This window comes from Calonectris borealis, chromosome 17, assembly GCF_964195595.1.
Source record: "Calonectris borealis chromosome 17, bCalBor7.hap1.2, whole genome shotgun sequence".
NCBI classification, from domain to species: domain Eukaryota; kingdom Metazoa; phylum Chordata; class Aves; order Procellariiformes; family Procellariidae; genus Calonectris; species Calonectris borealis.
Genome location: NC_134328.1, coordinates 2,985,383 through 3,107,278, shown reverse-complemented (window position 1 = coordinate 3,107,278; position 121,896 = coordinate 2,985,383). Strand labels below are relative to the sequence as shown.

At 49.9% G+C, this 121,896-nt stretch overlaps 5 protein-coding genes across 14 annotated transcripts in view; 3 read left to right on the top strand and 2 right to left on the bottom strand.

Moving 5' to 3' along the window:
• Positions 1-352: 352 nt before the first annotated feature.
• On the bottom strand, positions 353-4,841 carry E2F1 (E2F transcription factor 1). The gene is made up of 7 exons (XM_075166294.1): positions 4,646-4,841; positions 3,867-3,957; positions 3,037-3,256; positions 2,474-2,626; positions 2,203-2,317; positions 1,892-2,096; positions 353-1,645 (listed from the first exon to the last, which is right to left on the bottom strand). Exons 1-7 carry the CDS (start codon positions 4,838-4,840, stop codon positions 1,395-1,397), a joined length of 1,230 nt encoding a protein of 409 aa, XP_075022395.1. The 5' UTR covers position 4,841; the 3' UTR covers positions 353-1,394.
• Positions 4,842-6,387: 1,546 nt separating this feature from the next.
• PXMP4 (peroxisomal membrane protein 4) lies at positions 6,388-16,926 on the bottom strand. The gene is made up of 5 exons (XM_075166295.1): positions 16,730-16,926; positions 16,240-16,302; positions 15,434-15,632; positions 8,962-14,486; positions 6,388-7,802 (listed from the first exon to the last, which is right to left on the bottom strand). The coding sequence occupies exons 1-4, from the start codon at positions 16,924-16,926 to the stop codon at positions 14,223-14,225; spliced, it is 723 nt and encodes a 240-aa protein (XP_075022396.1). The 3' UTR covers positions 6,388-7,802; positions 8,962-14,222.
• Positions 16,927-17,197: 271 nt separating this feature from the next.
• Positions 17,198-38,835, top strand: ZNF341 (zinc finger protein 341). 9 transcript variants are annotated; one of them, XM_075166282.1, is made up of 18 exons: positions 17,471-17,521; positions 19,543-19,659; positions 19,759-19,894; positions 20,111-20,223; positions 22,131-22,241; positions 23,307-23,494; positions 24,620-24,772; positions 25,453-25,692; positions 26,869-27,064; positions 28,310-28,394; positions 29,425-29,615; positions 30,582-30,775; positions 31,604-31,812; positions 33,274-33,370; positions 34,921-35,053; positions 35,490-35,601; positions 36,382-36,452; positions 37,668-38,835. In XM_075166282.1, the coding sequence occupies exons 3-18, from the start codon at positions 19,794-19,796 to the stop codon at positions 38,180-38,182; spliced, it is 2,709 nt and encodes a 902-aa protein (XP_075022383.1). In that variant the 5' UTR covers positions 17,471-17,521; positions 19,543-19,659; positions 19,759-19,793; the 3' UTR covers positions 38,183-38,835. The 9 variants fall into 9 exon arrangements, with proteins under 9 accessions (XP_075022385.1, XP_075022383.1, XP_075022388.1 ...); XM_075166283.1 differs by lacking the exon at positions 17,471-17,521 and having other exon boundaries at positions 17,863-19,659; positions 30,582-30,649; XM_075166287.1 differs by lacking the exons at positions 19,543-19,659; positions 19,759-19,894 and having other exon boundaries at positions 17,489-17,521.
• Positions 38,836-43,442: 4,607 nt separating this feature from the next.
• CHMP4B (charged multivesicular body protein 4B) lies at positions 43,443-70,201 on the top strand. Of its 2 annotated transcripts, none has more exons than XM_075166292.1 (5): positions 43,443-43,875; positions 64,727-64,904; positions 65,663-65,777; positions 66,342-66,468; positions 69,416-70,201. In XM_075166292.1, exons 1-5 carry the CDS (start codon positions 43,680-43,682, stop codon positions 69,481-69,483), a joined length of 684 nt encoding a protein of 227 aa, XP_075022393.1. In that variant the 5' UTR covers positions 43,443-43,679; the 3' UTR covers positions 69,484-70,201. The 2 variants fall into 2 exon arrangements, with proteins under 2 accessions (XP_075022393.1, XP_075022394.1); XM_075166293.1 differs by lacking the exon at positions 69,416-70,201 and adding an exon at positions 66,701-69,409 and having other exon boundaries at positions 43,488-43,875.
• A 50,172-nt stretch (positions 70,202-120,373) lies between these two features.
• LOC142089913 (perilipin-3-like) overlaps positions 120,374-121,896 on the top strand; it is an 18,097-nt gene continuing 16,574 nt past the window's right edge. The window contains exon 1 of the mRNA XM_075167057.1: positions 120,374-120,607. Within this exon, the coding sequence (XP_075023158.1) occupies positions 120,374-120,607 (234 nt within the window). The remainder of the gene's footprint in view (positions 120,608-121,896) is intronic.

Sequence of the window (121,896 nt, the reverse complement as noted above, 5' to 3'; positions counted from 1 at the left end):
GGGACAGGGGCTGCCGGAGGACGGGGCTGCCGAAGGGAGAAGCGATCCCCATCCAGACCCATCGCCCCGTCCCCCTGGGGCACGGCCTCTTTGGAGGGGCGGAGGGTGGCAGGATCAGCCCTGGCTCCCATCCCAGACATGGGAGCGCGTGGGGCTGCAGGGGGGGAAAAAAAGCCCCCAAGGACCAAAGCACTTCCTGCAACCCCAGCGACACACCTGCTCGTGCATTTCCAGTTCAAAATGGGAAAAAACCCCACAAAATAACCCAAACCCCCTTGGTTTCTCAGGTTGATGTCCCCACCACCCCTAATGCCCCCAGGCGCCTGAGCGCAGCCCTGCTCCGAAGGCCAGTCAGTAGAAACCTTTATTAAACACGAAGCTCAGAAGAACACAAGCTTGTTAAAAGGCAGTAAAAGTGAAAGTGCGTCTCCAGCCCAGCCCCGGGGGGCCCTGGGACCCCCCCTCTCCTCCCCTCCACCTCTCCCAGCCCCAGTGGGCCAGAGAAGGGGAGACGGAGCCGAAAGGCTGAACGGCTGCGTGGGGAGGGGAAGAAAAGCCTGGAGACAGCATTGGGTCCTCGCCTGCAGAGATGCACCCCCCCGGAACACCCCTGGGTCCCCCCGAGGGGACACACACATGGTCCCGGGGCCGCCAGCCCCATCCAGCCCCGTCCCCCCTCCCGCAGCCACCTGCCACCGCGGTGGCCTTGCCAGCAGCCCCGTTTTGGCCACAAGCAAAGCCAGGACGTGCCAGCGAGTCCCCGGTGGGACCTTCCGCGTCCCCCCACCCCCGCCAGCACTGTCCCCCCGCTCCCTCCTGCCCCCCCATGCCATAAATAATAAATAAATACCCCACTCTCAGCTGGGCTGCGGGCAGCCCCCACGCAGGGGGGGACAGCCCCGACCCAGCGCCCCCCCGCGTCTCTGCCACCCCCTTCCCAGCGTGACAAAACCTCTCGGCGCCCCTGCTCTGCTGCACGGCCCCCCAGCCCCACCCGGGAAATTAAACGCTGTCCCCAGGGGACAATAATAAATTAATCAAATCTATACACAGGACTGCTTAAAGCTCTGTAAGGGGCACCTGGGGGGGGGCAGCGGCTCTGCCCTGGGCAGCCCCCGCCATGATCAGGGCCCTATGGGGGGTTCCCCGAGATGGGACCCCCACCCTGGCATCCCCCTTCGCAGGGCTGGAGCCGGGGACACCACCGGCCCCCACTGGGCTGGGGGGGCTGGAGGGGGGTAAGAAGAAAATATTGCAAAAACAGACGGGGAGAGGAGCTGTGGATGCTGCAGCCGGAGGGGCTGCCCGCCCTGCCCGTCCTGCCTGCGAGGGCAGGAGCCCAGGCGTGGGCCCCCCCAACCTGACAGCTCCCCCGCGAGCATCCGGGCAGAGCCTCAGAAGTCCAAGGGCGTGAAGTCCCCGAAGTCGCAGTCAAAGAGCTCGCTGATGCCCTCGCCCTCCTCCAGGCCGAAGTGGTAGTCCTGCGCCTGCGGCGGCGACAGGTTGATGAACTCGTCCGCCAAGAAACCCGAAAAATCCTCCCTGCTCTGCTCCAGGAGGGCGTCCATGGAGGCCAGCGGCGAGAGGCTCACCTCCTCTGCCGGGCTCTTGCTGGGCAGCGCGCTCGTCCCCGGCAGCAGTGTTTCTGTGGGGATGGGAAGCAGCCGTAAATTCCACAATACTTGCCAAAAAACCCAAAAAAGCAGATTTTGGCTATGCAGGAGAATCTGCCTTCCCCCCTTGCTGCCTGGCTGAGGTGCCCGAGCATCACCCCGGTTCCTGGCTTGTGCCGACAGCAGAGGGGCTCACAGCTGCAAACACCACAAAAGCCCCCAGCCAGAGCCACTGTGCCATCACGCCAGCCCCCCTGTCCCCAGCCCTGGCCACCCACCTTGCTCTCCGGGCAGCAGCGGCATGTTCACGTCCTGGGCGGGATGCAGGAGCGGGGAGGCTCTGGGCTGAGAATGGCCGGCGGATGACTCCTCTGCAGGGGCTTTGAAGGGGCTCTTGACGGGGCTACAGACCCCCGAGCTGTCCTCGGGGCAGAGGAAGACATCGATGGGGCCCTGAGTGCTTCGTACAGAGACCTGGAAAGCCTGGGGAAAGGGGAGAGGAGTGAGACAAGGAGGTGCAAGGATGCCCGGGCTGGGCTTTGTTGAGGGCTGTGCAGACATGGGGGGGCAGAGGGTGGCCCCAGCTCACCTCCGCTGGGTCCGAGACCTGCAGCTGGGTCTCTGGGGGGGCTTTGATAACCATCACCATTTGCTCCGAAGGGTCCACAATGCTGCGGAGATCCTGGCAGGTCACGTAGGCTGCGGTGTGACGGGTCAAGGAGCAGACACAGGGATGCTTTCATGCGGCAGCGGGGCGGGCAGCGGAATGCTCTGCCTGCAACGTGGCTGGGCTCACCGTGGGGCTCACCCGCTTCCCCCCCACCCAGCCAGCCCCATCCCAGCCCCGCACCAAAGGATATTGCTGGTTGGCGGGGTCCTCGGTGAGCAGGCGCAGCTGCACCGTGCACGTCTGGATGAGGTCGTCCAGCTGCCGCTCGGCCGCCTGCAGCTCCCGCAGCTCCTTCTCCAGCAGCCGGTGCCGGCTGGGGGCCCCCACGGTGGCCTGGCTGCCCCTGGGGAGCACCGCGGCCGTCAGGAGCCAAACCCCATGGCTCCCTCTGACCCAGGCCATGACTGCCCCCATGCACCCAGGCTAAATCTCACCCTTACCCAGGGAATCAGCCTTGCGGGGATTTCCCAGTAGGGCACAGCCCTGGGGTTCCCTCCCAGAGCCTGGACGCAGCCCCCCGCTCCCCGGGCTCTCTTGAGGAGCCCAAGGGGGACTTGCAGCCGACACAGGGATACCAATGCTCGGGAGCCACCCATGCTCAAGCACAGCCCTCGCCCAAGGCCCACATGAAGGGGGAGCCACCACTCGACCCCCAAGCAGATGCTCCGGTGACACTGCTGGCCTGGCCCAGGCAGCTCCCCCATCCCAGGGGACAGCCAGTCACAGCCCCATGAGCCCAGCCCAGGGACGTACAGCCACTGGATGTTGTTCTTGGACTTCTTGGTGATGAGCTGGATGCCCTCCAGGACATTGGTGATGTCGTAGATGCGCCTCTTCTGCACCTTCAGGACCTCAGCCGCCCAGTTGAGGTCCACCACGCCATCGGGCGACTGGCTCAGCAGCTCCAGGAAGCGCTTGGTGGTGAGGTTCAGCGAGGTTTCGTAGCGGGACTTCTCCCCAGGAGACTTTGCCCCTGCCAGCCACCGAGGACAACCGTGATTTAGCCACAAGGGAAACCCAGCGCTGGAGCTGAGAGGACCCAAAACAACCCCCCACCCTCGCAGGTGGCTCGTGGATCAGGGACCAGGACTGGCACCCCGAAACCCGCCTGCTTTCTCAGAGCAATGGGGTGAGCTCCCTATGTCCTCTACGGGACAGATGCTGCAGGACCTGGCGTGGGCTCCGACACCCTGCTCAGTCGTGACCGCAAGCTCGGTTGTGACACCAAGGTGCCAGGCAGGGCTCAGGGGGAAGATGATGGGGGGTCCAGGTGAGTCCGACACTGTGCCAGCAGCTACAGCTCCATCGCACAGGGAGGGACAGAGCTGGTGTGGTACCCAGCAGACGGGCAGGACAACTGTGCCACCAGCCCAGGGGACAGCAGCATGGGCTGGAGAGAGAGCGGCCAGAAACAGCCCAGCCCTAGGAACAGCCTCTCCAAACCAGCGCAAAGGGATGGGGAGAAGCTGCCAGGGATGAGCCCGGAGGCACAGCCCAGGCCATGGGCAGCAGAGGGGGGCTGCTGAACCCCCTGCTCCGGGCTGGGCTGGCTTGGGGGGGGTCAGGAGGAGCAGGGCTGGTACCTTTAGAGGGGTTCCTGGCCTTGCCCCGGCCCACCGGCAGGCTCTCCGCTATGTACTGGTGATCCGTCTCCAAGTTCAGCTTCCTCTTCACCTGCAAGGGATGGGGGTCCTCAGAGGGACGGCCACCGCGTGGCCCCACTGTCCCCACAGTGCTGGTGACGCAGGGTGGCTGCGAGGGACCCCCCCGCGGGATCTCCCCCCCCCCCAGGGGCACAGCGCTGCCGAGTATGGAAGCCCCTGCTGCCGGCAGGAACGGGTTGACAGGAGCGGCTCCCGGCTGCCACACACACCAGCGGGGACACGGCGGGGCTGGCCCAGCCGCGGGGGGGCCCTGCCACGCTGCGGGGAGCGCCCCAAAGCAGGCGTGGGCCGCAGGAAGGAGAGGCAAAGCACGGCCCAGCGCCCGGGCGTGTGGCTTCCGGAGCGGCAGCTGGGGAAGGGCCGCGCTCGGCAGGTGTGCTGCGTGGCAGGGCACGGTATGGCACGGCATGGCACGGCACAGGCCAGCGCGGCTGGTATAGCATGGCACAGCTGGGCATGGCATGGTATAGAGCGTGGCATGGTATAGAGCGTGGCATGGTGCAGAGCAGGGAACAGTATAGCGCGGCGGGCACAGCACTGCCTGGCACAGTGTGTAGCCCAGCACGGTATATAGCCCGGCTCGACGCGGCCAGTATTGCGCGGTACACAGCACGGCACCGCCGGAGCCCGCAGGGTCCCGGGCTCCGTAGCCCCCGCCCCCGCGCCGCCCCCCTCCCCGTCCCGGTCCCGGGGGTTACCGGCGGGCGGCCCAGCGCGGGCCGTCTCGGCGCGGCGCCGGGGCGGGCGGGCTGCGGCGTAGCGAAGAGCAGGAGGTCGGCGTCGGGGTGGCCGCCGCCCGCGGGCTCCTCGGCGGCGGAGACGATGAGGAGGTGCGGGGAGGCGCTGCCCAGCAGCGCCGCCAGCCCCGCCGCGCCGCCCGCCGCCGCCGCCATGGCTCACATGGCCGCCGGGGCCGGGGCGGCGGGCGGCGCGGCGGGCAGGGCGCGGGCAGGGGCGCGGCCCATGCCGGGCGCGGGGCCGCTCCGCTCCGCTCGGCTCCGCGCCCGCCGCCGTATTGTTCGGCGCGCCGGCCCCGCGCGCCTTTGCGCGCCAAATCCTTTTTGCCGCGAAAGCGGTGCGAGCCTCCCCGCCGCCCGCCCATTGGCTGCGCCCGCCGCCGGGCGCCGCGGCGGGGGGGCGAGACCGCCGTCCCATTGGTTACCGCCGTCGAAGCGACGGGCGGTGCCGCTCGCCTATTGGTGGAGGACGGCGGCGCCGGACGCGCTGACAGGCGGCCAATGGGGGGCGCCGCGGGCGGCGGCGGGGCGGCGGAGTGGGGGGGGGACGGCGGCGGACGCCGCCGTCCCCCCCCGCCTCCGCCGCCCCCGGGCTTCTGCACTGGAGGAGCCGGGAGGGAGATGATAGTGCACCCAACCAGAGCCGGCACGGGCGGCTCCCACCCGCAGCATCTCCCGTGTGCAGGACGCTGATAACCCTCCTGCTGCATGAGAAGGCAAAATTAAAAAGGAAAAAAAAAATTATACATCCTTCTGATGAAAATATACATCCTTCTAAAGAAAATATACACCCTTCTAATGAAAATATACATTCTTCTAATGAAAAAAAACCCTGCATTTAAAGGCTAGGCCTTTCCCAGCGCCCAGAGATGTTGGAGCTCGTGGGCAAAGAGCAGAGCGTGGGTCTCGGCCAGGCACCCAAAACCCCTCTGTGCCTCCCACAAGCTGCCCCACACGTCCCCGGTGGCCCCCAGCCCCTTGCCACTGCCGGGCAGGGCTGTGGGCCAGCGGTGGCTCCTGGCCCGGCCCTGCTGCCAACCTGGGACGCAGGAGATGGGGTGTTTTTTTCCGGCAGTGCGTGGGATGCAGGAGGCATTTGCAGCGATGAGTTAACTCCTCTGCTGCGGAGCAGATCCCAACACGCAGTGCCCCCGCGCTGGCCTAACAGGTTTCAGGCTTTAAAGGATTTTATGCTGGATACTTTGGCAGTGGCTGCAATTCCCCTGCAGGACAGCCAGCGCAGAGCAGTGCCGTGATTTCCCCGGATCCCTACATCCTTAAATATGCCAGTAACATACTGCATGTCTGTGACCAATCGTATCACCTCTCCGTGCCTCATTTCTTCATCAGCAAAGAGCAAATAGAAATGCTGTCTTCCTTAAAGGAAATTAATACAGTTAATTAACGCTTGGCCCTTCTAATATTCAAGGGCCTGCTCTCCGGAGCCCTTGCACTGCAATATCATCATTACCGTGAAGCATAAGCAACAGTTAGACCAGATGTTTGCACACAGTTAATGTTTTTTCCATCTGGGGAGGGGGGAAAAAGGCAACCCCAACAGTCGGGCGGGAGCGAATGGCTGGCAGTGCTCTCCCCGTCCCCGGGGAGCCTCGGCCAGGCGCTTCCTGGGGTGATGCAGGGTTTGGGACACAGCTGCTGCACCAGCTGCTCCCGCTCCGCTCACAAAGGCTGGGTTTCCCCCCCCCCCCCTCTAATTCATGCAGGAGCTTATTCAGGGGGAGCAGGCTGTGCTCTGCCCCCCTCGCTGCCACGCTGCCTGGCTGCGCTGCAACTTGTCCCAGGCTTTTAGTGCTGGCGGCACTGAAAAAGGACAGTTGCAAAGACAAATGAAAGGCAAACGCTGGTGGGAGAAGGAAGGGCAGGGGATTTTCTTGCATGCATATGAGGGAAAGCAGATGAATCCCGTCTCCTGCACAGCTGCAGCCTCCTCCCAGCCTCGCCAGCCCTGCTAAGGAGTGGAGACGTGCTCCCAAGATTAGCTGTCTGGTGGGTGCTGCACAAAGATAAAAGTCCTGTCTCCACGGCCCCACTCGGTCACGGAGAGGATCAGGAAAGCTATTCATACGCTTTGTACCCCAGCTGGATCCACCACGCAGCAGCCACTGAGTTCGGGTGGGTTTTGGCTGCCTTGCACATCGGGACAGACTCAGGCCAAGGGGTGTCTGCTGGTCCCTGCGCTGAAGGAAAAGAACAGACCCGGGCTGCAGACGGAGCCGGAGCTGGTATCTACACTGCAAAATCATCTCCTGGCAGTGGGAGCAGGCAGGAGGAGAGCTGGCAGGATGCAAACCTCTACCCTTGTGCTCAGTTAACCTTAGCATGTAGGTGTCCCAGAAGCACATTTACTGTCCTTGTCATCCATAGCGTGGTCCTGCTTTCAGCAGCTCACATACATGCGCTGAGCTGTCGCACTGGAACAACTGCGTCGTGTGAAGGGAAGCGCGACTTCCCCCGGGGTCTCCTGCCAATGCTCCTGTTCCCAGCGCTTCGGTTCAGATGACGGCGAGCCGACAGCGTGGCACGTTCTCACTGTGAGAGGACCTGTGGAGGGGAAAGCCCAGAGCCCCCATAGTCCTGCTATCCTGACCTTACTGCCCTCCACCTCTGTCACCTTAGCCATTGCCTTTTTTCTCCAGGAACTGAAGTGATTTTCTGATAGCACAAATAGAATATCTAAAGCTTGCTTGCAGCAGCAGGAGAGCATCACTGGTTTAGGCGTCTTCTCTCAGATCCCGGTCCCAAAGCTAGGAACTGCCTGTTGCCTTGCATCTTGTTACAGAAGACTACACCAGCAGTTTTTTTCCCAAGACATCAGGTCAGCTACTCTCTTGGATGCTGGGCAGAACAGATTCAGCAGTGTTATTTTCTTCTCTCCTATGATGGCATCTGTTATTAAAGCTCACATCAATCCATAGAGTCTTTCGGCAGCAGCAACAGGGGCATGGGGCCCACTCGCCCCACGCTCTGCTCTGTACACCCGAACAGGGCAATCTTGTTCCATCCTCTGTAAGACAGAGCAGTACAAACGCCTGCTTCCCACGCCAGTTGCTAAAAGCCACTCCGTTCGACAAGGCTCCTCGACTTCTTCACTCAAGGCCTGCAGAGGAATGGAGAGGCTGAAGTGTTTCTCTCCTTGCACAGCAGTATGTTGTGCAAATAGCCTGGGAGTCATCAAGGAGTATATTTGGGAATAAATCCCTCGATGTTGCCTTCTGTGCTTTAGCTTTTACCTAGACTTAGTAAACTAGCCAGTCCAGGTTCACTTCCCAGCAGGTTCAGAGCATCGTCATCGGCACCGTGAACCCAAAAGGCAGGTAAAGCGCCAGAGCAAAACCTGTAGCTCACTCAGAGCTTCACTTGCAACGGAAGAAGGGCTCAGGTACAGTATGATGCTTTGAGAGGGGAAAAAAATTAAGCTTCTCATGGGCCCAGGCTGGACACTCCAGTATTACAGCAGCTACAGAGCAGGAGGTTTTGTCTTACAGCTACTCAGCGCTCCCTGCACAGAGGGACGACTTCTGCTTGCGATCAGGACCTCCCTTACCTGCCCGAGCTGTCGGGAGCTCCTCACACAGGACTGCTTTACCACATCTGTTACCTCTACAGCATATTCTCTCTGTAACTCTTAGCTTGGAAGAGGCAGCAAAATCATTTATAGATATCCTTATTTTGCCTAACTATTTGTGTATGTCCTTATTTTGTTTAGCTAACGGGCGAAGCAGGTTCAGACTTGTGTCCAATGCCTCGTATCTGCGCCCTGCTCTGGCAGATGGTCCTGCCGCAAGCTGTCTGCCCTAAAGAGGAGTATTTGGGCAAGGACCAGGCACACAGACTGAAGCCAGGACTCCACACGCAAGCGGGGCGGTCACCGACAGAGCTTCCTCCAGCTGACTTCTCTTTGAACAGTTGCATGCTCTGCAACCATTCGCGTGCATTCCTGGCAGACTGCAAGGCACCAAGAAGCAGTCCGCCCTGTAACCACGTCATCCCAGGAATACCCAATGGGACAGATGGACTTTGCTAGCTGCAATGCAAGAGCTGGTCACACTCTTTCCCATTTACACTGCGTTTGAATGTGTCCAGTTTGTACGTGCTACGAACCGCCCAGCCTAGCCCCAATTTGACTCACTTGGTCTGAAGATATGGCCACACTAAGCGATCCAAACAGCTATGGCATAAGAAAGTTCATGCTTCAAAAAAAAAAAAAAAAAGGGATAACAGCCACCCCAGTTTGTCTTTGCAGCTAGGATCCTAACCCGAGCTAGCCAGGGTTGCAGGAGTTCAATGGTGTGGTCAAAGTAGCACTGGCTATTGCCTCCAAGCTGGTAACACGAGGGCACAACCGACACCAAAAATGCACTCTGTGCATGTCTCCTCTACATACAGAACTAGTAACACACAATAATTAAGCATTACTTCATATATTTTAGCTTAATGACAGTAAAAAAAGACAAAAGATTAGGTTTTTATTATTATTATAGAAAGCACAATATTATAGAATTCAAAAAGTGATTATACAGAAATAATTTGCAAAGGAGTTTGGCAGAAAGTCTTGGATTGATGTACTATACTGACTGCATGACAAGTCAATTCATAGTGGACAGTGCTACTTCAACAACCCACTGCCCCCTTTTACATGCTTTAAAACAAAAATCTGAGATATTCCTACAAGCATTCTGATTAGCGTAATTACAAGTTACCTGAGTTTATGTTCTTAACTTTACTCTACGCTGTCAGAAAATCAGGGCCTGGATTACACAGCAATTATGAACACAAAATGTATACCAAAAGCAGAGATAATAATACTTGTATTATAGAGCATTTAATTTGTTTTTCCCCTTCCTCATCACCAGTCTCATAAGAAAATGAGACAGATGAAAATTCTTTTAAGTAAAGAAAAAAAGTTACCTCCTCCAACAATCTGGTATGAACACACAGGTTGAAAATTCAAGATTAGCACCCCTAAAATATTAACAGTGGAAGACAGACATTACACTGGATAGCATTATGCCTTATTTTCTCTCCTCCCTTATCTGCTGGATTTCAAAACCAGCATCAGAAAACTGAACACATTCTGCTCATGTTGGCATGATACAGGAAGACAAACGCAACCTGACAAATAGGAAACAGCATGCAGCTCGGGGTATTATCCAAAGGTCGTATTTGTGCTGATGCAGCGAAAATGAGTTTGAGCCACAGCAGTTTCTCCCGTGTGAGGGTATCTGCACGGGGTTCTGGTTACTCCACTAGCACCAGCCATCCACGATGGCTCCCAGCTGGCTGCAGAGCTTAGCATGCACAGGGGACCCACTGCAGGCACAGGGGGTCCCCACGGACACCTGGTTTTGGTCTACTTCAAAAGTCAGAGATCATCCCTGCACTTCTACCCCCGACCCAGCTCGGTTTAAAGCAGAGCTTGAACTACTCTACCAGAGCAAGAAAGTCTCGCAGCACTATATCAAAGCTCTTTGCAGCCTCTCCCTCCTGACCCAGCTGTCCGGAGCAGGGGTGGTTATTGCCCAGACACAGGGACGGTGAGCGGGACAAAGCACGCCGACACGCTGCGAACACAGGTTCACACCTTACAGCAGCCGCAACCTCCGTAAGCACTTCTCTGTGGCACTAATTGGACAAGCACAAGTTTTTCATTCAGAAATATCCTCCCCTTAACTGAAAGGATCAAACACAGTACAGAAAACCTCACCGAAACCAAATGTCATGCACCCATTTAATTTTCACCTTTGTTAAATAATGTAATTGTCCCGGAAATGGTTCTTTAGCAATCCTGACAGCCAGCACTAGCACACAAGCTGTCCTCCAAAGAGAAGTGGAGCACAGTGGGTATGCTAGGGCAGCATGCAGCGGCAGTAAATAACCCTGAGCTTGCTTTGTTCCTTCATAAAATAAATGATTAATAGCTCAGTATAGTCAGTCTGCTGTTCAAGGCTTGCTGAAAACTTTTGATCAGTTTGATTCATTAACCTTTAAAACTGCCTCTAAAAGAGGCTTAAAATCTGAAGGAGAAGCATAATTTTAAAATGAACACTTCAATTTTATCCAGAAATCCTAATTTTTGACAAACTGAGCTAAGCATTGAGACGCTCTGCGGCTCTTTAGAGGCACTCAGCATCCCAGTCAGGTGCCGAGGAAGAAATAACAAGGTAAAATAAAGTTGATGTAGACAAACAAAACCATGTTCATCTTAAAATTCAAAACCGATCAGGGCTGGGGGGAGAAAATGGCGCTTCTTTGTGATTCTTAAGCATTTGGCCGATTCGCAGGTGGCTTCCCAACTGTCTCTTTATTTCTTTTGGTTTTAATGCTAATAAAAAAGGAACACAAACAGGGGACTCAATTCCCCACACAATGCACTGGGGGAGGGCAGGGAGTGTAACTTATGTATCCGAAAAGTCTGACTCAGACAAATTACTTCTAGTTCACTTCCTTACTACACGCCCGCATTGTTCCAACACCTCGGTAGCATAAGGGGTTCATCCCCAGCTATCTGGTCACAGAAACAGCAATGCGGACTAATGCCGTTAAAGAACTCTTCCAATTACTTCCCTGGGGAAAGAAGTGACTTGCAGCTTAACGTCCTGCCCCAGCGCAGCAGGAAAACCAACCGTCCGCAAACGCCCGCCTAATGGCTGCTGCTATATGGGACCCGCTCCTGGGACGAGCTGCAGTTTGTCTTCCAGGGACGGCAGCTGGTTCCTGGATCAGGAGTACAGATGGTTTGAGGCTCGGGCACAATTTGCTTTGAAAGTGAGGTTGGTGATAGACGCCCAAGAGAGAAAGGGCGTTTTGAACCAAGGACGACTGATGGCCACTGCTGCCAGGTTGATACTAGAAACTTGCTATTGGCTTGTTTTTGCCATCTAGAGGGGGCAGAGATACTACGGTAGCATAAAAAGGACAGGACAAGTCACTTGTCCTTCACACGGCCAGAGAAGTTCTTCACAAGCAGCCATATGGTTGCAGCGGCAGAACTACTAGCAGAAGAAAATGATTTTGCCTCTAAGGGAATCACAAGCCTTTCTCAGAGAAAGGAATGCCAGCTATAACTTAAAAAGGTTAAAAACTTCTTATAGACACACGGCTCACATAAGCAGCCTGCACCGTGTTTTGCTACAACAATTATACATGGTCAAGGATTTGCAAGTCTTGTAGTTCTAGGGAGAAATTCTCAAGCCATGGCTGTCAGATTTGGGAAGGGTTTTCTGAAATCCCATAAAAGCTTGTAGGAATTCAGCAATATTAGCAGAAAATGAACATTCTTACTTGGAACAATATTGAGGCTTCTGACACAAAAATAGAGTGCTGCACTCGCGCTGCTTCAGATATCCAGCAGTGGTGCAAATAAAGACACAATGTTTATAAAGAAATCAGACCTCACCTGTAGCTTCAGTATTTTTTCTGTAATCAAATCTTTAAGCTTATATACACTAAATAAAGTATTTAACTACAAAGAAAAAAAACCAACTCCTAACTTCTATAGCGTTCCTGGGGTCTATCTGATTAAATACTGATTGGTGTTCAAATTCAAGTATCCAGTACAGACCATAATAGCAGGTGACGTTAAAAGTTGAAGGTACCATGGACAGTCATTATGGCAAAGCAGTATCTTGTCTTTTGGGCACCAAAGATGAGCACGTCATGGATTTGCATGGGATGAGCACGAAGAAGCTTCTGCCTCTATGCTGTAAGATCTCAAGGTGAATGTAGTTAGATTCAGCGTTAGATTCAGTTCAAGAGCCAGAAGACTCTATTCCTACTCGACCTGATACACTTGGGACACGATTTAATGCCAAACATCACAGCACCAGACAGACTATGGGGAGGGGAACATCTAACTCTCCCTCTTGCTGACACAGAGAGTGGAAAAATAAAGAGCAAAGCAGCACTCAGAAGATGCATAATAGTAATAAAAGAGCTTAGGAGGACAAGGAAAAATGACTTAAGAAGAAATCAAGAATTTTTTTTTTACTCAGAAGCTACTGAGCTTAAATGTACTGTTAAATATGACAAATTGCTAGAGCCTGGAGTGTAAAGAGACTGCAAAAGACGATGAAGAACAGGATCAGTGGGATTATCAAATGACAAGGTCAGGTCAGGATGGAAAAGCAGATGGGTACAGGGAGAACTAACCTTTTTTAAACGAGAGGTATAAAAGGAGCAAATAAAATAGTCCTGATTGAGACAAAAGGGAACAGTTAGCACAGGGCACTTAATGACTCTCTTGCGATACCATCACATAAAACCAGTGTGTCAGGAATTATTTTAATGTACATCATTAAGTGAATGGCATAGTGTTATACGGCAGCGTAAGTGCTTTGTACTATTAACAGTTTGATTTTATTCATTTTAAAGCAGTTTTTTTTTCCTTTCTCAGCTATCTATTCAATCTTCTGTTAAAGCCCAGTGTGTGCTGCACTATTCCTGGGGCTCAGCAGTGTATTTTTAAGAGGAAGATTCACTCGAATACTCATCCGTGGCCTCAACCTGGCTCAGCAACAAGCCTGCACGAACTACAGGTACATTCAAGTTTGATTACAGCTAACACATGCCACTGCTGTGGAGGGTAGATTCTGGACCGAAGAGAAACCCATGTGCTTATCTTCCACCAAAATAAAAGTGTTGCTTGCTTCTACGTAAAAAGCACCCAGTGTGATATCTGAGGGCGTGCAAGGCGCCTCAGCCTGCCTTCAAAGGAGTCTAAGTTACGTAACTGTTTTTGGTATTTAGTTCAAGCAGCTTTTAAAAACTTTACAAATAAGTTTAAAATAATCACAGGGTGTTAATTAGTGCACTCTGCAGAGGGACAGATTCAGCCCATGTGCATGAAAGAAACTGAGCAAAAATAGTCCTTCTGAGCCTGATTTAGCAGGCTTATACCAGACAATCTTAACAATTTTATTCTCAAACATCTTATTGTCTCCCTGAGGGAAAACTGCAGAGAAACTCTCTTAAGGAGCACACAACTGTCCTTGTGATAGTTTAAACAAGATTTCCAGCCATCTACAGAAATCAAGAAATTGCAGCCCTGCTTTCAGACCTGAGCAGGGCCCCCACTCCCATCACACTATGGTGAGCACAGCAGCACAGAAAAACGCTTCTGTCTTGCGAGAGTTCAGACAATCCCTAGAACATTTTTTTCATGATTAGACATACTCCCCACTTACTGTCACTGTCATTTCATAAGTACATTTAGTTTCTTTAAAAAATAAAAATACACGTAGGGAAAATAAGGCCTCTTCTAAAAAAGACTTATTTTAACTCAAGATTCCGAAGGCATTTTACTCTCACCGAGGAATGCAACAAGTTTCTGTGGGGTATTTACTTGCTCTTAACAGAGCCAAGAGAAGACTAATCAGAACATTTTGGCCAGGACACAAGAAGCAACTGTGCTTGATAGATGTCAATTTAAAAAAATCACCAGTCAAGAGCAACATAATAACCTTTTCCCTTAGCGGCTGGAAGGTACCATCCCATTCAAAGGTGTTTTACAATGAACCACCTACTTGCTGTCTGTCCTTTTGTTATAAATGAGAAAGTCAGAAACGTCATGCCATACATTACTATCATCATACAGGTAGGTCATGGAGGACTGCAGAGAAGGCTGCAGAGTTTGCCGGTGGTATTCAAAGAGCCAGAGAACTGTCCCCCATATCAGAGCAGCGACAAGTGGAAAGGGATCCTGCTTTGGCTGTGGGACATAGCCCTTCTCCACTGCCAGCCGAGACAAGCCGAACAGGATACGAGACAGCAGGTACATAATGATCTGCATGAAGAGAAAACCCAAAGAACATTAGGTAAATAACCTGACCAGATACACTAGCCAGGTTAAGTGATTTAGAAGCTATAAGCCAGGCAAGAGGGGTGGAGACAATTTACCCAACTTAACAGCAAACAGGCTGTAGGTTCACATATTAAGCAGTCTTTATAACTGGAGATGTTTGCATCTTCCCTACTTCTCTGCTGGTGCTCTGAATTAGTAATCAACAAGTTACACTTGATGCAACATGTCTTTGCAGTTGCACAACTTTTACCTTTGCTCAGTTAATGCTACCTCAGATGCTGCTGCTGATAGAATAGTCACGGAGCAGCCCTGCTAACCTGCCAAGCAGATACAAACTTGGTAGACTGGACACATCCTAAAACCAGACTTGCAGGGGACTGCATAAGTAAAACACTTTTGATTAATCTGCATCTGTGTGTTTTACTGACTGATTAATCTGTGACTGCGTGTTAACAGCCAAACATCCCCTGAGCACCTTTTGTCAGTTTAACCAGTTTAGTTACGTGTAGCTCATAACTGATCGTGCCCTACACTCACAACGTTCAAGCTACAGGGTTTAGCCCTGCAAGCGGGCAGACCAGGAGCGCACGCAGTCAGTTACCACAGCTCAGATGACAGGCGGGGTAACCCAACGGTTTTCGATTGCGTGACTGCCTGCCTGCCTAGGTACGCAAGTGCAGCTCTGGAGGTAAACCCGGTCTTTTAGCTCTCAAACTGCACACACCGTTCACGGAGGCCCACAACCACCTCTAGGATTCGAGTGCAGCGCAGCCAAAACCAGAACTTGTGCAAAGAGAAATACGACAAAAGAGTAACGCTACACGGTAAGAACCACCAGAAACGTGCCAGGCTATACCAACCACTTCTTGGCACACGATCATCCATCTGTTGGTTTTTTTGTCAAGGAAACTTTCAACAAATGCACGTACCTGGCTGTTGATGGGATTGTTCTCACCGAACACTAGCCAACCTCCAATGCAGGCTGCAAAGAAAGAATGAAATGGAATTTTTTTCCCCTGTAGTCGGGACTGCAACGCCATCAGCCCCTTGTAGGTGAACACAAAATACGCCAAGTTCCGGGAATGAGTGTACGTAGCCTGAGCAATCGATTTCAATTTCTCTCTTAAACTGAAGAAAAGAAACAGACAATTAGAAGAGCAAAAAAGACAGTACCACTGCACTCACTCAGCCTGGACACTACGCTCCTCTGGCCTGCCCGACTAGACTGACGGCTCAGGCACCCCACAGAACATCTACTTTGTGAGGGAGGACAAATCCCCTCACCTCTGGCTCACTCATCAGAATACATTCAACAGCTCTACTTAAGACTGTGGACTGTGCTTTTGTCCAATTCTATGACTAGTCAAGGAGCCTTTTTTTTCTTCTTCATTATTTTTTATTCTTTGCCTAAGTGCAAACCTCTGGCATAAGCAGGGAAAGCCACAACGTGCACTGCTATAGCTTGCCTTCCCTTATTTGAACGGAGAGCAGACTGCTGCTGTTTGCATCTGCTGATTTCTTCTCTGCCCACTGGTTCTCATCAACCATTGCATGAGTGGTTGATCCCCATGAGTATGTATATTTGTGTATGTGTGTGCATACGAGTTGTCCTGTGTAGCTATCAGACCATGGCCTATGACCATGGCTCACGTATCTTTCTGCGCCCTCTGGAAACATATGCTTGAATGAAAGCATTCTAAGCAGTAACACAGAAATACAGAACTGGGGTTCGTACCTTCCACTCTTGAACAGGAAAGTCATCACCAGGGCATGTGGGGCACGAATTTTTGCTCCATAACTGCAAAAACGAATAGATATTTCAGACTTTTCATATTATGCTATCAAACGATTGTATTTCTATTCTATTGACAGCCAAAAGATGCTACTTAAACAACTACATCTCATTTTTAAGTCAGCCCAGCAGCAGCAGCACACCAAACCGGAAGGAGCCCAGGCCACAGGCTTAAGAGAACGTGCACCCCAATAAGCCAGGCCCAAAGGGGACCCCAAACCCGGTTAAAACCCCGCTTATCGGTGAGGAAGACGGAAATGCCTCTCCCGAACCTCTACTACAACAGCCCCAGCCTCCTTACAGGAAAGGAGGGCACACGGCGGCCTTCCCGCGGCCCTCGAGGCGACTGGGCCCCGAGGGAACCGAGACACCCCCCCCACACACACCGGGCCCGGCGCCCCTCCCTCCCCTCATCCGCCCCCGCCGCACTCACACGGCCCCGTTGCGGAAGCCCTTGAGGACGGCGAGCGCGGCGTGGTAGCGGCGCTGCTGCAGGAGGGCGTTGGCGGCGCGGAGCAGGGCGCGGAGCGCGTCCCCGCCGCCGGCCATAGCGCACCTCCCGCCGGCACCGGCGTCGGCCGCCGGCAGCGCGCACGCTTCCGGGGGCGGGGCCCTGCCTGCCGCGCCCATAGGCTCTCCCGGCTGTCCATCAGCGCTCTTGGCCAATAGGCACCACCACCTTAACCGCTCATTGGTGGGGTCCTGCAGCCAATGGGGGGCGCGCGGATCGTCCCGCCCATGCCCTCCCGCTGAGGGCGGCGGTGGGGCAGCGTTCGCCGCTGTCGGCCCCGCGGGGCGGCCCGGCCCGGCCCGGGTCATGGGGCCGGGGGCGCGGCCCTCCCGCGGCAGAGGCGCGGGGCGGGGGCTCCACAGGCCCTCGCAGGCGCCGCGCCGGGAACCCGAGCAGGGCAGGTGTGACCGCCGGGCGGTTCCCGCCCTTCTCGGCGGGGCCCGGCCTCCGCGGACCGCCGGAGCGCTGCCAGAGGCGCCGCTCCGCCGCGGCCCAAGTTAAACGCAAGACCCCCGCCAGGCCCTGCCGCGCACGGCGGGGTGTCGCTGCCCAGAGCAGCGGGCCGCCCCCCCCCGCCCCTCCCTGGGCCTCGTCGCGGGCGGAGGGCGCCCCCTGGCGGCGGGCGGCGGCGCTGCTCCCGGTGCCCGCTCCGGCTGGCGGGTCGCGGCCGCCCCGGCTCCAAGATGGCGCAGGCGATCTTCGAGGCGCTGGAAGGTAACGGGGCCGCCGCGCCGGGCCCAGCCGGGCCGCGCCGGGCCGACAGCGGGGATGCGCCTCTCCTCGCTCCCCCGTCCCCCGCCCAGCGTCGCCGCACCGCGCTGCCGCCGCGCGGGACGAGGAGCCGCGGCGGGGCCGCCCCGCGAGGCCTGGCCCGGCGCGGGAGGCTCCCGGCAGCGCGGGGCCGCGCCCCGCTCCCCCTTCATTCCCCCCACGGCGGCGGCGCGCACCGGCGCGGCCCCGGGGCAGGCGGGCGGCGCGAGCGGCCCCGCGCGGCGGCGGCGGGGGCGGGGCGGGACCGCAGCGGGCATCCCACGCCGGCAGCTCGGGGCTCGCCTCGCCGTCCCCCGTTCCCTGCGGCACCCCTGTCACCTCCCGTGCCCCGGCCTTGTGCCCCCCGGCACCCCTGCTACCCTCTCCCTGTCCGTCGAGGCACCCCCGCACCGCCCATCCCAGTGCCCTGTGCACCGGGCAGCTCCCGTTAGCCCGCGCTCCGCGGCACCCCATCGCCTCCCTGCCCCTGTGCCCGGCGCCCCGCAGCACCCCATCGCCTCGCTGCCCCTGTGCCCCCCACCCCGGGGCACCCCATCGCCTCGCTGCCCCTGTGCCCCCCACCCCGGGGCACCCCATCGTCTCGCTGCCCCTGTGCCCCCCACCCCAGGGCACCCCATCGCTTCCCTGCCCCTGTGCCCCCTACCCCGGGGCACCCCATCACCTCCCTGCCCCTGTGCCCCCCACCCCGGGCACCCCATCACCTCCCTGCCCCTGTGCCCTGCACATTGGGGTGCTCCCATCACCCCGTCTCTGTGCCCAGTAGATGGGATCGCCAATCCCCGGGGCACCCCCATCACTCAGGTGCCCCTCGCCCTCCCATCGCTCCCCGTCCCTGTGCCCAGCACACTGGGACACCAGCGTGCAGCAGGGCACCCTCATACCCTGCGTGCTGGGGTCCCCCTGTCCTCCCCACGCCCCAGGGCTCACGCTGCCAGCCCCACTGATGTGCCATGCTCCCCGCCTGCCCCGGGGATGGTCCCTGGGTGGGTGCTGGCTGCTGCATGCGTGTGTTAGTGCGGGGGGTCCGTGCTCTCCGGCACAGCCAGGGCAGTGCCCGGCTCCTGACTACTGTGTGAGCGAACGGGTTGCGCTCGTGTTCGTCTCAATTTAGCGTTGCGACAGTGTGTGTTACAGGCAGGTGCCATCCGAGGGGGACTCTTGGATGTGCTGAGCTGTGGCAGTCTGACACTGAGCTCAGGGTCAGCCCATTTGGAGAAAAACTATTTCACAAGGCTTATTTCCTAAATTGGATTACACGCATATTTTCCTTTACGTGGGGGGACACCACTAACTGAAAGGCCTTGCATCGGGATCGTCGCCCTGCGCTTTGCAAACAGCACCTGCAATCGCAGCGGCAGGAAGAAGAGCAAAGAAGAAATGTTTCTCTCTGTTTTGTCAGGTTACTTGGTGCATTTGACAGCACTCTGTGTATAATCAGGATCCCTGTTTCCTCTTCGCAACCAGCTCCTCATTGTGTGGGTTTCCTCGCAGAATTCAGGAGAGCAAAATGTTTTAGGAAATTAAGAAAAAAATCAGGTTTTTTTTTTTTAAGCCCACAATAATTGGCAGCTTTTAGTAGCTGAGCTTGTTTGTTTTCTCTTGTTGATTCAATTACAAGTCGATGGTGACTTGGCATTTGTGTGCGGTGCTGAGAGAAGCCGTGTTCTCGGCAGGTGCTGTGGGGCAGAGGTGCATCTTCACCCGTCACTAAAGCACCTGGTGCTTGTGTCGGCAGAAAAAAAGACTCAATGCTGAAATTGGGAAGGGAGGGAAAAATAGCACCTGGGTGAAATGGACAGTCTTGTTTCCCTCTCTGAACTGAGACAAATTTGAAAGGGGGAAAAAAAAGCACAAATCAGTAGCCTTGTACTTTTATCCTGGCCTCCCCAAATCACCTTGTTTTGTCAGGCTCTGGGGAAAGCCTGCTGCTGCCAAGAGAGAAGAGATGACTTTTTTTTTTTTAGGTTTCATGACTGTGAAGAACATCCTGCAGACTCGTGCTGGTTGTAATCAGTGCAGGATCGGTCCAAAGCTTTCTCCTGGAGTCCGTGGATGGCCGTGAACGGCATCCGTGTAACCAAGTAACTGCCTGCTTGACTTCATGGGTTACTAAACTTTGAACTTGGTGATTTCCCTCTGTGTTAAGTGTGGCGTTGTGCGTTTACCTTGTGAAACTGCAGGTACTCTGTGGGCATTTGCGTGAATTGCCAAAAGAATGAAGAGCAACATATTTCTGTTGTCCTGGGCCACTCTTCTCCAGCAGAAGGCTGAATGCAACACCCACAGTGCTGCTGCATCGTTGTCAGCTGTTTTCAGGTCTTAGCCTCTCCTCAAGCTTCTTCCTGCTAGTGGGATCGAGGCAATTATCTGCCTTTTTTACTTGGAAGATCTGGCTATATGCCAGGAGGAAACCCAGTTGTCCGGTGCTGGGCACATCAAGAGTGGCATTCTTGATGTAAGCTGTTCTTAATTATCCCCATAATACACTAAACCTGAATTTTTGATCACCCTTTTTCTTTTGTGTCCTGCTAGCTTACTTCTGCTGAAGAATGGCTGCTCCGTTTCACTCTCTGGTTTGGATGTGCCAACAAGAGCCTGCAGTGCTGCCTTTGCAGTTGACCAGGAGGTTATTTGTAGAAGAGAAGGTATATTTTAAAGCAGGGCTTCGGTCAGTATGAGAAGATCCACCCAGGAGTGCTCCAGCGGCGTTCTGCTGGTGGAGCTGTCCTTCGGGGCTGGTTGCAGCTCTCCACGTGAGCGAAGGCTTGCAGAACTGGACCTGCAGCTTTGCTGTGCCTGCGTGTGATTTATGTGAAAGGGTTCCCATGGGCATGGTGGTAATTTTATGGTAGCGTGTTAAGTAGTGTGATCTGCTGCTTTCCAGTAGCTGCTTGTGCCCTCCGCTCCCCAGCAGCTGGAGAACGGTGCTCTTCTCTCTTCCAAGGGCATGTGCAGCGTTTGCGACCTCTTTTTGGTGAAAGGTGATTGATGAAAAAGGTGTTCACGGAGTCTTAGTGATACTTGCTTCACACTGGAAATGCAGGAGGAATGAGTATTTAGCGAGTCTTTAAAATGCCATGGACTATATGGGTGCTCCCCATCGGGAAGGCAATGTCCCAGTTGTCCAGGAGAAATTTTAAAAAGACAAGGGAAACTTGCGATGGGAAGATGAGGTGGTTGCCTCTGCTGCAGTGTTCCGTTATGCTGTGATCTGTTACGGCATTTCACTGTCCTTCCTGGTGCTGTTTGCTGAGCGAGCTCTCGTCAGGAGCTGTCCTCACCTCACTGCTTGGAAATGATCAGACTGATAGATTTTACTGCAGTCCGTAACTCTGAGTTCAGAGCTTCACAGTTTTATTTTGCAAAGATCTTGAAGAAAAGTGAAAAGCAACCTAATGAACCCCCCACCTTTCTTTTCTGCCTTAATCCACAAGGTATAACATACAACCCTGGCATGCCATTTGTTTTATTTATGGGTTCCTTGTCATAAAGGAATGGTAGGGAGGAGTGGTGCATAAAAATCACCCCTTTTCGCTATTTTTTTTTCCATAATCAGATCGTTCTATGTATCTTTACATCTGATTTCTAAACAGAAAGAGTGTGTCAGGCTTAATCCACCAGTCGCTTGCTGCTGGCCAGGTTGTCTCTCTTGATGAGCTGTCCCCATCCCCTGTATTCATCTGGAATATTTTAGAACATTTTAGCTGTACTGAAAAATATTTGTGCCAAAGCAAGTGAGCTGATTCTGACAACAAATCTGCCTGGGGGTGTGTGCTCTCGTGGAGTCCCAAGAGAAATGGAAATGAGAGAGAGCAACCAGCAGCTCTTGTGTGAGAGGTGCCCACAGAAGACAATGGTGCTGGGAGTGGAAGGGGCCACAGTCCAGCTCTCCTGCATGTCCCAGGACCAGATGGCAGCTGGTGGCTGAGCAGGTCCCCCCCAAAGCATCTCTCCCAGGAGCCCATGTTTAATATTTCCCTCTTAAAGCTGTATCTAAATCCTCCTGCAGTTCATAGCCCTGTGTCTGATCAGATCTGGGAATGCTGATCTTGAAAACAGGGAGGCATTTCTAACACTGCTGCTGAGACAGAGTTGCTGCACACCAAAGATTTTGTCTGCAGCGAGCTCAGCAGCTTGTCTGTGCTGTATCACACCGGGTCCCCAGGGAGACGCACCCAGGCTGCTACCCCATCTGGCCTGTGACATCCCAAATATATACTTCTTAGCTCTTTTCATACCCACTGTTTGTAAGCATCCTTCCTCTCTGCAGCGAATGACTGAAACCAAGTCCTCATCGGCTTTCCTTGCCCTTCTTCCCTTTCTTCTACTTGTATTGAGGGAGCGTGTGGAGGCAGGTGGGAGTGCTGCTTTGGTACGATAGTTAATGCAGTGGAGTAGAGGGGGTTGAGAAGGTGAGAGTGGCTCTGCAGGAGAAGACAGCAGCAGCTGGCAAGCGGCTTCCCTCCACGACTCACGAGCGAGCTCCCAGCGCCCAAACACTCTATGTTCGGGCCGTGCTCGGTTTACCATCCGTGCTTGTGTCTCCTTTCAGGAATGGATAATCAGACGGTGCTGGCTGTGCAGTCCTTACTGGATGGTCAAGGAGGTGTGACGGATCCATCTGCGCAAAATGTCAACTCCTCCACCGCCATCCAGTCGATGGGTGAGTCCTGGTAGCATTGGGAGAGAGGGACAGGTCTCTTCCTGCAGCGTACTCTCGTGACTGTCAGAACAGCCGGCAGAACGGCTGTAGGTGTAGGGCGCTGCTACGAGTGTTGTGAGCCCTCGGCAGGACTAGGCAGAGCAGGAGGAAGGGGGCAAGTGCCCAAGTGAGTTGGCCATGGCGATAGACTGCACCACGCATTTACAATACAGGCACGAAAGGAGGGAGCAGCTGCTCTCCCTGCCACTAGTGCTTGTTTTTTAATGAGCCATTCCTTATCCGCTGGGGATGTACGACTACTCCAATCATTGAGTATCTCATCTGTGTGAATGAAGACGGAAACTGGTGCTCGACCAGGACTCGCTGGGTGGATACTGAGTTACCCCCTGGAGGAGTTATAGTCTGTGTCCCAAAAAACGTTCTGCTTCAGGCTGTGAATCACAGAGGAGGTACAGCCTTGTGAGTCTGACCGGATCAAGTGCAAAATGGTGTATGGTTTGCTAACGCTGCAGATTTCATTGAGGACGTGGTAACTGGGTTGTCTTCTTTCTGCTTTTAACGTCAAGCAGAGGTGCCAAAGACGAGCAGTCTTGCAGCAGGGTGGCTTTCAGACACAAGCTGCCGTTGACTCTGTGCCCTGATCCAAGTAACTTCTCTTCCTTTGTGCATCCTGAGTAATAAAATCTGCCTCAGCCGGCATAACGCAGGTTATGGAAGAAGCTGTTTTGACTAAAAGCAGAGGGTGCTACAGGAGCAGGGCTGGGTTGGTTGTTCATGTCTTTGGGATGAGAAGACAGACAACGGGATTCAGTTTGTCACAGGGAGACGGCGGGTTTCGTATATGGGAGCAGGGCTGAGATGGGCTCAATTGCATCATTGGCTTTAAGGGAGAGCTTGGCATTGGAGGGACAGTTTGGCCCTTGCAGCTGATGTCTCCTGATGGTGATGTCCTTGCGGTGCTAAGATCCAAAAGGTGTCTGTTTTCCTATGGCTGTGGTTGTTAGGTGTAGCACTGGGGAATGCAGAAGAAAGCCTGCAGCAGTGATCTGGTCCTCTTAATTGCAGATGACGAAGACGTGTTCCTCTGTGGGAAGTGTAAGAAGCAGTTCAACTCACTGCCTGCCTTCATGACCCACAAGAGAGAGCAGTGCCAGGGAAGTGCCCCTTCCCTCTCCACGGTCTCGCTGGCCACCAACAGTGTGTACACCCCCTCCATCACATCGGTGCAGCAGGCTCCGAGCGCCAGCCGGCAGGTACCGTGCTGCGGGCAGAGGCTCTGCTACTTTGTCATCGTGGTTTTGGGAGCGGGGGGGACCTCTGGGTCATGCTTTTAGATCCAGTGATGCCTCATGACTGACCTCTTCTGGGAAGCTCCGTTGTGGTCCTCTTGGCTTTTGACCTCGTGGTTAAAGCTGCCTGGTCCTCTGCAGTGAGGTGTCCTTCAGCACAAGTGTCTGATAGCCCTTTTTTCAGAACAGGAGGGGTTTCATATTGTGTCTGTGCTACAGCCAGACTTCGGTTCTCCTGGAGAGCCCCAGTGTCACAGCCTGGCAGGCTGGCCGCATGCCTGGGTGCACGCTGTGCGGTGCTCAGTGTGGAATGGCTCTCGCTGTCCCCTGGGCCATGGTCTGGCTCGTGGGCAGAAGAGGAGGGCAATGTCTGGCAACCTCATTCCTGCAGCCCTCTTCTCAGTCTCCTGCAGAGAAGCCCACATAATGTGGTGTGATGAGCCTGAAGGGAATATCCTCTCTGGAGTAACTCTCCTTCCCAACAGACTTCTCTGGAGTGAATCCCTTGTGCATGACATGTACTGTGCTTGCAGTCATGGTGGTTTCCGAAGTGCTTTCAAACCAACTGTTTTTTTCAAGTTAACTTAGTGCCAGTGGATGGTGCTGTCCAGGGCTGCAAACACAAGTTGTTTCCACCCAGAAAATGGGACAGCTTCCCTCCCCTCCTATAATCTGACTCCAGTCTGAAGAGATGAGCCTGACGTTCACCATCTGCAGCCAGAGCAGCTTCCCTCAGTTCTCCACCTTCCCTAGCTGGGGGAAGCAGCCAGGAAAGGCCTGAACTTATCTGTGAACAGTTTGTCCTGCAGATCCTGTTTAATAACCCCTGATTTGAATTGTAGCCAGTGACCACTTTCCCGAGCCACTGTGATATTTTTTACCTCCTTTTCTGAAGAACATTTCTGGAGCTGCCTTATTGTTACAGCTAGAAACTACCATGGACTCTGCAGGAAGCTGTAGATAATTACTGTGGCTCACCAGAGGCTGTGAAAGCAGAGACTCCAAGGTTCAGTAAAAAGCAGCGTCATCATTTTTTGTTTATTGGTTTGTCCTGTTGCTGATCACCAATGCATCTTTTTTTTCTTTCAGCAAATTTCTACATACATCACCGTTCCCCCATCACCTTTGATCCAGACCCTGGTGCAGGGGAACATCTTAGTCAGCGATGAGGTGCTGATGTCGGCCATGTCTGCTTTTACATCCTTGGACCAGCCCATGCCGACGGTGCAGCCCCCGGCGCAGGTAAGGGGCACGTGTGGGCCAGGGGAGTCCCGCTGCGTGGGGCTGTGCTTGCACAGCAGGAGAGTCCAGTCGGTCGATCAGACTCTAGAGAACTGCTTCGATGCTGAATCCTGGGCACCTGCCCAACGTGACAGCCAGGCTCGGGAAGGAGCGATGGATAAATGACAGGATAGCTCCAGGGCCTGCTCTTTCCTGGTGTCCTTTTTGCTGGATGCCCAAAACTTTGTAACGTGGTTTGCCCAGCTTTTTGTTGAGCCTCTGTATAATGGTTGGCTTCCAGAGGCCTTGTCAGCTTGCTCCATGGATCCCTCTCCTCCTGGGATAGTTGTTTTGGGCTCTCCCTGGGGCTGGCCAGGCTGTATACACTCTCTGTGCTCTGAAAATGTTCTTTGCAACCAGAAGGATTAAAAGCTTTAAAAACAAAGCAAAAAAAGCAGTGGGGCTTGAGCGCTTGGGTTTTGGAGGAGACAATGTCTACCGGCAGGTCATGCCAACCCTCTGCAAGCCAGCAGTCTGGTCCAACCTGGACAGTGCTGTGTTGTGTCAAGACATCGTCGCTGTTCCTGCGGGTGCTGTCTTGAATTGGGATTGGGAACGTGTGTGAGGGAGCAGCCCCTCCAACTCATCGCTGCTGCATTTTCAACATCTTGTCTGTCTGTCTCTCCCTGTTATGGTTTTAGAGCAGCTTGAGTATGCACGCTGGGGCTGGCTACCTCTCCCAGCCCCCCCCGCCCCCGCCTCCCCCGCCGCCACCCCCTCCTCAGCCTCCGCCGCCCCCCCCCCCGAGCATGGGGGCTCCGGGGCAGCCCAGCGCCGGCGGCAGCGGGGTGGTCGAAGTGTACAGTGCGTCTGCTCCTATGGCAGCGAACAGCACGGTGGAGATCCAGACGCTGGGGATGCAGCCCTATCCGCCCATGGAGGTAAGGCCAGGGACTGTCCGCAGGGGCTCTGTCCTCCTGGGCCTCTTCTAACAAGCCAGGCTGCTCGGAATTAAGAGTCTGGGAAGATGTGTTAGGTTCTTTGACAATGATTATTTCCTCTGGGAGAAGGTACTGAACACAAGGATGTCGGCAAGATGACAGGGATTATGAGAACAAGAAAAACAGTTAAGAGGGTCGGAGGGCTTGGCTGGCATGGGCTTAGGAGACCTGAATGTCTGCTGTGGTTGAGGGACACCTGCAGGTGTTGGGAGTGAGAGGGAGCTGAGGGGAGGGGGCTTACCTCCCAGAGGTGTGCAGAGCAGCACCCTGTGCGCTGCAGGCTTAAGTGGAGAGAAAAATTTAATCTGAATATCAATAAGCAGGCTTGACAAGGCAGCTTCTCCTAAAGAGAGGCACAGGTAGGGGTGGATTTACCAGTGGGTCAGCTGTTCGCAGCCTCCACATTAGCATTGCCCTTCACAATGGAAACTACTGGCTTTAACAGAGGTTTGTCGGCCTTATCTTTGTAGCTGGCATCTGATCTGGAAGTGGTCAGAATGGACGGGGACGTTGGATACTTAGTGCTCTGTGTTAATTTATCAGGGTGGACAACAGAAATGCCCTTAAACCTTGTCACCCCAGACTGATGCTTGTCTTTTTCTCTAAGCGTCCTTTTCTAATATTGGTGCTGACATAAACAACTGTGCTTTGCCACCTGGAGTTTTCTTGTGCTTGCCTTCCCTTCTGCAGTCCTGCCGGGGCAGGCAGCAGGGCCTGGAGATCCCTGCCTTCAGGGGTGTGTGAACCCACAGGGTCAGTGGTGATTGTTCTGGTAACCTGCTCCAGAGGGATGAGAAACTCTTCTAGGCATAAGACATAGATGAGGGATTAGATGTCTCCTTCATAGTGTTTCTTTGCTGTCCTGTTCCTGTTCTAGTAACTCCTGGATACTTTGTGATGTTCAGCGAGAGAATTTCACACTGCGCAGGGTGTTAGTTTTAGTTAGAGACACGTTGTTGGACTGATGAACCAGAAACTCGATCCAGTTTGGCAGGAGGCAGAAAACTCAGTCAAACTAATAACCTGGTATGGCAAGCGTTGCTGGAGACAGAGGTTAGGGCACAGTATGACTCTGTGTAGCAAACCTGTTTCCTCTGATAAATTGTGCTCTTGCAGGTACCGAGCCAGTGTGTGGAAAGTCCTGTGTACCCTTCTCCTCCTGTGTACAGCCCTGGGAAGCAGGGGTTCAAGTCCAAGAGCACCAGCACTCCCACACCTTTGACCGGTGCAGGAGGAGGCGGTGTGGTTGGTTTTGATTCCACCTCTGCTGCCAAAAGTCGGCGCTGCAAAAACGAGAGCGGGCTGCAGGAAGGTAAGTGTCCTTACAGCGTTTGTTCTGCACTAACCTGTAGGCCAGCGTGCTTATCCCGTAGTGGACTGTCAACCCCGGGCTCTCTGGGTGCAGTGGGGTGGCACTGGCTGTGCAGGCCACTCCGGAGGAGGAACACGATGCCCTGCACAAAGCTATCAAGAGCAGGTGAAAGTGTGGACATGCTTCTTGCTTTCATCTCTGAGCACACGTGAAAGGACTGTCACTGTGTTACTCCATGGGCAAGCTTGGGCTAAATCTCTGCAGCTATGTGCTTGTTGGATCACACCTGAAATGGGGAGATACTGCCAAGTGAGGTGTTAGAGCTTGGTCTGGTTTAACCCAAGGAAGACTGCCCAGCTGCAAGGCCGGTGGGCTAGACGTGACCTGGCCCTGAAGACTCTCTTCTCAAGGGCCCAGCTGACCCGTCCCTGCTGTGTGTTTCAATGCCTATGAAGAAAACACGCCTGTCCCCAGGGGAGGCGGGACAGGGGCGTGCCCCATGACAGGATGGAGGACCCTCAGATCCTCCACTGGCCGAGCTTGCCCGTTGCTGGTGTGATGCAAGCACACCTAGCTGAGTGACGAGGGAGGTCCCAGGTGTGAGGTGGAGGAAAGCCACGTGGCCTTCCTCCCCAGGAAGGCTGGGCCTCTGGAGTTACAACCATACAGATGCTAGGGTTTAACGTTATTTGCAGAGGTGTGAATGATCCTGCAGGCTGCAGCTCTCAGTCCAGAATTTCCTAGAGCAGCCCACAGTTCTGCTGTTTTCCATTGGTTTATACCCCATCATAGTAGATAGAAGATGTGACTGACTGATCTTCTGGATGGGAGAAATATGCATGTGCTCTGGCTGATGGCTGACCTTGGTGAGTTCATAGGAGAGAGGCAGAACTGGGGCCCTTCCTCTCACTAATCCTGTGTCTTTTCCCAATGCCCAACATGCCTTTAAAGTAGGTGCTTTGTAGCACAGCTGGAAGGGTCCCTGGAGTGGTTAATGCCTGAAGGGGATGCCCTGCCCCCTCCATTACTGCGCTCCTCGGTACTTCTAGAGTTAGCTCAGGCTATGTTAAATATAGGTTTGTGCCCATAACATCTCCCCAGTCTGGCCAGCCAGATCTTATCCTTTCATAAGCCCTTTATTCTTGGTCCTGAATAGACACGTCTTGGGGTGAGGGCCCTGTGACACCGGGGGGGACAGGGCTGTGCCACATGATCTCATTCCTGTGTGCGCTTTTGCTCTCTCAGGCAAACCCAAGTCCCCCAAGCTGAAATGCACTTACTGCGACAAGGCCTTTACCAAGAACTTCGACTTGCAGCAGCACATCAGAAGGTAATGGTGCCGCTAGGCCGGACACAACGGTGGCTGGGGTGGAGGTGGGCACAGCCCCACTGAGGGAGTCTGCGCAGTCCAGTAGACCTTGTGTTTGTCATGGCCCAGAATCTGTGCTGTGCTGGGAGGTGATCCTTCATCCCCCTTCCTCCGGGACACCTTCTCCCCAGTGGCTAGGATTGCATCATGGATGTAATCTTGCTGATTATGGGCTGGGACTGGAAACTTGTTTTCCTCGCTGATGAGACCTTGAAAGCCGAACCTGTTGTCACCTGAACACTGGATCATCTCCACTGCTTGCCTCTGCCCTTTCCTCTTCTCTCCATCCCTAGCAAGCTGCAGTGTTTGCCAGTGTTAGCAAACCATAAGCCAAGCTCAGTGTCTATATAGGCAGCTCTTATAAGAGAGCTCTTCTCTGGCAGGAGGCAGTTGAAACCTTCAGAGTTTCCCCCAGCGGAGTCTGCCAGACTCAGGACAGATGAGAAGGCACAAGTGGTGGTTTCGCTCCCCTTCCCAGCCTGGACTCTTCACATGACGTACCTCATGTGTTCGAGTCCACTCTTTCTCCTGCAGCAGAAGGGCAGGGTAGAAAGACCTTTCTGCTGTGGACAGGGGAGAGCAAATTCAGGGAGATCAGGCGGCTGCAAGCTAGAAGAGACGTGTGCAGGGGAGGGAGGGGTGACAGGGAAGAAAAGGGTTGTACACCTGAGAAAGTGATGGGGTCCCCGAGGTCTGTGCGGAAACCCTGACAGTAAATGCCCTGATGTTGCAGAGGTCTTTTCCTCTCCCACTTCTTCCTTTGATCTCTTGATTGTGAGTGTTTTGTCTGTGTGCCAGGCTTGTTTCCCCAGGCCTCTCACAATCCATTTTCTCTAGTTAATCAGATCTCAAAGCCCTTGTTTGGCGGCTCCAGATGCTGATCTGCCAAGCAGAGTGCTTAGTGCAGTCCTGCAGCAGCCACCCCACCGCAGTCCATGCCTGGGGGCTGCCTCCTCTCTCTGCTGGCTGCTGATACGCCTTCTGCCTTCAGTCACACAGGCGAGAAGCCCTTCCAGTGCATCGTGTGTGGCCGAGCCTTTGCCCAGAAGTCTAACGTGAAGAAGCACATGCAAACCCATAAAGTGTGGCCTCCAGGGCTGGGGTGCACTATCTCCCGCAACTCCATCACAGTGCAGGTCATGGCCTTGAACCCCAACCAGCCGGAGGACGAGGAGAATGCAGGTTTGCTGCCTGGGGATGGCACGTGCTGGGGCAGAGCAGTGATGTGAGGAGTCTGCATGTCCCTGCACCTCCACACAGGGAGGGAGCGGAGACGGGAGCTGCGTGTGCTGTTTGCATTCCTCCTGTGGGATTTAGCAACGCATACTAGAGAAGTGAGTCACATTTGTTAGATTCCTGCTGGCAGATGCATCCTTGGGTACCCCCAGCCGTGGTGGATTCAAGTGCTGGTGGAGACAGTGGCTCCAAACGCTGTGCCAGTATGTGCATGGGGACAGAGCGAGGTGTCTTCCCCCTTCTCCCTCCCTGGCAGGTGCGGCTTTGGCAGTGCATGAGCCACACTTGGCAGCTCTGGTCTAGTGGCCGGACAAGCTGGTTTAGCATAGCCCAGTGCTCTGTCTTGTTTGCAATGTGCAAAATGTGCCTGGGCTTGGTCTGGCCCCAATGGCCAAATGAAATACTTGAGGCGGAGAAGAGCTCCTTGCTGGCAGACTGTGTCTGGATAACTCTTTCAGCTGGTGGCCTCAGCCCTGGTGGGAGGGGAGGGAACACTGTGACAATGTCATGTCCAAGACAAGGCCCCACTGGAGCTGCTCCGTGCAGACATCGTGGACTGTGAGCTACTGGCTGGATCTTACCTCCCATCTTCTGCCACAGATGGGAGTAAATCTGGCTCTGGTTCCTGGCGGGGTCTGCGCTGCTGACTGCTCCACAGGGCATAATTAGGTCCCTGGAAAAAGAGAATGGGTCAAGGAGAGGAAGATGGAGTAATCAGAGCCCTTGATAATCTGTAGACAAACTACCCTGTTAGAGAGTGAGATTTGTCTGATCTAAAGAATCTGTCTTTGACAGGAAGGAGGAGCCTGGCCCCAGAGCCAGGCCTGGTATGTCTTGGCAGCGTGGCACTTGCATAGTAGCTTTCAGAGCAGTCTCGTGGCAGGCTGTGACTTTCTCTCTCCCTTTCTCCAGGTTTGACTCAGCCCTCAAGAAACCCTGCACAATTGCCCCAAGACATGAGCCCCTTGGATGAGAGCGAGGTGGGCAAACTGGAAGCCAAGCAGGTTGTCTTGATCGATAGCTCTTACCAGTGCCAGTTCTGCCCCAGCAAATTCAACACCTATTTCCAGCTCAAATCGCACATGACACAGCACAAGAACGAGCAGGTAGGGACAAAGGGTATCCTGTGTTGGTGGCAAGAGATTGGGACAGGCTTCATATAGCGCAGTGGCTCCCAGGGTCTGTCCTGAGCCCCTTACTCTGTAAAGCTGCCAGCGCTTTGCATGCAGCTCGGCCCTCTGCATGTCTAGGTTGCAGCTGTGTGGTCTGGGTGGCTTTGAAAAGCTCGGCTGCCTCCACCCTGCTGAGTGAGAAGTCAGCCGAGCAGGTTTGGGTGGCTAGAGAAGAAGCAAAGCAGCGAAGTCCAAAGTTTTCAGTGTAGGTGGCAGCTCTCAGGTCATGGGACAGTCACTGGTGGGGTGTTGTGGTCTCACCTACTCAAGTGGTTTCAGGTGCTCACACCAGCACTCCTTTTCCCCACCTTGCTTTCTTAGGGGAGTTTGCAGAATGTTCAACTTCCAGTAGGTTCTGCCGTTGTCTTCACCTGGAGCTGTCAGCCACATTTTGATGCTGAGCTGCTCTGCATTGTTCTTTAAAGACCCTTCCTCTGAGGAAGGCAGCAGAGGAAGGGGATGTTTTACCACCACGTTGTGTCCTGCTGCAGTGTAGGGCAGGGGTTTCACTGCTGTGCCCTGACTGAGCGCTAATATGGCTGTGGGCATGGTGGGATGCTCTGGCAACCGCAGTGCTGCTTTGTTCATAACATCAGCTCAACTGTTCTGCAGCACAGTGGGTCAAGGGGCAGTGGTCCCTTTCTGTAAATGACCCAGTGGCAACGATTTCCAAAAAGGAAGGCCACTCTGTCTGTTGGCAGAGGATTTTCCCTGTTTGTTTCCATGGTGTGCCACTCCAGTCACTCTCTCTTCTTCTCCCAGGTGTACAAATGTGTGGTGAAGACCTGCGCTCAGACCTTCCAGAAGCTGGAGTCCTTCCTTGAGCACATCAAGAGCCATCAGGAGGAGCTGAGTTATCGCTGCCACCTCTGCAGCAAGGACTTCCCCTCCCTGTACGAGCTGGGTGTCCACCAGTACTCCCACAGCCTGCTGCCCCAGCATAGCCCCAAGAAGGACGTGGCCGTGTACAAGTACAGTAGCAATCGGTGCTCACAAGGCTTGTAGGAGTGAGTGGGTGCAGAGCGTGTTTGGCTGAGAGCGGTGGGGGCATTAGAGGGAAGAGGGGACCGCATGTTCAGCAGCTGCGGTTCTCTTGGGCATCCAAGTGGCATATGGGGGAGCCCCTCCACTGGGCTGCTAGGGCGAAGCACTTTGAATGCAAGGAACCTTTCAGAAAGACAATGAAAGGCTGGGATCAGTTGGGTGGGAAGATCCCATCACTGCAAGTCCTCTTATCACTGGTCAAAAGTGAGATGGGCACAGCTGAACCTGCAGTGGGCTGGACCAGAGACCCAGGGAAGCCCCTTCCCAGCCTATTTTCTGAGATTCTCTAAACACTTGCAGCAAAGCCAGTGTGGGTTGTAGAAGCTGTGCCCAGAAAAAAATTAGTTATTTCTCCTATCCGTTTGCTGCGAAGGGATCTATTACCTGGGAAAGCATTTCTACTAGTGTAGAGGGAAAGGGTGAAGAGTTCCACGAAGAGCTCTCTGGAGCTTTTGAAATGCCTGTAGAGACGTACAGGGAGAGTAGGAAGCCCAGAGGATACTGAAGTTACCTAGGACCTTCATGGAATAAATATCTGCTACTTCTTGCATAGACCATAATTTCTAGTTATCTTTGTGCTGTGGAGCTTCAACCTACAGCTTGCTAGTGGGGATCTTAGAGATCAGAGCCCTGCTTGTGTTTGAGGAAGTTTTAGTTTGATCTAAGGAAAAGAGATTTCACAGCAGATACCTGGTGTGAGTGCCTCTGTATTCATTGTTGATGATGCATGTCCCCATTGCCCGCTATTAGTCAGCTTTGTCAGAGGTCTCCAGCAGAAATGCCACCAGGATGTGTGAGAACAGGTGAGTTAGGTGGAGAGGGCCCAGGTGGTTTCGGAGAGGTGGCGGCATGAGCCGAAGCTTTGTTAGACACCAGAGACCCCTCACGGGAGCGTGTCGCCTTGTGGCTGCCCCAGCCATGGGTAATGCTGCTGTTGTGCTGTGACCCCCCTCTCAGCTCCGGCACTGGGAGCTGCTGTCTTCGTGCAATGAAGATGGAAGGAGGTGTTTTAAGTAAGGTGAAGCCTTTACTTAAGGCTTGTCTCCATGAGGGAGCAATGTGGAATATGTGCTCGGGTCCCTGGGTGCTCCCATGGGTGTCTACATGGAAGAGCACTAGCAATTTAAAGGCTTCTCCACCCAGTTTCCCAGCATCTCCCCCTCATGAAGGATGGTAAGTGTGAGTGTGATCGGGCCATGTGGGTTGCTGAGGTTTCAGAGCGCCTGGGGGCTGTTGTTATTGTCTGTACCAGACCAACCCTACCAAAAATCAGCCTGGAAAGGTGGCTGGGGAATGGGCTGGGCAGCCCTGCCTGGGGTCTGCCTGCGGTGTGGGGTTTGCTGGTGGCAGCCTCGTTCACAGCCTCTGTCCTTTCTCTCCCCATTCAGATGTGTGAAGTGTGTAAATAAGTACTCCACCCCGGAAGCCCTGGAGCACCATCTGCAGACAGCAACGCACAACTTTCCCTGCCCTCACTGCCAGAAGGTGGGTGGGTGACTGCTGCCGGAGCCGGTCCTGGACACGTAGCTAGGGCTCTGAGGGGGACGGGAACCCTCGGCTCGCTTTCCTCTCCCTTCCTACCTCAGTACGGACTGGCAGGCTCGCAAGGTGCTTTTCAGAGGGACAGAGGTGATTGCACCCCTGGCCTCCAGCTCTCTGGCCTCTCACACAGAGCATGTTCCGCCTCGCACTGCTGGCTTTTCTCCCGGGTCCCGTTTGCTGAACAGAATTTGTCAGGGGAGCTCCCTTATTCCCACGACAGCAGAGGACTGCACACTCTGGGCTGCTGTCCTTATTTCTTAAAAGCGAGCGTACCAAGAGGAGCGAGACTGGTTTTGGGAAGTCTTAGAGTGGCGGCAGTGCCTTTGACCCACCGTGCCTGGTTACCTAATGGCTGGAAGGTTGGGCATGAAGAACCCTAGGTCCTGGGGGAGCTCGTACACCTCCATTGCTGTCCTCATCTCCTGTCACAACAAAGTCTCTGGGTTCCCCCTCGTTCCCCTCTTTTGGATGAGTGCTCTGTGTCCTTGGCAAAGAGAAACCTGTCTGAATGGTGTGACTGGGACTGGAACGATGCCCGGGTAGGTTTTGGCTGGAAATACTCTCTTCAGCACAGCCCCTGAGGGGGTTTGAGGGGCAGAATTTTGTGGGATTTGAATAAATTATTTTTTGAAATCCAGACTAAAATTTGGACCCTTGCTCCTCTGTTTATAGCAAAGGAAGTGAAAATCCTGCAGTGGGGGCAGGGACAATCTCAAAGGAGTGACCACTCTGTACTGAGGTAGCTCAGGAAGGGGAAACGCACTCCTGCCATGGTTAGTAACCCGTCTTTCTTTACCTGTCTTCTATCCACTTCCCCCGCCAGGTGACAGATGCCCTTCTGAGCCTGGGTGGGACTTTCAGCATGCAGCATAGGGGTTGGAAAGCCCATTATCTGCAGCAATATTTTTTACTTCTGTTTGCTCTTTTCTGGAGATGCGAGAGCACAGTCCTGGGTACCAGAATTCCTGGCTCTCCTGTGCTCACCTCAGATGTGTGCTTGCAGCATCCTCATTAGGAATTCACTTAGCTTGGGTATTTCCAGTATCCTCATTAGCCAAAGGAACCATTCCTACTGGCTTTATAAAGACCATGAATGAGAGTCTTTGGTAACAGATAATCGGGAAGCACAAACTGAAGTTAGCACAGTGGGAAGGTAGTGACTACTGGGGGTCCTTGCCCAGCCCGTCCTACTGCTGGTTCTGGTGGCATCCATCTGGGGTGCTGGTCCTCAGCAGCATGGTGTTACAAAACTTAGCAGCAAGGTTTCAGCTTATGTATTTCTTAAGGATAAGAAGGTGGTGGTTTTGGTTTGTTTTTTTTTTAAAGCTCTATCTGTATTTTCCTTAGGCAAACTAAAGGTTTCCTCAGTGCGTCCTTTCCAAGAAAGCAGTCACCATGAGCTTCTTATGCTTTCTATACAGGCCATGCCTCCCATGCCCATGCAGGCTCAGTGCTGTCCCTTGTCTCTTAGCCTTGTTTTTATGTGTTAACAGGTGTTCCCCTGCGAGAGGTACCTGCGCCGCCACATCCCCACGCACGGTGGGGGCAGCAAGTTCAAGTGCCAGATCTGCAAGAAGTTCTTTCGCCGGGAGCACTACCTCAAGCTGCACGCCCACATCCACTCGGGTACGGGCTCCCCCAGCACCACAGTGCTCGCTATCTCCATATCAGTCCTTGCTGCACGCTGTAATGCCCTGGCTATTTTCCTGATAACCAGAGTAAGAGAGTTGAGTGTATGAGTCATTTGTAGTAACATGGGTTCAGGAAGTGTATGGTTTTGGTTCAGCCTCATGCCCAGTACTGCACCAGTTAGAAGTGGGACACAGAGGTGGCTTCCCCACTGCCCGTGGTGGCAGAAGCCAAGGAAGCTGGCCCTGGAGATCAGGAGCAGCATGCAGTGTGGATTGTATCCATCCATTTACCCATCAGGCAGGGTAGGGAAACTTGGGGAGGTTTACAGAGAACCAGAGAGTGGCACTGCTGCCAGAATGAATCCTGTACGTGACTAAAGCAGCTCTGTGTGACTGGACTTTCCTTGATTCTTGGTCTCTTTCTTATCCAGGTGAAAAGCCTTTTAAATGCTCAGTGTGTGATGCAGCCTTCAATCGGAAAGACAAACTCAAGCGACATATGCTGATCCATGAGCCTTTTAAGAAATACAAATGTCCCTTCTCGTATGTAGCGGGTCTCCAGCATGGTGGCATGTCTTAATGGGGTTGGGTTGGGGTTTGGGAAGGAAGGATTGTCTCTTGTAGGTATTCTAGGGTACATGTGTGGCATCTGCCAATCCACTGCTTCTTGGGAAGGCAGGAATGCTGTCTGCTGTTGAACTGGGAACCCAGGAGTCCCAGTTTCTGCCATGTGCGGACACATAATTTCATCTCAGTTTGTCAAGCCTGTAAAATAATGCCTGCCTTCTTGGGAAGCTTGGGGGATTGCACCTGGGGAGCACTGGGGAAGAGGAGGAGTATTATTTGAGCACAAAGCACAAGGTTGCCTGAATGATGGTGTCTCCCTGACTGCCGTGTCTCAAAAAGCTCTTGGAAACATAGGAGCTAATGTGCAAGCCAAAGAAACCCAGGTTTAGAAGGTGCATTCCCAAATCCGTGGCAGAGCTGTGGGCCTTCTGAGATAACCAAGACGGACTGATTCTCTCTGCTCCTTCTGAAATACTTCTGTCTATAGGCGAGATCTTGAACCTGCTGCTTTTAGGAGCATTCATAGAGAGACACAGGCCGTGTGTAGTCTAGCAGAAGCCATGTGTCCCTGTAGCAGCCTGTTTATTTCTTAGCCTCTCCAGAAGGGCTGAAATAGTGGAGCTCCTACTGAGACTGCACCCAGGGACCCATCTGGGTGCTGCTAAGGAGAAGGGTTGTGGATCTCTTTATGGTCCAGGATCTGTTTACGTTGATCCTCAGTTGATTCATGCTGCTCACCAGCATTTGTTGTTACAGAAGCCACACGGGCTGCAATAAAGAGTTCAACAGGCCTGACAAGCTGAAGGCTCACATACTGTCCCATTCGGGTAAGTGCAGCCTGCCCATGCTGCCAGTGGTTGGGAACGAAGTGGCTGGGATTCGCTGTGGTGCTGCAGGAGCATGTTACAGAAGGAGTAAGCTTGAGAAACGAGAGAGCAAACCGTGAAAGTGCTTCTGCTTTATACCCCCAGAAGCGCAAGGATGTTCCTTACAGGTGCTTTCCCTGCCGTGTCCCTCTGCCCACCGCTCAGCTAACACAGCTACGTGTAGTTTTCTGTGGGAGAATTTTCCACCGCGTGTGGTACAGTGTTTCCCAGATACAGTTCTAAATTCTTAATACAATTTATTAGCTTTAGGTTTTTTTTCCTCTCTGTTGCTGCAGGCCTGTTTAAGTGAGCTTGCATTTTACAGCTGTGTCTAAGCTTTGGGCTGTTTTCTAAGGGAACATAAATCTGTAGGCAGGGCCTGCTGGCGAGACTCAGAAGCAGAGCTGGGTTACTCGATGTGTTTGCTATCACATGAATATCCAGAGTGCTCTGTCGACTCCTCCCCAATACCATCTCACATTCAAAAGGAGATCTGGGATTTGATTCTCTTCTCTCTGTGTTCCAAAAATGATGCTCCCACTCCTAATAAAGACAAATAATTTATTCCCATGCCCTAGGGAACGTTCTGACTTTTGTCTCGGGGTAAAACTGCAAGTCTTGTGCCTGTCATGTCCAAAGCCCTGCAGAGTGCGATCAGATGGGACTGTGCTGACAGTGCAAGGGATGGTTTGTTTCCGAATGTACATTTCCATACTTAGGAGGAAAAAAAAAGTGAAAATTTTTTTACTTACCAAATACACTTGAAAAAAAATGAGAGTTTAAGACTGTTTTGCATTTTCATCACAATTACCTGACATTTTTTTCTGGTGATATTTTAATCCTCTTACTGAGGCAAGAACTATAGTTTTATCCCTTCCTAAACACAGACATTCAAGGTGTAGCCACTCACCCTTTTCTGACTGCAAATTTGCCTGGCACAATGTCTCCTCAGGCCATGGGGTTTTTGGTTTGTTTTAATTAGCAAGCTGAAAAAGAATAGGCCTTCCTGCATGAGGAGGTGGCTGTTTCAAGCTTTTGTCAGGGAACATCTCCTTGGAAGAGGAGATGAAGCTGTCACGCGCTCCGCTGCCTTGGTGCAGTACAGATTTTCCTGAAGATCTGCATTAGGATGCAGGGTCTCTAACTGAGCTCTCTCTCCTCTGATGCTTTGTGCAGGGATGAAGATCCACAAGTGCCAGTACTGTAACAAGTCCTTCAGCCGACGAGCCCACATGATAGAGCATCAGCGCTCGCACACTGGTAACTACAAATACCGCTGCCCCACTTGCAGCAAGGGCTTCACACGCCACAAGTACATGAAGGACCACAAGTGCCGGCTGGGCTCACCCAAGGACAAAGACCTGCAGCTCAGGAAGCCCCAGAAGAAGCGGGTGGCACGGGGGCGCAAGGCGGGCCTTTCCCTCCCCAACCAGCTGAGTCTGGCAGAGCTGAAGGACGGTGCTGCTGGGGAAAGCCCCCCCGAAGGTGGCCCTAACAAAGAGCCGTTCCAGGAGTCGGACGCCGTCCTGTCCATCGTGGTTGGTGGGTCAGGAGCTGCTGACTCGGACCTTGTCGTTCCTGGGCAGCCCAACAGCATCGCATCCAATTTGGCCCTGGCGGAACTGCAGGCTGCCTCAGACGGTCCCTGCACCATGCTGGCTGTCCCTGTTTACATCCAGACGACGGAGTGATAATGCATAGAGCCACTGTGTGGCTGAGGGCTGCTGCTGGGGCTGTCAGACTTGGTGCTGAAATTCATCCTAGTGAAAAAGACCAAAGCTCTTGTGGTGAGGTAGGTGGATATGGGAGAGAATGGCTTTCATCTCCACTTGTTCTTCCCATCCTTGGGCAGAGGACTGCTTGGAAGTCACCGACGGCTACAAGGCACTGAAGAGAATGGCTCCATTATTTCTTGTCCCTCTGCATCACTGATCAGCCTAGGGCAAGAAAGACTAAGATCCCTGAATCAGGGTAAGAAGAAGGAGCGTGCAAACTTGCAACAAACGGAGCTGCTGAAATCAGGTGGCTTTGCAAATCACAGCCTGTCCCATCTGTGGTTTTTCTGGCCTAAAAGCTGTATTGCCCAGTATTTGGGTGGCCTTTCCAAGAGCAAACAATTGATCCTTCCTAGTGGAAGCAAGTTCGTCCTGAGATCCTTTGGGAACACTGTTCAGAAATACCGATAGACTTATCTCTGGTATCTTTCTCCTCTCTGTCTCTATCAGTAGAAAGATCACCTTGTCTGTACTACATGTGTTATAAACACCATGAACCTCATGTGCCGTGTGGAGTCGGTGCATGGGAGCATGCACACGTCTTCTCTCTGGTTGGTATTCTCTCTACAGCATTTGTTCTTTTCGTGGTTTTTCTCCATATCCAAGGATGTCCAAGTGCCTTAGACGTCAATGAGTCAATCCTTGTGACAGTTAAACATGACACCTTCTGTGTACAGTGGGGGAGACTAAGGCCCGGGTGAAGTGGCCTGTCCAGGGTCACACAGGGAACCTGTGATGCATCCACGAGGCAGTTTTCTAGCATCAGCTCTGGACTAGGTGCTGCAGGGTACTTCTGTGCACTGTCAGCTGCTTCCCAGCCTGCGCGTTCCCTTAGCTCAGTTCTGTGGGCCAATTGTTGGTAGTTTCAGTGGGTCACTGGCAGGTGGGGAGTTGGTGTGGTTAGGTAGCAAGAAAGTCTGGTGTGACTGGGACAATTCCTCTTGTCCGCTTGGCTTCTCCTCTCTGATTTCCCAGGTAGGAGTCCCAAAGCAGCACGGAAGCACTAACCCAGGAACTGAAAATTACCATTGTGCGATGTTGGTAAAGGAGGTTGCTCTGCTCTCCTGTGCTTTCTTCCTGCTCCATGTGTAGGCCAGCCAAGCTGAGCTTTCCCTGGTAAATTTGTGTGATGAGCTGCTAAGTTGTCTGTAGATGCAAAATGCTGCATTTCCAGCCTGTTTCTCCGGGGGTGGTGCAGAGCAGAACGTGGGTTCAGTCAGTCCTAGGTGCTAAAACTCTAGCTGCGGAGTCCCCTGCCTTGCCATCTGGGCAACTGGGTGTTTCTGGCCGCTGGAGCAATCAGCCCAGCGTTACTGGTCTGACCAGCCCGACCCTGATGCCTGCCTGCAACCTGCCTGAGCTCCAGCCCACCGCTTGACCTCAAGGTGCTCTCTCTGTCTCCTTGCAGCGTATTTTGCTCAAATGTTAAAAATAGCAGCTTGCAGAGGCAGCGTGCTGGTGCTGTGCCCATCGTGGCACCTCCTCCTGGCGGCATGTGCTCCCAGACCGCACCCAGTCTAACGATGGGTTACACTGGCAGGCTCTCACACGGTTCCTGTCAGGATAGGTCCTGCCACCAGTTCGCTTTGCTCACTCCTCACTCACTTTTTGCCCATTTCACTTTTTTGTGATGTTTCTGTACTGCCTGCTGTTGGCAGGTGTTAGGAAATGGAACACAGGGCTTGCAAGGGAAGGCTGGGAGAAGGGGCGGTGTCCAGAATACAGAAGAGGTTAAGGAGAGGTCTTGCTGCTGCCTACAGCTGCCTAACGGGCGGGGGTGGAGAAGGTGGAGCCAGACTCTTCAGAGGTGCACAGGGATGGGATGAGAGGCAACAGGGACATGTTGGAACACAGCAACTTCTGACTCGAGACAAAGAAAAGAAATTTCTACTAAGAGGGTGGTCAAAGGAAGGAGGCCGCAGAGAGGCCATGAGATCTCAGTATCTACTCCAAATTTGACAGAGCATCCTGCTCTGAGTGGACGTGCTTGGGAGGAGGTGGCTGGGCCGGAGACCTCCAGATGGCCCTTCCTGCTTATGTGTTTCTGTGCTTCTGTGAAATGTCTTGTCTGCTTTGAAGGACAGAGTTTATTTGCCTACAATGTTTGTTTTAAATAGTTAGCTCTCACAGGAGGGGAACAGTATCAGGAAATAGTTTGCTAAATATACTTTTCCTATTTTCCTCCCCTCTGTACCCGCAACATACAGTGTCATTATGTGGTCTTGGCGCTTGCTGTGGCGCTGCAGTCAGGTCTATTTTGAGACGATGATATGGGTGCAGCACTCCTTCAGCTTGGAGGCACCATCTGGAGGCCTGGCCCTTCCTTTCCGGCCCCTACTTTCCACCAGCTCTGCGCCCAGGCCAGCCAGTCTAAATGAGATGCTGGAAGCTGGCTTCCACTGGCTACGCCGAGTGTAATTCAAGGAGTGGAAGCAGAACCACAAAACAGCCTCCTGTCACTGAGGGACATGGGGGTTGAAAGGTGCCGCACTGTTTGCTTGATAATGCGTTTGCATGTGTGGTAGGTAGTGTTGAACCGAAACAAGTTTTATCAAGTTTTATCTTGAGCGTAATGATTGTCCTCTTAGAGTAAACCTCAGAGCGATTATGTGTAAGATAACGTAACAGAGGTCCCTGATCAGAAGAGAGACCGGGGTGGCTGGTTGTGCAGCTCTTGCCTTTGGAAGCTCTGTGGATGCGAGTCCCACGGGTGTCTGACGGATGCTGCAGCCCCAGGGGGACTGGCAGAGGAAAGGATGGGCGACTGCCTGCGAGTGTTGTGGCCCCTGTCCCCCGCTGCCCAGCTGGGCTGGCTGCACAGGAGCAACAGCAGGTCTTGGCAGCCGCTGCAGAGCTGGGTAGGTGCTCCTGGAGCCTCACTGCCCGTTCTGTGGAAAGAAAAAAAAAATGCAGTTACTTAAAACAACAAACCCCTCCTCTCCTCTGTAGCCATACTGCCTGCAGATTACATTTTGCCGTGGAAGGAAATGTCATGAGAAAGAGAGTTTAATTAGAAGACTAAATGCTATCACTGAGACATCGTGAGTTACGTGCAGTCCTCAGTACTATTCAGTACGTGGGGACCCGTTGTGCAGGGAAGGTGCCTCATCACAGCAGGCCACGAACTTCAGAAACTGTTCTATTTCCTGCTGGCCAAAAGGGAAGAATTCTACCCAGAATTTTACCCCTTTTCTGTTTCTCTAGCGGGGGCCTGCCCACTGCTCAGCTGCAGTGTGGGCCAAGGCGGATCTAAGCTGCTCAGGGCACCGATTTTGTCCCAGCACCTTTCCACAGGACTGGTTCCATCCTGCGTCCTGGGTACAATCGTTTTGTTTACACAACCACTGTCAGAAGCAACTTGGCATTTTCTGGAAGTTTCCTGGAGTACCCCAGGGCCAGAGCTATCCCCTGGGAGAACTGGAGCCGATACTGGATCAGAACAAAGGTCCGTGGTGCTCAGCCTCCACTTCTGACAGCAGACGCTTATGTGAGAGTGAGAAAAGGGCAGGTAAAAGCTCTTCCTCCCCCTGTACTCTTCCAGCCTCCGATGTCATCAGCTGAGAGGGGTTTTCCTGCCCTGGGAGCGGTTTCTATAAGCCTCTGTGGATTTTTCTTGAGTATTTTTTTGTCTTTCTTCTGTATCTGCCATTACAATGTTAACAAGGTAGAATGAGGCAGGATCCAGTACACAGCTTTGTTGCTGAACTCCCACCTTGTACATAAGGAGGTTCTTTAATGGTATTAGCCAGTGCAGTGCCTCTTCCCACTTACTAGGGGCATGAAAAGGCTCTCTTGCCCAATAAGCGGTTTTATGGTTCATTTTTCCTCTTTGCCATTTGGTGAGTATATCCCAGCCTGTTTTACAGAGCACTAACTAGTCCAACCCTGCTCAAAGGCAATGATTAATTTTCTTGGGTGATTTCCAATGGTAAACACTACTATTGCCCTAGTCTGTTATTAATTAACTTGTTTTCACAACACCAGTGTGAGTGGAGAGGAGGGTGTTTATTACTTTTACAGATGATAGAAGTCAAGCACAAAGAAAACGAGTCAGAAGTATCCAGTAAGGGTTGGTACCAGGCTGAGACACTTAAGACTCGACTTCTTTGTCGGACTTTGGACTCCGTAGTGATCATATAGTATGGAATTATGTCCATACTGCCTGCACAAATCAGAGTGTGTGACTCAAGTGTCCAGGAAATAAGGAGCTCACAAGTAGTCACCACCAATTAAGCAACCATGACTCTGGATTTCAATACTTGATTTTGTAAAGTTGGCAAGTGGAGAAAGGCAAGTTTAAAGAAAGAAATTTCACCATGTTATCTTTACACCCTCGGGGGCTGTGCACAAGTGGCAGTTTGAGGGGTACGCTAAGGGTCGTAGCCAACCGCCGTGTGCCGTTACTTGCTGCGTGGACCAGGACTGGAGGAGGAGGCAACGTTCCAGCATTCGCACCCAGACCCACTCGCCGCGGGGACGGGCAGCTCCGCTCCCCGCCCTGCCGGCGCCACGGCTGGAGAGGGCGGGCTCCCCCCTTAATCTCTTCAACCATGGCCCCGCTTCTCCCGAGCCGCCTGCCCAAGCCTTGCTCCAGCCCTCGGTGGCGGTTTCAGCGCCGCCCTCCTCGTCTATTCACGCTCCCCCCGCGTTTCCCCGCCAGACCCGGCCCGAAGCCCCCGTGGGCCGCGATCCCGCCCCGGGCGGAGCGCTGGGAAGGCCCGTGGGGAAGGTGGCGGCCGCCCCCCTGCCCGTCTCCTCGCGGCCCGGCCCAGGGCCCGGCGGGCCGCAGCCCAGGGCGGCGCCTCCTCCCGCCTCGAGAAGGCCGCTGAGGCGCGGCGGGGGCGGGGCCGCTGCCCGAGCCGCCGCGCCGGGCCCCGTCCTCTCCAGCTCCCGCCTCCGCGCCCCTCGGGCCGGAGGGGGCCCAGCCGCGGCGCTGAGGGCCGGCGCCGGCCCGCCATAGCCCCGGCTCCTCCTCCTCCCCCAGCCACCCTCCTGCCGACGTCACCGGACCCCTGACGTCAGCGCGCCCCGTGACGCCGCTTCCAGGTTCCGCTCGGGAGACCGCACCTCCCCGCCCTCCCCGTCGTGCCCCGCGCCTCGCTCCGGCCGCGACTGCATCTCCCAGCAGCCCTCGCGGGCGGCCACTGCCTGCCGGCGCGGCGCGGCGCCGCGGGGCACGCCGGGAGCCGTATGCGGCGCGGCGGGGCGGAGGCGGAGCGGCGCGGCGCGCTGAAGCGGGCGGGGTGCGGGTAGTCCTGCGAGCGGGTGAGAGGGCGGCGGCCCGGGCTGTGCGGGCGGACGGTCTGTGAGGGGAGCACGGAGTGAGAGGAGCGGGTACTGGTGCTCCACGGCCGTCCTCACCGCCCCCGCCTCACACCGCGGCCTCGGCGGCCCGGCCCGGCCCGGCGCAGCCATGTCGGGGCTCCTGGGGAAGCTGTTCGGGACGGGCGCCGGCGGGAAGGGCGCCGGGAAGGGCCCGTCCCCGCAGGAGGCGATCCAGCGGCTCCGCGACACGGAGGAGATGCTCAGCAAGAAGCAGGAGTTCTTGGAGAAGAAGATCGAGCAGGAGCTGGCGGCCGCCCGCAAGCACGGCACCAAGAACAAGCGCGGTGAGCGGCCGGGCCGCGGGAGGCCGGGCTGGGCCGGGCCGGGCCGGGCCGCCCCTTCCCCGGCAACAGGTCGGCCGGGCCCGGCTGCCCGGGAGCGGGGAGGCCCGGGGCGGCCGGTTGGGTCGCTGGCTGTGCTCCGTGTGTAGCACAGACATACGTGTGTAGCTGTATTTTGTAGCTTATTACCTTTATGTTATAGCGCGCTGCCTGGGAGCAGCGGCAGCCCCCTCTCCAGGGCCTGCGGCCCTTCCCCAGCGAGGCTTGTACCGGAGCAGGCTTTCCCCGGCGGGGGAAGGGCAGCCTTCATCTCCTGGAGCTGTCTAACGTGGGTGCCGCGTCACTCCCGCGTGATAACGATGTCACGGCGTTGCTCGGCTCTTCGGTGCGAGGTTCCCTTTCTGTTCCGTGTGCGCGTCGGTTTAGGAGAGGTTAGGAGAACGCTGCAAAGCAGGAGCGGGGCTGTTGCCGGTTGCGTACAGGAGTAGCTGGAAGAGCAGTGCATCACCGTGGAACGAGGCCGCGCTTTACTACGGTGTTGTTTTTTCCTCTAACAAACAAAACTCTTTACCAAAACCCTGCTTAATTTGAGGATTTGGTTAAATATATTTTTATTGTTGTCTGGGTATTCTAAAGCTATAGGTGGCTTATAAATGGATATTAGAAATCGGTGTTCACCGGGTGGAACCCAGCCTTCCTGAGGAGGTCTAGCTAAGTACTGGCAGGCAGTGCTTGATACGCATTCATGGTCTGTCAGCCTGAAGATAAGAAGTGGGTTGTCAGGTGATGTATTTCGGTGCTCCGATGAGCTTCTTGCTTGTTTTACAACCGTCATTAAAAGCGGCGTTTTCAGGAAAACGTATTTAGATTTTTGTGTTGACGTTGCCCTTTTTGTGCTGGGTTACAGCAGAACAGCAGAGTTTGAAACAGGAGGTGCAGCTCTGTCTGAGGCACCGAGAGTTGCTAACACACAACTGTTGGCCAAGTAGCAAGGGTTGATATACAGTAATTACCGATAACAGGTTCTGCTTCGTATCACTCCTTCAGTCAGCATTTTAAGCCTCCTTTCAAACTTCAGGACAGCACGCTACATCAGGGCTTCTCGCTTGCACGGTGATAGTGCGAATGGAGCAAGCTCAGGAGTGCTTGTGGGGTTTGTCTGCCGCGGCAGCGGGGCAGAGGCCTCGCTGCCCCAGGTGTCTTCTGAAGGACCTCAACAAAGCCTGACTTCCGGCTTAACTGAGTTAGTTTCTAAATCAAATTTATTGCAACAGTTTTAATAAGTCTGAGTTTCTCATGCGGTTTTTGGCCTAATTTGGTAATGAGCTTAAAAGGAGAACTAAAATAGACCTCTTTCTAGCCTTCCTCTTCTGTAATTTCTGCATCCTCTGTCTTACGCTGGTAAAACCCTCTTTAACTTCCCCTAAACTTCTCTTTCTGCCACTGGTTGGTCAGGTCTTTGTCTTGCTCTACTGTAATGCCACCTCTCTCCAGGCCTTTCTGTGCATGCTGCCCGTCAGTCTGCTCTGGAGCACTTTGGGGAGTGGAGGGATTAAATTTCTTTGGAGGTGGAGGAAGGAGAAAAACCTGCCCATTCACTAGCGGGATTCTGGGTCAGACTAATTGAGGTCTTGCAGAAGGACAGGATCCTGACGAGTAATTAAGGAGCTGTGAAAAGGAGAAGGGCTAGGGATGATTTTCTGGTGGAAAACAAAACCTCTTTTTTCCAGAGGACTTCTGAAACTAAGAGGCCAACTTTTATTATTGCGCTGCTAGGAAAGACAGCTGGTTGTCTGCTAGCTTGCTGGGAAGTGAGTTCCGCTCAGGACAGGCGAAGGGACTGCTCATTTATTCTGGGTTAAAGATGTCAGTCATCAGCTGAGCTCCAACAAATTGCATTTTTTTATATGCAGTTGTTTGGTTTTTTCCCTCTCTGGCTTCAGGCTGTTTTATACTCCAGAAATTAAATAATTTTGATGCAAAGTCACTTAAATCCATAATTTAAGTGAAAATAAAAATACGTTGGTTTTATATGTGAAATTCTGTCTTTTTAATGGAAATACTTTGATATAGTTGAATGTTTTAAGTAAAACCGAACAAAAGCTAATTAGTTGGGGATTTTTTTTTTTTTTGAAGTGTTGGATCAACTTTTAAAAAATACAGCTTTAAGAATCCTTAAACTTTCTTACTTCTCCAAGACTTAAGCATCTTACTCTGGGGATTTCTGTGTATCCCTGCTATTTAGAGAGAAGCGTACTGTGGATGGTGCATATGTGTAATGCTCAGCTGGACAGTCGCCCTGACATTAATGCAAGCTGCTGTGGTAAAGCCGGCAGAAGAATATACGTATCTGCAGCAGTGGGGCAGGGAGCTTACCTGAAAGCTTAAAGCCACCTTGGAAAACCTGGAATGATATTTTTCTTTTCTCAGAGGAAAGATGGGCATCTGACACACTCAGGGTAACAAAAGGAAATGTTCTGGGCACTCCAGCACACTGTGCGATTGTTCGGGTGCCAAGCGAGCGGGGTTTCTAAAGGCTCATTGACTAATTCCTGCAGCACTTCTGGAGTCTAACGAAAGCACAGAAACTTATAGGCCCCCTGGTTCTTGTGCCTGCCCCAAGCACATGCAGGTTTTTATTAACTTATGAATGTACTTGACGTGTATATTTTTCATAATCTACATTTAGGATATCCAGGCTGTATAACTCCTCATGAAATTCTGAAGTTAAAATAAGTAACTAACTAGTATAAATTTCCTTAGTCTGAGTTGTTTCTTGGCATAGGAGGCTTTCAACTTTTAATAAAAAGCTCATTTTTTCAGGGTCTTTCTGTTCTTTTCTGGCTGCACAGACGTGGCAATTTTATGATAGCCATGGCTTCTGAAGGAACTCACGTCATTTTTATAGTAGTAATTTTTTTTTTTTTTTTGCCTTCACTCTACCAATTCCTTCTTGTTAGTCCACAATATCAAAATAGCACCTGGGGGAGGCGTGCGAAGGCACCTATGCCGCTTCTAGAGGGTGTCGGGGAGGCCAGCAGTTACGGCTTTAATGTGCATGTCATTTTTTTTGTCCAGGGGATGAAAAACTGCTGAGGAGAAGATTGATCATCTTTAGAAGGGTTTCTTGAAAAGATGCAAGTTAATATTCCCTCTTCTGGGAAGAAGTTGGGTTATGCTTGTTTTGTTTTGTGTTACCTCACGGAAACGTTCAGCCTTTTCTTTCAAAAACAGTGTGTGTTCTGGTGTTTATCTTTTTTTCTTTTTTCTCAAGAGGCTCTTCGACACTTTTGCTCTAGCTCATGAATAGTGGACTTACTCCTCTCGGTGAAGTTAATGGAAGTAGCAGTAGTACAGCATGGTTTGAACACCAACCTACCAGTATCTTACTGGATTTTAAACGTGTCCTGAAAATAACTTTTGCTTTAACAAAAGAAGGGCACAGCTGCGGTTTGGAAGTACTGTGCTGCTGCTGCATCCGTTCCAGTTTGTCGATAGGTGTTGTTGCAGCCAATCTGGGATATTTTATCAGGCACTCAAACTTCACGAAACAAACCAAACTGCTAGATCTTGCCAAGGGTTATGAAGTTCTGGTGCTCAGTATTCACTTTCAGGACAGCTTAAGCTGATCTTAATCACTGCTGCTCCAGTTTTACTCCTTTCCTTGTGGCCTGATCCTACAAGAGCTAGCTTACAAAGCCAAGCTGCCAGAGAAATAGCATACACACAAAAAAGCAACGGGTTAGTTCCTTGATCTCTGACTACTTTGGGTATAACGATTCCAGAATCTGTTTCTGCATTATCTTTTCTGATGGAAACCCAAAGCGCAAGTTATGTCTTAATGTGAATATAATGTGTAGGGAGAGAAACCTGATGCTCTGCTAGGGTGCACTTTTAGAAGTAGTCCACTCTAGAGTTTAGATCTAGGATGAATCAATTCAATTATGTTCCTGCCTGCCACTAGATTTTACATTTTTGTTAATGAACACTAGGTCCACAAACCCTGGAATGGGTGAAAAGCTAACATCGTGCTAATAGGCAGTAAAAATACTCAGGCTTTAGCAGGAGACTGATGTTTCATGGATTTTCTATCAACTCTGACTTCTGTTAGTTAGCGTTTTTTCTTCTCTGATGTCAGAGTTTCTCTTTCACTGTGAATAAATATAATGCTGTATTTTTCAGCACTGGTGACTGAGTACAAAATGGATGCAAAACCACTGCTAGATTCCTGCTGTATAATTCAGGCTTTTCCTGGAAAGAGCACACTCCTATGCTCCACCCCACACATAAAAAAAAACACCAAACAAGAAAATTGTGCGTAGCCTGAAGCCAAAAGTCATAATTTTATGCCCACCTCCGGCTCGCAATAGATCACGGTGCTGCCACAGGTAAGTCAGTTCAGCTGGCTGATCTGATGGAAAATTAACTGTTTACCATCCCCCTGCCTTTTCAATCTGTCACGTCAGTCTGCTGCCTGTTGCTGGAGGGTTACCGTGTCTGGCACCAAAGAGGAGACAGAGCTGCCCCTGTCAGTGGCAGCTCAGTTAACCTGGCCGAAACATACGGCGGGTGCGTGCCGGGGCGGCTGTGGAGCTGGCACCGGCTGGGCTCGAGCGTGTGGCTGCCAGAAGCCGTAGTGCCTTGTCCTGCCTGTTTCTCTTGTGCTGGTGTTAGCATTTGTGTGGGCAGTGCAGGAGTTGGATTAGTTTGCTGATCCAGCCAAAACCTAACTCTTAAGGGGAAAAAAAAAAAAAAGTTTTCCGCACTTAACTGCAGAAATGCTGGAGCTGGCAGGAGAGGGAGTCGGGAATGTGACTGGAAGGAGGAGGGCAGTTCTGCCTCTCCTGGCAACGATCCCCCTGCTTGGTCATCTTAGAGGTATTAATTGTGATAAAACCTGAGGGAGACATGCGATCTCCTAGCAAGGGGGCCAGCTGATCATCAATTAAAAAATGGAAGCATGCCCGCATGATGGCGCGGACATTTTTATTTAGAAGTTTGAGTGGTTCAAAATGTTGCAATGATCTGGAATTCAAGGAAGAGAGAGAAAGCTGCAACCTCAGGCCTGGGTATGGGCAGAGACTCAAGTGACCTGTGACCATGTATATAAGGCCTTAGACATTAATGCATTGCTGGCGAATTTCTTTCTAAGGTCCTGCTTGACATTTGGCACGAGAAGTGATCTCTGTTCCCAGAATCAAATAACATGAACCTGGTTTTGTTTCCATGAATCATAAGATGCTGATGTAGAGCAAGCAGGAGTCCTGCAGCAAACACTATCCAGCCCTTCTTGTAGTACTTCAGTCTGCCTTTTCTGTGTTTTAAGTCATAATTTAATGTAAAAATGCATCTTTGAGTTCCAGATGCTTACCCATAAACCACAGCTTTGGTGCAAGAGTACTGATAGCAGTGCTGGACAACTCAGTCCTTCTCCCCTGAGATTAATGAGTTGAGTGTTAACCACCTGGCTTGGGAAAAGTGTGATAATTACTCTTTTTAAATAGGTGTTTAAAAACAAGGAAACTTTTAGTTTGAAATTCTACCCTATTTTAGGCTTTTTAAGGCAGATTGCTGTAGTATAGAACAGTTTGGGAGGGATAGGGGGATTCACAAAGAGCTTTTAAAAAACTTTAAAAGGTGGCATAAATAACAACAAAACCCTGTGGTTCTGCCAGATGTGTTTTGGTGCCTGTATTTGATGCAATACATCCTTCCTCTGTTCCTGTTCTCTGTCAAGCCCTGTCGGAAAGGAAACCTGGCATGTTTGCAGCCACTGACTTTGTTTTTACTACTTTTTCTCTCCAAATGTATTAGATGTTGGATTCTAGTATCTCATTAAGCTCCAGCCCTAGTTACTGAATCCTGCTTAAGGGCTCCTAGTGCTAGTTCAAAACTGTAATTTGCAGGTGATGCAAATTGCTAATTTGGTTTAACCTTCTTCTGCTTTCTCAGACCTGTTCAGAAAACTGCCAGGTTGTTTCTTGCTGGCAGAATTTGTGCTGTGCATTACACAACAATTGAGTTGTGTAATGTTTGTCTGGACCGGGGCGTTGTGGGGCTTTGCACTTGTATCCTTCAGGCCGCTCTGTCAGTCCCTTCTTGCCCTTTGGCCATCTGCCGTCTCCAGATACTTTCTTCTCCGTTAGCAGCACAGCTGAAGTGCATGGTGGGGAGGTGGGAATATTCCCTGCTGCCAAGTTTTACACTGGGTTTTGCCTTCGATTAGAGGACATGAAGCTCATTCTGACTGGATCCCGGTAAGAACCATGTGCTCATACTTGAACATCATCTGGGCCGTGCAGCAGGATCCCAGCTGGACCTCCTGGGACGCTGGGGGTGGCCAGGTGCTGTGTGCTCAGGTGCGCCCCATGGTGCAATCTGCAATGCTGCTCGTGCACAGGTCAGCGTAGGAGAGGTGCTGTATTGGGGTTTGGAATTAAAAGCAGTCACTACTCCTTACCTGGCAAATCTTGATGCTTCCAGGCGTGAAGTGATGGTGAAGGACATGGCCATGCTTCATTGCTGACCAGCTGACTAATTTAACACAGAGGAGGGAGGGATGGTGTCACATCAGGAGGAGTCTGCAGCCAGTGCTGTCCAGGAAAAGGATTTTTTTTTTGGTGCCCAAACTGTTTTGCAGTTGCTCTTTGGCATTCATGAATGACCTACCTTAGGGGGGTACCACCACCTCGAAGCTCTTGTAGGGTTCATGCAGACTGTGTTGCCTGTACTACTGGACTGATTGGTCCAGTCAACCCTTGCAAAAGGTCTGCTGCAGCTGCGCATGTCCACGTGCCTCTGTGTCTCCTTTTCTGGTAGCCCAGCCTCTCCTGCCTGTACATGGTGGACCTCCTGCCTGCACGCGGTGCTCCGCATTGCTCCTCAGCTCTTGTACTTGCTGGGAGCACTGTTCCCAGATGCACTGCTGGCACTCGCTGCGTCTAGCTGGGAAAAGACCACTGTGATGATTTTGGCAGCTTTTTGCTCTCCCCTGTGAAATCCCCATCTGTTTGGGAAAAAACCAAAGTTTTTAACATTGCCCGTTCTGTTTTTTTTGGGGTAGTATGTGCTGCTTGTTCCAGAGACTTTGCATGGGATGTGGTATGAGTGGGGAGGATGTAGCCTGACCTTCTGCAGCCAGTAAGGCTCTGAAGGAGTGTGTGTCTGGGGAGTGGGGTGTAAAGTAAAATCTTGCCGTTTACTCATGCCATTTAAAAATGGATGATTTTTGCAAAACTAAAAGTTGGAGCAGCTCACGTGCTTTAACACGCTTTCCGTGAAACTTGCAGCGAGGTGTCCAGCAAACTGGAACTTCTGGCATGAAGTACCTGAAACAAAAAGGATGCAGTTGGAGAATCCTAAATAGGCCATGCATCAGATGTTGATAGACCTTTGCCTTTCCCTCAGACAACCCAAGGCCACAGCACATAGCTGATGATAAGAAGGTCAGTTCTGCTTTTAATCATCCTTTGAGCAGAAGTGGTGTTACGGTTGCTGAAGATGTTGGCAGATGCAGGCAAGTCTGCTCGCACGGATGTGGCCAGGTTGCAGGTGAGGAACCTGTGGGCACTGTGGACCTTCCCAGTCGCCAGTTCCGAGGGCAGTGGAATGTTCCCACCAGCGGAAGGTCACTGTGGCCACGGTAGGGCAGAAGTTTCCCGTCGGTGAAGCTCACTGCCTGGCTGCGGCAAAGAACTGTAATGTTCTTGCAGTTGGAAGCCCAGTTGGGAGAGGTCTTCTATGGCTTCCTCCAGTTTTGTTGTTTAAATGATACGTTGCCAATAACCATTTTTATAGGAGCTAATACAAGTATAGGGTAATTAGACAGCTCTTGACTTGTAACTCTCAACTGATTGGCAGCGAACCATGGAAGTTTGGAGTTGGTGTTGTCCAAATAACCAGCATAGCCATCTCTCTGGCTCACACTGGGACATGCATGTTTATCCTTGTGTGCAGCAAGCGAGGGCTGAGCTCAGTGCAGACTTTCATGACCGCTCTCTTCCCATTTCTGAGCTTCTGCACCCTCCTATGCTCCAGCAGTCAGCTGTTTCCCCAGCTCCTTACCCTCCCCCAGGTAGGGGCAGCCAAGTCAGCAAGTGTATCGATACAACTGATAGTCCATCCTGGACTGTGCCGTTGCAGCTTCCAGTCATACCTGGAGTGATAACCAGGTAGTTCCGCCTTCCGCTGCAACTGCTTTCCAGACAGCAATTGCTTCAAAACAGAACATGCGATTAGCAGGTCTCGCTCATCCAGTAGGTCTGACGTGTTGAAGTCAAGGCTCGGTTAGGGCACAAGGTAAACCAAGAGACTTGGTAACGTGGTCACCATCCTGCTGGCACAAACCCCTTGAGGTTAACCTGGTAGTGACCGTTTGTGAATTTGGCCATATAGCTGCATCTTGAGCTTGTTTGGATGCCAGGTTACTCCATGATGCAAACGCTTGCAACGTCTTTCACTGTAAAACCTATCTTTTTGGAGTCCCCCTTTCTGATAAGGCTGAGATTAGCCATGCTGGCTGTTTGACTAATGTGGTGGTGTGTTAAGTGTTACCAAACATTCATATTGTATGTGTCTTCATGGCTTGGCAGGAGCTTATTCAGGTTTAAGGATGTCATGTTTACTTCCAGGTGACTGCACAGAGGTTCCTCAGATGTAGTGGAACTGAAAAGAAACATAAATGCCAGGGTGACAGGAACATCAACTGATGATATTCAGAAACTTGTAGCTGATTTTTGTTTGTTATGAAATAAAACAAGTTGATACAAAGCAAACTTCATAATGGGCTAATTAGGAACTGTGCACAGTCATTGCATCTCCCCTGAAGGTGGTACCTTAATAAAATGTCTTGGCAGCATCCCCATGGTGGGCTCAGCATGTGCAATGTCCAGGGAGGAAGCTGAGTGGTAGAAAACCTCTTCTGGTAAGTGCTTCCCCGGCAGCACTGTCAACTTGTGATGTGAGGGCTGCAATAACAATGATTATTGCTAAACCTGGCTCCTGGAGCTGATCACTGCCTAAGAGTATGGGATTGCCATTAAAGAAATGAAATTCAGTTCTGGCCTCGAGAGACGTACTGCAGTGTTGCCAGGTAAGTGTTTAGGAGTTGATTCAAGAAGTACAAACTTTTTTTTTTTTAAATAAATATGGTTTGTTTTATTTGCTTTATAACTTTTGGGTTTGTGAAGGTCTGCATTTTCAACTTTTTCCCCTTAGCTGTTAGTCTTGGATTCTGAGCATTCATGAAAAAAGTAATTTTTCATATCTCAAAATAGCATTTCACCAGATGAGACGTTAAAAGAAATGCTAAATATTATGACAGCCTCAACGAAATTCTTAGACTTGGCAACACTCTAATAATAATTGCCCAAAGCTGGAAAATGCATGATAGATCGCCCAGGCAACCACTTGTTTTATTCCCCAGGAAGAGAAGGTCTCGAAATGGGCCACTTAAGGGTAGGATCTTCTGAGTTTTGTGACTTAATCGCAAAAATATTGTTAAGCATAGGAAATTTGGTTGGTTGGTTTTTTCCCCTGTGAGGAAAGAACATTTTGAGATACTTAAGAAGAGCTACTTCTGTTCTTGTAAAGCTGAACCTCTACCTGATGCATTTCTGGCAGGGATTCAGAGGGAGATGGTAGTTTTTCACTGGAATTCTCTTTAACAAGGTATCTTCAGCAATCACAAAATAAAGAAGAAAACCCATAAAGAGTATTTGCAGGCTGTGAGAATCCCAAGGAGTCCTTAAGGAACATACTTTTCTCATGCTAAAAGTTTAAACATTAGTTGAATTCTGAATAATTATCTCCTTTTATACACATATAAAATTTGGCTGTGAAATAAGGTGCAGATTTTTAACAGCAAAGTTATTGGGCAGTTTAAAAGGGTAAGGGAGGATAATTTACTCCAGCAGCTTTAGAATATATCTAGTTTTATTTGGAAAGAAGAAATGTGTTTTGGGTAAATCAGTTTTGGAGATGCCTTGCAATCCCCTGCCATCATCCAGTGACATGCAGGACTGCAAGAAGTGCAACACTAAAAATTGGGAAATAGGCTATATGCTTTGCTTCCAGAGGGTGGATCAGATTTAATGTAATAGTTGGAAGCATTAGGTCTAGATGATCTTGGCTGGTCCGGCGTTTCTTAGGCTCGTTCCAGCTCCTGGGTGGAACAAACCCGTTGGCTACTTCTCTGTAATTGGGATCTGTCTTTCCTGGTTTTTACATTTGGGCTTCAAATCTCACTGAAGTGGACATTTTTTCCTTTTTTTGGACCAAACTGTCCCAGACTCACCTAGATATTATTTTACAGAGGATTATTGACCAGAGGATCATTGCCTTGATGTTCAAAGGGCAGAGGGAATCAGCTTCCAAGGCTGAAGGCTTGCTTGCTTTCTGGACTATCCACCTCTGTTGCCTGAAGAAGGCCAGGCCAGGAGGAGGTTACTCAGCTTGCCGGTTCTGCATCCACAAGTGCAATACACTTCCATCTGTAACTTTCAACCTGAGCAAATTACTCACTGTTTCAGGAATAAATAGCGTTGTAATCATGGATTCTGATCTTCGGAAACACACTTTCTGCACTCCGTATGAAAATGACTGCTTGTGACTAATTTGTAATAAGGAAGCGTGACAAGGAAGCGCGTTACGCTTCAAGCATAGCTGCCTTACGACTCAGCTGTGGGATGTGGAACAACGCTAAATTGCTGGTGCAAAGGTCAAGTCGATGCTGATCTGAGCACTGAGCAGCACTGCAGACGGTAACGGCATGACGGTGGGGGTTACTGTTTGGGTAATGCATGTATCAAAGCTTTGATTGCAGTTGTACAGGATGCTTTTTTCTTTATCTTTTTTTTTCGCCTTTGCGTATTTATAGATTTTTAGACCAGGAATGCTTATTATTTAGTTTAATCTCTTGCACAATAGACTAAATGTTCTGGCACTGCTTTGCTTAAGAGGAAGTTGTAATCTCGTTGTTTTAAATACAGATAGGACAGAAACCTTCTTGTATTCTCTGCCTGGGTTTGGATGTTTTATTGGAGTAGTTTTAATTGATCACTTCATCTGAGCTGGGAGTAGTTGCCTTCCTTTGAGGAACGGGTTTGGGAACTTTATTAGATGTTTAGTAGACAGACACAGAAAGATAAGTGGAGGATGAAGACTGATCTCTGCTCACAATTCCCTGCTAAAAGCGCGGCATCTCCCGAAAAAAAGGCACAGGAGGCTGCTGCCAGCTCTTGTGAGCTGCTCTCTGGGAACCACGCTGGAGACATTAGGCCCTGGTATTGGGGGGAAACATGTGATAATGGCTTCAGACACTCAGCATAAAGTGACTTTTAGGCCTGTGTGTATCCTCTAGACATCATAGATCTCAGCAGGTGATCCTCATGGGAAAGGAAATCATGCTGCTTTGCACTGTATTAGCCTTGGAGTTGATGTGAATTTATTTTTAACCATGCTTCGGTATCTCTGTCTCCCAACCACTTTCACACCGTGATGCTTAAAATCAAACCTGACTTCTTGGATCTCTGACATTTCGTGCTCATCTTGGCTCAGTGTAGCTGGGTATTTAATGGACAACCAGTTAGGAATATGCTTATGTATCAGCTTAGTGGCCATGCTTGCTTTCTTCCTCTTCAGTCCCTTGTGCGAGGCCTGTATGTTAGTGCCTCTGAAAGGTTTTCCGTTTCTTTTCTTGTAGAGAAATCTCACTAACGTGCAGGATGTGGGCAAGGCTCTGCTGGAGCAAAGGAAGGGTAGGAAGTATTTCCACAACTGGGAACAGCACCAAACCAAAAATGCTCAGGCAGAAGCTTTCAGGACAAGGATGCTCTCTAGCTGTATATCTAGGGTGGTTACGTGGTTTTGGAAATGCCCTGAAAGGTTTTGGAAACACCGTGAACAGATCTGACCTCTAAGACCCTGAATTAAGAGTCACCAGCTTCTGCATCGTGTAAGACTCGCCTGGCCTGGGACGAGCATTCCTCGGTATGTGCTGCAGGTCTGTTGTGGCAAGAGATTGCCTGGATGCTTTCGTACTGGGTTTGGTTTGAACCGACATGAACATTCTTCAGCTGGTTAACAGTTTCTTGAGCTAGCAAATCCCTGCAGAAAGATGTTTATTCAAGGCTAAACTCAATGGTGTGAAAGAAGCTTGGTAATGCTGTAGTGGGATTTATATCTACCTTTTTATCTGCTTGTAGTATTGGAGGATATTTTGTGAATTGCTTTAAATTACCTTTTTGCTTCTTAGGAATTTTTTTGAGATATTGTAGGCAGTTTGCTAATTCTCAATAGAATGAGAGATGAGCAGTTGCTGTCTAAGATTAAGCTACTCTACTGCAGGCAAGGCAGCCAATTACTTCTTACACCTACTGGTGCCTCTTGTTTATCCCATTTCAAGGACGGCGAGGATGTTGTTCGTGATTAAATTTGCTGCCAAGGCAAGTGCCAGGAAGATGGAATGGTATTTTCAGAAGCAGCAAAAATAATGACACTTCTTTCTGTTGAGAAAATTATAGATGGATACACAATATAATGTGCAAGACAGTCACCCAGTATTAAGTTGATGATCTCAATCATTTCTGGGCTTTCAGCTAGAGGGGCCAAGAGACCCCCATTTGGGAAGCTCCTCTGCAGCTGTTTTGCACTATTTATTTTGGCGTGGCTGACATTTGGTGTACATTATTTTTGAGGCTGCTGTGGAAGTTTTTCATCCCATACAGCTGGTGTCTTTTTGCAGTGGTATCTCTGCTGCTGCCATTTCTTCTCTCATTTGTGGGAGAGAATGTAAGAATTAGTTGTGAGATTAAGTTATTTTTCCCCCTCAATTGGAGTAATCAGAGCTATTAACCCATGTGTCTTCCCCTGGATGAGAAGCCTTTCTGTATTAAGTATTGGTGTGATTTTTAGCAGATTTTTGCAGAGGCAGGAGCTGGGTAGGCAGGAAACGCACGCGTTGTGAGCCCCCCAATGGGACAATTTCCCTGGGTTCACAAACGCTTGGTACAAGTGTGTTTTTGAATTCAGTGAAACTCTTGAATTACATTCCCAGTTGTTCGCAGTGCTCTCTGAAGTAACTGGTCCTCCTGCTCTTCTCAAGTTGAAACGTGTGTTTGCTAGCAAAATTTGGAGTTGCAAGTATGTAGAAAAAGAAGTCTTAAGTTCTTCCTTGTTTTTTGTCTACTAATCTATACTTTTCTACTAATGATGTTTAAAAGCATTAATTCAATAGAATTGCCATATGCATAAATATCCCATTAACGTTACTTGTCCTACAGGTGTGTAAGCAGTACTTATTTGCAGGAGGGCTGTTGATTTTTAGTGAATCACTGATACGTTCATAGTCAATTTTTCCTCTCTGAATGCGATGCTATGTAGTAAAATTATGTTTTTATTATCCTGCTAACTTCTTATCACAGTGAACATTTTTCTTATTTCTCTTACAAAATGCTGTAAATATTGCAAGGAAAATTTTAAGACTTACAACAGCTCTGTTAATGATCATAACTTGCTTATATATACAGGTTGAAATACTTTAAAATGCATAAAATTAAATTCTTCCAGATAGCATTTCTTGAGAACAAAATGAAATTATTTGGGTGAGCAGTCATGCTTTTCAGACTGTGAGTGCTGACGAAGGAGGATAGTCTGGCTGAACGACTTTACTCTTTTCAGTTGCGAGCGTTCATTATTCAGAAGGAGCAGTGACTGAGAACCATAACACGAGTTCCTGCTTATCAGTTGTGTTGGAGGGCTGGGTGCTGCCGTGGTAGGCATAATAATGAAACCCTTGGATTGTTATTCCCTGTGGTCGAATGGTAACTGTAAAACTTCTGCTGGAATTTCTAGGGGGGATTATCACAGAAATTCAAATAAATATGAAATTAAAAATAGTATTTTGCAGTTCATCAATTGAAGACTGTTAAAAAAAAAAAAAAACACAAACCCAAACAAAAAAATTCAAACCAACAAAAGAACCCCAAAACCAAAACAAAACACAACCCCCCAAAAAAACCCCAAAAAACCAACCAAACAACCAAACACCTCCCCCCCACCCCCCAAAAAAAAAAAAAAGACTCCATCACAAACCAGAGGAAGGAATGGCTTTTTATGTATTAAAAAGTTTGAGCTTTTTAAAAAGTCTGTAAAATGTTTGTCAAATATACTTTTATACATGTTTTGACATTCAAGTAATTGAAGCGGTCAGTCCAGTTCTAACTGCTTTTGACTCAGCTGCTGTTTTACTGGACTTGCCCTCCTCTCTGGAAGCTGACGTTTTCTTTGTGAGAATTTCTGTAAAAAGGAACTGCAGAGATTAGAGGCTGATGCTTATTAACGCTGAGACATTTTATTTTACTTTGCCAATGGAAAAGAGGTTATAAACTATTTATATCAGTTTTAACTGGTCAGAACTCTGTGGTGAAATCTTTATGAATAAAAATTGGCTCCAGCGTCCCAGTCATAGCTGATAATAAAGGCAATGAATATATCAAAATGTCATACAGGGAAGATAATTCTGAGCCTGGTCACCGTCTCCTAATGGATAGCAGGAGTCACCCAGTTAGTTTTAAATATATTACCTTTAATTTAATTGTAATAATATATATAACTGCTTTTCTCCCAGTGCATACTTCTTTATGTAATCTGCCGAAAACTTTACTAAAATTCAAATAAAGTACAACTGAGTTTTTTTTAATCAGTTGGTTTTTTTTTTTGTAGAGGATATTTCAAGTGCATGAAACTCATCATGCACATTGGACTGAGAAGCTAAAACACACACTGTGCCTGATAAGGATAAGGTACGGGTTGTAAAGGTTTCTAAAATATTGGGTGTTTATTGGCAGGTCCTTGCTGTTGTCTTGTGAAAACTAACTTCCCATGTAATGATCAAATATTTATGCTGTCATTGGGTCTGCATTGATTCATTAAGTGAAGGTTATCTTAAATGTTAAACTTTTTTTTTTCATAGTAAATGCTAAGTCTACCAACAGCTTTCTCTTCTCGCATCAGTTTATACAATCCGTGGCTGTTCAGCAGTTCGGGAGGGTAATCTGTCAGCTTGTTCGTGTAAAATGGTTCAGCAACTACTGTCGTTTCCTCATGTGCAACCTACGGGAGATTTGAGCTAAAAGAAGGAAAAAAAAGAGGGGGGGGGGGGAAGGGCGGGGGGGGGGGGTGTTTGCAAGAAAAAAAATCCCCTCCTAAACCAGCCAGTGATTTGAACTGGTACTGCTGGTTTTATGTGTAAGAGGGGTATTTCAAGAGTAAGTTAACCCCACCCGAAGGCAGGATGCTCTGGGAGGAGAAACTTGGGTGTTACCGAGCGACTTCTGTGGAACGTCGCTTCCCAGCGAGGGAAGGCTGCTCGTGGGACAGTGACTGCTGATCAGGGACACCGCCTGTCGTTTTCTGGACCTTTCGTGGCGTCCTTTGGTGCAAGTCCGGTGCCGAGGAGCTGGGGAGCTTCTTACGCAGGGCGATTTCCTTCAGCTCTGTGCAAGAGGAACGCCATGCCGAGCGATCCTGCAAGAGCTGCGCCTTGCCCCGTGCTCACCGCCTGCAACGCACCAGACTTACCAGCTGGGCTTAAGTAATTACGTATTGCCAGAGTAATACATTTTTATTAAATTTTCATTGAAGTCAAAGCTATAAATACTTATTCTGAAGGGAATGACATTGGCTCTTCTTATTTAAAAAAAAAAAAAAAATCCGTTTCCAGAATTTGAAATAAATATGAAAAAGAGACAGTAGGCTACAAATATGTCCTCTAGCATTATACACATGCCAGAAACGAGATCGTAGTCGGGATGTTTCTGTGCTTTATTCTGTATAAAGGCAGATATTTCCCTAAGACAGACACAGCCACAATATGGTGAGAAAAAGCGTTAGTCCTTATTTGTTTTGAGCCTCTGAATATCGGGCACTTTGCAGAAGCTGCTGTGAGAGTCTGGTCCAGCGATCTTGTAATCTCATTTGGCTTTTTACTCTAAGATAAGGAAATAGTCGCACTGTCGGAAAACTTAGATCAGCCATTTCTAGAAAAATGTGCTGGTGATCTCTCTAGCAACAGGTTCTGGGTTGTGAGCGAAGTCTGTCTGGCTACATTAGAGAACAAATGCTTTGAACTTAATATATTGTTACGGGTCCTGCTGAAGCAGTTCCACAGCAATTAAAGCTGGATATTAAATTACATTGCCTGCCTATGTAATTACTGTCTTGGAAGCAGTGAAAGCATAATTAGGAGTGTGGGTCCTGAGGACTGCCTCTTCCGCGGTTGCCTAATGTGATAGCAGTCTTCATGAAGAGCAAGGATGGGCCGTGTTACGCTTTGACTTCAAACGCACATCCGTTTCTGGCATGTGTATAATGCTAGAGGACATATTTGTAGCCTACTGTCTCTTTTTCATATTTATTTCAAATTCTGGAAATGGATTTTTTTTTTTTTTTGATAAAAAGAGCCAATGTCATTCCCTTCAGAATAAGTATTTATAGCTTTGACTTCAATGAAAACTTAATAAAAATGTATTACTCTGGCAATACGTAAGATTTCAGTAGGTATTTATGCAGATGGTAAAGACTGTTTTTCAGGAAAAAAGCGGCACAACTGCTCATCAGTTTTCAGAAATCAACACCTAAATAGGAGAGTAGAGATAAAGTAACTGTAGATCAGGACAGAATGACCCTCTCGGATCTGTACCACTGTTCTGTAAAGTATGTCAAGTATGATAACAACCTATGGAAAATCTGCAGCCCCGTTATTTGTGCTAGGACTGTTGCTGGTCCTGCATTTCAAGCAGGAGTTGGTGGCTCTTCCCCCTTGCCTGTGCCCGGCTGGGTAAGCCCCTTGGCCCTCTGCGGGGGTCAGCATGGCTCTCATTTTTGCCTCCAGATGGACCTTTCTTCTAGAAATTCCTTGTGACCTCTGAGCTGTGGGTATTGATGTGGTGTGCTCGTCCACAAATATCTGAAAACTGGGAAATCAGTCCTGAGAGATGGAAAACTGACTTAACTGTAATGGTCTTAAACAGACAGACATGATTTTAAGTATTTCTGTGAAAGAAAATGCATTTTTATTAATCTTTTTATGAAATTAGATGCAGAGAAATGATAATTTAGTCATCTGTTTTTCTAGCCGAGACAAATACTGATCAGAAGGGTCTGCACCAGATCCTAGCAGTCTCCACCACCCTGCGTGGAGGGCAGGCACGCGGGAACGTGGCAGAGAGCATCCTTCTCCAAGTTGCGTTTGTGTCCAGATGCGGGTGCCTGGGAACATCCGTGAAAGGGGCACCGTGAAACGGCTGCGCTGCTAATTGCGACAAGGAGAATCCTAAATGTAAAGCGCAAATCCTCTTCTGTGGGGGGGAGGAATTTGGGAAATGAATGCAAGTGACCTAAATTAACTTGGTATTTTCTTATCTTTTCAGCTTAATAAAATCTTCTAGTTATAAGCAAGGACTTTACATTAAAAGATAGTTAAGCAAGGGTGATGATGAAAATAAATTGCAGGAAGTTGTGATCATCTAACTTGAGGCACTGAATATGTTGTTTTACCTTCCTTAGTGCTTCTAGCTGCAAGAAATTGCAATCTCTTGTGTAATATTTTCTTCACTGCAGAAACTCATTTATCACTTTGATGTTAATTGGCCTGTGCTAAGTATTTATGCTGAACTGTCCAGACACAGAAGCTTTATGCGCGGTCCTGCGTTTGTTGCTGGGGCTGTGGGTCGGTCCGTGCTCCTTTTAGGCTGCTGAAACAGGCATTGCTACCGGTCAGTCGTCAGGTCGGCACAGGAGGGCACCGTGGCCGTGGGAAGCCTTGTCCTTGCGTTGGCCTTACAGAGGAGAGGGGAAAATATAACTCTTTTCCTTGGCTACTCTCGGTGCAAAGGAATTGGCAACGTTTCTAGAAAATACCACAAATCCATTTTAAGTTTTCACTTTAAACGAGGCAAATTTTAAAACAAGCATGTTTATATTCCTGTTCCTAGGCAGGGGTCTGTGTGCCAGGCTTCCCACCGTAGCAGATCTGAGCGGGGTCGGTGCTTGGCGAGGAGACCAGCAGGAACGCCGGAGGTTCCGCAGCAGGCAGCAGTGCTGCAGCCTGAACCCGGGTGGGAGACCTGTGCCATCTTCCAGGTCTGGCGGGGGGATCCCTGCTCAGTTCTGCAAGCTAGAAGGTTACGTACCACACTGTAAAAGCGGGAGCCTTGATCTGTATATACGAGTGAGAAATGAATCAAGGAAAGGATTTATAAAGCAGAGTGAAGGCTGGGGAGTGCAGTTGTGGTACGCTGAACAGGAAGAACAGTGGGAACAGGAGGGGTAGGGTTACCCGACAGTCCAGATAAACACTCCTGGTCACAAGATCTTTTACAATGGTGCTTGCAATGTTTGGTGTGTGAGCAGCTCGTTTTAAAAGTACATAAGCATGAAATGTAGATAAACTGTGGCTATTCTCAGAGAAAGCTAGAGTGGGGAGCTGTATGTAAATTATGGTACTTTACTTGGGTTTGTATAACGGTTATAAAATCTCTGGTTTTGCCAGTAATTCTCCATGAGGCACAAAATCCTCAATAAAGAATGTCCTATCATTGTCTGACACTTTCCCAGCATCTGTCACTATATAAACACAGTCTATTAACAGTTTTATCTTTCTGAGTAAGAAAACTTTATATATCCTTAATTAAACCATTAGCACGAAATTAACCAGACTAAATATACCAGTAATGTGTTGCTCATCAGTTTATGATCTGGCATAAAACTGGAATGTTTCAGGTGTTGTGCTTGATTCTGCAGAGCAAACATTGTCCTTTGTCTTACATGAAAACCCAGTCCTGTTCCTACTCTTGTCAAACGAGAATGGATGTGGGCTGGCCCCAAAACAGTGGGGAGATGTACTGGTCATTGGAGTGAAAGTCAGTGAAGGGGCTTGTTTTGGGTCTTTGGCTTCTGTTGGAACAGCCAAGGTGACCTGTGCTTTTGTGGTGTTGATCATTCCTACTAAATCAACCTGTGCTACTTTGCGTGCTTGGCAACCTCAGCTGTACCTTCACAAAGTACTTTTTTATTCTCTAATACATTAGTGTAATTTGAAAATAATCAAATACAGCATATCTATAACCAATTGTAGAACTGAAGGTATATGTAGGGCTTCTGGATGCCAGGACATTATCTTGAAGGACTGTCAAGCTTCTCAAGGTGGCATCTGACAAAATACGCGGGGTGCCTGCAGGCTTAATCCGCTTTTAGGAGAGGAGCTATTTTGCGTGTGTTGCAGGAACATACTCATCATGTCACAAAGTTATCATGCCTCTAGTAAGGGAGATAAGGGAAGCTGTCTGCTGCCGGGATTTCCTTCTTCTTGTTTTCTACTCCCCTCCAAAAAATCTGCAAAGGTTTGAAATAACGTCTTTTAGAGATTTAAAGACTTAAAGCCTTTGTTTGCCTCCATTCCTGGTCCATGTGACTGATCTGTAGGGAGGTCCAAGAAGTTGATTTTTAGCAAGGCTGATCCTGTATCATGTTAACTGTTTTCTGTTATGAGTTTCACAGATATTAAGAAATTGAAGAAATGAAGTGTGCACGTGGCTGAGTTCAGAAACCGAGAATAAGGCTGTTAGGACAGCAGCTTGTGTCCAAGCTGAGTTTTTAAAGTACACGGGTATATTGTATCACCAAGACTGTCACACAGTGGACAAGTCTGTTCATACCGGGAGGGGAAGGAGAAATGCCATGAAGGGAAGCTGTACTCACGTCTTACTCCGTGTGATACTTGGTGTTTGTTTGTCAGCCAGCAGTGCTCAGTGCTTGGTAGGTCTTGCCCTCACTGCAGCTCCTACCAAAATTTTTAGCCACATACAGGCAGGAGCATGTAAACCTAGGTTGTGTTCACTGTCAGTGTTTCGGGAACGGACCTCCATCGGTCTGTTGTCTGTCCGGGTGTCTCAGGAACAGCTAGCTGTTGACTGTTTTCACCCGCTGGCTGCATACCTGTCTGGGTGGGGTGGAGCTGAGCGCTGCAGAAGGAGCTGGAGAAGCCTAGCTGTGCAGCGAGTTGGACCAGTCCTCCCACATGGGGTGATACCCGTGGGTGTGGACCTCTGTGTTGGCGCTGGCATGGGTGGGCTCCTCTTGCAAGAGCAGGCATTGTGCAAGTGCTTACGAACAGCAGATTGCTCAAAGCGATTTAAGTGATGGCACCTCTCTTCTCATGTCTGTCAGTAGAGACTTGGGTGGACAGTACCTTGTAGTAGGAGTAATACAAAACATGCACAAAGTTTGTATGTATATAAATATTTCTATGTATGTACAAATATGTGTATTTCACGGCATTAAGTAGCAAAGCTGAAGAAACATTTGTCTTGCTTTGTATTTGAAGGAGTTTCTTCTCCCAGCAGCTGCCCAGGAGTTCAGCTGGCTGGCAGGGACCCTGCAGCAGCATCGCAGCCTCATCTGACAGGAGCTCCAACAACAACTGTGCCTTGATGTATTGGGGGTGATGATGAACAAAGATGTTTTTAAGTGGATCAGCTTGCGTATTGAAGCCTGCTGTTTGTTGTAGCGTAGTCTCTGGTTTGTGGTGTGTTTCGAGTGACTGGACTACTGACCCTTGACTTGCTTCTTCGTGTGGCAGGAGATGGACAGCAGGCATCTGGCCACCTTTAAACAATTCTGTTGAAGGAGGCAAACGCAAGGGTTAGGCAACTTAATTTATCTAGGAAGAAAAGTTAGATGGCAAACAATGGAAGGTGTTAAACATTGCTCTGTACCGAGTGGCATTTGGTACAAAATACGAATGGCTGTTTGGGGCATAAATCTCACAAATCTTACCCTCTTCTTTGTTGTTCAGCTGCTCTTCAGGCCCTAAAGCGTAAGAAGAGGTACGAGAAGCAGCTTGCGCAGATAGATGGCACGTTATCAACAATCGAATTTCAGAGGGAAGCCCTTGAGAATGCCAACACTAACACTGAAGTGCTTAAGAATATGGGTTTTGCTGCTAAAGCTATGAAAGCTGCTCATGACAACATGTAAGTTACTCCCTTCCACATTTTTCGGTAGGACTGTTATTTTGTTACTTGTTTGATCTGCTAAATGTCAGGTGTTTCATAACCAAAAGTAGAGCTGGCGTAGCAAAATCTTGTTTTAAAAGGCTGTGACTCAAATTAAACTAAAATACTAGATATGCTTTCATATTGAACAAAATATGCAAGTATTGATGCTTTCTGAGTTTGACACCATTTTACATGGCACAAAGCTGCTGCCTTTGTCCAACAGAAGGCTAGCACCAGTGTAGTCTAAAGCAAAGGGGAGGGTGCACCAGTTACAGATCCACCTAGTAGCAGCAAAAATTTTAAGCCTCGAGGGGAAACTTAAACTTCTTTCTGTGCAGTGGAGTTTGTGTATGTAGCAATAATTAAAGGTAAACTGCATTATGGGAATGTTGTACTTGCTCCAAAAGCAAATATTGTAGACATAATGTAATAATGCTGGATCAGGGAACAGAGCAAATTATTATTAATACCAGTAATGCAGAGCAAAACCTCTTCATAGGAAGTCTCTGTATATAACTGCTGTGAGCTAAGCCTTTAGGGAAAAGTAAAAAATACATGCATAATTTTGTTGAGACCAGGGGGATAAAATTCAGACTTGCATGCAAAGTCTATTTTGGGAAAGGACCTTGTAAATGCCACCACAGTGTGGCATTTCTACAAAACCCAAGAAATACAGTCTTAAATGTTGATTGGGAAAGTGCCTGGTTAATTGAACTCTTTCCTTTCTTTTGCAGGGATATTGATAAAGTAGATGAATTAATGCAGGACATTGCAGAACAGCAAGAGCTGGCAGATGAGATTTCAACAGCCATCTCAAAGCCAGTAGGATTTGGGGAAGAATTTGATGAGGTATGCTTTAAATTTGCCTCTGTTTGTATCATAGAATCATAGATCCATTTAGGTTGGAAAAGACCCTTAAGATCACTGAATCCAACTGTTAACCCAACACTACCAAGTCCATAACTAAACCATGTCCCTAAGCGCCAAGTCTGCACATCTTTTAAATACCTCCAGGGGTGGTGACTCTTACAAGATCTTTCTTTTAAGATCTACATACTGCATGTATCTAAGTGTAGTATTAGGATATAAAATCTCTCCTAGTTACTAGCTGTTTCTACCAGTGCATACAGCAGCTATGACCCTGACTTTATGCTGAGAATGGTCTGGATGGCCTGATCTGAGAATGTTTGGACTTAGATTTCTTCTTCTCTTCACTGCTTTCCCCACCTTCCTCTACTTCCAAGAGATCATGTACAGGAATTCAGATGAAGAATCAGACTCCTCATCTCCTCAGTTTGCTCTGATCCTGTGCGTTTGAGCTATTTTCTTTAATAATATGACCAGCTAAATCTAGTTGCTAGTAAGTATGACTTAAAGTTTCTTCCTTTTTTTTTTCCTCCTTTAAAAAACTAGGATGAACTTATGGCAGAACTAGAGGAACTAGAACAAGAAGAACTAGACAAAAACTTGCTGGAAATAAGTGGTCCGGAGACAGTACCACTACCAAATGTGCCCTCAATATCAATACCATCAAAGCCAGGTATGTATGGACCTTTACCAGAAACATCTTGGATTGTTAAATAGTATGCTTATTTAACTGCCAGATCCTCAGATTTGAGAGATCTAGCTGCAGGCAACACAGACATTTTGCTTGAAATTGCCTCATAAATCACAAATTACATCTAGTGCTGTTTCTCCGTGGGGGTAACCTGCCTTTCATAAGAACTGCGAAAATTAATAGTTATCACAGGAACAGTTATTATCTATTCTAGCCCTACCAGTTTATCTACAGCGTGGATGATGCTCAGAGTAGAGTGGAGATGTGGAGAAAGGAAGCCTTCTGCTATTTGCTGCTGGCCCAACAGGGAAGTAATCTTGACAAACATACCAAGGCTGTAAAAGGGAGTGGAGGGTAAATTGGAATTAGTCCCAGGCTGGTTCAGATTCCCACATTGAATGATGCTTTCTTGCTGCTGCTTTGTTTTTTAATTTGATCCCTGCTTTTCTGGTGTTTGGGAGGAACTAACCTCAGAGTCCCCTCTTTGGGGACAGCCGTTACCTCCTTTGAGGTTTGCACGTACTCAAGCCAGACAGTACCGAACTTGGGTCATCCCAGTCTTAGAGCACATATATCTTGGAAATTTTAGTTAGTGTGATAATTTTACGTGGAGAACGGGAAAGAAATGTGCGTATTTACACAGACAGTTCAAAGCTGCTGTCAAATCTGAACTGATCACTCTTCTATGAACTAGAAGTGATACCTCATGAAATATGGTTGAGTTGGAATACTTCTGGCATGCATTAATGGGATATGAGGCTTTACTAGCCTATTTTGCTGAATCTGCCTTAATGTATTATGAATAAGTTGTAGACTTTGCAGCTCTGTTTCATGTGCTTACTTAGGAAAAAAAGGTCCAAAAACTAGTGGATGAAAGTAGTCCCAAGTGGTCAGTGTATCTATAATTATCTTGCTGCCTTTCCAAGCTTAAAAGGACCTGGGAAGCAGCAGACACTGCCAAACAACAAGGTTCTGCTTTAGGTGGCGTGCTATGAAGTTTGCTCCTTCTGCCTTATAGTACTTTTGTTTTGACATAATTGATTTTGTGTTTTTCTAGTTATGTTTTGCTAGGCAGAATTGCTGACAAGTGTTGATGAGAGGGGAGCGAGTTATATCAAAATATCTTAGATCTGAGACTTCATCTACATTCAGATCCAACAGCGGGAGACATAGTTTAAATAAATGTGTGCATTACCTTTTTATTTCCTAGCTGGTTTAATGAGGTTTGTTCTTTGGATATGGATGTTGAAACATACTGACTTGAACCCAAATATACTTTTTGCATTATATTAGGTAGTAGTGACTGTGCACTAGTAAGAGGCATTGTAATTGTGCACATATTTAAGTAACTATACAGTGTAAGACTTATGTAGACATAGAACTTCCTAAAATAGTAAAAGCAATAAAAATTATGAACGGTTTCTTTAGTAAAAACTATGAGTATAAAACTCAGTGTTTTATAGGATTTATGTTAAGCTGCTTTTGGATGGAAATTAGAATTCCATTAACGTATTTAAATGGCATGCTACTTTTTACTTAAATAAAACTGCCTCCAAGGCTGGCATTTGGGAAACCTTGGGATTCTGGGGTGGTGGTGGGTAGGAATTTTGTGTGGGTTTTTTTTTTTTAACCTAAATTGTTTTTCACTGGAAATCGACTTAATATACACTGGGATTAAAAGTTTATTTCTGGTCATCATGGGTCGGACTTTCAAAGGACTGCTTCACCTAACAACGCAGGTACATGCTTAATGTGGAAATAAGTAGTGCGTCTTCTGCAGTAGAGCTGACTCTTATTACCTCCTTTTTATTTATTGAATGGAGAATGATCGTGAGCTTTCCTGCTTTTCCAGTTCTCAGGAGCTGTCTGGATTTTGAATTAATCAGTCTGAATGAGAATTTTTTTGCTGTTGCCTGTCAGCTAAGTGGATGTCAGAAGAAATTCAGGAAAAAGCTGTTTTTGTTTAGCAGAGACCGGAAGAGCTTAATATAGAAAAACAAATTCCAAACTTGTACAAATGATAGGTCTTGGGTTTGACTTAAAGCTGACTCAATTCTCTCTTACGTAAATGTTTCGTTTGGAATGACACAAACCATTTTGAGTATAAATTATTTGACTCTTTTTTTTCCCCTTTTGCAGCAAAAACACTGTCTGAGGAAATGACATCTTTTTTTGGTATTTTCCAAAATCATTGCAGCTATTTCTGGGTTAAAACGTTTTTTTCTGAGTTAATGGTTTTCATCTCCAAAAACTGGACTTGTCAAGTTATGACATAGAGCAGCTCCCCTGGAAGGACCAAAAATAATAACAAGGCAGCACGTAGCCTGCAGCTTAAGGATCACATCCAGCCACTGCTAGTGAGCGTGGCGAGAGGCGGGGAGCGGCACGTACCCGGCGCTGAGCTCGTCAGCCCCTTGAAGGGCTTGGACTGACACAGGAGGTGGAGGTCTCCAAAACACAGTAGCCTCAGTTGTTGCACTTTGAGGACTTAATAGTGGAATAAGGAATTTATTTTTTTATGGGGGAGAAACTGTAATACTGGAGATGTTAGAGGAATTTCTGTAAGAAGCTGTATCCCTCTGAGAGGGGCTCAGAAGCTGAAGGCTCGGGCTCTTCTGCTTGGAGGCTTAGTGATTATGGAAAATGATAGACACTGCTGGTGTACACATCTTAACCTTCATACGTGTTTGCATTCTTCCCATGTGAGCTATCGTCTTTCTCCACTGAAAGTGGTAATATCAGGAAATTTAGCCAATGGTGGCTTTTTCAGAAGGCACCTTTTACTTCCATTTAAAAAGGTCTTTTTTTTTCCTCTACTGGTGCTTCATTTATTGGTTAGATAGTGGCACAGAGGCTTCTCTCCTGCAAAGAATCGAGACAGGGTTCCGTCAAGATTCCCACTCATTTGTTTTCTTTTAATATTTTGCAGCCAAGAAGAAAGAGGAAGAAGAGGATGATGAGATGAAACAGCTGGAAGCTTGGGCAGGAAACATGTAACCACAGCAGTAACTGGCTGGAAAAAGACTTTGATTACCTATTCTGGGTGCAAATGTGTTGTGTTGAGGAGAAAGCATACGCAAAATGTCTTTATCTTTAATTTTAACCCAAAGCAGTGGGAACTGCATTGCTGTTTTCTGCATAGCATGGTCTGCACAAAGGAAAGAAAGGGGAGCAGAGGGAATTGCCGGCAGTTTATACGGTTGAATTTCTGTAAAAAGGTATTTGCAAAATCAAACATTCAGCTTTTGGACTGTGCTACTGCCACTGCTGGATCTTCATCTTCAAAAGTTTGGGCTTTGAATTGAAATAAGCTGAAAAACACTTTGTAATTTTAAGTCAGTTTTAGTGTGTCTAGCAGTCTTGTAAGGCATTTAAAAACCAGGAAAAGTTGTAAGCCACCATCGGCTTCTTATTGTGGTTAGGTGCAAGAATGCTTTAGGTTTTTAGTTCTTTGCAAGTTATATTTATATCCCTCGACTGATGTGTGCCCAGCCTTGTGTTTGTCACTGCAACAATGTAGTCACTACTCCCATTTTAATTGGTGATAATGATTTGCAATGGATTGAAATTTCAGTTGTACATTTTTCTACATAGCACTACAATGTTTATTGCTTTTTTGTGATAATTGATAACCCATTCAGATACATGCACACAATTATTTTAATTAAGAAACTACCATGGATTGCACTGTATTAAATATCTTGATTAATTTTCATCTGTGGCTACTGTTGTCAATTCTTTGTGATGTTTAAGTAATCGGACTATAACTTACGTGCGGTTTGGCCTCTTTCTACGTGAGTGATGTACACTCTTTAAAGCTAGCTGAACTTTGGTTGTACGACTGTAGTGTAGTTGCATAAAACTCCAGTCTTAGCTGAGCAAACTTGCTGGAGGGCTGCTGTGGCTGTTTTCTTATTGTAATAATACTCTGGTCCACCATGCCAAAACCTCCACAGTAAGGAGAAATCAAAGCTGAATTAAATCTAGAAGCAACAGGTTTAGGGACAGAGCTGGGAGCCTTGGCTTCATATTTTTTGTCATAGAAATGATATCTGTTGTGCACTGTGCTATCAAAATGTTGTATTTTAAAGCACTAGTGTTACAGGAGTAACGGGTGAGCATCTCAAGTGCAGTGAAGTGTCTTAATAGAAGTGTTCAGGTGTAGCTGGGAGAGGAAAAAGAAATCCTATAGCACTGTTAATGCTCTTAAGGTTACCGATGTAGAAGCTCAGAAACTGTAAGTGACAGAGGCACCACCTGGCAACCCAGCTGTTTCCTGGGTTGTGTTTTCTTTCCTGTTCGTTTAGCCAATTGCTTTAACTAAAGGAAGAGCCTACTCTGCACAGCAAGAAGAAAATGCAATAATGAGTGTATGTCACGATTCCTGTTTACTTTTAGCCAGACAGCTAGGACAACTTTGTTTCTTATAACCTATTTTTTCTTGATTATTTTAATAAACGATGGGGTGATTTCTTAATCCTACAATTTATTAGTACGTCTGAGGACTGCTTACCTTTCTGCTTTGAATATCACTGAATTCCTTGATATGTTGTGTAATGCCAGTGAACAGCTAAAATGCTTAGAGTAAAACATTTTTCTGCCTTGCTCAGACTCATTCTGTGGGCAGTAGTTACCTGTAAAGAGCACCAAGATGCAATGTAAAAGGAAGCAGCTATCAACTGCCAGCAGGCTTTCTGCAGCTGTGCACTCAGTGCCCAGGGTTTCCCCTTCCTAGGAAAGGCAGTCTAGTTCCTGCTAGGAAAATATTCTTAATTAACTTGTCCTCATCACACAATTTGCAGCTGCATCAGTGTTTTCTTGTAGAGTTGCTGTTACCTGTTAAAGGAGGCAAGCAGAAAACTGGGCTCCAGGTGTTTTCAGTTTGTGATTAACCCTTGTTTTTTCTAACGGGAAAGGTGAAAAGCATTGCCGCAGTGGCATGTGTGTGTGATACTGACACATTTAAAGCAGGGCAAAAAAATACAGTCCGGGCTGGTGGACCTCATTACTGCTTTTCCCCTGTAACGCTTTCAGCCTTTTGCGGCGGGGATGGCCATGCAGGTGGAGAAACCAGGACATTGCATTTGTACTTTGACCCTAGGGAACACAGTGCTTTCGCCAGGAGTGGCAGGGAAGTGTTTTGTATTTATGCTGCTTGTTTGGGTTGGGCGAGTCACGAAAGAGATTGCTGTGTGGTGGCCGCGCAAAGGCTCAGGATTTCACTCACACCAAGTATCTGCTTTTCTACCAGGGTGAAGATGCGAAGAGAGCACTTGCAAAAGCTGCTGAGGTGGCTTTGCTTTCAGCGCTGCTGATTATAAACCTCAGCACACGTCCTCTCCTGGGGCTGGAGAGCACTTGTGTTGTACAGGGGGCTGTTTCCTCCCAGGAATAATGGAAATCCATAGCTCTGCCCAAAACTGCTTAATATGAAATCAATCTTTGTGTCGTCGGATCTTTACCTTTCCAGATGTATTAATGGTTTTTCTGTGTGCCTTTCCTGGTCTGCTCTCCAACAGATGCTCTTTCTGGGACTGTTTTAAGACATTTAACTGCAAGGATCTTCTAATGTTAAATAGGCAGGAAATAAGATGGGCTCCATTAGCTACTGGTGGCAAATCACTCTCCAGGTGCTTAACCGATGAATTGTAAGCAAGTTTGCTTGTTAGTTAATGCATGTTAGTAATGGGCTCTCGGGAGGTGCTTTGTGAGACTTCCCTGGTGTGAGCGATAAGAGATCTAGCTGGAGAGCAGTTGGCCTCACACGTGGGTCCTGGTGCAGTAGCAGCAAAGCATTGTGTCGTGTGTGGGGCATTTGGGTACGTAGCCCGCCAGGAACCATCTCAGGCTGCGGTCGGGGGCAATATGCTCACTAAAATGTATAATCTACTTTTTGGTACTTGAAGCGTTTGAGGGAAGGTGTGACTTCTCCAGAAAAAGTCATCGGACCTCTGTCTTTGCTTTGCCTGCAGGGAAGTGCTGCCTGTCTCCCCAGGAACAAGTGCTGCACCCCGGCTGCCTGTCCCTAATGGACCTCCTGTGGGCCAAAGGCTTTGCTGCCAGATGTGCTACCACTGGTCTGGCATTCATAGTCTGCCCTTATTGCTTGTGGCTAAATGGCCTCCTTGGTGTCTGTGAGGAGAATAGCTCCAGTGCTGAGAGGAGGAAGAGCTATTTGTCTTCTCCACCTGCTTCAATTTGAGCGTTTCACATCCAGCATGCATGAAGCACCGCGCATCGCCTAGCAAAGCTGCGTCTGGGGAAGTCCCCTGCGGTGCACGGCCACTGTCCATCCCGGTAGGGTCAGACGCAGCTTCAACGCCAGCCGCAGTGGCAGAAAAGGGACTTACGGCTCTGGGGAGAGAAAGTTTGGGAGCTGGTTCCTGCTGTTCTGCAAGAACCCGGCTCTCCCCACGCTCGGCGCCAAGTGGAGGTCAGCAGTCGAGTGCCTGCGTGTGGCTGTAGTTCACTTCCACAGGCAAGGCTGAACCTGCTCTGGATGCCCTTGGGGTGGCAGTTCCTTAGCATGGTTGCTTCAGGGGTGGATGGAGATGTGGTTGCTCTTCACAGGCATGGAGAACCTGTGTCCTCAGCTCAGGAAGGTGAATATGGAAGTGGTGGGAGGCAGGAGGCCTTTTTCAAAGGGGCCAAGGTGCTGTCTCGGCCATGCTTGTCGGTGCTGCGATGGGAGAGAGCAGGAATGCGTTCCCAGCTCTTCAGGAGCTCCTGCACCCTGCGTACACACAGGGCACGACATTTCATTGAGGAGTGAGAGCTCATGGCTGTCACTTAGTGGCATAAATCAGCTGCCACGCTTGTCCTGGGTTCTTCCTTCTCCCTGTCTGGAATGCTGGCTGCCACCCCACCTCTGTCACTCTCCCCCTTTCCATGGCATCTTACCTATGCCTGTAGAGCTCCTGCATCCCCCCTCGGGACCTCGTCCTGATCCGGGGACAGCTGACCTTATTTCACTGCCAAATAAACCCCGCTTCCCGCTCTCACAGCAACACGTTGCAGCTCCCTGGCTCTGTCTTTGCCCCCGCGTTGTCTGATGTGAGTTACTGTCTGCTTGCTTCTGCCCCCAGTTTTCCCAACCCTAAATTGACCCTCAGGCTCTGGACTCCTGCATGGGTCTCGGGGCTGGGCTTCCTTGCAGGATGGATGGGTACCACCAGGCTGGGCCCCTCGGGAGCAGCCGATGCGGGTGCTGCGGGCCGTGCGCTGGGCTGTGCCCCTGCTGGAGCTGGGAGCCCCTGCCTGGCGGGGCCATGATCCTGTGTTTTGGCACTGAAGAACCGCTGTCCTCTGGCCGGCCTGGCCCTGGACGTCACAGCCTGGGCTAAGTTGCCTGTGCTTCTCCTTTCTTCCTCCTCTTGGAGCTACCCTGCCTGCACCCCCTGTTAAACCCCACCACAGAAACCCATCGGATGCTCCTGTGATGCCGCAGCTCCTCCATCCCCTGGCGCAACCCCTGTGGCCCATCACCTCCCGGGGTCCCGAGGCCACCTCCGTCATCCTGCGCATCGCTGGTACCAGGTGAGTGTTGAACAGCACGGGGCATCCAAAAAGCGCAGCGGGCTGGAGAGCCCCTCGGCTGCACCAGGGCTGCCGTGGGCTCTCCCCAGGCAGCCCGTCCCTCCGCAGCTCCCCTGGGATGCTGGCACCCCGGGAAGCACCGTGGGCTTCTCCGCACCTCTGGGGGTACCCCCAGCGTGTGACAGCCTGTGGGGTTACTATGGTAATGTGGCTTCATCCCTGGAGATGCCATCACCAGTTGCAACTCTCTCTAATCCCTTTGCAGACGTGTATTTAAATCTCAACCCTTTCATTAAAACCGATCAGCTTATTGAAGCCTCTGAATGCAGCGTATTTATGAAATTAGCCTGCCTGTAAGAATGAGTTTCTTCTCACTCAAGAGGTGTAATACCACTAATCGATATAATAGGTTAAACCCTTTTATTATGGCTCTGCTGAGAGGATCTGGAGTTTGACATTTGTATGCCGCGCTCAACGCTCCCTTTCTCCCCTGCTAGTTATTTTTATCATTATTTTGGTTCTTATGACAAAATTGCACTCTGCTCATCTGGAAAGCTCTTCCCCCTCTAAATCCTGCTCGTGTTTGGCTTATGCTCAGCCCTGTGGCAAATAAAAGAACTCTCTTGACTTAATTTTCAAACATCAAGGTCCGTTAAATCAAAGTGATGCTTTCCAGATCTTGTGGCTCTCGGCAGCCCATCCCCGTCCCCACCCCTCCCTCCTCTCCAGGCGTTTCAGCTCTGCTGGACGTCTCCTGAGCTGGCAGGATTTTGAGGCCACGTTTTAGGGCATTATTGAAGGTTTCTCCTTGTCTTGCCTGCGCCATGGGAACCCGGTGATGTCCTACATGTCATCTCGGAGCTGTGGCCAAGAGCATCCCTTGTTGGCTGTCCCATGGTGGGAAGGAGGGATGGTTGGCTGGATCCAGCTGGGCCAGCTCGTGCCACCCTTCTGGCCAGCTCATGCCAGCCTTCTGCTGTTCTTGGGTTTCTCCTGCCCTTTGCTTAGCTATTCGCCTGCGCTCGTGCTCCTGTTCTCGTTACCTGCTGTGCTAACGGGGGGAAGTTCCCCATCCTTCCCCATGACCAGCTCTGTGCATGTGATGTGAGGAGGTTTTCCAGAGGGATCCGGAGAGTGGTCAGCAGGGAGGAGGGACATGACACGCCGGGCCAAACGGCTCGGACAGATCTTCCCCGGCTACGGCGAGTTCTCTAAAATCAGCTGCCTTTGCAGCTCCATCCCCGGCCGGGGGCAGACGGTCCCAGGGACTCACCGGTGGGCATGAGGCTTTGGGGTTAGGTGGAACTGAGACTCCTAGGGGGTTTTGGGGGTCCTGGGTAGGCAACAGCCTGGCTTGGGGATCCCAGGCACCAGTGGGGTTTAGAGTGGGCTGTCAAGCACAGAGGCACAACCAAAAAGCTCGTCCTGCTGCTCTGGGTTGTCCCATCCCCTCTGCTGCGCTTGCACATGCCGGCGCACAGAGACGTGTGTGCGCACGCATCCCCCTTCTCCGTGTCGGTTCAGCCTGCTGCGGAGACCACGCAAACACGATTTGCCAGCTGTGCTGAGGCGTGCAGGGCGATGGGACCAGCTAACGCCGTCCGTGCAATATCCTGCTTGAACGCTTGGAGGCAAAACTGCATTTCTGGACAGACGTGCGGACACGGCGATGCACGGCACGACCGCTGCCTCCTGCCTCCCTGCTCGGGACCAGGGCTGCTGGCACAGCTGGTGGGCACGGCAGGGGCTCCTGCCCACCCTTCCCGGCTCTTCCCTTGGGATTCGGAGGACGCACTAACCCCAGTTGCTGGGTGCTGCCTGGGAGCAGGGCACAGGGTGCTGCCCACGGGCTCTGTCCCTCTGTGACGGGTCGTGATGTGGGCATGAAGCTGCTTGCCCTGAGCAGCGGGGCCCGGCTGCGCGGGGCTCTGCCAGCGGGCCCAACTTTGCCCGGCTCCCCACTGCTGGGGGCGGGAGGTGATGGGGTGCTGGTGATGCTGCTGAGGGCACCCTGCCAGGGTCACCTGGGCCCAAAAGCAGCGGTGGCCCGTCGGCCAGGCACCCCCCTGCTCTGGAAAGCATTTCCCAACGAGGTTTGCAACCATAAAATCATTTCTGTGTCTTTCTCCTGAACTATGTTAAACTTCGGTAAATTAGAGACCAATACTTTAACGCTGCGACAAGGTCACTGGCTGCCAACTGTTAATGAAAACCATTTTTTCCCCACTTTAATTTTCAGCTCCCGATTTCCCTAAGGGTGAAGCCCAGCCCCTGAAAGGCTCCAGTCCCCTCTTCCAGTCGCTCCACTGCTTTCCTGGGCACACAGCAGCCTGCCGGAGCCTGCAGCCAAGCCTCGGAGGAAGGTCTCCCTCGCCCAGTCCCTCCAGCTGAGGCCAGTGGTGCCGCTGGGATTTGGCCCCGGGGATGCTGTGGGTGCCCAGATGAGCAGCCAGAGGCAGCGGAGTTGCTCCCCAGGGTATTTTGGGGAGACGTGGTGGGGGAAAGCCTTATCCGGGAGGGATTACCAGCAGAGGGCAATGCCGTGATGGATTTGCAGCTCTGTGCAGTTCAGTAGGTGTTAAACCAGAGCTGGTCCAGTGTGGGAGCGGGAAGGAGGCAGATGCTGGACCGCAGTGCCCTGCCCCTTGCCAACTGCTTCAGCCCTGGTGATATTTCCTTCAGCAGGCAGGAGCAGGCAGGAGGGCACCTTCCCGCCCACGCAGAGCCGTTGTGGGCAGCTCTGGGGAAGCGGCTGCGGGATCAGGGTATCCCAAACCAGGGTGGGCCAAATCCTGGATGATGCTGAGTGTTTTGCCCGCTCTCGAAGATCAAGGCTTGGGCTTTGCTGCTGGCCCGTTGCCCTGAGGGCAAGGCAGAGCCTTCGGGAGGCATCACACCGCTCTTCAAACCCTCAGCAGAAGAGGGAGGAACGTTGTCTTTGGCTTTGCGAGGCTGCAAGCATCCTAATTGGGTTTGTGCACCCGTATCACCAGTGGAGACGAGAGCGTCCTTCCAGCAGGCAGCGACAAATGCTGCCGCTCCCCTGGGCACGCCGATGCCACCCGGGGAGGCGAGGAGCGCTCGTGCTCGCGCAGGCGGGATGCGCGCGGGGCTGGTGGAGCTTGGCCTCTTGTGAACGTGGTAGGGGAAGGCAAAAATCTGATTACAAATGGAAAAACGCCCTGGGGTTACACCAAATACGCGTGGTGTGGAGCACAGGAAAGCACGCGCTTTTGCACAAAAGGCCCTAAAAAGCAGCAGCTTTTTTAAAAAAAAAAAAGAGAAAAAACCAGAGAAATCTCAGGGTGCGCGGATGGCCGCGTGGCGCGTTCTCGTGGCTCAGCTGACGGGCAGGAACGTGGCAGCTTGACCCATGCAGGGATGCATCAGATCCTGCAAATAAATTAAATGCTCTTTTTCAAGTAACTCTGCACCCAGAACTCGCCGAGTGTCCCTTGCTCTGCCTGGATCGCAGCGTCCTCTGCAGTGCCGACGATCCCCGTCTCTCCCACCAAGGTGTGCTGGAAAATCAACTTGCATTTTCCTGCTCTGGCCACCTCCGGAGGTGACAGATGTCACATCCAGTGACAGCGGCATCGGGTTCGGGGAGCACAAATGCCTTCCTCTGTTGGACCGGTAACTTTTTTGGCAGCGCAACCGCCGGAATCCCTGTGCGGGGCCGACCGCAGCTCCTGGGCGCTGGGCTCCGTTCTCCTGCCCCGCAGCACGTGGGCACCCAGCCAGAGGAGCTGCACCTTCCCAGGGGCCGCTGATGCTTTGGTGTCCTTGCATCGCCTTGCTCTGTTGTTTCATGAAGCAGCGGCAGCACACGATGGTCTCTTCTTTAGTCTCTATTAACAGAACAAAAGCTGGGGAAAATTTGTAGCCAGCTGAAGTGCTGAGCGGAGGAGGAGGTGATCCGTGCCTGCAGCTAGAGAGTGATGCTGCTCCCGCCACCGCAGAGGCACTCGTCATCCCATGCAGAAACAGGGATCAGCTCAGCGGATCAGCTTTCCACACTTACATCTTTTATTTCACCCTCCAGCCCTGTCCCCAAACCCAGGAGACCCTGGTTGGGCTCCTGCGCCGCGCTTTCCAAGATCACTCTTGTTTGGCTTCCAGGGAAGAAGTTTGCCTCGTCTTCCAAAAAAGGTCAGAACAAGGCGGCCAGTTTCATCATAAAGAAAATAAACCCCATCTTCATTATTAGTGTACACCCACTCCAGCATCAGTTATGGAGACAGAGTGTTACTGGCCCTGACGTTCGGGCTGGAGTCAGAAGACTGCTTGCTGGTAAGAAAATAGCTGGGGTAAACTGTCCTCAGCCCCCGTCCTTGGCTGTTTGGGAGCAAAGCTGAAGGCAGGTCCCACCACCGTGCTCAGCCCCGGCGATGCTGAACGGACAAGAAGGTCAGGTGCAGGTGGGAGATGTCACCGCTTAATGACTCCTGTTTTGAGTAGGGGTGTTGGAACGAACTTGGCTGATGGCCACGTGGTCACTGGGCTGAAGTCTCTGCGGTCTTGTCTGGGACCTCTCCTGGCCAGGGCTGGTGGCTTTTGGGGCACTTGGCCAAGGGTGTCCACGTTCCTCCTCCTGTCCTTCCCCCTGTCAGCTTCGTCACCTCCCAAGGTGCAAGAGCCGTCTGTGAAGCTCCGAGCAGTGAAGTCCCTCCTTCGCAGAGCCAGCCCCAGGCCGCTGCGTCCGAACCCCGGCCTGAGCAGCTCTTCTGTCCCTCCCCAGCCTGCCGGGGTGCTGCCCGGGGCGATGCTGGGGCTTGGCACAGCCTCTCCCGGCTCTTCTCAGGGAGGGTCAGGGCTCAGCTCTACCCTACCAGCAATGACATGGAGATAAAACTGTAAAATATGCTCATTTATTGCAGGGAAGACACAGTCCAAGGCTTTTCTCTCCCACGCTGGCAATGGCAGCACAATTTATGCCCCCCTGAAGGCAGGAGGGCTATAAAGAGGCTGTGGTGCAGGCAGTCTCATGGTACAAACTCTGGTCCGTGGAATAAATCCTGGGCAGGTTCGTTACAAACTGGGTGGCTCCGGCTGTGATTTGGGGACGCAGGGAGCCTCTCCCGTCCCTCCTTGCCCTTGTGAGTCGGAGGCTTCACGAAGCCGGGCTGCTCTGCCCCAGCGTGCCTTACGTCCTGCCCAGCTCTCACCTCGGACGGGCTCGCGGCTGGGTTGTTGCGCTCACGCTTCTGGTAAGAAAACCATCAGCTGATGTTTGATGGCAACAGGGGGGGATCGGGCTTGTCAGTGGTTAAACTGGTTTATAGATGGGGAAACTGAGGCGCAGAGCGGCAGCTCTTGGGAAGCACAGCCATCATCTTTGCCCAGAGCCATCTTGTGCCGTGTCAGCATCCTGACCGGCAGCGCATCCCTCTCGTGTCCGTGGCGTTGCTGTTACTCAATGAACGCTCCCAGACCTTTCCCTCCTTCACCGCTGCTGGAAGATGAGAAAGTGGAAATTTGCCGTATGGTTTCTTGATGGCATGTGGCTGTAAGTGGAGCAGTTACAGATGCAAATGAACACTTTTAAGCAGTGAATGTGAACCCCAATGACAACGGGACGCTCTTCGCCTCTGTGACACTTTTACTTTGGCAGAGAATTGTGCAGCCGCGTGCCCCAGGCGATGGGTCTGGCACGTCGGGACTGGGCTCTCGGCGGTGTTGGGATGCTGGGCCTGGAGGCATCACTGGAAGAGGAAGACTTTGCTTTGCATGGGGAGGGATAAATCACCTTGTGCTGGCTCGGGTGGAGCATTGGAGGCAGTAAATGCTGTGCTGAGCATCCCCAAAAATGGGGGCCCAGCTCTTGGGAGGGGAGCATCTCTGCTGCAGTCCCTGAGGACCCATTGCAGTGATGGAGCCCTTCCCTCTGGACATCTTCAAAGTGTCCCAGCTCTGGGGCTCCTGTGTGCAGCAGGGGAGAAGGAGGGATTGCTGGGCTGATGGTTGTGGCTGCGCTGTGGCTTTCTGCAGCCCCGTGAGACACATAACCATTTTTTCTGTCTGTCGTCCCAAACAGCTCTTCTGCTGGGTCTGAGAGTCCCACGAGCGGCAACAGCACGTGTCCATCCTGGTCCTTGCCCGGGTCTGCTCCTCCCTGACTGCAGAGGTGCAGAACAGAAATGACTTTCACAGGGGCCTGCTGGTATTTTTGGGCACGGGGAGAAAACAGAAACCTCCCAGCCCCAGGTCAGATGGGCACGGAGGCAGGGTTTCACGCCCATAACCCCGCGTGCAAGGAGAGCAGGAGCATCCAGGACATGTTTTTTCAGCCTCTGCATTAACAGCCTGCTGCCCGCAGGCACGAGCCAGGGAGCAAGTGCTAAAGCTCTGCGATGGGACACAAATTCCCAGCAGAAAATGCCGACACGTGTCCCGCAGACCGAGGAGGTGCTTGTGAGAGGATGTGTGGTGCGGGGAGGGGGGGCAGAGCCATCTGTCACTGCTTTCTAATTAATGCTGGGTTTGATATGATAATTAAATCTGACTTTCGCATTAATTTTTTGCTAATTATTTACAAAAATGTTTTGAATAACTGTCATCATGTTGCACAAAAGTGATATCCAGTGGCCAGGTGGTGGGCGCTGAGTCCGAGTGTGATGATGGGCTCATCAGCGCGCTTGGCCGTGGGGCCGAAGCTGCCGAGGAGCAGGTGGCCCCAGCTCCCCAGGGCCACCACATCACCAGGGGCTTTCTGGGAAGCTCCACATCCCGCACTGCTGGGATGGGGGTCGGGGCCGGCTCGGGGGGTTGGCAGCGGCTCTCCTTCACCCCAGCTGTCCTCGTGCCATGTGCAGGGCTGGGGGAACGAGGACCCACGGGTGCCCCCCATGGAGCATCCAAGCCTCCGGCAAGGGTGCGGGAGGGGTCCGGGGGTGCATCCTGGGGCTGCCCCAGGCAGTGCAGGGCCTGGAGGTGAGGTCCGCCGCTCTGCTGGGGTCTACTGAACGACCTGATTTCGAGCATCAGTTCATGAACACAAAGAGCTGCTCCCACTGCCGTTTCACACCTCTGACCGTCTGGAGCTCCGGAGACTCGTCCCCTTGTAAAGTCAAACCTGTGACCGTGTTTGGCATCGCCACTGGCTGCTGCGGCCAGGTTGCCCATGCAGGTGACTCCGACGGCCGCACGGATGTCCCCGCTCACCGGGTTATGCTGTGGGGGCTCAGGTCTCTGTCCCGGACCTGGAGAGAAAAGCAACCCCATGGCAGCACCTTGCGGGTCAGGAGAACAGTGCTGGAAGTCGGGGGTTTCGTGCCATGCCAGCCGCCCCGGAGGAGCTCTGCTCTGGGCACTCTGGCCTTCGCAGCCCACCTTCCCCTCGAGGTGAGGCAGCATTTGCCTCATCCTCGGGGCGCCCTGGAGCAGCTGTGCCAGGCGCTGCCGAAATGTCAGCTGCAAAGGAGCTTCCTGGCATTTCAAAGCACTTGGGCTTGAATGAGCTGCGAGAACGAGAGCCGGCGTCAGCGGGGGAGCCGTGGGGAGGCTGGGAGCCAGCGGGACCGAGGGGGCGGCCGTGGGATGCAGATGGATGCTCCAGTGCCGTAGACGGGGACCGTCGGGGACTGACAGCACGGTTGGGGTCTCTGCAAACTTCTTGGCATTACACCCGAGCTGCTCGGTGCAGGTTCAACCCCGGGACTCCCTCCTGCCACTGCCAGCAGCCGAGGGAGCTGGGGTCTCTGGGGGCTATAAACGCCAGCCAGCCTCTGCACAGAAGCTCCGATTTCCCTTTTTTCATGGAAACTGGGATTTTGTGGGTCCTTTCCAGCTGTGCTCTGCCGTCCCTGCTCACTGCCTCCCTAAACCCCGACCTCTCAGGTGCTGGCACCCCAGGGGACAATGTCAGCAAAGCCCAGTCCCACCACATCAGCCCAAGAGCACAGTGTTGGGGATGTCTTTCCCCAGCAAGGACCTGAACTGGTTCAGCCTCCTCCCGCTGTGGAGGGAACCACTGCAGGAGGCTGCTGGCTACCCGGCAGCTCCATGGGAGGACGTGCACCACTTATTTTATTTTTACGGATGTCTGCATTGAAATTGGTCAGATGGCCTCGACAGGGAGCAGCTCTGCATTGCACGGAAGGCTGGGGTGGGCACCGTGGTCTCGCGGCCTGCCGAAGCATGGGTGCCTTCCCAGCGCTTCCCGTCCTCATGCGTTCCACCGGCTCCACCAGCCCTTGCGTGGTATGAAGGGTCTGATTTTGCTCTCCCCGGTAAGGCTTTGGCGCGTGAGGAGTGGTGGCTGTGCCGGATCCGTGCCGGCGCCGCGGTGAGCCTCGGCCGCTGCCAGCTCTCGTCCCTTGCACAAGGGGAGCAGGAGCATCTCAAAACCAGCAGTTAAAAGCTGTGCAGAGCAGCTGTGGCAGATGTTTTAAGTAAGTTTTTTTCCACCTAGGGCAAATTTTGGGTGAGAGATGTTTAAATCTTAAATCTGTGCTTCTCCCTTGCTGCTTTTGTGGCTCATCTGACTCTTTCCACGCTGCTTGAGCGGCAGATTTTGGAGCTGGGTGGGACTGAGCTGCAGAGGTCAGTGCTGGGGGGCAGGCAGGGGGTAGTGGGGAGCTGCCCGGGGGCGAGCGGGGCCCTGTGCCCGACTGTCGGGGTGCAGGACGGGGTGCACGAGCTGCAGCCTGCGGCACCCTCAGTTCTGGCTGTTGCTTTTCCCTTTGTTAGTATGAAGCACGTGTGCGGATTAGCTCACCCTGCTGAGCATATTATAGGTTGCTGGTTTTCTGCACCGGTCGGCTCTGTGGCCGTACAATGTGTCATTCACAATCAATTTACCTAAAGTTAAAAGACAAAGAAGGGGGAGAAAAAGAAAAAAAAGAGCCTTTTCAGTTTAACAGCTGGTGACGCCTCAATAGCCGCCACCGTGGGCTATCAACGGCACTTCACAACCCAGTATCTGACATTATTTCTTAGCCTCACTCAGTTCAGTTTCACCTCAATCCTGAGCAAATGTTGACAAATATCACATAATCCTGCCGGTACAGTACCGGAAAACTTTATTCTGTTTGCAGCGCTTGGTACCATCTATATCCCCTAGACAGGAGCCAAGGGACACAAGCACAAAGTTAAATCGGAAGAGCAAAAGGATGGGAGAACAAAGAGGCTGTGTGTGCACGCGGTTTGCTGGGAGCGTTTTTTGGGGACCAGGGCTGCTCCTTCCCCTGTGTCTGCCCAGCCCGGGGCTGTCGGGGCCCGGCGCATCCCCTCGTGGGCAACCCCCCTGCTCCCAGGGGCTCTGGTCCTTCTGCAAAATCCTCCAGGCACATCCAAAAGGAAAACTTCTCTCTGTAACATTTCCAGGGACACAAGTACGGCGCTGACTGCCTGCAGGGGACCGGCGGAGACCCGGCACATAGGGACGAGCCACGGCTCACAGACCCCAGGCCAGAAGGGACGCCCCGGGCTGGGCGCCGTGTCCCACCACTGGAGCCTGGCTGGGGCTGAGCGGTGCTGCGGCAAAGCACGACGGGAGGAAGCATCGCTCAGGGGGGCAAGCGGGGAGCGTTTTGCTTTGATATTTCTACCGGGACAGTTTCTAGTGTTCGCTTTTGGAGAGCGTGACAAATCTTCCCGCACCCACGGCTTTCATTGCTCACCTGCGGTTTATTCTTCCCCACCAAACCATCTCTCAGCAAGGCCGGGAGGTGCTAAATCAGCTCCCTCTCAGCGCCACGGCTCGTGTTATTGCTTTGAAAGTTTGGGGCGCTTTTGTTTTACCAATCCATCAAAAACCAATTCTGGGGCAGGGAGAGTGATGGGTGCGTCGGGATAAAGACCCAGCGAGAGCTGCAGTTTCTCCTGGACACGTGCTATCGGGGTCTCCGTCACTCCTGCAGTGGCCGGCGAGGAGCTGGGGATGGTCCTTGCTGCGGCTCTGGGGCTTGGTGAGCAGAGCGGCGTCGTGGGCGTGAACTGGCTCAAGTCTGTTGCCTTGAACTTGAGCCAAAGGTTTTGGCTGAGGCAGGGGGAAGGTCTTCTCTTTCTTCTGCTTACCCCCACAGAGGTGGCAATGGGTGCTCAGTGTTCATGCTGAGCTGGTGTCTGGTTCAGCAAAGCTCATAGCAAAACAGCGCTCAGACTGAGCTGCTTCTCCCTGGGCACAAGGGGTGCCATGAATGGCTGAGTCCTTTTTGGGCATCGCTCTGCACCCCAACAGGCTGCACCCTATTGGCAGAGCTGGGCCAGCGCTTGAATCCTGGAGGTAAAATCCCAGTACTTGAATGGGAAAGACCTGCCCCAGCTCTGCTCGTAGGAGATCTGGAGTCCGCTGGGTGCCATGGCGAAGCTGGGGTCCCTGGGGTGCTGCAGCAAAACTGGGGTCCCCTGGGTGCCATGGCGAAGCTGGGGTCCCTGGGGTGCTGCAGCAAAACTGGGGTCCCCTGGGTCCCACGGCAAAGCTGGTCCCCAGGGTGCCACACCAAAGCTGCAAGAAAAGGGACCTTCTTTCCCAGGGTGGCTGCTGTGGTGTCACCCACTGCCTCGCTGCCCAGTGCAGGTGAGTATTTGCAGCCCCCCTATTCTGGGTGCAGTCTCCCATCCCACGCCACTGTCCGTCTGGGCAACACGTCCCACCGCAGCTGAAGGCGACCGGGAGCGGCTCTGCAGGGGCTGCAACGAGGCAAGACCTGCGCCCAAATATCCCTGTCCCCGCTTTGGGACCTTGGCTGTGATTTTTGTCCCCTGGGCTGTTAATTCTCTGATCAGCTCATCGTACCCTGCCCAGCGCAGGAGCTCCCCTGACCCTGGGCTGGCTGGGGCTGGGCTTTGTGGCCCCTGCTGGGCTAGCACATGGAGGGGGAGTGCTGCTGGTGCCATCGCAGAAGTGATGCAGTGTCAGGGCAGGATGAGCCCGTTGCAGCAGGATGAGCCCATTGCAAGATGAGATTTGGGGGACGGCAGCCTGAACCCCACCAGACCCCAGCCAGTGCTTTTCACTTGTCAGCATCACGAGTGCTAAAATGGCCCATCTCCATCAAAAAAATGTGGTTTTTATGCAGCCAGGCAACTGAATTTCTCACCTACATCATCTGCAGCATCTTCACCCTACCCAAATCCTGCTGCAGCGCGGACCCAAGGGAACGGCGCCGGGGCACCGAGATGGATGTGCAGAGCCAGGAGTGATGGATGGATGGGCGCCTGGCAGGAGGGTGGCAGTGGAAGAGAAACCTGATTTCAATCGACTGGTTAATGACTTCATAAAGTCAGTGACTTGTTGGCAGCGCCTGGCAGTTCATTTTTAACAGCAGAACTCCAGTGCTCAGCCCCAAAGCCAGCTGCTTCGGATACTCAAAGCTCAATAAGCAGCTCTGGAGTTGAAAATAAGCTCAGTTTGAGTCAAATTGCGTCTTCCCTGCACCCCGTCCGTGCTCTGCGTGCTGCATCCTTGCCATCCCCCAGTCCTGATGCTCTTCCACGCGGTGTTAATCATAACCCGGGACCTGGATTAACTTGGCTGAGATGCAAAAGAGCTGGGGACAAATGACATCGGCCGTTTGACCTGGACACGGCATTCATTTTCTTTCTGAATTCGTGCGCTTTTACACCCTGCTCACCCGCAGCGTGGGGCAGGTCAGGCCCCTCAGCGGGAGGCAGTGCCAGGCGCCGTCCCACCCTCGGTTATTCCCTCCCCAGCCTCGTGTCCTGTCCCTGGGTTAAGACAGGTCGTTTCTCTCACCGCCTAGCTATGGCGCATGTCTTGAAACACTCGTAATCTAATTTAATCGTTTTCAAGTCCCACGGCGTTGCTTGGCGAAATGCTGGGTATTACCGCTAATCTTCCTGATCTCTGCTCATTTAATTATCTTACTCCACACTTCACCCCTGCCCTCTCCCACCCCTGGCTCTCCAGCTCCCGATCCACAATCCGTGGTGGCTTCTCAGCATGGGCGGAAAAGCTGACCCGGCAGCTGGGGCTTCATCTCCAGCCATTTGCTCGGACTTTAAGGTCTCGTTTGAAATCTTCACCTTAAATACCTTCAAAGGCTCCCTTCAATCTGCCCATGACCCACTCCCCACCTTTCCGGGTGTCCCTCCCTGTGACACCCCCCTGCTCCCGCACCCCGCAAAGCATCACAGCTTCTCCAGCAGGTGAGGCTTGTTCCTGGCGAGGTCCAAAAAACCAGGATAAAACAGTAGTAAGGGCACCCGGCTTTGCACTAACTTTATAACTTATTTATGGGCACATGTGCAAAAAGCATTTCTGTATTTAATCAACTCACTGCCAGCAGCCTGACGGCGATGGGCTGCGTTATTTCAGCAGCTTGGGCTCATGGATATGGAAACGTGGGGTTACAGCCGTGGCGAGGAGCTGGCTGCAGAAGAAAAGTCTCTTCAGCACGGCAGTGTGTGGTAATACATACTAATTAAGACAAATGTAATTACCCAGGCTGCAACTCATGCTTAACAAATTAGAACCAAAACACGGCAAACATGAAGAGAGGGGAAAAACAGGCTCACGGCTTTGAAAAGTGCAGAGCCCCGGTGGGAGCTCGGCATCGTCTCAAGTCAGTGACTCTCCTAGAGTTCATCCAGGGCACAGGGGTTGACTTTTCAGCTTCCTCCGCTGTCAGAAAGTCACTGCTGCAAATTAAAGGAGCAAAAACGAAAAGAAAAACTATTAAAGGGGCAAAGAAAAAGAAAAAAAAAAAAGTGTGTTTGTGTATCGAGAATTTGGGGTGAAAAAATGAACCAGGCGTCCCCGGGTCTTTTGCAAAGAGCAAAGGACAGGGACAACAAATCCATGTTCTTATTAGCTGTGAACCCCTGTGCTTCCTCACAGGCCAGCGTGGGGACAGCCAGCTGCCTGTGCTGGGGACACAGGGAGCGCTGCCCCGGCTGCTGCAGCATCGCGGGGCTTTCTGTTACGTGCTGCGCCTCTTGCCTCCTGCTCGTTCGACGTGGGGGCGGCCTCCATGGCATCGCTGCACTCCTGGGCAAGTCATCGAAGGGGTTTAATGCAGGCTGCATTAAAAATCCTCATTGTCTTTATGCACAGCCATAAACTAATCAAGGAAAGCTGAGCTCTTGATAAAAATCCTGAGCTGGATTGCTTTAGACTTCAGGCTTTAATTCTTATCAGGCTTTAATTTTTATGAGATCATCTGATTTTTAGCAGATACATCAGGCTTTTATTTTTATTAGAAAGGAGCTGCTGGTGAAAGCCTAATGCAGTGATCACGGGTGGGCGCTAGTGAGGATGGTGGGACTCAGCTGCCGGGGTTTCCCAGGGGGACATGACCGTGGCCGACGAGGTGTGTGGGGATGGGCGGGTGCTCCCGCACTGGCACGGCTGAGCTCGGTGCCTTGCCTGGGCATCCGCGAGCTGAGCGCGGGTCCCTTGGCGGGTGTCTCATTTGATTCCCTGGCTCAGACAAGCTGCTGCTGGTCTACAGCCTGGTCTGGTGCAAGTGTCCTGAACCAGAAGCCTGCTGGGAGGAGAAGGGGTTATGGGAAAACAAGTTTCAATGAAACCTTTCCATGCTTGGTAAAATGTCGGGAAGAGATGCTGAATATTTCTTGCCCCCCTGGAAATGCCGAAAGAGGCTTTTGAGCATGGAGCTGAGAATGAGCAAACCAGCCGGAGAAGTGGGTGTTGCCCAGAAGTGGACATTGCCCAGAAGTGGACACTGCCCAGAAGTGGACACTGCCCATCGGGCAGGGCAGGACAGGACCATGCACCCTGCCCTCGCACGCTGGGAGAGAACGCGGGTGGCTGTGCTGACCCTCCCTAAGGGCTCGATGGGGTCCTCTGGGGCTGCTCCGCTTGGAGCCCCCCTGGCCCGGCTGCGCTTGGCAGGAGGGGGGCTGCATTCGCCGTTTTGTGGTTTCCACTTACAGAGGGGTGTTTGCAAGGGGATGTTAGAAAGCAGATTAATGAGCAAGACATTAAGAATTAAACCAATAAAAATCTGCACAGTAAGTAGAGCTGCTGTCACGTGGAGTTCCCGAGGGAGATAATACCCCTTCCCCCTTAATTTCATAGTAAATCCATTATGATTAATGCTATTACAGAGGAAACACTATTATTACAAACACATTGATGATGGCAGAGCTGCAGAATTAATAACACTGGGTATTACTTAACTAATTAGCTGCTGTTTTCAATAGGACTGTTATCCAGATGTGTTAAACTGAGCCTTACATTGCCTTGTCCTCTGGGCTGTCTTTGCTCCAAGGAGATGAAATGAGAAGCACCTCCTTCTTTTTGGCCACAAGCCGTCTCCCTTTGGCACCAACATTCAACTGAGCTGCCTGCTGGGTGGTGGCACCTATGGAATCATGGAATCATAGAAGAGTTTGGGTTGGGCAAAGCTGTGGGCAGCCTTGTTAGTTATTCAGCGCATCCCATTCCAAATCGGAGCGAGGACCAGGCGGGGGTGAGGCCGTAGCTGGGAGGGTCTCACCCAGTCCACGCCACTGTCGCACCGACGGTCGTGTCCTGCTCAGCATCATCAGGCGACTTCTTGGCAATTGCTGCATAACGGGCTGGAGGTGGGCTGGCACCGCACCGCCTCTGCCAGCACTGCCCCTCTCCCCGGGCACCAGTCCTTCCGCCGCACATGCGTTGCTGTCCCCGGGTGATGGAGCACGCTCTTTCTCTCCTCCACCCCCAGCACCATCCCTTGCTCCTCCTGACACAAACGGATCCTGACGCTGCCGGAGGGCTCCTTTCAGTGCCTTCAAATTAACACCTACTTAAAACTCAAATGATAATAAATTTTCAATTCCCTTAATTAAAATTATTTCCTCGTTAGATCTGAATAATGGGATTTGAAGAATAGAAGTGATGGGATGTGCCTGGCCTCATCGGAGGGGACCAAGGCGCGGGCGAGCAGAGCGAGAGCCCAGGAGCGGTGGGACCGTGCCCCATGTGTGTGGGGAGCCGGAGCAAGCCAGAGTGCAGCACCCCTCGCACCTCCGGTAAGTAAAATTCACTCAAGTGGCAGCTTAAAACGATATCACAGCAGCCCCTGGTTTTGCAGAGTTTGAAGATGATGGATTGCTCCCACGGCCTCCCCCACAGCCCAAAGCAAGGTCCAAAGGGGCTGCTGGGGGGCTGGAGCTGCTAAGGGGCTGATCTGCTCTCACTTGCACTGCGGGGACACGGGAGCCAGGGCCTGGGGTGCTGAGCCGTGGGCGAACGTGGGGTAAGGTCATCGCTGGACTGAACCGCTGCAGCCGACGGCAGACGGGGTGAGCTCCCTCCCTGCCTGCCGCGCTCTTCCGAAGTGCCTCTGCCCCAAAATAACTCTGGTTTTCTGGTTTTCTGGCTGGTTTTCTCAGCTTGGCTGCTGTGCTGGTGAGATGCAGGAGACCTGTGTATCGGGACTCTGGTGTACATATGACTGTGAAAAAAAAGGGAAAATATATGATGATGGTATAAACACACTCAATCAGCTCTTGATGCCCATAGACCCCCCCGTGCCTGGACTCGTGGATAGGAGGGGCTGTAAGAAAGACACAGATTGGATCCACTCTGATCTCTGAAAGGCTATTGAGTGAAAGCACAGACGTTCGGACTCTGTATCTCTGAAACGTCCCTGCTGCTCTGTCTGCGTGTCTCCTACCTGCTCCCAGGCTCTCCCTAGCAATGTACTGTCTTTGGAAGCTTTTAATGTATTTATTTAAATTAATAATAATTTACCCATTAAAATGTTGCAGATCAATGAGTTATTTTTGAACAAGGTGAAGAGCCCCACATGTATGGCTTCAGAGAATTTATTAGCTCGTGTATTTGCCCCTCTTGCAGCATGCTCGTTAGATGCTGTACCTGAAATGATTTATACAGATCACTGCCACTTGTACCAATCCAGCCTAGAATAATTCAAAAGCAATTGCATAAATCATTTATTAATTATTACTGAAGAACTTATGCAGCAAAGGGGTGCCTTCATTTGAATTGTTGGCTTTTTTTTTACCAGCATTTGCTGCATTGACAAAAAATTTTTGAGTACTAATGCACCCTGCTAACAGGACGAGCTGACTGTAGGAGTGGCCAAAACCTTTGCAGCCCCTCTCTGCCTGGCTGAGATTTGGGCACGCAGCCTCCCACCACCGCCCCCAGCCTGACCACAGCACGTCTACGTGCTCCCTCAAATAACAAGCAGATATCCTCATTAATCCTCATTTCCAGCAGCAGCCGAAATGAGCTCCACGATGAGCACACTGCCATTTGATGCAGATGAACTGTGCTTTGGTGGGAATTCAATTACACAATTTTTCCTCGCTGAACATAATGCATTTTGACGATACAGTAGTTTCAGTGCTAATGAGATGCATTTTAACTGCTGTGAAGACTGTATTTCTCCCTGCACTTAGTACACAGGATCCACATTAATTACAGTTTCAATGGAGAAAAACCCACAGAGTTACTACCTACATTTTACTCCTGGTAACAGCAGTTTCCTTGCATTGCCAGGAACATTATGGATTCACTTTTAAGCCACATTTTATACCAAACAACTTGATTGTGATAGCAGGGAGAAAATGACTCTGCTTTCCTTTGACGGTTCAGTCTGTGTTGTAAAAGGGTCATTTATAGCAGGGAGATGAATTAGATGCATTTGAGTCAGACCATCCTCGGAATAAAAGCATTTACGGAAGTTGTTTTAAGAGGGTTTCGTAAGACATATGGGACTCGAGGCCAAATTAAAACAGCAGCTCATGGGCCCACACAAAGATGCATTCATCCTTTGCCCCTCTGATGGGGGCTGTGGCCGGCTGGAGCACATCCCCGCAGGGCAGCATCCCGCCCCAGGGCCAGCGTGCAAAACCACAGTTGTTTTTTTCCAAGGAAGAGGCGTGTTTGCTCTTTGATGTCTTTTTGAGAGTTTTTGAACTCTCAAGCCCGGCAGCGCGAACTTTCCCTGGTATTTCTCCCGCAGGAGCTGTGCATCACGGGCGGTGCCACTGCTCGCTGTAAGTCGCAGCAAATCCCCCACATTTTGGCCACAGGTTTTGTCTCCTCAGTTAAACCCCGGTGTTTGCCCGCATTTCTGGTGCCTGGTCCTGGCGCGGCAGGAGAGCAGGCAGGCAGCAGAGCCGGCAGCGGCTCCTGCGGGGTGGGACTGTCGGGATGCAGCAGCACCGGGGAGTGAGGCTGCATCCCGCCGGGGAGTGCAGAGCAGCCCTGGGGCTGCTCGAATGCTCTGAAGCATTTGCCTTGGGAATTTATAACCTATTTCTTTACAGACGTTTCCCTTTCTCCACACAGCGGAGAGACCGAAGCAGACAGCTTGGAGAAGCCAAGCGGTTGTAAGCTGTGTGAAGCACGTGTCTGATGAGGAGTTAGCAGTCAAAAGCACTGCAGAGATATTTAATAAAAGATTGATCAAATGTCTTGTAGCATGTTGTATAAATCACTCTGTGACCTTCATTTAACGCTGATGCCTCATCTGTTAATAGCTGGAAATCATTTGTAGCCTTCTATAATGCATCTTGGCAATTGTTGTGGAAAAAATCAAACCAATTATTTCTGTTAATCATTCATGTCTTTATTTAAGTATTTATACATCTCCCTTCGTTTAAAGTTCCCCTCCCTCTCAGCAGAGGGGAGAGCCCAAGCCCACCCGCGCCACTGAACCGGGGAGCGCTGCAGCCGGGCTGCGAACCGGCACTAAGGCAGGTGACAAATAAACAAGTTGTTCGTCAGCCCAGCGAGGCAATTAGGCTCTCGCCTCCGTGGCTGGGGGAAATGGCTGAGGAGACAAAGATGTATTTGCTGTTGAAACTCTTTGAATATTGGCTGTGGTTAAAAATGTAATACCATGCACAAAGTCTCACGTAGCTTGCCCGAGGAGCAGCCGTGCGGGAGGAGGGGGTCCGTGGCTGGCGTGGTGGGCATGGACAGCAGAGGGTCTTCTGAAAACGGGTTTGCACGGAGCACTGGGGAGAGAGGTACTGTCTGCCAAGTGGAGTGCATTTTGGGAAAAAGCAGCGAGAAGGATCTCATCCCACTTTTTTCTTCATTCCTTCTGAAATGAATGCTGCTCGTTTTCCAAAAAAGCTTCTTTTTTCTTTTTCTTACCCCCCGCCTTTGATACTGATGGTTAAAGCAAAACCAGGAACTCACAGCTCTGTTGTGCTCATGGTGCAGGCTCCTTGTTTGCTGACAGCTCACAGCAAGGAGCTGTTTAAGGGGAAACCACCTTTTCCTAGAGCCCTCAGCACCTCTGGCGTGGTGAATGCTTTTGAAGACAATCAGGCAGGTGCCAAGATCTTGAAAATCTGAATCCTTTTGAGAAATCAGGGCTGTGTTTCAGGCAGCCATGCCCTGACGCCTGGCTGTGCTCTGCACTTACAGAGGCGGAGGTTGCATCGCCCGTGAGCAGCACAGGCTTTTGCCCTGCGGCCAACGCCAAGTACTTTCAAGCGGAAAATCAACCAGAGGATTTAAAAAAATAGAGACTCACTGTCCTTTTACTTTCTCTCTGGTTACGAATGCACCTGAATTGTGTTTTTATGGTGTCCTTTGCAGCATCAACAGCTGAAAATATACCAAATTTGAGAACTGTAAAGCATGAGTCTCTGGGAATCCTGGGATTCCAGGAGCCAGGGCTTCCCAAAATGCAGAGACAGAGATAAAACCTGGGTGCTGGCCATGCCACGGGTGCGGTGCACTAGGTGGAGCTACAGGGTAGCTGGCTGCCCTGGCTGCCCACCCACCCGCTCACAACCCAGCGGAGGAAGGTGGCTGGACACAGGGAGCTGATGTAGGTGACCTGCATGGGGACATCGGTGACTACCCCGTCCACCCCAGCAAAGGCCCCAGGATGCCTTAGGCTGAGCTCATTTGATGCCTGATCTCTGATTTTGATCCCTGCAAAGAAAAATTTCAAAAATGTGGAAATAATTTTGCAGGTACTCTAAGGCAACTACCTTTTTTTTCACTTCAGCAAGAATCAGCGGAGGATGTGAAGACATTTGACTCATCTGGATTTATCTGGTCTCTGAGCCTTCTTTTCTGGGAACGTATGACCGTTCTCACTTGGCCAGCTGGGACTCGGCAAGGTCAGCATTAGCTCTTTGCGCTGGCAGCGGGTGAGGCTGGGCCAGTGCCTTCGCCGCAAGAACACTCACTGCCCACCTGCTCCATCCCCCCATCTTGGTGAAACATTGCTGGATGAGTCAAGGACCATTTTCTGGGCCAGAAATGCTATCTAAAATACCAGCTCCTCCTTCCCTCTTCCACCACCTTCCATCTCTTTGGTCAGCCCCATGTCAGAGGCAGGAGCATGCCGTCCTCCTTGGTCTTGGGACAGTGAAGTGCTGATAGATCCCGAGCTCACCTGCTGCTGGCATCAGCTGTGTCTTTGCAAAGGGGATGTCTGTCTGTCCGTCCAAGCAAAATGGGCATAGGGGCAGCCACGGCTGCTGAAGAGGTTTTGCAGATCATAAATTAAAATTGCATGGAGGGGAGCTCACTTCAGATATAAAAATATGGAAATACTAGAAGTAGTGGGGAAAAAGCAGTAAAAAATTAATCTGGAGGAATTTACTTGAAGGTAGAGATTTCACTGTTTCTTTAAATAAAACTTGCCAGCAGGTTCAGGTAGTTCAAATGCTCCTTAAATCTCTGGCTTGGTAGACACCTGTGAAGGTTTAATGGTAGCTAACAGGAAGTCCTGGGGCTGGTAATTAAGGGGAAAGGAATGAAAATGCATCAGGTGAGTGGTCATGGTGGAGCTTTTCAACAGTTCTGAAGTTCTTTGGTACTCAATGAGATCCTGCTTTCCAGGCAGGAAGGATTTTACTTAAAAATCCATTTATGAATGGTACTAGAGCCCCTAGAAAGACTTCAAAAAAGAGACTGCTTCTTCTTGAATGAGGAAAATGACTCTGTTGGTGAGGCTCTGGCTGGCTCTTTGTGCTTGTGTGGCTGAGCCTGTGTGTCGATGCACGAAGCTTAATTGTGGAGCTGTGCTTGTGTAGCCTTCACTTGTGTCTCAGCCCAGGCTCTGCTTCCAGGCAAGGCTCACTGTCAGAAATTTCCAACTGTTTGTTATTTTTTTGCATGAAGCATTGCTAAATTTGTGGCCAGCTGGTGAAACCTTTAATGGGGGACATGCCCTGTCCGAGGATGGGGGAGGAGGGAGCTGCTCCTTAGGGTGAAGGCTGACCACTGCCTAGTGCCTAGCTGTGAGCAGGGTTGGGGACAGTCCCACTCTGTGATCTCCCTTTGGGTGCTGGTGAGTAGAAGCCAACAGGGTTTTTTAGTTTGGGCAAACAGCTGGTTGCTTCTGGCTGGGTTGGGGGTTTGGCTGAGGTCCTGCTGCTCAGATCTGCCCTGCTGAGGTGGAGAGAAGGGTGAAGAGCCGTTTCTCACGGCTGTGTACACTTCTGCTTTTAGTGACTATTGAGCTTTCGCAGGCAAGTGGATGTGAAGGTCTGTGAGGTCAAGTCCAGCCCTGTGTCCTAAGTAATCCCAGGCTGCTCTACCTCCTTCCACCTTTCTCCCCCCAAACACAGGTCTACTGCAGGGTCTTTGTTGCAAAGAAACAGCAGCCATCTGTTCAGCCTGCATGAACTTTTGTTTTAATTCTCATTTCCATGTCCTCTGCGATAATGATCTCAGCTGAGAAGAGAGAGTACCTTGCAAATGCCATATGCCCACAGTTGTTCTCATTGTAGTTCCCCAGAAGCACTAAAATCTCGTAAGCAACCTGGTTTAACATGATTACCAGCCCAGTTTCATTCACCAAAGGGGAATGGATAGATTGCATCTATTTCAGAGAAGCAGCAGTGATTTTGATACTTTTTGTGAGATTAATTGAACCGTGACAAGTATTCTGGGTCACCAGCTCCAGAGGTCTGGCCATAGAAATTCTTCCTCTTCTGCTACTTGAAAGCAGATGGCAATTTATTCTGTATTCATCTTGGAGTAACCTCTGTTTCTGTGCCTCTGTATATGGATGTTCAATAGGGAGCAGTCCATCTTCGTGTAATGTTAAATATCTTAGAGGATCCAAATGCACAATCCTGCACTTGGTGGGGGGGATTTCTTGCAGATTTGTGACCCTCTTTAGAGAAGCTGAGTCATAAAATAGTGACTGGGATTCACGGGGACATAAATATCATATTTTCATCTGTGGCAGCTATAACCTTGCTTGAATATTGTTCATGTTATTTAGAGGGAATATGGACCCATTTAGCTTATTTAATCAATCTGAAAGTTGCAAGACAGGATGGAGGCAGTAGTTCTGATAATGGAATAAACTATACACAAGATTTGGAAAGGCAGCTGAATGTCCTCTGACAGCAAAAATGTTATTTTTAGGCCTTTCTAGAGGTTTATTTATGGAGGAATGTGTGCTCCTGCACTCTTTGGAACAGAGCAGGGCTGGTGGGAAGAGCCATCTTCTTGTCTTCGTCAGAAAGCAGCATGCCAGAGTTTATTGGCTTTTAGCTGGGATGAGCTGGAAGTCGCTTTGAAGCATCAGGGAGCAATGATCTCTGCAGACAGGAGAGTAACTGTGGTGCTTGGGAGGTCTTTAAGCTGGAGTGCGGATCTGGAGAACCTCAGCTGTGCTGCCAACTGACAAAGAGCCCGGTGCATGGTCTCAGCAAGGACATTTGGGGGCTACAGGCTCAGGCTGGGCCTCCAAGCATGGCCATGTGGTACGTGACTGTCCAATTCTGGGGTTGTCTTGTGAGTGAAGGTTCCGTTTTCCATAGTCCAGAGCTACCCCAGAGATGGTAGATACAAGGTAGGCCTAAGATAGGTGCGGCACTAACACTTCTTCCCCCTCTCCAAGGTCAGCTATCTATTTTGGGTTTTTAGGGAGTCAAATCATATTTATGAATAACTTATTGTACAAAGGTTTAAACTGTCAACAGAGTGATTTGTGAATAAATGTTTTCATTACTTGGCTGGCTCTATGGATGGATGAATAATATCCATCAAATAAATTATTCATCTTTTTCTCTCCTTGCCATCATCAGATAAATTCTTTGTGATTTATATTTGTTCGTTATTCATCTGGCTATGAGAAACAGACATATTAGAGATGGGTTAAGGGCTAAATCTGCTTTATTGAAACCAATGACAAAGTTCTGGCTGATATCGGAGGCTGTACCAACACAAATCTCATCCCGTGTGGTTGAAGTGCCCCCCGAGCAGTGATGCTCAGAGCGGCTCCACGGGTGGCAAGAGTCCCCAGGTGATGTGGGCAAAGCCACGTTCTCCTGCTCTGGTACCTGATCCCCAGCTTCTTAACCTTGTCTGATATGTTGGGGCTGCCTTGGGCTACTTCTTGGCAGAAACCATGGGTTAGGGATGCCACCCTGGATGGCTGATGAGTTGTGTCCTTTGGCCAGGTCATGGCTACAGAAAATAGACACGTGTGCTTTTGGAGAGTGCAATTCCTCAAAGGCATTTGGTGTACTGGAGTCCAGGGACAGTGAAGAGGGGGATTATTGGTATTTATTTATTTATTTATTATTGGTATTTATATTTTGCAGTGTTTCACGTGACACAGGTCTGAGGTTTCTCAGGTTCTCACTTGGCAGCTTCCTCGGGCTGCTTTTGCCCCTGACAAAGCTGTGCCAGCACACTCTTTGGCATGGTGTTGGTGGGACGCCATGACCAATGGGCCACCAAGACTGGGGCGTCAGGCCTGCAGGGGTCAAATGTGGCAAACTCTATAGGGGTAGACCTTCAGTGTCTTCCTTTTTAGCTCCATCACCTTTTAAAACAGGCCAGTGAGTAGTAGTGGGAAGGCAGATGGGTTTGTTTTTCCTTCAACTTTCCGATTGAAGGGCTGGTGCTTGTCAGGCTTGCCACTTCGCTGCTTCCTAGAAACCCTCTTTTCTAAACACTCCAGCAACAGGTATAGGGAAAAACTTTGCAGTGATGCCAGCGGAGGGAGGGGGAGAGGACTTAATTTGCCTCCTCTTACAAAAAGAAGCAAAGAAAATCACCACACAAAGCTGACTGAAGGGACAGACATAGCAGATATCTGCTGCCTCTGCTCAGAAGTGACCTTTCATTTGTTCATCTGATTTACAAGCATTATGTTGTTCCACAGCCTGGTGACTGAACCAGTTTCAAGTTTCAAACTCTTGGTTTTTTTGCTTTATACCAGTTCTGAAAAGTGTGTCTATGGTTATTTTCTTTTTAAACCACTGGGAAAACATCTTTCAATTGCTCTCCCATGACTCAAAAAAATGACAAAATGTTCTTCAAACACTTCTCCCTCTCAAAAAGTTCAGGCAGACAGAAAATATAGAAAGTTTCACCTTTAAATAGTGAATAGCTGGGAAAGTTACCTGTATGCGAAAAGCAGAGGTAATAACGGAGCTTGTTTTGTAACCTGAGCTCAAGTGTACCGTGCCAGGCACCTGCTTGTAATAACAGGCTGATCTACGTGAGGTGTTTGCAGACAGCCCTGGAACACAAGAAAAGCTTTGATTTTTCATTCACGGCATCTAACATGACACTCTCAGCTGAGTGATCAAATACAGACATAAGCATCAAGATTCGGCTGCAGAGAAGAAATGACAACTGAAGGAAAAACACCCGTAACTGAGCAGATGAAAGGACATGCATCCTCCGCGGGCAGGGAGGAGGCAGGTGGCATGGGCAGCGATTCGTTTAGCGCTTCCCAGCCCACCTCGGTCTGGTGCTGGCTTTGCTCCCGAGCAGTGCTGCTCAGCTGGACCCTGTTGCAGGGGCTGCAGAGACCCTGCTCTGTGATACTGGGGGGCTCCTGTCCCTGCCAGGGGACCCCACAGCAGTGCCCGGCGCAGGCTTTCTGGCTGTCATGGGCAGGGTCCTCTTAAACCCCCACTCAGCTGCTGTAATCCATGCGTACCCTAAAGAAAGCGAATGCGGCAGCAATTCATGCCTGAAGGACGTATTGGGGTATAATTTGTGGAGTGACTGATATTTTTTTTTTTATAATTTTTTTCCCCTCTTGCCAGCTGCCTGGTCCAGGGGACACATCAATCTTTGAGCCCTTTTGAACTCAGAAATGTATTTCAGCAGGAATCGTTTGTTTTGCCCACCTGTGTGGGATGGGTGAGTGTGGGAAGGGAAAGGAGCAGGGCTTTGCTCCGCAGAGCAGTGCAGGAGGGAGGTGTCTTCTGCTTGTTTTCTGTTTGCCTCTGGTCTGGCACCCAGGGTACCTGCTGCTCTCCTGGGTGTGCAGGAGCCCTCACCCAGCCCAAGAGCTGATCCATTAGAGGCTGTGAGAGCCTTTTGCACAAAATTAAGCCTACTTCAGTCTCCTTTTCAAGGCTCAGCAGGTCTTGGGAACAATCATGGGGGAGAAAGGTGTCCTGAGCCTCAGCCAGGGAGCTCACCTCTTGCTTGGGCCTCCTCGGGTTGGCTTTTCCGATGTGGATGAGGAAAGTGTTTGGTTGGTTGTTGGTGGGTTTTTTTTAAGCTTTTCCTCCCTCTAGCAATGGCAAAGAAAGATCTTCAACACCAGCAACTTGATGTTCTGTGTAGGATTGATGGGTGAGGGGCATCAGGCTGGCAACTGCCGGCGAGGGACCATCCCACCAGCTGGAGCCAAGGCAGACCTGGGTGCGAGTGGCTGGACTTCGGGGTCTGTTCAGGCTGCCTCTGCGGTGCCCAAGATCGATTTAGCACCCATGATTTGCTGAAGTTTAGGCACATCCCCCATCTTCCCTGAGGCCTACAGAGAGCAGAGGTGTGTTGGGAGCGATGGAGAGCACAGGTGAAACCAGCGCTGGGTCAGGTTTGAGGTACCCAACGCAAGAGGAGGCTGATTGCGGCTCGGTAAAGAGCTGTAGCCTCCTTGGGAGCATCTCTGCCCTGGGAGCTGCTGGGCAGGACTGTGGTACCCCCCCCACCCGCTGTCCTTCTCTGTACACTGTCACTGGTGAGTCTGCCCTGACAAACTCAGGCAGACGTAAGTGAACGTGTGTGTGTGTCGGCTTAATCTGCCCTGATTAGTTTCCCTTGAGCGTTTGTATTGGGCAAAGGATGCAAACGTGTGCAGGGCAGCAGAGCTGTCAGTATCGGCTGAGCCGCAAAGGCTGCGCTGCCTCATGGCTTTGCGCTCCCTGAGCGCGAGGTTTCATCACGTCTCGGCTGGCTCCTGCGATGTAGCTGTTGAGCTGGGGGGAAGGGGGTCAGCGCACAGACCAGGAGCTGCAGAGGCAGCTGCGAGCCTGAATCCTATTAAATCAATGGGACAAAGAAAAGATGATGAGACATCTCCCAGACCTGTGTAACCAAGGAGTCTTTTCCTTCAGGCCAGGCTACCAGCATCTCAGGAGAAGATAAGCTTACGATGGTTGGGACTTGCCTGTGCATGGGAACATGTGCAAGTAACTGCCATCTGTGTAACAAACCAAACTTGTTCTGCAGAGCTGGGTTTTTTTTTGGGGGGGGGGGGATATTGAGTTCTCAGGGTTGCTCTTCTTTGCTAAGAGCTGTTAGTCTATCAGAAAACATGGAAAATTGCAACCTCCCATGAAGCTGGGAGATGGCAGCACTTACCTGACTTGCACAATATGGCATAGAGATGTCCTGAATTTTAGCCTGAGGTTGTCTCTGTGGCCAACATTGGGAACTGCATCTTCAAGATGTTCCCTGCACTGAGCATGTTCATTGGGTTACTTGGCCTCTTGGGACATAGAGGTGATATTGAAAAGATTTGGGCTAGGAAATTCACCATCTGCTCATCCTGCTCAAGGTTCTCTGCAGTCTCAGTCTATTACTGGAATTTGCTGGGATATATTTTCATGAAGATCCTGTTAGTCATCTCAAATTAACTAGCAGACAGTTACATTGCTCTATTATTAGCTGCTGTGTCTCCTGTAAGTGTTGGAAATAAGTACACAAATGCAGGCTGGGAGGTGGGTGGCTGGGAAAGGTGAAGACTGGTGGGTCAACTGGTGTGTATGTCCGTACTGATGAAGATTTGCAGACCTCTCTTACCAGAGAGCTATGAGAGGTGCAGAAAAGCTCCCGAGAGATGTGCCCACACTCATCTTGGGGCTGGTGTTCAACAAGTCGGTGTCTATGGAAAAGCAGCAGTGGACAGAAGTAGATGTTTGTTGCTTCCAGAGTCCTTTCATCTGTGAGTGCTTTGTAGAAGTGTCACCTCCCCACTGTCAGGATAAAGGGGATTATTCATATATTCTCCACAGCTGAGAGGGCAACTCGTGTCTGGATGGACTACATGGCTTTATAAAGGACAAACTCCCCCACTCCCCTGGTTAGAGAGGTTTTGGGTGGCTGGGGCAGCGCTGCCAGGAGGGATTGGGATTGGCACTTTTCTGCTTTCGAGCCAGAGTGTGGGCAGCCCATGGAGATGCTTCTCATGAAGCTTTGCAAAGCACAGGGCAGTGGTCTCTCTGCAGGGGCTGCTGGAGCTAACCTGCCCCAGACACCTTGAGGGCTGTTCGCTCTCTCTCTGGAGTGGATTAGAAGATTTTTAGTTGTTTTGTGTTTTGGTTGTTTTTTTTTTCTTCCTGCTGAGCAAGTGGCACAGGCTGGACGTGCTATTGCACCTGGGGATGTTGAGAGACAGCTTTCCTGCAGGCACACCCCAGGGCTGCTCATGCAAAAACCATAATTTCCTTTCAGCTACAAAGAAACCTTTCCACATGGGGCCCCCATGGGTGCAGGGGCAGTTTTACCAGGGATGCTTTTCAATTTTTCTTCTGATAACAGGAACTCCAGGAGGCTTCTGCTGAGACTTCCCACCTCATGTGCAGCCCAGGTGCCTCTAGCTCAGCTGCTGGAGCTTCCAGCTTACCACTAACAGTTTTTCTAACACTCTTATTTTACCCAGAATATTCTGTAGCTCACTTAAAATTAAAAATGTAAGAGTTGGGTAAAATACATTGTATTTAATTTCAACTTAAGTAGTCCAATAATGGTATTCTGGATTTTCATATTTTATTCAATAAACCCTTTGGTTGTGATAATACAGCTGAAACTGCATCAGAACTTTGCAGCCTCGTCTCGGCATTTAGGCCAAGCCTGCCGCAGAGTGGAAAGGGCTTGGGCTGTGCTCTGCAGTTTTTTTTGTGGGCCCAGTTCTGATCTTGGGTGGGCAATAGTAAATAAGGAGATGGCCAGCTGGGGTCACAGGTAAGTATAAAGGTGGCTGTTGGAAGACAGCCTGACAGAGACCAGATGAAAAGCAGCCTTATAAAAGGGAAAGAAAGACAAAAAACCATATTTCTTGGAAACAAAGAAGGAACTCTTGCAGTTCCTGTGGGCAGGGCAAGTGGTTGGCCAAACAGATAATCTTTCCTCTTCAGCCACAGTTATTGTCAGCATTGTTTTTTAAGCAAAGACCAGGTGGACGGATTCCCCAGGCTCTCTCCCTTTCTGCTCTTTGAGGTGGTGTCCCTAAGAAGTGTTGCCTTGGAGGCTCCCAGTGGCCCTGAGCTCCAAGAGGAGATCCTGTCTCCCTTGGCTCTAGGGTCAGGAGATGAGCCTCAGCCCTGGCCCTGCCTCTCGGTGGCTCTCTATTTTCTGAGCCTCCTTCATCCACCGGTGAGTACCCCTGAAGAGCTACTGATAAGGGGCACCTCCCCAGGTGAGCAGCCGGGCTCCAGCCCTGCTACAGCCACGCAGCAAACCCTGCTCGCCTGTGTTACCCTGCACCAGGAGCCTTCCTGCACCATGCAGCACGTTTCAGCGCTGGAGCTGTGATCTCCTGCTGATGCGTGGTAATTAGCAGCTCCTGGGAAGAGTTGGGGGCAACTTATTTCTTAACCTGATCAGATGTGATCTGCAGATGCCCATCTGTTCCAACCCTTAATTAGTATCCCTCTGTGTGTCTCATAAGTACTTGACAAACCTTAGAAGTTAACCAGAAGTGGCTCATGGCCCTGTTTGGATGGGTCTCTAAAGCTTAGGCACCGTTAGGTAGGCATTAAGGGATTCAGTGAGCAAAGTATTTTCAGAGTCCTCTAAACAGTACTGAGTGTGACAAGCTAAGACTCCATTTTCATGGCTCAATTATCCCATTCATATCCTTTCTCTCGTTCCCCGTTGTTTTTAACACTCCCATGTTCTACTTTCAATTGTGGATCTTGTTCCAGGGATATAGGGGGAAAAAAATGTGGGGTTTTTTGGTTTGGGTTTTGTTTTTTTTTTTTTTTAGGATTAATCGAAATAACCTTACCTGACTGAGCACATGGCACCATGGTCATGTGCATCAATCCAACAGAAGGGTCAGTTAACTGGGAAAATGACAACAGGGACTGCATCAGTCTCCAAAGAGCCCATTTGTGTTGACCTTGCTTTGCACCCACCCATTTCCCATGCACGGACTGATCTTGAGTGTGCTCTGTTCAGCCACTGCAATTCCATGTGGTCCACCTAAGGTCTTGGGGGGCCACCTAGCCTTCAGTCACACCTGCTCCTGCTGGGTGCCACGTGTCAGGACTGCAAGAAGGCAGATGGTCTCTCTCACGCTCACCAAGAGGGCAAGGTTGCAAAGAACAGAAAACCAGCTGTGACCTTCTTGGAGGCACAGGATGAGAGGCAAGAACAAGAATGAATACTCCATGGCAGCAAAGCACAGGGTAAGGGGATGTGTTGGGGTTAAAAACAGAAGAAGCAGGCTGGGTCACCTGGGGCAGGGACCTGCACCCTCTAGTCCTGCTCCTCCTCGAGGCTGGACAGGCATCTGGGAGGTGAGCACTGGGGTTGTTGTGGTGCCAGCAAGGGGGTGTGGAAGTAACCCTCAAAACACATCTCTCTGCTCCATGCACAAGACCATAACTGTTATCTTCTTAGATTAATTCACATCATCCTTTCTGTCTATGAAGGTCTACTTTTGCTGCTGACCCCATCCCATAGGACAAAACATTTCTGTTTCATGGATGTTTCGGCAGTAAAAGACCATCTTTTTGGGTGCAGAGTGGAGTGTTCAAAAGTCAGAAATGCCAGTGTTGTATGTGTTCATGTTAAGGCAGTTTCTCTTTGCTGTTGCTGCAGACTCCTCTGCCCCTCTATAATCACATAGAAAGCATCTCCCAACAGCCGTGAAGAGCAAACAAGAATTAAGTTGTGCTTTGACTTCCCTTATTTGCAGACAGAGCCTGGTGGTCTTTCCACCTTTCAACCACTGTGAGTGGCAGAGAAAGGGCTGGTGAAAGCCCTGGAGCCACCTCTGCCATCGGAGAAGCAGCAGTGTTGAGTCTCTTTTCTAATGCCTTCCTCAATATATTGAACCACGAGCTACGAAGTGTATGCAGGAGCAAGATTTGGATGTAATCCTTATTTAAACCCCCAGCAATGCTAACAGTAAATTACTTCTTGTTGAGGGTTTTACTGATGCTAACATCTTTGATGTAGGCCATCAAACTGAGCTCATATCCTGTCCTTGTCCACTACCAGCTTGTTCCAAGCTGCAGGCTTAACAGGGAATCTTTGCCTTGGACTTGGCCCCTCGTTGCCCTCAGCTAACGGATCCCTCTGATGTGTGCTGGGTTCAGCTCACCACTATCAGCCATCTGAAGTTGAAGCATCTCACTAGAGCAATTTTTTTTTTCTTTTTTCACTTTTGGCCAAGGCAGTGGAGAGAGGTGCTCACCCTAGAGGGCAGCTGGTCTAATTTGGAGGTTGGTATCTAAAGATAGCTAGGCTGGGTGGCTCTTGGGGGACATTGCCTCCACAGCCCCTAGAAGCTCATGGTGACTAGGTGAGATTGGACACAGAAGGGAGATCTGCATCATCCAACTTTATACGTCTCCAGTGCAAACAGCTGTGTCTGAGCGAGTTATACAGGCTTCCCCTGGAGCTGAGAGAGAGAAATAAATTTTTCTGGAGTGCCATCTACCTCCTTGGATTTAGATATCTGAAACGAGTGAGAATACATGTCCTGGAGAAGTTTGTTTTTTTTTTTTTTTAACATGAAACCTTCAAGAGGCGTCTGAGTGGCTAGCTTGGATGGAGACATGTGAGTGGTTAATATCTAAATTTTAACAAATGTGTTTCTTCCCTAATTTTAACTTAATTTCGATGCTCCAGCAGTAAGTGAGCTACATCCACCTAGCTAAAGCAGACCCAAGTTCTCTGCTCTTTCTACCCCTCTTTCCCCACCCCCTCAACATGGTGTGAAACACTATTTTAAAATGTTTTACTCTGTAAAACAACATATTGCATTGTTCTCCATTCACTTTCAATTTTATGCAACTTTCTTCAATGGAATAGGCTCAATGATCTCAGGAAATAATTGGTGAGCTTGTTAGACTAATGGGATTTTTATTTCCAAGGCTATAGATCAAACAAGTATGCCTGAAAATTCATTATACATGCAATGTGCACTAAATAATTATTCCTGCTCATGAAAGTGCTGGAGAAGAGGTATAGCTTTAAAAAAAGCTGCTTGATTTATCATTTATAAAGCAAAGTTCATATTAGATGCACTAGTTAAATATTCAGTGAACAGTAAGTCACTTGACTAGCCAGGGTGCAGGAGGAAAGCCTGGCAAGAATCGTGCCTTGTCAATTTGACTTTATTTTTGGTTTGGATCTGAACGAAGTGCCTCTCCCTCAGTTCACCTCCACCTTCTTAGCTGAGAGAGTCCCTTGATATTGCTGGACACAGCAGAATTTTGTGTTGCTTCCAGGTGATGGAAGGGGATGCTCTCCTACCTCCCTCTTCTCCAAGGCTTTGATCTTCATCCTTCTTCCCCTCTGCTCTCACTTACACCTGGGGGAGCAAGACCAAACTTCAGTGTGCGGCCAGGAGGGAAGCGTTTTGCCCAACCCTGCATGTGGACACATGGCAAATGGGACATCAGCAGTGGAGACTCTGTCCCATAATGAAATGATTAATATTAGTGACTATGAGACATGGGCTTTGCAAGGAGCGCACTCAACCTTGCCATTCTGAGCATTTTGTATCTGAAATGCCCTGTCTGGGGTTGTTCTGGCCAAGGCTGCTGGAAGGGCGTTGAGCTGAGATCTTGCCTATGAGCTGAGCTTGAGCAACTCTGAGTTGTGCCCTGTATGGAACTAGATGGAGATGTTGTGTTTGGCTGTGTCATGCTCTGGGCGAGCAATCCTGGCGCAGGCTCTGACTACGTATGTGCTCCATGAATAACTTGAGGAGACTGTTACCCTGAGACCTGGCCTTTTCTCACAAGCTAGGCTTAATAACTTTGGCATGGCTGAGTACAGGAAAGATTTTTCTTATTGTAGTCGTTCCTGCATTTATTCCTTTTTTTTTTTTGAGGAGTGGGGTAGTGGGTGAATTTTATCTTCAGTGTATTTGCAAATTGCAACTTATTTTTGTAGCTTCGCTTGCAAACTAAGCTGTCTTAAGGATGGTATTTTGTGTGTCCGTGTTGGAGTTGTCCACTCATTGCTACTCTTCTATCAAGTATTTAGTATTTTCCATTTGTAGAGCTGGTTAAAGAATTGTTCACTGAGAATTTCCATAGAAAAACCTTTTAAAAAAAAACCACAAGTGGATACTGTCTTTGTGGGGAAAATTGATGAATGTTTGGGATATGACAGGAGAAAGAAAAAAATGAAGAAATACAAAGGAGAGTCATAAAAAGGATCAGAAGCATGAGCTATGACATGTCTCAAATGAAAATGCTTGATATACCTTGAAAAACTTGAAAACAAATCTCCAACATAACTTAAAAATAGTTATTCTCATTTTGCAGGCACAGACACTAATTTGAAGTGACATAATTTAAGAATGTCACTTCCAGTCTGTTTCATTCACCTGGTATTTGCCTTCGGGGTCACCCATCCTGTGCCTGGGTGGGATCATTCTGTGAACAGGCAGGAGGAGGAATTTAGTCACCCTTCATCGGAGGCTGGTCTAGATGCCCCAGCTCTTCCTGGGCGAGCAGTTCCTGACCCCCATGGGGTTGCACACACAAGGGCAGAGCAAGGACTTGAACTTGGATTTTCTAAGTCTAGGGTGTGAACCATTAAACCATTTTCCACATGTGCTATTAATTTATTAAACGATTTAATCACTATTCAGCCCCCTAATAAGAAAAACAGTGCTCTTGAGAGCTGTGCTCTTGCCAGTGGCCACCTGGAAGCTGTCCATGCCCAGCCTGGACGCTTTGCTTGGAGCAGGGAGGGTTGCAGGCTGTTGTGCTGGTGCTCCTCGGGGTGAAATGACCCTTGGCTGCACTGTCTGATGGGACGTCTCCTGGCTGAATCGTGAGGAAAGCAATGTCACTATGAACATCCCAAACTGGGATGAATCTTCCTGCTGATTAATCTAGCATTCAGGGTACCGCAGTTCATCAATCATGTTAAGCATGGCTGTGCTGAGCGAGGGAAAGGGCGTGGGTTTGAATGATGAGTTGCACATCATGGTATACTGAGTAAGTGGATAACTAATAGGTAAGCGGCACAGTTTTGGCTGGAGAGTGCCTGCTGGGATGAGGGGAGTGGCTGCATCCATCCATCCATTCAGGAAACACACTCAGCATCTCACGGTGGAGGCCTTTAGGCACACGCTTCTGCTAAATGTTTGCAACTGTTTGCGAATAGCTTGCTGGGCAAATCATCCAGGGCAGTTTTTCAAAAGACCACAGCAGCACGTTTTAGAAATCCACCCCGCAGAGCGCAGTTTTTAACAAGATGCACACAATCACTCTGCATGCATATGAGAAACAAGCAATTGAGCATGCTAACAACCAGCAACATTAATTACCGACTATTTCCTTCAGTTGCTTCTAACCTCTGGTCACAGCTGCAAAAGCAGTTCACATTGTGCAACGATTGCATTTAGAGGCCCAGAACATCGCCATCCTTTCGTTTACTGGGTAAAAGTGGGATGATAATATGTAGGTCCACAGGGAAATTGTAAAGCTTAACTGATTAATCTACAAGTGGCTATGAAATTCTCAGCTGCAGTGTGCTGTGCCAGTGTGAAGTGCTGCTTATAATGCTTTAAGACGGGTGTTGGTTTTATACAGGGCGCTTCATAAAAGAGTCTGGTCTCACGTAGTTCCCTCTGAAGGTCCAGTAATGAAAAGCATCTCTGTAGCTCTAGTTGCTGAATGTCAACGCTGGAAGCCACAAACAAACCCCAGAAGTGGAGCGCCTAACCAAGCTGGCCAGGAGGAACTTTTCTTCTCCTGCTGCCAGTTATTGGGCAAGTATTACAATGCAACATGTTAGCAGAATTAAATATCTATTTGAATTTGGCTTCTCATGTACTTATGGGTGACAAATTAATATTATTTATTCTGTGACTTTCAATAATTCATTGGGATGTGTTCATACCAGTAATTAGAACATGTAAAGTAAGAAACAGAGCTCGCAAAAATTATTCCATGGCATTCATTATTTATTTGACCATTTAGAGCTGTGCAAAATTTACTGAGAAAATATGTACATTAATTAACATGTACATTACGATTTCATTAGTCCTACTACACTTTTTCAACAGTAAAGATATTTAGATTTGGGTGTGTGAACAGCTAGAAAGGTTTTGCTTGTGAATCTTAAATTATTTAAGTTTAACAAGGAGCTCTGTGATTGGGATCTGGGAAGAGCCGCTTGTGGGCAGCCTTTCTGCTGGCCTACACAAGCAATGGGAAAGTTGTTCTATCAAAAGCTTCCGAGATTCCTGAGCCAAAGCAAGAGACGGGTGTTTGGCTACGTTGTACAATCACTGACGTTTCAGCCAGAGGAAATCCAATAGTTAAGTCCCTCTGCTTTAATTTCCTATAGTGGAGGGGACTATAGGGGAGTGCAGTTCGCATGGTGGCCCCATCACATTTGCTTGGCTAATGCATGCCTGGTGGCTGAGGCCCAGGACAAGGCCCTGGAGAAGACTATCAGAGGGGGCCTGGGGGCATCACTGACTCCTTCCATCAGCCCACAGACCTCGCCCCACGCTGCTGTAAAGTCACTCCTCTTCCAATACTGTGTATCTGAGAAAAGTCGTGTGCACCAGCACTGCTATACAGCTCAAACGATGAGGAATTTGTTTATGCCAAGGGGATTAAAAAAACCAAGCAAACAACCCACAAATTCCTTTGTAGTCTGGAAGGGAAGAGAAACATTTTTAATCAATGCCATAAAACTGATGCTCGCTCACCTTTTTTTACATCATTAGCGAGTCCACTGGAGGATGCACCAGGAAATTTCCACATGAGTAAACTCCACCCACTGTAAAAAGGCTTAGATCCACCTCTGTAATTTAATGGTTCAGCTCACGCATGAAAGTTGTTATTGGGGTTTTAATTATTAAGCACAAATTGAATTTCAGCTTTTGGAGCAAAGAGCTCCCTCCCTCTGCAGTTTCCAGCTGAGGACTTCCTTGCTGGGGAATACTGAAGAGGATTTTGGTACGTCCACTTAAAATAACAGCTACAGAAATGCATGTCCCGTGGGAGCCTCACGGCTAGGAGTATATTCAGAAAGCACTGTGTCTTGGATAGCGATAATGAACTATTCATGAGGCATAATTCGTCTCAGGAATCCCAGGAGTATGTTTTTCTGGTTATGACTTACTAACAAGACCCATGGTGAAAGCTGGCTGTTAACTTTCTCATGGTTACTGCTGCTCAAGAAGCCTGTGAAGTTCCTGGTCAACGAGTAGCTGGTTGTGGGCTGGAAGTAAAGAAATGTTCCACTTCATGGTTGTGATGATTCTCCTTCCCCCGGCAGGAGCTCTGGCTGGCTGTGACTTGTAATGGGAAATGGTGGTGTTGCTGTGTGGAGAAGACTCGTCCAGGTTGGTCACCAGCAGGTAGATGAAGAAAGGCTTGTGAGTACAAAGACCCTTCCAAAACCCACTCTGTCTTTCCAACCAAACCCAGCCCCACAAAATATGCTTGTGAGCTTTCATAGTTCTTGAATTAACAGCAGCAAAACACTTGGAGGCATTTTGGTTCTGGCTATGCATGCGCTCAGCAGGAGGAGCACATAAAGGGAGACCATAAGTTTTGGGAAACAGTAGGAGAAACCAACCATCTGCTTCCTGGAAAGACTTGCGGTGTGAAGGTCTTCAAAGGAAAGCTGCCTGATCTCCTCCTGCCACTCATGGAGGCTGGCCGAGAGCCATGGGGCTGTGGGGCACACTTCCCTGGACTTGAGAACTCCATGGCTCTGTTCTACAGAAAGGCAAAAACCAGAATCCTGATAGCCTTCCTGAAATGCCTGTATTCAGGGGTCTTAGGAGCTTATCTACCAACAAAGACCAAGGCAGGGTGCAGTTTGGGAATTTGTTTGCTTTGTCTTTACAGCTCAGCTGCCAAGATGCAAAAAATAAATTGGTTTGGATTGACACAAAATACACTTCTTCTCACTGCAGTGAAACTCTGAACAAATTCCCATTTGACTCAACCATCTGTTCTTCTGCAAGTCTCTGATGCTAAATGGAGCCAAAGGTGAGAATCACAAAGCTGCCAGGAAGGGGCTCTCCTCTTCCTCCTTGTCCTCTTCATCATCATCCTCCCAACTTGGAGGTTAGGGCACTTCACTAGGTGAGTGAAACCTCGGCTTGCTTCTGCCTGCTTTTGCAGCCAGATGCTGGGGCTGGGCATCACCCTCCTGTGGCAGGCTGTCAGTTATAAAAGCTTCAGGGTGCAGCTATTACAATCTCGGCGTGTCTCACTTTGAAGTTTGTGTCTCAGCTACTGAGTTAGAAACAGACCACTCCCTGCTTCTCTTACATATTAATGACGCTAATGTTGTGGAGAGATGCATCCCCGAGGAGCCTGTCTCTTCACGGCAGATGGTGGAGGAGGGTGGAAGCCCTCTCAGGAGTCCGCCTTGCCAGTGTCCTCAGAGCAAAACTTTAGACAACATTATTCCGTGTATTCTGAAGTTCATGTCCAGAGTTGAGGCTGGTTTTGAAAAATGTGTATTTAGTTCTTTTATAGAGGGGCATTTATTTTTCACGGCAGAGGGACTCTCTTGAGTATCATGCTTGAGACAGTGCTTGAAAAATACGGTGCCTTGTCTTTCGAAAATATTCTGAGGAGCTATTGCATGGTTTCAGACGAGGGCCACGATTATGCTCTGGAGGTTGTCATGGGGAAGGATGCTGCTCAGTCTTTCTCTTTTCTTTTTACTGGAGCTGGCGTGAAAATGGATTATTCTAAACCATCTCTCTGTCTTGCTGGTCCATTTGTCAGGTTCCTGCAGTCACATTCCCTGCTTGATGTTTTCATAAACTGCACTCCTTTTCCTTGGTTTCTGGTGATTAATTGTTATGACAAGTGGAAATATTCCAAAATAAATCTGTTCTCAGGGCCCTCTGCAAAGTCCACTCTGAGAACCCTCTGCAGATTTAACAATTCAGGGCAAGGTGGGAAAGCACAAGATTTACATCAGAGCAGCTGTCCTGTGGTGTCCCTTAATGCTGCAGTTGTTTCGGTTGGGACTGTGTTTTCCCCTAAGGGGAAAATAATTACCATTCAGCCCAGGAAACTAGAGGAAAATAGGCAGAAATCCTGCTTGTCAGGGGCTCCATGGACATGCAGAGGCCAGCAACAGCACCAAAGCTGGGCACTGATAAAACAGAGATGAGGCCAAATCCAGAACTGCTTGAGGTAGCTGTTTGCAATGACTTCCCCACTTCCATGTTTTCCTTTTAAAAATATTTCCAGTACAAAGAATTTTGTCCGGAAATGAGCCTTTCCAGTCCTGAAGCTGCCTCTCCACTGAAGACAGTCCCATCGTGCAGACCATCCTTTTGCCATCAGTAGTGGCCTTCTCGCACATCATGGGTGCTGCATGGATGAAGCCCATGGCCCCTTGGTTTGGATTTCTGCAGCTCAGTCACCACCCAAGAGAAACTCTGCCAACACCTCCTGTTCTGCCTGCATCCTTGCACGCTGTGTCTGATGATCTTAAGTGTCTTTTCCAACCTAAATGATCCCAGAGGAGCATGAAACGCTGCTCCTGACAAGGGCGATCTGCAGGCAACTTCATCTCCGTTGGCTTGGCGTAGGTGGGATGTTTGGCAGAGGGGGTCGTGGCAGTAGTGGAGCACAAATAACACCCTGGCGATGCGCTGGGGCTTTCGGCAGGAGGCTAAGCAGTGAGGTTAGCTCCCACGGCAGCAATCAGCCCCAAGCAGTTTTGGTTTTACCCTGCAGCCTGGTTTGCAGTGAGCAGAGGAAAAGATGAAACTGAACTCTAATGATCACTTTTTCCTGCAGGAAGACACAGATGGGCAGGTCCTTCTGTTGAGATGCCCTTCAGCCTGGCACCTGAGACACTGCCGCTGAGCTGGGATGATTTTTATTTTCTCTCTCCAAGTAAAAGAAAGGATATAAACTAAGCTGAAACAACAAAGAGGGAGTGACAAAGAGGGAGAGACTAGATTTGAATTGATATAAAACCCTGGAACTGGCGTGCAGCCCAGTAAATATTGGAATGACATTACCTGAGCTTAAAAAAAAAATTTGACAAATTGTTAGGCTTAATTTATATCTGTAGTGGAACTGGGGAGCAAACGCCATGGAAATATCATTATTTCTTTTAATCATTTTCTTTGGTAACAGAATCAGAAGGAAAAAGCTCTGGAGAGACTCTTATTATATTTTCCCTCCCTCTGTCTTTTCTTTCTGATTCCCTCCATTGTTCCCAGCTCTGTCAAGATTGTGACAAACTTAATTACCAGCAAACAGTAGGAAATCCAGATGACATATCGCTTTTTTTTTTTCCTTCTTTTGGCTTCACAAAAGCTTTATAGTCTTTAACGTGGAGTGAATAAGGACAGGGGCCAGATGGTGCTGGTGTCCAATATCGGCAGCATCTGAGCCCTTACCTCCTTGAGATCTTCAGTGTCAAAAAGCCAAAGCTGAGGATAACAAAACCTCCAGGGCTGTGTGTTCCAGGGCTGGAGTTTCAGAAAACAGCATCATGCATGGCCAGGGCCAGATTTGCAGAGTATCCCCACTCCCGTTTGTGGGGGCGTTGCCTGCCAACTTTTCTTGAAAATCTGGACTAATTGCACTAATTGCAGGAGCGCTCACAGGAGCGACTGCAGAGCCCAGGGCTCTTGCCCCAAGCTCCTGGCACCAGGGTAAGGCACATTTGTAGCTCCTGCAGGACGCTTGGTTGACTATAAAACAAGAGCTGGTGAAATGTTCTCATGAACAGGGTGTTTGCCCCAAAATCATGTTTCTGGGGGTCTGAAACAACTCAGGGTGCAGTTCAGTGAATAGGTTTTGAATGAGAAAAAAGAATTACAAGAAAAATGCCATAAAATACTTTGAGCATTTTTAAGTGAGGTTTTTCCCTTTGAGCTTTTCAAAGGCAGTTTTTCTGTCTTGCTCTTTCAAAGATATTTTTGGCTGTAAAATCAGGTCCAACTCAAAAAAGAAATAAGTGAAAGGGAAATGAAAAATAGAAAAGGGTTAAAAAGGGACCCAAAGTGCCAAATGACCTGAGATGGAGATGTTTTTTGCACTCCTGAGGACTAAAAACTTTATTTACTACTTTTTAATGAATTCCAGGGGAGCTGGAACACAGCAAGTGCCATGATGTTGTGTTGAGGTCCAGCTACCATGAAGAAGCCAAGATTTGTGCTGCAGTGAATCGTGGCTTTGCAGGGTTCATCCAACCCCATTTGCAGCAGCTCAGCTGCGTTTCCTTACTCTCCCTTTCCCTGTGAAAGAAGAAAATCATCCATCCATAGAGGGCTTGTCCCTCAACAGCTTTGACAGGGGCTCTGGCAGCCTTAGCCAGAGGTTCGGGGTTTCCTGGTGACCTCTCTGCTCTCCTGCTGTGAGTCCCACCTTCCCCCCTGAGCTGTAAGGTAGAGGGATCCGAAAGCCAAAATGCTGCTTCTCTTTTTCTCAAGGGGGAATAGACAGAAAAGAGCATTTAATTCCCAGCCTTAAGGCAGTTTTCTCTCTTCCTCCCTTCTTCTCTAAATAACTAATGAAGCGGAGCAGCTCAGATAAAGCCATTTCTCTCAGCTGTAAACCAGACCACAGAGAAATCACTAAACATCTCATTTACCTGTCAGAGTCAAACAAAAAGCTGAGTGTGATGCTAACTACTCTCGGTATGCCAGTTACGATGGTGCCTTTCCTGGCACAGATGCTGCTGAACAACTCACCAAATCTGGGGACTTGTTGGCATCAGACCTGAAGGGGCCAACTGGCTTGTTTTGCTTGGGGGGACGCAGCCGCCTGCTGCTTAACCGTGTCTTAGGGGCGTGCGAGCAGACGCGCGCCGTTCAGCGCTGAGAAGAGCTACGTGGATGTTTAGCTTTGAGGAGATGGCTGGAGGAAATAAGCCAAGTGACTGCTGAGGGGCCTCTGGGGAAGGCGGCTGGGGGAGAGGAGAGAGATTGCTGCAGCCTTGGAAGACCCAAAGGTCCTTGAGTTACCATGAGTAGAGCAGGTCTGAGCTGGCTGAAGTCCTTGCTTGGAGAAAAAGGTAGGAGAGTTCCCATCTTTCTGGCTGCAGGAGGTGAGAAAGGGCTCAGTAGCTGCTCAACTTCAGCCCACGTATTGCCGTGGTGGGCAATGGTAGTGCCCAAAAGCCAGCCAGACCCCTTTCCAGGGGGTCTTCCCTGTGAAATGCGAAGGCAGTTAAGTTTGCAGCTCTGTAAAGGGTAATTTTCACCCACTCATCGCTTGCCACATGGCAGTGTAGAGGCCAGCAGCATAAGAGGCTTAAAATTTACAAAATCTCTTTCTTGAAGGTAAAATCTCTTGGGTGTCCATCTGGGTGCAGGGTCTGGATGCCTTTGTGAACATTGGTGCTTTACTCCTCCTTTGCTTTCATCGTTGGTCTAGGTGGAGCTTTGGAGACCCCGGTCTAGAGGGAGAAAGACCAGCTGTGTGTATGTCTTGATTGTCTTTCTAAGGGAGTTTCTGGAAACACTTCTGGGGAAGAGGCGTACATGGTTTTTTCTTGTTGTTAAATGTCACTATTTTGAATAGAAATTTTTACTGCAGCCAAAGGGAAAAACACAAGGAGCTGCAGCACCAAGGGTCCAAATGCTGCATGTGTCTGTAGGGGTCTGTGAGCACCGGGGTGGTGGTGCTTTTCAGAGTCCCTACCAGTTCTCCAAATTCAAGCAAGCCCCTGGCAACCCAGGTTTTGGGAGCCTGTGCTCCTATTTCTGCAGAAGCAGGGAACCCTTGCCTCCACCCTGCCATCCCGCTGACTTACACCAGCCACAGATCATCCTGCCCAGGCCATGCTGCGCATCACTGATACTTTGCACAGCTTTGTCTGAAACAGGCTGAAATTTTCTTCCTTTTACCAATGAAGACAAAGCTAACGAGAGAGCACAGCACTCTCAAGTCAGCATCAATGAATTAAGGGTAGAGTGTCATGCATTTGGCTTTCCTGTCTATTTACAAAGAGCCTAATGAACAAGGAACCTAATGAACGAGAGGAAATGGCCTCAAGTTGCGCCAAGGGAGGTTTAGATTGGACATTAGGAGAAATTTCTTTACTGAAAGAGTGATCAGGCCTTGGAACAGGCTGCCCAGGGAAGTGGTGGAGTCACCATCCCTGGAGGTATTTAAAAGACGTGTAGAGGTGCTTAGGGACATGGTTTAGTGAGCATGGTGGTGTTGGGTTGACGGTTGGACTCGATGATCTTAGAGGTCTTTTCCAACCTTAATGATTCTATGATTCTATGAACCTGGTAGTGATGACCAGCCTGTAGCTGGGAGCCAAGAGATGTGTTGGCCATGGGGATCTTCTGTTTGGTGGTGATGAAGTGGGGCTGCGAACATGCATGTCCCAATAGCACACGGTCTCCACTCTGCAACGAGATGCAGCCTGAAAGATAACTCAGTTTTCCTGCGTTGCACCATCATTTCTGGAGGCTGTTGCCACAGCAGCCGTGTAACGCAGGGAGCCATGGAGAGCTTTACAGGTGGGAGATGTGTCCTTGCTCGCTGCTGGTCATAGGCTAGGAGTGTTCCCATGGGATTTAGCTGCACATCAGGAGGTTGGACTCGGAATTCGTGAACTAGACTTCAAAGGTGTTTAAGCACAGGGGTACCAGGAAGCTGAGGGATTCCTGCAGGTTGTCCACAGGTCTCTGAGCTGCTCGTAGCTTGTATTGTCGCACCTGAAGTGCAGGGAGAGGAGCAATTGGCAGCCACAGCACTTGGTTGGATTTATTGTTAATTGGCTTGTTTTCCTGCCTGCAAAGTGATTTTAGATTAATGAAGTTTTTTGTAAAAAATTTACACTGTTTTCCCCCCATTTTCAAGCTGCTCCTTGCCAGGAGATTGCTCTTGTAAATGAAGTGATGCACGTCCACGTGTGGCCTGCTGACCGGCTGTGCTAGCTCTTAGCCAGCGCACGGCATTGTTACTCTTATTATTTTAATAATACAACCCAGGCAATCCATTGCTGTGCAGGAAATGCCAAGATTTGCCAACAGACATCTCTTTCCCCCATGCTGCTTCTCACGGGGGATGGTCAGTGGTCACGGGACAGAGCCGTCCAGCTCTCTGCAGGTGGCTACAAGCACTTGAACAGTGCCACAAGCCACTCTACCGATGCAGGGGTAGAGTGCAAGCATATACTATGCAGTGGAGGGTTTGTAAAAAAAAAAAAAAAAAAAAAAAAAAAACCAAAAACCACCACCCCAAACCCTTCTGAACAACTGCACTCCCTCCTGCAATATTTTCCCCAAGCCCAGTATCTCCATGGCTCCAGCCTTGCAGAGCAGCTTCTGGCTTTGAAACTTATGGACGGGCTTCCTTCTCCTCCAGGAAATATATTTTCTGCCAGTATTTGTTTTTCTGGGCACTGCCGAAGCTCGGAGCATGGTTAGGGCCTTGTGCCAGCTGCGCTTCAGTAAATCATTACTCTGAGCACGATGCGGCAAAGAGTTAGGACAAGGAGACCATGGACAATTTTGGCTTTGGGCTGTTGATCTCAGAAGCCTCTAACTGAAGCCAAACCATTAAAATCAGTTCAGTTGAAATCTTGGACTCCCGGAAGACGAAGAGGCTCACCTGAGGGTGAGCACTTAGCAGGACTTAGGGTGTGTTTCACTGCCCATTAGTTTGGGCACTGGAACATCTGATAAAAAATAAATTGTAGAGATGTTTGGCGTGGCTGGGGCATGTGCCATACCTCCAGGCTTCATTAAAGAAAATCCCACATTTTGTTACTGTCGTGGTTTAACCTGGCAGGCAGCCAAATACCACGCAGCCGCTCGCTCACTCCCCCCCCCCCCCCACTCAGCGGGGCGGGGAGAGAATCGGAAGGGTGAGAGTGAGAAAAACTCGTGGGTTGAGATAAAGACAGTTTAATAGAACAGAAAAAGGGAAAATAATAATGATAATGATAAAATATACAAAATGAGTGATGCACAATGCAATTGCTCACCACCCGCGCTGACCGATAACCAAGTAGCGATCGGTACTTCCTGGATCACGCCTACCGTTCATATACTGAGCATGACGTCACATGGTATGGAATACCCCATTGGCCAGCTGGGCTGGCTGTCCTGATTATGTTCCCTCCCATCTCGTGTACCTAGCTCAGTCAGTAGGCACGGGAGCTGTCCTTGGACTAGGAGGGCACTTAGCAACAACTGAAAACATCGGTGTGTTATCAACATTCTCCTCATACTAAATCCAAAACACAGCACTAGGAAGAAATTTAACCCTATCCCAGCCGAAACCAGGACAGTTACTTATAATTAATGAAATGAGGCAGCAGATGTGCAAAAGAAGAACCCAAATCTAAAATTCTCTAAGCAAACAAGTCACATCATCTTATGACTTTATAAAATCCCTTTTTTTTTTTTTTTTTTAATCTCACCAGTCTCCCCTCTGGCTAGTTACCTATTCACCTCCCTCCCTCTCTGTCCCACCCTGGCTGTTCATGGCACAGCCAGAGGCCAAACCTGGCCTTCTGCAAGCCAGGAGACTGCCCCTCCTGCTTCCTTAGCTTTAAACAAGGTCTCTATGTGCAGCAACAGATGGGCATTTCAGGAACAATTTTTTTCTTGAAGTTTGGGATGCTGGTTTGCAGAATGAGCTGAAGGCAAGTTTGCTTTTCTGTGGTGTTTTCTGCAGTGCCATGCATGTTTTGCTCATTGAGGCTGATGGCAAAATTTCTCTCTATTTTGAGACGTTGTTGAGAATGAAGCTGGAAGGTGTCCAGCCCCCTGCTCTGGAGCATGATCATCTGTAAAATGTGTCTGACAGATAATTTCTATCTTGTGCTTCAGGGTCTCAGAGGTAGAGACTACACTAGAGACTCCATGCTTCACACTCCCACCGTCAGTGACTTCTTCTACCACCTGCCTTGTTCTCCTCCTGCCTCAAGCTGAGCCCATTGTTTTTTGCTCTCGCCCTTGCACAGGAATTTGTTATTCATTTCAAAGCTGTAGCCACGTCGGTTGTTGATCTTCTCTCCTCTAAACTAAGCAACCTTCCAAGCTCCCCTTGTAGGTGATGCTCCTGAGGACTCTTGCAGCTGCACGCTGGATTTTTACACCACCGGTAACTTTCTTGAGCTGGTTTGTTTTCAGAAGTCACCCCCCTTCTGCCTATCTATTAACCCAGAAGAGCTGGAGCCCGTCCATCCTCTGGGGTGCTCACAGGTGGCCTGGGAAGAGGAGAGATGCTCCCAGCACTGCCAGCAGCGACTGCCCGTGACAGAGCAGCCCCCGAGCGGGGTGCCCGGACCTGGGACCTCAGGCAGGGCAGGCAGATGTTTGCACTGGGGTGGGTTGAAGGCTTTAGGGAGGATCGGGGAGATGGTGCTTGCAGGGGGCCAGCCAGGAGCTGAGGGGCAGCAGGGGTTTGATGGCCAGCGAGTTTGGACAGGTGGGGCCAGCAAGCCTTAACGGTACACATGAAGCTTAAATATGGCAGGTTTGAGAGCATGCTGGTGGATATGCTTATGCCAAGATAATCAGTTCTATGCTCATTTAGCTCTATGCAGGAGGGAGAATAAATTACGTGTACCTGATCTGAGAGAGGAAGAGACCATTCGCAAGTGGCATCTTTCGGCAGAATTCCCAAGTGTGACACGTTCCCGTCACCTCCTCCTTTGTTCCATCCCCAACAGCTGAGTTATAAGGTTCTTAAAACAGACTCATAAATGAGAAAGTAAGAAACGGCTCTGGGCTGTGCCCGATCAATAGCAAGCATTACCTGGTGGCAGTGATTCTTGGAAACTTGGAGGAAAGGCCTCATGATGTTCCTGCTCTTTGGGGAACAATTTCTCTGTGGCTAGCTTGGTTTTCTTACACAGAAAACATATTCCTTTTAAAAGGTTGGATTGCTATTCAGTTTTTCCTGTTGGGCCCATGGGGCTTTCCCCTTACTACAGGCAGAGGTGGGAATCATTTAAATGAGCAGCTCTCGAGCCAGGGGGGCTCTGGGGAGGTGGTGCTGAGGGATGGCTTTGCTAATACCTTCTGAGGGAAAGCTCAGTATTTGGAAAAAAAAGAAAAAAGTTGCGTGCCTTTCCTAGCTGTAATTACTGTAACGAGGGCAGCTTTTTTTGCTTTGCTACTCCAGAGTCAGCACATGCAGAGGATCCTGAATTCCTGTCCTTCCAGGGCATTTCCCAGGCTGTCACCTTCACTGTCAGCTCACCCTGCATCACTGATTAGATATGATGCTGTCCCCAGCTTGACACCTCAGCTTGGCTGGGATGTTGCAAAGCCCCCTGCCATGCACTGGCAACTCTGACTAGTTTTATTAGCAATATCTCATGGTTTTCTGACATTCTGCCGCTTGCTGCTCCCCCTGCCCTGGCTGGAAGGTTTTTGCAGCAGTCTCATTTCTCACTTTGGATTGTGCGTGAGCACTGCACACCATGGCCCCGACTCTCCGTTAGACTTCAACATCATAAATACAGATTTCATGAATTAAAATAGTAAAATAGTATCACAGAAATGGCTTATGAGAGCTCCTCCATGAATCCTCGGCTGCTCTCTCCACTCCCAGCACAGCTGAAACAGAGCTGGGCTGCGCAGTGGCATCAAGACAAGATCCAGCCAAAACAAAGAAGGTTGTAAGAAATTGAAGACACAAGCAGAGCATGAGAAATGTAAACAGCAGCAGCTGAGCGCGATTCATTCCAGCATTCCTCAGTAGCTGGATAAGTTTTTCTGAACTGCTAGTTAATTTTTCACATCACTGTTCAGTGGCTCTACTACCATACTTGGATTTTCACCCTGGTGTATGACAAGACCCTCTTTCCGAATTCTTGTGGAAATACAGTGAAAAGATCCATCTCTACCCAGACCTCAATACACCATATATCACCTTCCACCGACAGCCAGAATCTGGTGGAAGTCGCTCCATTTCTTCTCCTGAAGGAGATCCACTTTATGAAGCAACTAATTTATGTTCCCACGCTGGCTTAGCTGGATCCACAGCTTGCTGCTGTTCTCCTTTGGAAGTCACTTATATTTGTCAGATATGTTATTTTTCCATTACAAGAAACCTATAAGATTTATAAGGAGCTGCTTTCCCCCTTTCGGTGTGTACTGTTTTCTTCTATCTCTTATTAGACTGTCAAACCAGCATAAAGTCTATAATGTTTCTTCTGCTTTTCTTCCATGTCAACAGTAAGAGAAAGTACATCAATTGGAAATTAAAGAAATTTAGTTAGAAAACTTGTAGGAAAGCACCAACAGGAAAGATCACATAAAGCTGAGAACAAAGATGCCAGAAATAAAATTGTCTGACAAACATTAGAATTGATATTAAAAGGAGAGAAAAGAAGTACAAAAGCCTCAAAAAAACCCCCCAGAAACTGTGTAAAAAGCAATGCCTGACTTCAGAAATAAAAAATGCAAGGAACATAACAAATGATTTCAGATCTGATCCTATCAGAAAGAAATCTGATTTCAAAAAAAAGAAAGAAAGAAGCAGCTATGGAGACACTTTTATAAAAGGATGTATAATAAAAAATTTGAAAATTGTATCCTCCAAACTACTTTAAAGAATGGCAAAAGAAAGGGATACATATTAATATACACTAACACTGCAACGTCTAATACAAAATGTTCTGTCAGTGAAAAAAAAAGTATTTTGACAGGTGTATCAAGATTTGCCATCAATCTCGGTGACCCCATCAGGAAAAAAAAACAGCTCTGAAAGAATCGTTTTAAGATAGCTATAACAACTGACTAGGAAGATCGTGGAAGCAAACAGCTCACAATTATCTCTCTGGTTGGAAAGAGATCAAACCTTATTTCTGTGCTATTTTTACGAGAGGCAAAGTAGGACAGTCATATCACACTGCTCCAGATAACAATGCAAACAAAGGCTACTTGAGAGCACACAGTCGAATAAAACACCAGCAAGTCGTGAGTTATGAACTGAGCCGCAGCATGTCTCCCTGAAATGTAGAGATTTCTGGAAAAGCCTCCCACAAGAAACAGCAATCCCATGGAAGCAGGGAGAGGCGCTCCTGGCCATGGCTCGCCATGACCATCACTGGAGCTGTAAGCCTCCACAGACGGCTCAGAAAGGGATTTACAGCAGTAGGAGGAAAATGCACCTTCTCCTCCCAGAGGCAGAGCTGAGCCAGATGTCCCCGCGGTCGCTGGTGCAGGGATGGCCACAAACCCGCGGCAGCATGGACATTGGCTCTGAAATGGGACTGCTGGAAAAAGCACTGTTGTTAATAGCTGAGGGCACCGGTTTAAAGGTAGGCAACCCCGTGGTGTAGACACACACGCGTTTCTCTTGTAACATCTTCTTTAAAATTAACTTCCCCAACCAAAAACCAACCAACCAACCAAACAAACAAAAAGCTGTTGGCAGATGGGGAAAACAATGTGTGAATGTTACAGTCAAGTTACCTTTGACTGCATCAGTGTTATCCCATAACATTTTTACATTTATGAGTGACCTTGATTGCCTGGCATCATGTAGCCACATAAGATTGGATGTTTATTTGCAAAACCAAGCATTCAAACTATTTTGCCCCTCAGGCCACCAGTTCTGAAATTCAAATGCAAAATAATTGGGACAGTGCATAGGCTGCTGTTTGCATACCAGTGATATTCCTAAAACATTTGTGAAATTCAGTGAATAACCCTGCGCTGTAGTCAAAGCTGGAGGCCAGATGAAATGGCTGTAATCTGTTCTAAACTCGATGCCATTAAACTGCAAATTGAACCACAGTGAAATTAATCTACCAACTGCACTTAAACGGTGGCAACGCTTTGCAAATACTCTATGAAAGTCTAAAGCCTCAGCATTTGTGTTTGGCGGCTAAAATTCAACTGACCATGGACAACCTTCATTCAGACCCATCTACACACTTAATAACACCCGCCCTGCCGTCGCCCTGCCAAGAAGGATGACACAGATTCTCCTCTATAAAATGAAGTTTCCAGACCTCGAGGACTGGATATTGCATCATCAGTCTCCCATGAAAGCCTCAAGCCGCTCTGTGGAAGGAAGACATCCGTTTGGGATCAGTGAATGGTATAGTAGGAAGACAGTTTGAAGAAGGACACTAAAGGTCAGGTGCTTTCTAAAAAGAACAATATATGGGAGGATTGAAAACACCAGATTGCCCCAACCAGTCATTCTTATCAATCTCAGCCTGCAGTTACTGGGAGTGTTTTCTGCCAGAAAGAAAAAGCTCTTACTGTCCATAGCCTATGATGGATCAATGTGAAGGATGGACTGCTCCTCACCATCCCCTGAGACGGCGGCCATGGGTGAAGGGACCTTATGGGGGTTACCACGACTTGTGCCAGGGGAATAAGCAAGATCACACTCAAAGCTTAGACACAGAGCAGTGCAGTGGAAACAACACAGGTGGAAAATGAAGATGTCCTGAAGAAGATTATTACACTTTAGTTGCCCACTTACCTCTATGGCAAAGCCCAGGAGTTCAGGTACAACTTTAGTGATTGAGAGATTAAATATCCACACACAAAAATTTAAATTTAGTTAATTGCGTGCTTTCTGGTTTCTGACCTT

Coding starts and splice junctions, on each gene's coding strand:
- E2F1 (XM_075166294.1), bottom strand. CDS start 4,840: ATGGCGGCGGCGGCGGGCGGCGCGGCGGGGCTGGCGGCGCTGCTGGGC. Junction 2,097..2,202: donor AGGTCTCGGACCCAGCGGAG/GTGAGCTGGGGC, acceptor CCCTTTCCCCAG/GCTTTCCAGGTCTCTGTACG. Junction 1,646..1,891: donor GCTGCTGCCCGGAGAGCAAG/GTGGGTGGCCAG, acceptor CCATCCCCACAG/AAACACTGCTGCCGGGGACG.
- PXMP4 (XM_075166295.1), bottom strand. CDS start 16,926: ATGGGCGCGGCAGGCAGGGCCCCGCCCCCGGAAGCGTGCGCGCTGCCG. Junction 16,303..16,729: donor GGCTTCCGCAACGGGGCCGT/GTGAGTGCGGCG, acceptor TCGTTTTTGCAG/TTATGGAGCAAAAATTCGTG. Junction 14,487..15,433: donor ACAATCCCATCAACAGCCAG/GTACGTGCATTT, acceptor CTCTTCATGCAG/ATCATTATGTACCTGCTGTC.
- ZNF341 (XM_075166282.1), top strand. CDS start 19,794: ATGAAGAGCAACATATTTCTGTTGTCCTGGGCCACTCTTCTCCAGCAG. Junction 19,895..20,110: donor TCGTTGTCAGCTGTTTTCAG/GTCTTAGCCTCT, acceptor GTGTCCTGCTAG/CTTACTTCTGCTGAAGAATG. Junction 36,453..37,667: donor TCACATACTGTCCCATTCGG/GTAAGTGCAGCC, acceptor TGCTTTGTGCAG/GGATGAAGATCCACAAGTGC.
- CHMP4B (XM_075166292.1), top strand. CDS start 43,680: ATGTCGGGGCTCCTGGGGAAGCTGTTCGGGACGGGCGCCGGCGGGAAG. Junction 64,905..65,662: donor AAAGCTGCTCATGACAACAT/GTAAGTTACTCC, acceptor TTTCTTTTGCAG/GGATATTGATAAAGTAGATG. Junction 65,778..66,341: donor TTGGGGAAGAATTTGATGAG/GTATGCTTTAAA, acceptor TTAAAAAACTAG/GATGAACTTATGGCAGAACT.